Consider the following 144179-nt stretch of genomic DNA (forward strand, 5'->3'; position numbering starts at 1 on the left):
CTCTCAAGTCTTCAGGAAAGAGAAAATGCTTCAGAAATCACTTGGGATACTTTACTCATCATGTATAATAAAGGAGGATGAAAAATATGGACTTGGTTTATAGAATGGTAAAGAAATAGTAAGCTGTTTTCAGGATAGATTAGAGTTTAAGTTACCAGGAATGTGCTGTGAAGTAACACTAAGAGGCAGCTGTGAAGTCCTTCAATGGAGTAATCACCTTTTGAAGGGAAAATTCAACTACTCGGCTGTTTGTTGGGGTGGGTAGACCTGGGCAAGAACCAGACAAGACCCAGAGAGTGAAGTCAAGTGGCCAACACACAGTGCCTCTTGAAAACCACTTTTAATTTTAGAAAATTTTACCACTTTGGGAAGGTGGGTAGAGTAGCAGCCATTATAACTGCAATTGTATGTATGGAGCTCAGCCTTACCTACAAACTAGGAGCTTCTTGACAGTAGAAATCCTGTCTCTTTCATTTATTTATTTAGTAGGTGCACAGAATGTAATAAATGTGGCTGAACTCACTGGATGGCTTGACATGTCCCACTGCTGTAGACTATAGCAGATACAGCACTTCCTACTTTTCTAGCAAGTCCAGTAGGAAAACTTCATAAAATGGAAGGCTGAAAAGCACCCTGGAACAAGAAGCATATTTTCCCGTAAAGAGTCCTATCTCTATAGAGGGGCATATGGTCTGTGTTCCGGCAGCAAAAGTTACTCAGGCTTTTCCACACTGCATCAGATAACTTCAGATTCATCAGTTATTTGACCATCCTTCGTAAGGAAGACCACCCAACTACAACTTCAGTTTCCATGCTCACCAACTCACCCTTAGATTGCCAGGGTGGTTTTCCAGACAACTTTCAACCAGGAAGGAGATGCCCCCATGAGGATTTTCTTTTTCAAGGGGAGAAGAGGTGAAGCTAAAATAATGTTTCACCAGCTCTTTTTTTTTTTTTTTTTTTTTTTTTTGCGGTACGCGGGCCTCTCACTGTTGTGGCCTCTCCCGTTACGGAGCACAGGCTCTGGACGCACAGGCTCAGCGGCCATGGCTCACGGGCCCAGCCGCTCCGCAGCATGTGGGATCTTCCTGGACCGGGGCACAAACCCGTGTCCCCTGCATCGGCAGGCGGACTCTCAACCACTGCACCGCCAGGGAAGCCCTCACCAGCTCTTTATTCAAGAAGTTTAGAGCTCCTTTCAGGAAACAAAATGAAAATAAGTCACAGTTAATGGGCAACAGAAAACCGAGGAATTAAGCATATAACCGGGAAAGTTTCCTAAAACTAAGATGTGGATAAGAAAGCTCTAATACGCCCAAGTTCATGTGTTGAATTAGACTTTGGGCCTCCTCGTAGAAACTCAGGATGGTGGCATACAACCCAGGAAATGCCTACCCGTTGTAGAACAAGTGATTTTACATGAGGCCCTTAAATTAACTTTAAGGGTATCAATTTCTAGATCCTCAATTTCCAGCTGTACTCTTTCCTAAAATTGACCTGCCGAGTCTGTGGTCTGCTGCTGCTTCTTACCTCTCCTTTTAAATCCCTTTCTTTAAAGCAGGTCAAACCTCTCACTCATCCTAAATCTTACAAAAGTGCATTGCCTCAGGGCACCAAACACGGGGACCATTCCAGGATGCCTTGTTCTTGCGGGGAATCCTATGAATGCCAGCAAGAAATATTGAAGGGAGCAGTCCCTTATTTCATCTAAGAGACAAACTCCTGAATGAGACAAACTCAGAGCAAGGCTCCATCCATCCATCCATCTATCCATCCATCTTTTAGTTAGAATTCAAAAGTGAGATGGTTGTCACAGGAGTGAGCACTAACATGCTTATTTGAATTGAAAAGTGAAGTGAGACCTTTTCTGACTGTAAGTGATTCTGATTGGGATGATTGATTTGACAGTAAGAACTGAGTTTGCCAAGTTATGTGGTAGATATTGTCTACAAATTGAATCATATAAGTATGCAGCTTCAAGATTTTGACAAAAAAAATGTATTCAGAGCCCACAGGCATCACAGAATATGTTGGAAGTTAAACATATGATGAAAATTTTTTGATATCAGCTCATACATGTTTTTCAAAAAATTGTAAGGGAATATGCAAGAAAATTTGAAGGCAACTGCTCTGGGGATTTAGTGGGGAATAGGCTTGGCTGGAGCCATCTGAGGAGGTTTGTTAAACTGGAACTGGGCTGGCTGTTAAGAGTATGCTAGGATGGCTCAACGTCAAAAGCAGGGAAAGGATATCCGGTCATTTGTTCACTGTTGAGAGCATGTGCAAGGACTTCGAAGTTGTACTAACTGTGTCCAGGGGTGGGATGGTAATATGACCAGCCTCCACTTCAGGACAGGAACCAATGGAATGGCAGGGACAACAACTTTGGTCACCTGTCTCAGCCTGAAAATATTTAATATCTTTCTTGCTGGGGAGCAGAAGGAGGGTAGACCAGACAGGTGAATGGGCAATAAGGCAGTTTGGAAAAGGCTTTGAAAGCCTCTTGAAGGAATCTGGATTTTAAGCCACATGAACCAAGAAAGATTGAATCAATGTTCATCTCTCCACTTTGCTAAGCAGGGTATGTTGCTCTTCTGAATTCCCATAAAATGATTTCCATTCTCCTATTATATGATGTCTCCCTTGTCATGGCAATGGCTTGTTTACACATTGGTCTCCTCCATGATTAGTCTGTGAACTCTTAATAACATGGATTGTATCTTCTGTATCTTGGTAACCCCAGTGCCTAGCGCATCTTCCCTCAAGTGACAGGATCTTAGTAAACTGTTTTTTAAATAAATGAAATAATGAACAAAAGAAATCCAAACGGAAAGTGAAGAGGGATGAGAGAGGAGAAGAGGACTAATACTGCTATGTGGTCCTATATACTAGGGACTGTGCTCATCCTCCTAAATCCCACAGCTGGAAGTAAACACCTCCTCTGAGCAGCTACTGTGCTCTGTCCACAGCTTTGCAATTTTGACTTGATGCATGATCACTTATTTGTCCCTTATTACCACTGTGTTGCTGTATATATAAAGTCTAACATATGTAATTCACACGTAGATGACATGAAGTAGTTAAAAAGCAACACTTTAAGGAAACAATTAACAGTTTAAAAACTGTTTTTCTTTTAACGATTGGGTCACTGCAGATGACAAAGAACATCTGAAAGCACAGTCCTAGAACTAATAATTTGTTTCTTTTATTTAGTACTTAAATTATTTCCATGCTAAGAGTCCATACTATCTATGAAATCTTTCATGATGGACACTACTTGTTGCATACCCAGTACCCACTCCTTGCTTCCTTGCTATGAGAACACTGCTTTTCTTTTCAGGTATCTGCTCTTCCCCCTATATTACTCAGCAGATTGCATCCTCAGCTTCTAGAAATATCTTACTGGATCCTAAGCTAATTACGATAATCCCATTCCACTCGCTGGTGCTTGGGTTATAAGTGACCGGAGAAAGTTGAAACAGAAGTGTCCTTGTAAAATGGGACTTACTGCAGAAATGACGGAATCTCTTTACTCTAAATACAATTTTAAGGGAAGGGAGAAGATCTTCTTTAGGGCACTGACCAGACATTAGGTAAAAGCAGAGATTTTTTTTTTTTAAGCCAGTGAGGTCAGCAAGGATCTTAATTTATTTCTCACGCTTTGCTTAGACAAGATAATGCACTTAGTACTGCTTGGTTGGTCTCAAATGCTTGGCTGGCTCTCAAAGAGCATTTGATTTGGGGAAAGGATAGAACGGGGCGTTCCCAGCCAGCCTTATCAGGACCAGACAGTACTTAGAACTGCAGCCCCAATTGTGTGTGTGCCCTTTTGTGAAACCTTTAAAAGGCTGGATCTGCTTACAGAGCCATTAACTACAGGGTCCCCAAAGTCACCTTACAGGGATGGCTGCTATCCCTCTCCTAAGTGTACACCAGTCATTAAGCAGGACCCTTTCATTCTTAACCATTTCCACCCTATAACATACTTAATAGATGTAGGGAGAGTTACCAAAACAGCGTGGAAATTAAACGTTCTGTTAATTTTGCTAACATATTGTTAACCCTGAAATGGGATGGTCAGAGGAGGCAACTTAAAGGAAGTGAGAATTTTCAACCATTCATTCTCTCATGAACTCACATTTTCTCAACCAGTGTTCTTCATTTGAACCACAGCACACAAAAAGTGTTTTGAGTGACTGTTTTCTCAAATACTTTCTCATTCCAAGAATGGTACATAGCTAGTGCCATTCTTGATGCATGGGAGATAAATTAACTCATAGAGTGGATAGGGGGCCATTAGGATCTAATCCTCTTATGGAACTGCAGTTCATTTACTCAGTATATTAATTGTGTGCCTACTATGTGCCAAGTGTCACTCTTATAGGTGTCAGTTATATAGCAGTGAACAAAGCAAAGTCCCTGCCCTCATGGAGCTTCCACTCTAGTGGAGGATTCAGATTCAGGATATATGTAGATATAGGTACAGATATAAATATAGATATATAATGTATATGCTATATACCTGGGTCTTGAAAAAAAGATGGACTCTGAATAGTAGAAGGGAGGGGGAAGTCATTTTACATGGCCAGGGGAAGCCAGGCCATTTTGAAATGAGTTCAGCAATCTCTTCCTCCAAAAGAAAGGGCTAAAAAGGCAGGCTGTCTCCAACTCTGACCACTGAACCTCATAATTCTTAAGCCTCCTTGTCCTCAGGACCATGGTCAGACTGCACTTTTAAGGTGGCAGATGGTCCTGGAGTCCGGTGTCACTTAGGATCAATCCCTGCGTAACTAAGACATACCCCTTTCTTTTTTTTGCTATATCACTAATAGCTTGGTTTCTTAATTTAAGTTTTTCCAAAAGCATAGCCCAAATCAAACATTAATAGAGAATTGTAGTTATTTGGGAAGTGATTCTAAATAATTCCCTGAGGGGACAGGGATTATGCACTGGGAGAAGGAAACAGTCAATAAAGTGTGCCTTGTTGAAGTCACTGCGTTAGGCAACAGGGGCTCAACTCCACAGGGACCACGGAAGCCTACAGAATGGCTTCCAGAATTGTGCATCCCTCAGATAGGAGGTTAGGATGGCTCCCATTCCCCTTTAGTTGAGAGTTGTCCCTGGGGTCTTAAACTACTCCTTCTTCCAGGAGAAACTGTGTGTGGGCTGAGTGGGCTCCTGTGGTTTTAGAGAAAGCCTTGAGATGGAAGAACAGAGAAAGGCAGGGGTACACCTGAGGTGAGGCTACATCACAGGGGTAGCTATGGCTTAGAGGATGTAATGCTATGGAGACACATTTCTATCACTTGCAACCCTGAGTTCTGACTCACCTAATAGTTTAGGATGAGTCAAGGGGCATGGGCTCCACAGTTTTAGTCTTGGCACTGTGTGATCTTGGGCAGGACCCTTCAGATCTCCTCCTTTGATGGATGAGAGAGGTGGACCACATAAGTTCTGAGAAGTCCCCTAGTGAATATTCTATGACTTGACCCCAACTTTCTATTTACCATGATAATACTGAGTATGAATTTCAGCATCACCCACATTGCTATCCACTCCCTCCCCTTTTTAAACAGCTCCTCAAAGGCCACACAGATGGTAAGGGTGGCCAATCCTCTGCCCCTATTCTTCTATTTCTAGCTGGGGACTTAATATGGCAGGTCGTATTTTCCAAAGATAGCTGTAAAAGATCTCTCACTCCACTTGCTCTTCTTATAATGTGACTCTGACACTCCTCTCACTCCTCTCATCAAGAGTTGGAGACTTTGCTCCTTCCCTCTGAATCTGCGTGGGTTTATGACATTGGAAAAAATGATGTTATTTGACTTCTGAGGCTAAGTCATAAAAGGTGATGCAGCAAGTAGGGACTCTGACAGATATCTGCACACCCATGTTCATACCAGCATTCTTCAAAATAGCCAGGAGGTGGGATGAACAAGTGTCCATCAACTAAGGAATGGATAAACAAAATGTGGTACATTTACATTTATATGATGGAATATTATTCAGCCTTAAAAAGGAAGGACTTACATGAAGCACCTAGAATAATCAAATTCGTAGGATAGGTTGTCAGGGGCTGCAGGGAGGAGAAAATGGGGAATTCTTTCTTTTTTTTTTTTAATGCAGTACGCGGGCCTCTTACTGTTGGTGGCCTCTCCCGTTGCGGAGCACAGGCTCCGGACGCGCAGGCTCAGCGGCCATGGCTCACGGGCCCAGCCGCTCTGCAGCATGTGGTATCTTCCTGGACCGGGGCACGAACCCGTGTCCCCTGCATCGGCAGGTGGACTCTCAACCACTGCGCCACCAGGGAAGCCCGAAAATGGGGAATTCTTTAATGAATGTAGAGTTTTAGTTATGCAAGATGAAGATGTTCTGGAGATTGTTTGTACAGCAATGTGAATATACTTAACACTACTGAACTGTACACTCAAAAATGGTTAAGATGAAAGATTTTAAATTTTTTTTACTATAATTGAAAAGGTGATACAGCTTCTACTTTGCTTTCTGGAAAACTTGTACTAGAGTCCTGAGCCACCATGGAAGTGGTCCAACTGCCCTGAGGTCACCAAGCTGTGAGGAAGCCCAAACTTGTGTATGTAGAGGTACCACATGAACAAACGGGACACTACAGGAACAGAGAAAGTTACCTGGCCAGCCTCAGCTACTCTAGCCAGCCACCATCTGACTACAGTCTCATGAGAGATGCTGAATCAGATCTGCCTAGCCAGGCTCTCTCCAAATTCCTGACCCACACAGCCCGCTGCTGCCATCTTGAATTGAGGTGTGGAGCACGGCTTCTGCACATGGCCTACCCAGCTGAGGTGTCGGCGCAGCGATTTTGCACCAGGAACTCTGGTCTGAAGTGTGAAGTGCAAGCCCTCTGCACACAGCCCTCTATGAGCAAGTGAAACTAGACTAAGTACAGAGGAAACAAAGGTACTATGCTAAGTGCTTGATGTGTATTACCTCAGAAAACCCATCCACAGGACATCTATATGAGAAAAGACATTGGTTCAAGATGGCGGAACTAGAAGGACGTGCACTCACTCCCTCTTGCAAGAGCACCAGAATCACAACTAACTTCTGAACAATCATTGACAGGAAGACACTGGAACTCACCAAAAAAGATACTCCACATCCAAGACAAAGGAGAAGCCACAATGAGATGGTAGGAGGGGCGCAATCACAGTAAAATCAAATCCCATAACTGCTGCGTGGGTGACTCACAAACTGGAGAACACTTATACCACAGAAGTCCACCCACTGGAGTGAAGGTTCTGAACCCCACGTCAGGCTTCCCAACCTGGGGGTCCAGCAATGGGAGGAGGAATTCCTAGAGAATCAGACTTTGAAGGCTAGCAGGATTTGATTGCAGGACTTCGACAGGACTGGGGAAAACAGAGACTCCACTCTTGGAGGGCACACACAAAGTAGTGTGCACATCGGGACCCAGGGGAAGGAGCAGTGACCCCATAGGAGACTGAACCAGACCTACCTGCTAGTGTTGGAGGGTCTCCTACAGAGGCAGGGGGTGGCTGTGGCTCACTGTGCGGACAAGGACACTGGCAGTGGAAGTTCTGGGAAGTACTCCTTGGCGTGAGCCCTCCCAGAGTCCACCATTAGCCCCAGCAAAGAGCCGGGTAGGCTCCAGTGTTGGGTCGCCTCAGGCCAAACAACCAACAGGGAGGGAACCCAGCCCCACCCATCAGCAGACATGCGGAGTAAAGTTTTACTGAGCTTTGCCCACCAGAGCAACACCCAGCTCTACCTACCACCAGTCCCTCCCATCAGGAAACTTGCACAAGCCTCTTAGATAGACTCAACCACCAGAGGGCAGACAGCAGAAGCAAGAAGAGCTACAATCCGGCAGCCTGTGGAACAAAAACCACATTCACAGAAAGTCAGACAAGATGAAAAGGCACAGGGCTATGTACCAGATGAAGGAACAAGATAAAACCCCAGAAAAACAACTAAATGAAGTGGAGATAGGAAACCTTCCAGAAGAAGAATTCAGAATAATGATAGTGAAGATGATCCAGGACCTCAGAAAAAGAATGGAGGCAAAGATCGAGAAGATGCAAGAAATGTTTAACAAAGACCTAGAAGAATTAAAGAACAAACACCTAGAAGAATTAAAGAACAAACAAACGGAAATGAACAATACAATAACTGAAATGAAAAATACACTAGAAGGAATCAATAGCAGAATAACTGAGGCAGAAGAATGGATAAGTGACCTGGAAGACAGAATGGTGGAATTCACGGCTATGGAACAGAATAAAGAAAAAAGAATGAAAAGAAATGAAGACAGCCTAAGAGACCTCTGGGACAACACGAAACGCAACAACATTCGCATTTTAGGGGTCCCAGAAGGAGAAGAGAGAGAGAAAGGACCCTAGAAAATATTTGAAAAGATTATAGTCGAGGGCTTCCCTGGTGGCACAGTGGTTGAGAGTCCGCCTGCCGATGCAGGGGATACGGGTTCGTGCCCCGGTCCGGGAAGATCCCACATGCCGCGGAGCAGCTGGGCCTGTGAGCCATGGCCGCTGGGCCTGCGCGTCCGGAGCCTGTGCTCCGCAACGGGAGAGGCCACAACAGTGAGAGGCCCGCATAACGCAAAAAAAAAAAAAAGATTATAGTCGAAAACTTCCCTAACGTGGGAAAGGAAATAGCCACCCAAGTCCAGGAAGCGCAGAGAGTTCCAGGCAGGATAAACCCAAGGAGAAACACACTGAGACACATAGTAATCAAACTGACAAAAATTAAAGACTAAGAAAAATTATTGAAAGCAGCAAGGGAAAAATGACAAATTACATACAAGGGAACTCCCAGAAGGTTAACAGCTGATTTCTCAGCAGAAACTCTACAAGCTAGAAGGGAGTGGCCTGATATACTTAAAGTGATGAAAGGGAAGAAACTACAACCAATATTACTTTACCTGGCAAGGATCTCATTCAGATTTGATGGAAAACTCAAAAGCTTTACAGACAAGCAAAAGCTAAGAGAATTCAGCACCACCAAACCAGCTCTAAAACAAATGCTAAAGGAACTTCTCTAAGTGGGAAACACAAGAGAAGAAAAGGACCTACAAAAACAAAGCCATAACAATTAAGAAAATGGTAATAGGAACATACATATCGATAATTACCTTCAACGTAAATGGATTAAATGCTCCAACCGAAAGACACAGGCTCGCTGAATGGTTACAAAAACAAGACCCATCTATATGCTGTCTACAAATTCCTGACCCAAAGGAACCTTGAAAGAAAATAAAATAATTGCTCTTTTAAGCCACTAAATTTTGGCATAATTTGTTACACAGCAAGATCTAACTAGACTTCTTGCCTCAATCTCTCAATCTGACCACAGGCAGAAAGGGATAAAGGAGCTCAAGCCCATTACTGTGCAATGGCTGATGGCATGGCATGCAGATTCAAAGCCCCTGTGAGTGAGGAGCGCCCTGTGTTCATCACTGTAGTAGTTACAGCCCCATTCCCCAGCACAGTGCTTAGTATATTTCATCTCACAAGTATTTACGAAGTACCCACTCTATGCTAGGGACTGTGCTAGAACTAAATGTCTAAGGTATGCTTAGACATCATTGCTCTTGCTCTTAAGAAATGCAAGAAGAGACAAACATTAGACAAATAAATTGTGGTAAGTTCGATGAAGGAAAATAACCAGGTACATTTACAGAGAATTTAACAGAGGGACATAATTTAGATTGGAGGAGAGTCAGGGCAGGGGTCTCTGAGAAAGTGACATGTAAGTTGAGACTGGAAGGATGAGAAGGCATTAGCCTTCCACTGGAAGAACACAGGGAACAGCAATTCAGGCACAGGAGATAGCACCTGTGGAGGCCTTGAAGCCCCAAAGAACTTGCTATGAATAATATACTCACACACTGTTTGCCTGCCTCATTTTGCTCAGTGCTGTAGGTGTGGTCCACCAGTCTCTCGACCTGTTTGAACTAGTGCCACCCTGGCAGGCTCTCCTCCTGCTGCCTGGCAGAAAGCCCAACTGTGCAAACACATCACAGCCCCTGCTTACGTGCCTGCTAGCATCCCACTGGACAAAGCAGGTCACACGGTCAAGCCCAACTCAGTAAGCGTAGAGGAATACACTCCTCCCAAGGAGATGAGGGGAGGGGGTACACACACTTTTGGGAACAATCCTTTATGTCGGTCAAATGCCCTGTATCCTCAACTATTAGGACTATTGCCTGGGCTCCCTCCTTTTATCTATGCTAGCACCATTGTAGATGGTACTGACACCAGCTAAACTGTTCTTCCTGACACTTTCAGCTCTTATATGCCCCCCCGCCTGGTCCCTCCAACCTTCCACATCCATCAACCGTCCCAACCCAATGCCTTGTTTGATTCTCCGTCCTCATCAGTCTGCCCCATTCCACAGCACTGAACTGCCTGTGCCAGCTGTATCCGGCTATGACAAGGAAATCTGATGAAAATGTAGGGTGCTGGCGAAAAACATTTCATGGAGATAAATTAAAATTGCCTAGGCTGATTAAAGCGCTGAAGAAGAATTGAATTGGAATGGGATAATAAAACTCACTTATAGAGATGCCATGAAGATTAGCTAGTCAGTATTCATGGTTTGAACACAAAAGAAAAATTAGCTAGTCAGTATTCATGGTTTGAACACAAAAGAAAAATTGTTATTGATTTACATATAACGTGTCCATTGTGTCTTCCAAAAGCCTCCTCAACTAATACATAGGAGGGGATGGCAAAACCAAACGTTAAGTTTAGGATTCATCCATCTCGGCTTTACTTTATATATATATTTTTGCCAGTCAAAGAATAACATCCGTGGTGGCAAAGATAGCACCACCTCTCCCGGCAACAGGAAGGAAAGAAGCAGAAAGAGCTGGCTTTGGACCGCGACATTTTAAAGCGTTGCAGGGTAGATCATAAAACACCATTGCATTCATAAAGTATGGTTCATTAGATTTTTGATGGAACGCTTCAAAGGGCGTCTGTTTCCCCTTCTCTTCTCCCCCGCCCCCAAGCCCATCACCATTAGAGACCGTTTCAGGGTAAATGATGGCCTGTTCTCCAGTTGATTATTCCGGGTCTATTTGGCATGGCTGCCTTCTTCCTCCTGCCAGCCGGCGTTCCTCCATCTTTCCGCTTCTTAAGCCCTGACCTCTGAGAGCACAGGGGCAGAAACCGAGAGGAGGGATTCAAGCCGATGCATTGTGCCTCTCGGCGGTGGTGCTGGTAGGAGATTAGCGGGGAAGGAGACCGGAGTTCCGGCCCCCTTAGCAGAGGCGGGTCAGGGTGCAAGGGCCTGCAGCCGCTCAGCACCATGTCACGTTTAGGGACAAAACCTCCTTGCCTTCAAGCCTGCCTTTGCAATGTTACTGAGAAGGGCTTTCCAGTGGGTTTGGAGTTTTTTCAGAGTTAAACGATATCATGCTGTAATAATAATGGTCATAATCATAAGAGGATACGTTCAGTGTGTGCTAGGCACTGTGCAGAGTTCTTCGGTGAATGTTCTCATTTAATTTCCACAAAGATCCTAGAGGGGGGAACTGTTACAGTGCGTATTTTACAGAGCAGTAACGAACTTGCCCAGGGTCACGGCGCAGAGCAGCAGCAGACACTGTGGAGAGAAGAGCGACGTGCTCTCCGTCACCTCTTGGGGCTGCCGCACCGACCCCTCCTCCCCCGGGGCACAGAAGCTCGTGTGCTTGTCCTGACCACCCTCTTTCCCACCTCTGTGGAGGGATTCACCAGGGCTCCCAGCCAGTCACTCCCCACCTGCTTGCTTGTGCCCGGCGCCTATCATGGCAGCTGCCTACACAGCAGAGCTACGCTCAGCCTCTCTCCAGCCCTCAGACAGCAAATAAAGGGCCCCGAAGTAACACAGCACACTGGTTAGTCACACTGGTTTTGGATCCACACTGTCTGCGCTCTGTTCTTGCTCCTATTGCTTATGTCCTCTGTGACCTTGGGAAGTCACTCAGCTTCTCTGTGCCTCAGTTTCTGGAGGCTAATAGTCATGCCTACTGTCTAAAGCCGCTGTGGAGGTCAAATGAGAAAATGCATTTGGAGCAGCGTTAAACACTTGTTAAATGCTCAATAAATACTAGCTATTATCAGCTGCATAGCACAGGGAGATCAGCTCGGTGCTTTGTGACCATCTAGAGGGGTGGGATACGGAGGGTGGGAGGGAGACGCAAGAGGGAGGGGATATGGGGATATACGTATGCATATAGCTGATTCACTTTGTTGTACAGCAGAAACTAATACAACATTGTAAAGCAATTATACTCCAATAAAGATGTTAGAAAAAAATACTAGCTATTATTATTTCCTACTGCATACGTGCCACCGTCCTGCGACTAAAGGGGCGCGAAAAAGCCCGGGATCAAAGAAATTTGGGGGTCTCCAGCAACCCTATACTGTTCTGGGATGCTCTAACCATCAATACTATTACAGGCACGTATATTTAGGCTAAAGAGATTTTGGTGCGCTAACTTGGGACCCTCATTTACAACCCTCATTTACAACATATGTGTTCTGAGTTTCAAAGACCTTTTGGAAAGCCCAGTTACTGAGGTGAGCTGAGTAGTCTGGGGACAGAATAGGAGAGGCACTCATTTCTTCCACTAATGATGAGACTAGCAAGGGCCCCTACTTACCCTGAGAGAGGGCCTTTCTCAGCCTGTTGGAAGTACCAAGATGGTGGGCACCACATGAAGTTAAGGAACAGGAAGAAAGGGAAAGCATTCACTGGGCAGGAACCACCAAGCTGTGCTCGATTGTTTGTCCAGCTGCATTCGAGAAGTTGCATTCTATCTTGGTAAAACAATGGATAAGCCTCTGTTCCTATCCATTTAAAATATTGGTTAGGCTAAGTGGTGTCATAGTTCATTGGGGGAACACTCAGGGTGGAAATCGAGAGCAAGGCTTTTGGAATTAGGGAGCCCCAGGTGAAAGACCAGGCTCTGCCACTCTATCAGCTGTGTGATTTAAGAGCCTTCATTTCTCCTTCTGTAAAATGGAGATAAGAGTGGTACCTACCTCACAGGTTGTGAGAATGAGACACGGGTGTAAATCACTTTCGGCACAGTGCCTGGCATGCAGGAAGTCCTTAAATCATGACAGCTATTATTATATCAGTTTTTGGTAAAGTTGCAAGGTCTCTGCTGATAGGACTTTTGGGAGAGAGGAAGCTGGGAGAGGGATGGGGAAGACCAGCAAAGCAAATCCACCTGCCCATGACCCTGGTTTATGTGATCAGTGATGTGAAGCTACCTCAATGAAGCAAGTGACTGCAAATGGAAAGGGGTCTTTCCACTGCAGCCAGGTGGGTTTCTAAGGTAAGCACACGGGGACTTCCCTGGTGGTCCAGCGGTTAAGACTCCGTGCTTCTAATGCAGGGGTCACGGGTTCAATCCCTGGTCAGGGGACTAAGATCCCACATGCTGTGTGGTGCTGCCAAACAAAAAACTTAGTAAGGTAGACAGATGGCTGCTAAGAGCTGAACAAGTTTCTGAGTAAGTACCAATATTTGTCCATTACCAAACTAAGGGAAAATTTGTTTGCTTTTTTGCATTGAAATGTATGCACCATCAGTGGATATATATTCTCTATTTTAGGGAATTATAGATATGACCCGTCGTTCCTCCGACTCTGTAGTGAGCAGACAACTGAGCCACGTGTTCAGCAAACTCTGGAGTATAGCATTGTCACAGCAGTAAAGGGGTCACTGTTCTAACAAAACAATACACCAAGTTAACCCAACCCATTTAGTAATTTGCATGCCAGTTTTTCTATCTGGCAGTGAAGCAGCTATGATAAGCTGCATATACAAATGACCATACTTTTCCTGAGTTCCCTATTGACCAAAAATATTTTTAATTGTTCGCTTTGCTAGTTGTTTAGTATCCCTCTGTTCAGTATCACTGTTGACACATTTCCCCATGTTAAGTCATGCCTTCTCCTCCTGCCGTTCTTCCTTTCCCCACCCAGGGGCGTGGGGCGGGGTGGTGGCATTCCTCGCCCTCCAGCCCCCATGGGCCCTTAAGTCTCAGCAGCCCTCTTAGGTCAGCTGTCTGGGAGTTGGAGGGCTACGGTTTGCAGAAATTGGGCTTAAAATTAGCCACAGTGGGCACTGTGTGGGAGTTAAAGGAAAAGTGGGAATGGGCTGAGAAAGAAGGCCTAAGGCACTGGTTTCCTGTTTCTGACAGTCTTAGGAGTAAAGGAAAGGATTAGTGTTAGAGCAGAGGGAGAGGAAAAGGGGATACAGCTTAGAGAGTTTACTGTCTCTAGAGACTCCAGGACCTTAAAATGAGCATAGCAGGTTCAAAACTTTACCTAAGCTTTGGTTTTCTCATCTGCAGAGTGAAGACAACCATCTCCACCTCACAGTGTTGTTACAAGAGTGAAATTAGAGAATGTGTGTAAAATGCTCGATACAGTGACTGGCTTATTGTAAATACTAATGAATGACACTGCTTTTTTTTTTTTTTTTTATTGGTGTGCTCTTGTCCTGCCAAACAGGGTATATAAGCTCTTCAGAGGAAACCAAGACTCTGCTAGAAAGAACAATAAAGATTGTATAGATTTGTTACCTCGATAAGAGACACATTTGTACAACATATTCCCTTATGGCTGAATTTTGGAATAAGCTCTTCCAATCCATGAGCTCTTTCCCCTATTCCGGGCAAAATGACACTCTAAACATTTTCACTTGTTCATCAAATTACTCATTAGTAATGGCCTACTTAACTGAAAAGAGTCAGTAAAATGGTATTGTATTTCAGCTTAATAGCTTGCAGTAATATTTTGAGGACTGTCATTATTCTTTTATTGTTACTGCAGATGAGTCAGCTTTAAAGTGAAAGACAAGGTAGTTTTACTCTCTCTGCTTTATTTAAACATGTGCATCAGAATCACCTGGAGAGTTTGTTGAAGCACAAGATGGTTGGGTCCCATCTCCAGAGATTCTGGGGGTTGCACATTGAGAACTTATGTAAGTCAAGGCTGATTTCTCTGCACTTTCAGCTGTGACAGGTAGCAGGGCTGAAAGATTCCCCACTTGGCTTGATAAACTTGGTAGATTTTTTTTTTTTTAGTTGCTTAAGCAGTGATTTACAGCTACTTTATGTTAGGAACATTTTTTTTTTTCTGCCCCAAGAAAAGTTACACAGAAGGAGTATAGGAAATAATGGGACATTGACCATATTTTCGGGGCACATATAAAAAAATGTGTCTGTGTTACACATGGATTAAGAGCTTGGGCTTTGGAGTTGGGAAGACAAGGAATCAGACCAGGCTCTGCCACTTTCTGGCTCGGTGGCTCTCTAAACTGTTTCCACATCTGTGAAATGGGGTAAAAAAATACCTATGTTCCTGCCAGGTTTAAAAAAGGAAATGCACATAAACTGCTTAATAAATGTTAGCAACTTTTTCCAAAGGGATGTAGAATCTCAATAATGCTTAAGACTGTGAGTGCCGCTGTTCATATTTGTTCATTAGAACCCTTCAGAGAGTCTGAGCGTAAGTGGATCCTTTCCCTCTGAGGTCTAGGTCAGTTAGGTCTGTCAGTCCAGGTAGAGGGATTTCTAAAGGAATCACTTACAAGTTTTCATTCAGTCTTTTCTAGAAAATTCAGACTGAAGAGTTTTGTTCTCTACAATTAAACAAACAACAAACTCATTGTCTACCTGCCAATAGATTGTGTGTGTCATTTAAGTTAACTAATAATTTGGGGTTTGTCATTAGTTACTATTAAAACACGAGCAACTCTGCCTTGTTTAGACCATCTTAGGATGCAAGAACTTGAAGGACTTTGGAGATCAGTTGGTTTAATCCTTTCATTTTACAGATAAGAAATCTGTGGGCTTTAGAGGTTAAGTGAATAATTTGCCTGAGGACGTAACCACAAATTTAATTTCTACTGGACTTGCTATCTAAACGCTCTCAGAAAGAACGGCTTATGATGAACTATTCTAAAACAATTGTTTTAGTTTCCTGCAACATGTAATTGGTTTATATCTAAACACCCTACTGGAAGGTAAATTCATTTAGTTTCCAAGGGTTACATTATGAAACAAATTTCTCTTGAGGCACTCATCAGAAAGTTCCATGGAATAAAATTAGACATTTTATAAGTGCATGATTGAAACTGTTTCATAACCACAACACGTAATTGGTAGCAAATGCTTTGAAAACTTTCACGTCAAAATGATCACGGAGTTTCAATGTCTCATTTCTCTATATATACGCATACACTGGATGTTTTCTGAGGAAAATCTTGACCCTTTCTCCAAGTGCTCCTTTTTGCGGAGATAGAGTCACTTTCTCTACAGATTTCAACTGGTTAATTTTTGGTAAAAATAATTTCAATTCATTTTTTATGTGATTGGTTAAAGTATAGGGATTTGTACTCCACGTTCTCATCAGAGAACTTAACTTCTAACCTTCAGCTGCCAACTTCTTATGAAAAGCCTGATAATGAGAAATATATATGGAACTTTGCCTGAAGGGTATGTAGTTCATTCATTACTTTAGAAATACTGATAGTGATGATGATGATGATGGTGGTGACAATAACAACAATAATGATAGAAATTAGATGTGCATCTTCTGATCTTGCTGTCCAAAGGGGGCAATGTTTCTTAGGGCGAACACACGTAACAGCACCAAGTCTGAATCATTAAAGATCGTTTGAAGAAATCAGAATGCTGTTAGCAGCTACGAGGGCTGCTGAAACTCAGCTTTAGGTGTGCTAAGAGTTAGGGGACACAAAGTCCCTGTCCTTGAGCTCAGCTAGGTTAGCAAGTAATTGCAATTCAAGGCAATACATGCCACAGTTGAGTTACATTTATATATGTGAATAATTAATTCTGCCTGAGGGAATCCAGAATATCTTCGTACCAGAGGGAGCTTTTGAACTTACTCTTAATAAGTTGAGGGTCTTCAGGTAGAGCTGAGTAAACTATATACCAAAGGCAAACAGGTATCAAAGCATATGGTTGCTGGGGTTACCTATTATACCTTGTTTCATACGACTTCACTAGAAAATGGGACTAGGCAGAAACATGTACCCTTAACCCTAGGGCATCAGGCTTTCAGAAGAGTTGCTGAGAGTTGTAGCCCATCTTCTTTCACCTCATAATTATTCATTTAATTTGTTTTGTTCTCACAAACCTAAAGCTTCCTGTATAGCCTTCCTTCCTTACATCCCCTCTTTTAAGTTCTCTTACTACTCATTTTTTATTGGCTGAGTAGTTCTGAGTTATAATCAACAAACTAGATGCTAATTTCAATGTATCTGGTTCATCCAAATTTGAAAATGGGTTGGTCTCTGGCGAGCTGTCTGCTATGATTACTGGAGATGTTGTTACCTCTGGGACATCTATCTTTTGGAAATATTGCTGAGCAACTTTTACAATTCAGATACTTCTCTAAATTAATTTACTTCATTATCAATGAATCAATTGTGTGTTCTCTCATCCTGGGGATGCTACTGAGACTTAACTGGTTATCACTACCTTTACTGAGCTGAGCCCTCCGTGTCAGGTTCTCACAGGTGGAAGGCAAGCCATCCAAAGTACAAAGATCAGCTGTAGGTCAAAGGTGGGGTTTCAGTCAGAAGGGGAAGTTTGGCATGGCTGACATGTCCAGCTCACCATTTTAGAATAATATGATTACCATTTTAGAATAATATGATTACCATTTTGATACACTGTCATAAAAGCATAGCAGTTGAAATGTTCCATTAGCTACCTGTCTGGGAGTTTTATCTGGTTAGGTTACTTGTGTGGAGAAAATGAGACACCCTTTAAAAACTAGATTTTGTAGGTAGGATGTACAAGGCAATGTCCATTTATTGTGACACCTTTCAAGGAAGATTCTATTTGGTGACGGCAGTGATATTTACTCCACTGAGGTAGATAATAGCAACTGCTCTAACATACTTAGGTGGAAATTCTATTAAGTTATTATCTACTAGGTGCCAGGCACTTTGCCCATAATATGATTAATTCTTTCAACCCTACAAGTTTATACTATTCTCATTTCTGCATATGGGCAAACAGGCTCAAAGAGGTTGACTGACACAAAACTAGGCAACAAAGTGGGAGAGCCAATGTTCTGCCTACCTTCCGAAGTTTCTACTTTCCCTATGATGTCCATGCTCCCTAAATGCAACAATAAGCCTGCATCAAAATTATCCAGTCTGTTTAGGATTGTTCTCCTACCATTTCGGCAAAAGTCAGAAAAGTCAGTGCTTCCAGGAGACTGAATAAAAGGAAGGGGAAAGCCAGTAGTACAATCATTCCCAAAGTATCACAAAATACATAACAGAAGGTAGAACAGTAAATGATGTCATGTCAGAATAATTTAAGACTGATCTTGGTTTTAATTTTGCAGGGTCTTTTTATCTTCCTTTTACCCTTTATTTTTAAACTGAAGGTTCTAAGAACATTCAGTTGGAAGTCCTCCAAAAAGAAATAGTATACTTTCTTATACTGCCGATAAAGTGTAAGCCGATAAGTTTTCTAAGGGGCAAAGTGGCAGCGACAAAAGCTTTTATAAACTGGCATACTCTACACTAGCAATTCTACTTCCAAATATTCACCTTAAGGAAATATTAAGAACACATAAAAGATTTAACAACACAATATTCTTTTAAGCAGTTTATTAGCGAAAAATTGGAAACAACCTGAAAACAGTAGTTTAATAAAATGTGGCACATAAGATGAAATACCATGCAGCCATTAAAAAAGATATAGAAACATTTTTGACATGGCAGGATAGTCATGGTATTGTCAAGTGAAAAAGTTACAAAACAGTATGTACAACTTGATCCCACTTAAAACAATCTATAAAAGCACAGACGAATCTGGAAGTCTATGCACCTAAGTAACAGTAGCTCTCCCTGGATGGTGGAATTATAGGTGATTTTTATCTTTAAACTATATACTCTTTTTTTCCCTTTTTTAATGCATCTATGACTTGTAGTATTAAAAAAAAAGCATTAACAATTCTTAAAAAGTCTCCTTTGAAGTAGGGAGAGTGGAGTTAGCAACCTGAGCACCGGGGTGTACACGTTAGTCTGATATAACTTTAATGGTTTGTCAGGGAGCTTTGATGTCAAATTGTGACTGTGCTGAGTGGAAATGTGGGTGGTAGTAGTGCTTACCCTTCTTCAGACTAAGGGATCCATCCCTAGAAACCCTCCATAGCAACCAAGTACTGGCATTCCAAGCAATATTTCCCTTTCTCACACTAAGCATACCTTATACCTTCACACCCACTTGTAATACAGCCCAGCAACGTTCCTCTACACTTGAGAGAAGTGTTGTTGGTATACAGAAGGGAGGGAGAATTTTCAAGCAATGTCAGATAGCACGTCTGAAGGTAAAAGGCACGATTTCTTTATTCTACTGAAGTGGGTCTCAAACTTGAGAGTGTAACAATCACCTAAATGGCTTGTAAAAACAGAATGCTGGGCCCTACCCCCAGAGTTTGATTCAGTAGAGCTTGGATAAGACTTAAGAATTGCATTCTTTCTTTCTTTGACAAATATTGAGTACATACTATATGCTAGGTCTCCTGCTAAGAGTTGGGAATTTAACTGTGATCAAAAGAATTAATAGTCTCAATCTCAGGGAGCCTACACTCTAGAGTGACAGATACATACTAAACAAATAAATTATTAAAAGTAACTATATAATTATGATTAGTGCTAGAACACAGTAAAGAGGATCAGAATTTAGTTTTTGTCTTGAAATATTTTAAAAAATGTTACATGGAAGAACTAAGACTAGTTTTATAGCCCCTTGAAGACAACAAATAGGTACAAAAAAAAAGGTACTTGGAGATACGAATTAACATTTTTAACAAGTTCCTACGTGATGCTGACATTGCCTGTCTTGGGGGTCCCACACTGAGAACCACTGCCCTGCTGAGCTGACTTTCTCGTTAGGATAATGTGGGAGAAAGGGCAGTTCTGCTGTGGACAACCACCAGACAGACCCCCATTTGAGTCTCACCATGAGGTAAGAGCCACTTAATCATCTGGAGAAGGGGTTGAAGCAAAGCTGGCTGTAGGTCAAATTGCAAAGTCTCCTATCTATTATTATGGCTTCTCACCCAGACTTGAAGTGCCACATACTAGGGCAACATATTTCAAACTTTCAGGTGTTTGGGAGCTAGGGAAGATATTTTTAAGGAATACTGTCAACAAAGCATGAAAGTAAGCCAGGCCTCTCTGGGTAGACAAAGATGTTGATTTTTGTCCTGTGATCCTTTATCTTCTGCATGTCCTCCCAACACCAGCTCCTCCATTCTCATTCTGTTCCTTTGTTCTGGTGAGGATAACAGCAGACTATGAGGATGGACTCTAACCCACTAGTGACCCTGGACTCAGGTTTCTTATTTCTTACATTACTCAGAGTGAGGCTCATTCCCATTTCTGGGACCTAGTCTCCTACAATATGAATTTTTCTGATTAGCACCATAAAAAACAATTTAATGCAATGATCTTTTAGGTTAATTACCTTCAGGACAAATACAGAAACAATAAAATCACTTTTTTTCTGTTTGTAAAAGGAGCCTACAATTATTTCCAAGTTTACTATTTCATTCATAAATGCATCCTTCACATTACTATCCCTTTAGATTAAGCTCAGGGGCACAGAGATTATTTAAATAATTCTGAATTGCACCATGAATTAATAGGCTTCCAAAGCTCTTCTTCCATGCCTAAGAACCTATGGGCCTTTACCTGAGTAAAAATTAAACCTGTGACTTTATAAAATAAGCCCAAACCGAAATAAAACAAACCCAAAACTCCCCGAACAACCAATCAAACAAAACCCCATTAAAATAAAAAACAATAAACATAAGAATGAGCCCACATATTGTGGCAAATTTGTGGTGGACAAAGGCACAAAATAACCTTTGAACCCTCACATTACTGAAGGCTACTGTACATTATTGGGTTACTATAATCAACATTCATTTGATGGAAAGCAGAAGGTTCTGATAAAAATGTACACTGACTATGGTGAGGTTAAACCTAGATCTGGGTCTCATTTAAAGAGGGTGGAGGATAGAATTGATAAGGAGTAGAACAGAGCATTGCAACAGAAGATGTCTGTCTGGTACATAGTCATAAACAAGGCCAACCGTCTGGATAGGTCAGGAAGCTACAGGGGCTAACAAGGGGAAACATATTCACAGCATGTTTCTGCTGTGCCAAGCCTTTCCCTAAAAATTATCTAACATACGAGATAGTCAGAAATCTATAGTTACAGATTTTATAGTTATTTTATAACTGCTTTTAACACTATTTTTTGCTATAAAATCCTCACAATAACCTTAAAGTGGCATAATTGTTATCCCCATTTTGCTAACAAGGAAATGGCAGTTTATATGACATCTAAGTCGAAGCTCAAAGAGCACAGTATGTGAGGAAGACTGGATTTGAATCCAGGACAATTTCACTCCAGTACCCATACTCTTTCCGTTTTACTACTCTACTTCTCATAAACCTAATTTATAGTTGCTATTAAAGTTGACCTGATTTTTTTGTATGATCTTTTAAAGCCTAAATCTTGATTTATGTAACATAATAGATGGTACTCTAGGCTGGCCACAGAGCTTCATTTCTGGGGGAAAAAGCTTCACTCAAGTGGTTCTAAGCTAACTAACCAGCTTGAGCAGCTTTGGGGGTTAACAGTATGGCAATTCACAGTGTGAATCAAAGCATCTTGTATAACTGTAAAACTGCAGAGGAATTTGTCTCACAGCACAGAAATGTAACAACTACTGTTAAAATCTGAACTGTAAATTAAATTACCAACATGTTTACCAAGCTCTTATTAGGAACTCTTAAACACCATTTAAAAATATCCTTTTGTGCTAAGTGTTCATTTTTTAAAGTACCAGAAAAATATCATTTTGACACATTAACACTTCCTGAAGAAATTAACTACACCTTTACACTGCATGCAAAAGCCAGACTGAACTGCTTTTAGCTTTAAGAATGTGCTACATTCTCTTAGCTCCAGGCCTGTCACAACTTCTTCCTCTGCCTAGAACACTTCCTCTCCAAACCATCTCCCACTCCCAAAATCTGAATTAGGTGACTCCCAAAACTCTGAAACATACTAACCCTGTATTTCTTCTATCATGACACCGATTCTGTTATATGACCATTGCTTACTTATTTTTCTGTATCTACCACCAGTCTTTAAGATCTGTAGGGGGAAGAACTGTGTGCATCTTGTTCAGGGTCGTATTCCCAGTTGATCAGCATAGTGCATGGCCCCCAACAAATGTTTGACGAAAGAATGAATAAATGAAAATGAGAGCAGAAGTCCTGACATGGAAATAATCTGCTGATTCATAGCAGTGGTCTAAATAGCAATTTTCTGATTCCATGTATATCACTAATCATTTCATTAGTATGTGTTTCATAACTAGAGAGCCTGATCAAGATAACCTAAGTTCATTAGTAAATTTTCAACATTTTATTTGTAGGCTCAAAGTAACCAAAAGTGTATTCTGTTTGCATACAATTTACTCTATAATGAACACAGTTGTGCTAATCCATTTTTATAAGGATTTGTTGTTCAATAAGAACAAATTCTCTTTACTGCAGTATCTTAACAGATCCAATTCTGATTATGGATTAAACAGTACCAATTGAACAATCTTAAAAACATTATTTAGTGAACTGAATTTGTCCCAGCTGTTTTAGAACCTTAAATGCAAATGTACTAGAGAAATACGGTAGTATTTCTCAAGGACTAGTTACTCTTAAAAGAAATCATTCAGTAGTGTTTAGTAAAACAAAAACCCTCAAAATAACTCACTGAACTAGAATATTGTAATCATTCCATGTCTGCTGGAAAACAAGGTAAACATGGTATAACTGCATTTCTGTTTATGAAAACATTCAGAAACATTATATTTTTTACAAAAGAGGTTTACATCCTAGAGCTCTTTTTAAACCAACAGTTAAAAACAAATTTTAACTTTATTCTTTGGCTATTAATTATACCTAATAAATGAGTCACATATCAATTCACAATAAATTTATTTTACGTAAAAGAAAAAGCTTGCCATTAATGAAAAATTCAGTAGAAAACAGTTATGCTTTAAGTTGGGGCTCAAAAGTAGAAGCTACTTATTAGTGAAACCTCAGTAGAAAGAGAATTTTGTAAGAAAACGTTCTTGGCATGAAAGCTTTAACATAAATTCTGTAATGAAATATTTACCATGCAATTTTATTGGCAGAAAGGCCAGTTTCTGATGGCTAGTATTTTCTTTTCAGTCTCTTAAGACATTAACATGAAAGATACTTAAACCTGCTTTATTAAGAGTTAATTGTATATAAATACGGTGTACCTTTTCACAGTCCACGTATTTAATTGAGCAGTTCTAAGTAGGTAATTGGCACCCTGCCCTTCTGGTTTCCCCTTTCCCCCATTAGCCAGTCTGAATCCATTCCAACGACACTGAAAACAGTGATTACCTACAAAATAAAACATTTCCAGTTATTAACTATGTTAATAAACACACAGAAAACTAATCAGACTTAATTTGTTTAAAGTATAAATTATTCACTATCAAAGAATTTAAACATTATTATCAATTTGGTGAAAGATAAAGGATTTTATTAGAGACAGTTTTAGAAATCTAGTGATTTAGCAGTTAAAAGCTTTAAATATTTCTGTGATGTTCTATTTTGTTAAAAAATAGTAGTTAAAAAATTATAAAATGTTAATATAACCAGCTGTAATCTATGAAAACATTCATAATAAACTATTTCCAAATAAGTAATGAGGAATTTGCATTTTGTTATACTGGAAGGTAAGTCAATCTATGATATAGTTTTCCTTTTATACCCACATTACTCACCTCATCTGCCAGAAGTGATAATTCAGTACTGTTTGCAGCATCATAATCATACAGAACCCTGGCCTTCCTGCTGCCACTGCACTCCTTAAGGTCAGTGAGGTTGGAAGGAGAGGTGATTACTAGGCCACTTGTTGAAGTCAAGGGAGAAGAACCAATCACGTTTGATGAAGCAGATGGTATAGGTGCCACAGAAGTCTGGTTGTTGTTACAATGATAAACGGATGGAAAACTGTTGAAAAGAAAATGGCCAGTTATCTATTTGCAAGTGACCAAAGTTCCTGTATACCACCACTTGGGGGCAGTGTTTACCTTCTACCAACCTTCACTTTGGCTAAAGATTTGAGGATGCTAATATTTTAATGACAAAGTACACTATCCAGCTCACCCCTCTAGGGTCAATCACACTAGAGAAAATGCAGGTTGTTTTTAAATATAAAATCTTTGAAAGTCTGTTTCAAAGCCATCTTTACAAGTATAAACTTTAAAAAGTTTTTAAAAAACACAATGGTTTTCTTTTTCCAGAAAAATGAGTTTATGATATTTCCAACAACCTTCTATAAGTATGTTCCATTAATCTTTTCCTCCCTTTATGAATTGTTAAATAAAAATACCAATGAAAGACTTACTTAAATGTTAGATACTACTACAAGAATGAAGTTTTCTCAAGTTAATTCTTTGAGAAATATTTGAGTAACTGAACTCTTTTTCATAAAATCGATCCAATCACATTTTCCTGTTCATTCAAGTACTTATTGAGTATCTACATGTCCAAGATCACTACCACAAGCTGAGATATAAACATGAAACAATGCCATTCCTTTATGGACATGTAGATAAGTGAGGAGATGGACATTCAAATAATATGTTATGACTGATAATTAACATAATGAAGACTGAATGGGAGAATACGGAAAATGTCACAGTTCATTTTGTCTTCTATTTTTTAGGGGAAAAATAAAAGTTTTATTAGGAATTAGTGAAATCCCTGTGATCAATGTGCCTATAAATAGTTTAAAGATAATTCTCAATTTATTGTAAGCCTACTGTTTCTCCAATAATACTCAACGGAAAACAGCATAAGATGGCTGGCCTATAATCATTCTAATCCAACCACTTCTAAGGTTGAAAAACATCCTATGAAAATTCATATTTAAGTTTAAATAAATCCATTAGTTAAAATATAAAATGCTTCATCTGGTAGGGTAGGTGAAATTAATCCCTTCATAAAACAGTTTTCTTCTTTATGACTCCTGTGCCATCTGGAAATCAGTCAGCCAGCAGCAAATTTCCCTGTACCCTTAACCTCTTCTCTAACCCTTCCATTCACCTCCTGATGCTTGAGTTTAATCTCCCACACTCCCTTTATCATTGAGCCTAGAGGTGGATGTTGAAGGAGTTGCACGTTCCTCATTACCATTCCTATACTCCTTTCCCTAACCAATCCTACCTAATCTTTGAATTTCATGTTATTCAACTATATACTACCTATCATCTCTTGTTGCAATCATCTACAGGCGTCTCATTCTTTTCCCTTTATTTCTGGATTTTAGCTCCTGGCTCACTAACAGTGGATCTTAATTCTCGGTGGTTCTAATAGCCATGTAGACAATTATTTGAACACTTTGGCCTGTCAGACCCGTGAGCTCTCCTCTTCCAGTGATTCTGTGACTGACCTAGTTCAGCCACCCATTCCCAATGCCTCATCTAGACCATATCAATTCCAAAAACTATAACCTTTACAATAATCAATTTCCAACATCCCATTCTCTGACCATCATCTTGTTTCCCCTAGTACTCTCATTTCAACAAGCCTATCCTGGATCTATAGTCCTCCACAGGCCTACCATCTATCATCCTACCAACACGCCCTTCGTGTCCAAGGTAAATTATTATAATCACCTCCTTGCACATGCCTTCATATCCTTTGCCCTTTACTTCATACTACTCGTTTGGTAAAAATCTCTGTAATTATCTACTCAGTATCCATGTATGTACTATGACAGTAAAAAAACTACAAAACCATGTAGTCTAGTCTCACACTCAATGAATGAGTAGGAACCTAAAGTGGGTCCACAATGCTGCCTGGCAACTACACTACATTTCTCTAGTCCACCCACTTTCAACATTCTGCTGATGACTATTTCATACCCCTTCATCCATCCTCAAAATTCCAGCATTTCTCCCCTAACCTTTATAATCAGCTGATAAGTTGCTTTCTTTTTTAACTGAGAGGAGAAAAAAATCAGGAAACTTCCATGCTTTGGTCATCTCTCCTCCTACTACAGATGAGCTATCTATGCTCTTAAGATTAATTTTTTTAAGGTTAATTTTTCCACCTGTGTACAAAATCTCCTCTCAAGGATATCACACTACCAATTCTTCCCTTTCTTTCTAATATTATATTTTCTCCATTTACTGTGTCATTCTTATCAGATTACAATCATGCTCTTATTTCTCCTATCTTAAAAAAAAAAACCAAAAATTTGCTGGACTCCACTTTCTCCTCTGGCTAGTGCTTCATTTCTGTTTCTCTTTACACTAGAACTCCTTGAAAGACTTATCTAAACTTACTGTCACAGCTCCTCTCCTTCCATTCCCTTACATTAACGAACAAGCTTTTGCTCCTACTGTTCCACTACAACTACCCGTCAAGGTCAGCAATGTTCAAAATCCAATGGTTCACTAGCAGTTCTCTTTCACTTGACCTATCTAGTGGTCACAGTGGACCACTCCCCTCATTTTTTACAGCTTATTCCAAGGCCACACTTGGTTTACATCTTACCTCAGTGCTCATTCCTTACCATCCTCCTTAGCTGGTTCCTCAACTCTTTGTTGGAGTACTTCAGGGCTCAGCCCTTGGTTCTCTGTTTTTCTCTACCTGTACTTAACTCCCTTGGTAATTTCATCTAGTCTCACAGATTTGAATATCCTTGATATTGCTGACAACTCTCTAATTTATACCTCTAATTCACCCCCACCCCCAATTTCCAGACTTGTATACCCTAAAATTGGGTATCTCCACTCAGATGTTTCATATCTCAAACTTAACATGTCTAAAACTGGGCTCCTGATATACCTTACATGCCTTCCCCATCCCAACCTGCTCCTCCTGGGGCATTCCTCATTTTAATTAACCAAAACTCCATTCTTTCAGTTGCTCAGGCCAAACACTTGCAGTAATTCTTGACACCTCTAAGCCTCATATACAGAAAGTTTGTCAGCAAACTCTGCTGGCTTTACCTTTAAAACACACCCAGGGTTTGAGCACTTCTACCACATCTATCACAATCACCCCGATCCAAGCCACTGTCACCTCCTGACTGGATTATTGACCGAGTTATTGCAGTAGGCTCCGAACAGGTCTGTCAGCTTATACTCATGACCTCTAACATCTATCCTCAACAGAGCAGCAGGAATGATCTTCTTAAAGGTTAAAATCAAATCATGTCACTCCTCAGCTCAAAATCCTCCAGACTTCCTCATCTCTGAGTACAGCCCAAAGTCCAAAAAGTGGCTTCCAAAGCCCTACATATCTTCGCTCCCTGTTTCCTTGATTAATCTCCAGCCAAGCTCTCCTTGCTGTTGCCTGAACATACAGCTATGTTCCTGCTTTAGAGTTTTTGTACTTTGTCTCTGGAGCATCTCTAAGATGCCTGCGTGCTTTGTTTCCTCACATCTTTCCAATCTGTCTTCCCTGACTACTGTAAACCTCTACTCTAACCAAGGTACTTCCCTGTTGTATTTTTCTCCATAGCATTTATCACCTTCTAATAGACTGTATAATTCATAGACATTGATTTTCTACTCCCTTCTACCCCTAAATAGAATGCAAGATCCATGAAGGCAGGGATATGGTCTATTTTGTTTACATTGTATCCTTGATGCCTAGAATAGGGCATCTGTAAAAATTAAAAGCAAATGTTTCTCTGATGGGTAAAAGGGTTCTAATGATAAAAAGAAATGATTTCTAATTCAAGTTTCACTCTAAAGTTAAGAACACATTTCCTAGCATCCTTTCCTCAGTGAACTCGGCAGTGATTAAATATATACATTTCTGAAGAGAAAAAAAAAAGATAAGTTCTCTCTCCCTACGTATGTGTGTGTACACACACACGATTTTTAAAGTCTTTAACCATCTACTTTACTTTCAAATTTACTAGTATAATTTAGCTTTTGTTTAGCCACTGAGGTCTACCTATGTCAACTTTGGGAAATTAATGGTAAAAAGAAAAACAACAAAACACCAAACCAAACAAAAAAACCCTGAAAGGCCATCTTCAACTTCTAAGAACTTTTACTAATAACTTTAAAAAACTCTAGACCTCCTGCCACTGTAGCTCAATATGTTAAACTTTCCAATTATTTAAAAATAAAACACATTTACTAATCTTATAACTAGCTCTTCTGTTTCCTTATCTGTATGTGGATAATAATAATACCTACCTCAGCACATTAATGACTAGATTTTGTGTGAATGGCTGAGTTCCAAAGCATGTGTATGGCCTTAAGCAGAATTCAAGAATGAATGGTTTCAACAGCAACCCCTCTGCTGCACTGTGAGAGTATCAGGACAAAGTGAACAGGAAGTACTAAGGCTTCCTGGGCTTAAAATACTTGTAATGATGTGGGGATAGAGTAGTATTCTGATTTCAGATATTAATACCAGTAACAAAACTTCAAATATATAAAAGTGTAAATACTTCTGTAAATCCTATTAGAATAACCAGTGGTATTAGACTACAACTCATTTTTAAGATCTAAAATTGGTTTTGTGGATGTGCCTAATTTTGTTCTAGGTCTAGTTTTGAAGGATTAATATGCAGAAAGGAAGACCAAAGTGATGGGTTTTTTTTTTCTCCTTATTCCTTGAAATAACTTCTCTTGATATTCCTCCTTCAAATATTATACATCACTCCCCTGCTTTAATGGTTCCTCACTATGTAAATTCCAAACTCTTTATCATTACTTATTTTAAAGGGCATTCATGACATGACCTGGCTTCATTATTCTAGCCACATCTACTATCCCATTTTAAATTTGAACACTATGATCCAACCAGAATGAACTATTGTCAGTTTCCTGAACTTGCCACACTCTTTTTCCTCTGGCCCTTTCATATACATATTCCTCCTCTGCCTGGAATATTTGTCCCTGCCCCTTTCTTGTTCTAGATTATTCCTACTAAAATAATTTCATCTGTGAATCTTTGCTAGACTCACTTGAGTCACAGTTAGATGTCCCTTACAGTAATCTGAACTCCTCTTTCCACTTATCACATGGCCTGTCCACCTATGGCCTGTACTTCTACCTAGGCTTTAAGTGTTCGTTGTGAGAGCAGAGACCATGTTTGTCCTGTACATCTTTTATTTTCAGTGTCACCTTACAACGTTAGCTCCATAAAGGTAAGCAATTTTGCCTGTTCTGTTCGCTGATATAATCCCAGAGTATAGAACAGTGCTTGGATATGACAGGTGTTCAATAAGTATTTGAGAACGAATGATTGAGCTGTGTTGCTTTACATATGTGCTGTAAAGTATATTACCACACTCAAAATAATAACATCAATGGGCTTGAGGTCTTACAGAATATTCTAAAATCTTTTTAACAGTGAACAAGTAATGAATAAGTACAAATTAGTTTACCTCTAAGGGCAACTAAGTGTCAATATAACTATATCTTCCTCAACCACCTGCAAAGGTATTCAAGAGAAAAGTGAACTTCAAATGCTTTTTGAAGTTCTAAAAAGGTATTCACTTAAATTATCTAAAAAGCACTAAAAAGGTATTCACTTAAATTATCGTCTCACCCCTGTTAACATTTTTCTGTGCCAGAAGAGCCCAAAATGTCTTTGTTACCACAGAAGTGTGATAATCACTTTCCTTAAAAAAAAAAAAAATCTGATTCTAAGTAATCTAATAAAAGCCTTTAATTCTTCTATTTTTCACCTCTATTATTAGTTCATATGAAAAAATCTGAATTTCTTCTCTTATCAGGAGTTTCATGTATGAAAAGGAAATTGCCACCTTCCCAGTTGCTTTTGGAGGTCTAACATGTACTGGTAACACTGTGCGTAGTAAGTCATCTGGGCTTCTACAAAGTCATTCAGACAGCGGAGGTGATGGGCCTGTAAAGGAAAGTTACAGTCACTTCTTAGCTCTATAATCTACTTAAAGTGGCACACGCTAAGGGAAGACAGAGCACGACACTGTACTCGGGGTAAATCATCAGTATCTATCATTTTACTACAATTTACAACAACAAACTGTTTAGCCAAAGAAAACCAAAAAACAACATCAAATGGACTTGAAGATGGTGGGAGAACTAACTACCTCATCAGGTGATGAGGTGTAAACAAAAATTTAAAATATTTCTTCATGTATCTTGAAAAGTGCTACAATTTAAATATCTTGATAAATGACTGAAAAGGAAGTTCAGTTTTTCCTCCAAGAATTTCCCTAAGACTATCAAAGTCTTTTGTTCCAAATGCATTTCCAATGAATGAACACTCACATGTGTACTGCTGATTCCCTCTAGCAGAAGTCTGGTAATCTCTGCTTGACGATCAAATTCACTTTGAGTTATTCTTAATTCCTGTTCAGACTTAAATTGGAACACAGTTTTAGAATCTCATTAGAGGACTTAGTCCATTTTATGTACATTCATTTAGACAGTTAGAAAATCCCCCAAACAGAAGCAGCCACATAGCACAGGGAGATCAGCTCAGTGCTTTGTGACTACCTAAAGGGGTGGGATAGGGAGGGTGGGAGGGAGACGCAAGAGGGAGGAGATATGGGGATATATGTATATGTATAGCTGACTCACTTTGTTATAAAGCAGAAATTAACACACCACTGTAAAGCAATTATACTCCGATAAAGATGTTAAAAAAAAAATCCGCCAAACAAACCCCAAATGATAATCTGGCAATTCCCTGATTCTGCTTTGTATCTAAAGTGGTCCCTGGTTTCCAGAACTTAGCTTTTCTATGTTACTTAATCTAGACAGAACTGACTCCTTACTGGTACTTAACTCAAAAGAATCTATTAAAGCCAAAGCTTAATGACATAAACATAAAAGCCTAGGAAAACTACTATGGGACTGTCAATCTATTTTCATACATTTTCTAGTATCAATTTTGCTAATTTGTAACATTTTATGAAACCTTAAGATTACCAGTTTACTTGTATAAATTATTTCAAAAAATTCTCAATTATTACTGTAGCTACTTTACTTTGAAGTTATATATGCTTCAATCTCAAATGAAAAAACTTCAGAGTGAAGCTAGGACTTTAACCTCATGGGTTTAGTTATCAAGCATACACTTGTTTCTAGGGACGTAGCTCTTAGGTTCCCTCAAAGGATTCTTTATCCTACATAAATGTCTTTTTTAGTTTTCTTTCCAAACTTTGCATAGAATATGTCTTAAGCACAAATATTACCTATAAGATATGCTAGGGTTTTTCTGCAAGTTATGGGTGACCTTTAATCAATGGTGTGCTGGTAAACTGGCTCTCCAAGGGGGAAAAAAAGCTCCAATGTGCTGAGTTTCAATGGTATAAATACTCCTACCACAGCTGATTTCAAGCTACCAAGGTGAAGTTACTGACCTCAGAGCTAGAAAGACATGTGCATAATAGCACACCACTACTAGCTTCAACTATCTGATATAGGTTTAGTGCTGGAAAAAAACAGTTCACCGAAAAAAAAAAAAAATCTAAAAATAGTTAAGTACTGGCAAAAAAACATCCTCACAAACCTTTAGTCAGAGTTGCTTGGTAGTGAGGAGGAAAAAATAAAATCTCACAGGTCACTCAAAATAGTTAGCTTATCCCCCACTGGGAATTACTATTGGTGATAATATCACTATAATGATATTTCCCACTACCTCTCCAGGATAAATTGCTCCCCTGCCATCCAAATAATTACAGTATTTCCAAGACTGTAGTAAGTATATAAACAAGGTGTGAACTTTTTCCTTTCACACCCCCATCTCCCTCTCCTTCACCCTTTGGTGGCAATAGCTAACCCAGTGAAATAGTCAACAATGAGGTAGCAGCAAAAGAGATAATCAGTTGCTATAATCATTCTCATACCATTGGCAAAAGATATGGCAGAGAGGACTAAGGCTTGACCATTAGACTGGATTTATGGAAATAAGCTTGAATTATTCAATAAGTCAAGAGTTAAAATTAAATTTACTTGATCAAAATAAGAATACATGGTGTTTTGATAACAGGGCTTAAGTAATAAGCTTCATCTGGAAGCTAGTATGCAGCAGAAAAAAGTTACAGGGGAATAAAACAATCAATGTTCTTCCTAAAAAAGTATTAAGGAAAACCAATCCAGTGTTACATTTGCACTATTTACTGTTCTGCTTGGTTGAAAGGTTCTGATTGATAGAAGTAACCACAGCAAACCAAAAATAAACGCATTCGGAAACAAATGAGGCTAATTCCATATAGGTTTGATTGTGAAAGTACAATTTGATTTAACAGCCTTTAGCAGAAATGGCAGGAAAGTCTACTAAATGGCAATATTTCTGTACAAGGTGTAAGTAAGCAAGCTAGGTAGCAGATTAAAAGTGACTAGGAAGCTTGAGACTGAAATAGAAAAAATGTTTTTAAGCTAAAAACACTAAATAGCAACTAGCCCGTGCACCACAACTACTGAGCCTGAGCCTAGAGCTCGTGAGCCACAACTACTGAGCCCTCGTGCCACAACTACTGAAGCCCGCGCGTCTAGAGCCCGTGCTCTGCAACGAGAAGCCACCGCAATGAGAAGCCCGTGCAACGCAATGAAGAGTAGCCCCAGCTCGCTGCAACTAGAGAAAGCCCGTGCGCAGCAACAAAGACACAACACAGCCCAAAATAATAAATAAATAAATAAATAAATAAATTTGCTTCCATGTCCTTGCTATTGTAAATAGAGCTGCAATGAACACTGTGGTACATGACTTTGAATCATCAAAAAATCTACAAACAATAAATGCTGGAGAGGGTGTGGAGAAAAGGGAACCCTCCCCTCTTGCACTGTTGGTGGGAATCTAAATTGATACAGCCACTATGGAGAACACTATGGAGGTTCCTTAAAAAACTAAAAAGAGAACTACCATGTGACCCAGCATGGGTATATACCCATAATTCAAAAAGGGACATGTACTACAATGTTCACTGCAGCACTATTTACAATATCCAGGACATGGAATCAACCTAAATGTCCATCAACAGATGAATGGATAAAGATGTGGCACATATATACAATGGAATATTACTCAGCCATAAAAAGAAACGAAATTGAGTTATTTGTAGTGAGGTGGATGGACCTAGAGACTGTCCTACAGAGTGAATTAAGTCAGAAAGAGAAAAATACTGTATGCTAACACATATATATGGAATCTAAAAAAAAAAAAAAAAAGAAGGTTCTGAAGAAGCTAGGGTCAGGACGGGAATAAAGATGCAGACGTAGAGAATGGACTTGAGGATACAGGGATGGGGAAGGGTAAGCTGGGACAAAGTGACAGAGTGGCATGGATATATATACACTACCAAATGTAACATAGATAGCTAGTGGGAAGCAGCTGCATAGCACAGGGAAATCAGCTTGGGGCTTTGTGACCACCTAGAGGGGTGGGATAGGGAGGGTAGGAGGGAGATGCAAGATGGAGGAGATATGGTGATATATGTATATGTACAGTTGATTCACTTTGTTATAAAGCAGAAACTAACATACCATTGTAAAGCAATTATACTCCAATAAAGATGTTAAAAAATAAATTTATAAAAAAAATAAAAACACTGAATAAAAATATAAAATGATCTCATTAAGGACAAAGGATCAGTCTTCTATGTTTGAGCAAAATTTAATTATTTAACTGTGAAGAAAGCACCATAATACAAAGCCTAGGAAGTCATTCTTTTGTACAATCTAGACTTTATATTTAGAAAAGGTAAATAACAGGAAGGAAACAAATCTTGTTTCTTGAACAAGTTTCTGTGTATGTTTGGGATGGCCACAAACAGTCTAATGTCCCAAACCACCTCTACTTCTGACACTTTTAACTGATCATAATAATTAACCTGAGAGGCTGAGGTAACTGAAATTAGGTTCAGCATAATTAATTTGCTTAGGAAGAAAATAATCCATTTTAGAAAGACAAAAAGGGTTTAAAGAAAGACAATGAATTTAAAGAGTTTTTATTCTGTCCTCCAGAAGATCTCATTCCCCAACTTAATTTTACAATTAAGACAGAGTTCTAGGCAAAAGATCTTCTACTGCTTAGAACTACTGTTACTGGGCTAACTGATCTAGAACATAGCTTGGGTTAGAGAAGCAAGAAGAGTTCTTTTAGGATGTAAGCTGGAAAAAGGGCAAGAATGTGTTGGTTGGTTTGTTTTATCAGGACTGGGCAACTTATTTTAAGCCAGAAATTTTGGCCAAGCTTCTGAGGCATTTGCTATGACAATCTTGGTCAGTGTTACCTACTTTTTCTAGGGGCTTAAATCTTAAAATATTCCAGGAATATGCAGTTTTTATTTATTTTTATTATTTATTTATTTATTTTTTTGTGGTACGCGGGCCTCTCACTGTTGTGCCCTCTCCTGTTGCAGAGCACAGGCTCCGGACGCACAGGCTCAGCGGCCATGGCTCACAGGCCTAGCCGCTCTGCGGCATGTGGGATCTTCCCGGACCAGGGCACGAACCCGTGTCCCCTGCATCGGCAGGCGGACTCTCAACCACTGCACCACCAGGGAAGCCCTGCAGTTTTTAAATTATACATTTTTAAATTATAAAAATGACAGAAGTGAGAATACAGGAAAAATATATCCAGAAATCCATTTTGATATATTTTAAGCTTTTTTCACATATACAAACATAATGTTTCATGAGTTTCTTGCCATTACATCAACTATTTCCAAAATTTGTAGAAACTGAAGAATCAAATCAGAAATTTTTTGGTGTACCTGTATGCTAACCAAAGTGGAAGAGACCCTGGCTTTCTTGATCAACCTATTTTCTCTTCTACGTTACTCTGCCCCCTTTTCACGCTAGACATTCAGGAAGAAATCAGAGGCCAGGGTGTAACCATAACTAAGTTGATGAATGGATTCCACAAAGAGGGGTGAGAGCATAAGTCAAGAATTTCACATTGGATTTCCAAGTTATGCTCCACAACCTATTCATGAAACAAGACTGTATAGTTAGCAATCCTACAAAGTCAGAAAATAAGAAGTTGAAGTTTGTAAAACTACTTAATATTCAGGGGCCCAATTAATACCTGCCCTCAATCCCCAGCACTGTCCTCAACTCACGGTCAGATTCTGAACATGAGAAGTAAATTAAAAATGCTTCTGAAGACCTCAAATAGCACTTGAAACAAATCTGCACTAAAGTCATAATTTTATTCCTTATTCCTTGCTTTAGGTATTCTCCCAGCCAAGAACAGATTAGAAATGGTAGCACAGGCAGAGAGACTGGCAGTAGCAGTAATATGGACAGCTTCTCAAAGTGACAGTCTGACACTGAGGGAGGAGACAACATACTTCAAAAACAAAGGATCCAACGGTTGCACAGTACAATAACGGATATTCATAATAATGACTAACTGTAATGAAGTTAAATATATGCTATCCGGTATTTAATTTTTTACAAATATTTTCAACTAAAATGACAGAAATATTAGCTTTAGTGCTGTAGAGAACAAGCTTCAGTTACCTTGAAAATTCATTTGTGTGACATGATATATATTCACTTCCCTGAAGATATAGGACATTGTGTTAACTATATTTTATATAATTATCATATGAATAAACCAAGTATTATTTAAAAACTGTCTTCTGACAAGGCGTTGTAAGGATTACCACTTAGTATAACAGCTATCTAGTATTTATTAGAGTGTGTGCAAACCACATCTCTGCAGCATTGTTCTATTACTCTGTGGAACTACTACTAGCCAAACAGATCTGAGCTTTCCATAATAATTTTCAGATTTTATAAGATACAGTAACAAAGACTGTGATTGGCCCCATAGTTGTTGTCCAATAAAGATTTACTGAATAAATGACAATTAAATTCTTGTTTCATAATTCTGTAGTTTAATGATTTACTTACTTTTGTCACTTCCTCTGCCCAAATCTAGCCAGCATTAAAAATTAGAGAAAAATATAGAGCATGAAAGTTGGAATTTAACATTTTCTACAACTTACTATAGAAAAATGTAAATATTTTAATTTACATGGCATACTCTCTTTTTCCAGAATCACATTAACAGATTAAACACAGTAATAATTAAATCAGTAGAGCTTAATATACTGTGAAAGTATGCCTTCATATGTATCAATACTATTGATTTTTGAATCTTATACTAATTCTATAACTTAATAACAGTTTTCCAAAACTGGGAATATTTAATGCCTCAGTTCTAGTATTCTCATCAGTAAAATGAGAGGTTTAGAGTATATGATTTCTAATTTCTCATTTAGGTCCAAAATTCTGCAATTTTAGTAAGTTATAATAAAGCAAGGATAAATGGACACTAAATGTTGATTTAGCCATGGTGGGGGGCACAATGAACTTGAGATATAATGAACTTGAAATTACCAGAGTTAAATACATCGTACTATAAGTAGATGACCTAACTAGTAAAATAAATGCCTAATAAATGAAACAAAGTCTTGCTAACTGTTTAGGGTATTTTTACCTAAGATTAAAAAAAATATATGATTTATATGCTAAATTACCAATGACTGAAACAGTTTCACAGTTCTCATTTACCTACATACAGATAGGACAATGAAAATAAATGAATGCATTCTCTTGCTATCTAAGGAAAGCTCTAATTTAGCCAGGGCTTCAATAATTATAGTAGTTTAAAAAAACAAATGCATTTTACATATTCTGTACAATAATCTTTTCTATTACATGTTTTTTCCCCTCCTTTTAGTTCAGTGCTAATGAAATAAAAGTAGTCAATTGATTTAACAAATAAAAACTGTCAATTATTTATTACTTATACGGCAGAGTCTATGCTACTTCTATGGCAGTAATACACCCAGGAGTATTATACCAAACACTGTATCTATAAATCTTTATTGGCTAACATTTATGAATTTTGGGACTATGTTCAGATTTCTATCTTGTTAAAAAATTAAAAATACTTAACATCTCAAAAATTTCCTCAAATCAAGCTCAATAATATACAAAGGATATTACAGAATAATTCTCATTCCCAATTCAAAGCTATCACTATTCTGCAACTCTCCTAAGTGAATTAACACTGGACAGGCTTCCACACTACAGAAATACCTAAACTACTGGGGTTTGTCTTGGCCTGGAATTGCAGAAGAAATTAATTCTATGCTGAATTTGGGTGAAAATTAAGGTAAACACTGAAGGTACTGTGGAGCAAAGTAAATCTGTACATCTTATACATTTCTTTAAGTTAAGTAAACTTTGTTAATTTTTTTTGCCAACAGTGAAAATATGAAGTGCCAGCTAAATTAACATCTTTTATTATGTATAAAAGGCACTATATATTTATGTGTAGTATAAATACATGTAAATATTTATGTATTTGTGTATATATTCAGACTCTAATTTGGCACAGCTGAATTTGGCAATTAGAACACAATTTCTTTTCTTCAAGTTCCAATATTTCTTCAGCTAGTATTCTCTGTATTTTTTGTTAGACTAATGAATGCATGGCTTCAACTACTTTAAACTTTATATGTAGATAATAGCAAGAGAAGGCACTTTATTCAAGATGTAGAAAACACGGTAGGCCAACAAACCTTCAGCCATTTTACATGCAGGAAGTTGAGCATGTAAGAGAAATTTACCATAATGTTATCTCCTTCAAGGCGTGCTGAGTTTAGTTGCTTAAGTGCATAGGTAAGAGACAAAGAACACATTATACCAATGAACACAGTAAAACAAGTTACTTCTGCACACTAAAGAACACACAAACAAGTATTAAGAACCGATAAAATGGTCTTCTACTTAAAAAAAAAATCCAGCTACGGAATTTCATATAATGGTACCTGTTCAATTTTTTCAAAAGACTGAATTTTCAAAGATAAAAAACATGGTTGATGCTTGATTTTAAATTAGAATTACTTAGGGAAAATGCATCACTTTAAAAACTGCTACAATTTCCTAAATTTTTATTAAATTTTTACCTATGAAAGCCATTCTGCCTACCCACAATTTCCCTATTCAAAGATCATTTCTATTTTATTAATGTATGATGCCTTCAACCATGTTCTCTTTCAATCAGTCTCACAGGTCTTAGCATACCCTGAAGAAATATATGAAAGGCATGTCAATCCTTGTATTTTTAATAAACTTTAAATTCTAATATATGTACATTTAAGTTAAGGTTATATGATGGTGCTATAAATTCACTCAGTTTGCAGATTAAAGACATAGACTGCTGTGGAAATGCTTAAGTGGGCAGAGGGACATACTTGTTATGTTACTTGAAAATGTATTTTCCATCATGTTTGGATACCCAAAAGTAACAGACGTCGAAACCTCTCAGTATCAGAGAGCTTTGAAACCAGATGATTTTTTTCTTCCCATTAGCAACACTCTAAAATGATTTTTTAAAAAGTTTATATAGACTAAGTTAGGTTAAAAATGTCAGTGCCTTATAACTTAAATGCATAAGTTATATTTGTTTTTGCTTCTCTGATATAAGTTTTATACTATTTTCAAAGCTGTACTTTATTCATTGTAAAATATTCAGGGAGGTTTTCTCTTTTCTGCTCAATTGGTATATTTTTGAGAAATGTCTTTGATGCTGCTTTACCATTCTTCAACACATTAACTAATAAAACAGATTAGTAAAGTAGCAATATTGAATACAGGCAGAAATATTTTACTGGTATGGCAAAATCACCAAAAAATTCAATCTACTATAGCAGATTGTAAACTGAGGGCAGCAGAGATTTTGCACTATTTATATATGAACTCCTTCTCAGCAAAGCACCTTGTACAAAATTAGCATTCAGTAAATCTAGAATTTAAAAACAGGTCACAAGAAACTAGTAAACAAATTTTTAAAAAAGTGCTGACATGCACAGGTCCCAAATCTTACTTACAGAGGAACAACTAGTCACAAAACAATCCGAGGAAATTTACAAAGAAGTAAAATCAAAGAAAGTCTGAGGTTAGAGTAACCTCCTCAGCCACCAACTAGGAGCAGGAAATGTGTCAAAGAAGAAAAAAAAAGGAAAAACAAACTCCTAGTGGTTTCAATTTTTCTGTATTCTTCAAGTAAACGGAAGAGAAATACAGAGAAAAAAAATCACAAAATATAGGCATGCCTCAAGGCTTTATGTGATAACAAACTAAGAGGGCTTTTCCTTTCCAAAGTATTTCAGACTTACTGCTATAAAGTTTGAAGAAAAACAAGTTGTTATCTAGAGGGAAAGAACACAACTAAAATCAGGAAATGTGAATTTTTGTCTAGACTAATATTTTTAATATTTGGCTACAGTTAAATTTTGTTTAATGCAATATATAAATTCTAGAAAAGCTGTGTACAAACGTAATTGTTGAAAAATTCATTTGTATAAACTTTTATTTTTAAATGTAAATTCTCATGGAAAAAATTTTGTCCTCAATAATACACAGCACAGAAAATCTGTCAACATCTTTTCTGGATATATCAAAAGGAATTATCTCTCAAAATTTGTCTACTATTATATTTGGTTCCTACACATTTTAATAGCAGTGGTAAAATAATTTAGAATACATAGGACCTGGTATACTGTTAAATTTATGAACTCTCTGGCACTTTTCCAAGTAAAATGTAGACTATCATTATTCTGTAATAGTGTTTGTTAAAGAAAGTTTTGTATTCTTATTCCATAATCACTGGGCACATATAGACATTTCAAATAAAGATATTCTGTTCTAACATTTATTTCCAAATGATCCTTATTTAACATTTTTTCTGATTATGAAATTTGTATCTTAAAAACCAATTCATATTTTGCTATATAAGTTTATTGTTAGCAACTTAGAAATTAATATCCTAATTTAGAGTCTCTTGCCATCTATGGTATTCATCTGTAAAGTTCTAATTCTGCAAAAAGCTTGTTTAGGGAAGTTAAGCCGTTCCTTATGATGATGTCATCATAAATTCTGAGGTGAACTAGCCAGTGATTTTGAAATTAATGTCTTGTCAAAGATAGCTCTTCTACAGCAGTTGCTAATACAGAATCTCCAAAAGGAGAACTGTCTAGAAGAAAATAATTTATTCTGCTCATATAAGGTGTTGGGTAATCTCATAAGACAACACTGTCCAACACCAAGTTACCAGTTTTAAATTTCACTCTAAACCAAGTCTCAACCTTTTCTTTCCCAAAACAAGAGAGCCACAATAGACTTCTACGAGCACCATGGTAATATGCTCCTAAGGCAATGATTCTTGACGATAGTAGTGGTAGTGAGTTGGGAACAGAAGGCAGTGGGAATGTCACGTCTCTTAACAACACATATCCCTTAGCTCAAGAATGAACTTGTTAGCTTCATCTAATAAATTCATACTTGTTTATATTGTACTATCTTAAAGGTGCTCCAATTCAAGCTGATTAATCTCTTCAAACTTTGGAAAAGAGATATAAACTATATAAATATTAGATTAAATCAGAAGCTTATAAATAAAATCTTTAAAGTTATTAAAGTTATATATATATCCTCACATATACATATATATAAAATCATTGAACTACTATATTTAATATATACCCACTTAGTCTTAAAAGACTACTCTGAGATTGATTTTTATAAAAAATATACCAGAACTAATTTATCCAAACAGGTTTCCTCCCCCTTCAAAATAGCCACCTGGGACTCCATGTTGCTGCTATCTGAATAGTTTTGGAACTATTCTTGGTGACAACTCCTTCGGTCAGTTTGAGTCCCATGTGGAAAGGGAGTCACATCTAATTTTTAAGCTACACATAAGCATTCTCAAACTTGATTCATTCTTACCTTAATTACTATCTGTTTTTCTATTTCAAATATAATAAATCTATTTCCAGAAGACTTATTTTCCATCACCGCTGAGGTTATTCAAAAAATATGACACAGCTTTAGGAGCTCTTATAATTTTTGTTTTTTAGCAACAAGTATATCACTAAAATAAGAATATTGCCTCCTGATATGACTACTTTTCACTGATTTGAATGTATTAAGTTCTGAAAAGTTTGTTTAAAAACACAAAAACAATACTCTAAAGTCATATTCTAGTTTTAATGATAGATTACAGCTTGCATGTTATATGAGTGAAACCTTTTAAAAGTCTTAAAGTTATTAACCTCAAATACTCTTCTATTAAAAAAAACACTACTTACTGATGCTCTAGTTTCTGCAGCTTTTGCCTTTTTTAGTCTGGTTTTTGCAGCATCCAAATCCAGTCTCTTATTTTGTAATAGTTTCCTTTCTTTCTATAAATATAGGAAAGAAAAAAAAGCCTAATGATGCTAAAAATCCAGTAAGAGCATACACATTTAAGGTATTATTTTCCATTAAATATATGAATCATCTGATAAAGATCTATGATTACAAAATTGGCTATAAAGTGACGATTCAGGTATCTGACTCCATTTTCTCACTATTTCCAATTTTAAAATGATAGAGACATTCTAGATATCTGGGAAAGATGGCAGGTGATGGCAGAAACAGAAGAATATTAGTTTTAATATTCTGTGATTTTGCCCTTCCAGGGAACATTTGGCAATATCTTCTTTGTTGTCACAATTGGGGTAGGGATGTTACTAGCATCTACTGGGTAGAAGCCAGGGACACTGCTACACATCTTATAATGCAGTATAGCTCCCACAACAAAGAATTATTCAACAGATAATCTAGGAAGCGCCTATGGTGAAGAAGGTAGAGGGCCCAGGGCAAAGCTCCTTGAAACTCTGTGCCACAGCAACAAAAGCAACTCTATTACTACGAAAACAGAATTTCAAATTTATAGAATGAATAATGAACAAACATTAGTATGATATCTTAGAATTAGTACGATATCTTAGAATTCCTCACGGGAACATCAAGCTTCTTTATAACAGATAAGTTTATAAGAATTCACTGTTTGCTTTATTAGTTCTTAGAATTCATATATTAAATATCATCCTATTGACAATCTAATATCTTTTCAATTGTATTTCAGCTTTGTGGTTTTTCCTTTGTCTCAGGTCAAACACTTTTTATTCACAAATTCATTGTAAACATATTGAGTTTCAATAATATTTTGTAATAAGAAATCTTCAATTTAAGTTTGAAGTAGTATTTACAATAAAGAGAAGTCTTGCAAGAATCTTAGGAAAAAGATATTCACCTAGAACTCCACTCTCCATCACTCAAAAAACAAATTAAACCAAAAAAATAATAGATTAACAGATTAGGTTTGGGAAAGTGAAATTTTTTTCTTTATTTCAGCAATAAAACACAGCTGTGTGAAAAGAAGATAATAGACTTCTAGGGATACAAAAAGACAGAAAGGCTAATAGCCAGGAATATAGCTTCCAGTAATTGGGATTCTGGCTCCCAGTTTAAATGAACAGCTATATGGCTATACTGTGGTGATAAATTGTGCCGTATTTTAATAATCATTCCAGGAACTTCGCTATAGATTTTAGTGCTGGTAACGAACAAGAATGGATGTAAAGACACCTCAATAACACTACAGGGACACAAAAGTGGAGTCCGTATCATTAATAGTCCTTTATTTTGGTTAGTTTTGTGTTCTGCTGGAATATGCATCTAACTAGATTATTTAATTTTTCTAATCTGCTACATCTACAAAGTCATTAAGAGGGCAAATTATTCATTAAAAACTAAGTATATACCTAAATTATTTTACTAAAAAAATGAACATTTTCCAACTCACAGCAATTGTTTTGTAATCTCCTTCTATAAAGTTTCTTAAAGGAGTGAGAAAATTTAAGGCTGATGTTTGAATCAGCTCTCTGTCTGCTGTTCCAATTCGTTTTTGTGTTTCTCCACATTTAATAAGTGCATTACCTGCAAAGGAAAAAAGTTTGGTTTTTTTTTTTTTTTTTTTTACCATTGTCTGGTAATGTCAGAAAATCATGTTAAGATAAATCAGCATTTGATCTCCTTAAAGTCAGTTGTTACTTGTTTACTTAAGTAAAAATCAAATAAAATTAACTGTAGTTAAGGTAGTTTTATTTTGAAAGTAAATTTAAGATTATAAATATCAAAATGAAAATGACAAAGGTGAACTCCTTATCATAGCATAGTTTATTGTACCAACTCTACCAATGGGACAAAAGAGGACAGATACACTAAGAAATACTTATGGTCACAGCTCAAATATTGTAGATATATTTATAAAAGTATAATTCTTAAAATATTTTAATAAGTAGATAAAGTCAAAATTCTTTTGTTTCTGTATTTATACACTTACCTCGTGTCTATAAATAAGAGTATATATTTGTATCTTAAGTTAAAAAAAAAAAAAAACCTATGTTTTGCAGCACATATACCCTAATATTTAAATAGGACAAATTCAGTAGAAAATAGAGAAAAAGAAAGAGAACCACAAGATTGGTTCTACTTCCAGTTCTACCTCTAATAAGCTTTAGTTCTGTGGATCTTAATTCCTTCATTCTCAGATAAAATTAGATCTGATTGATAAGGAAGGTAATAATATAATGTAGTTAAGAGCTCAATTTCTGGATACAGATCTACATTTGAATTACTAGCTGTGGATGAACTATGTAACCTCTCTAAGACTCAGTTTCCCTGTCTTTACACAGAGATAATAGAATCTACAAGTAGGATATAAGTGAGGATTTACTAATACATATATTGTACAGTGTTTAGCCCAATTCCTGAAATATTCAATTACTAATACTAATTTATTACTAATACTAATCATCTATTACTAATACTATTATCAATTATTAATAAATAGATTCACAAAGCTCAATTCAAATAATCAGGGTACATTCAATGGAATTATTAGAAGTGCAAACAGATTAAGCAGGTTAAAAAGGAAAAAATTTAGAAGCTTTCTGAATGTTCATGCTCCACTAGGTCTTCAGCTTGGTGAAGGAAAGGGCTGGGTTTTCACGTACCTTTATGACCCCAGCATCTAACTGAGTCTGGCACAAGAAGGCAATAACAAATCTGATCGATATATAAAGTTTTTGTAAAATTTACAGTTAAAATTTAGAAGTCAAAGTATAGAAATTTTAAGCATTTTCAGACTTCTGAAAGAATTATATTTTGAAGAACACAATGTAATAGTTTCAAAGTTGTACAGCTATAAGCCAGTTAATGGATTAATAGCATTCGTTACACAGTACTTAGGTTATTTCCATCTGACATAAATACTACTAAAACTAAGTTAATTTAGTCCCAGAATTTATGTGCTATTTCATAAATCAGAACTATATACGTAGAAAATCACTTAATTTACCTATCATTTCATATCTAAATAAGGACAAATTTCTTGCAGAAGTCTTAATAAAAAGAATTATTAGCCATGAAAAACAGGAAAAAAGCTATAGAAATCTGAAATGGTCTTATGTTCTGAGAAAATTAGATTTGAGGGGTAATCATATATAATTGAGCTTCAGAGTTATACATTAAAAAAGTCACTACAGCAACTAAAAAAAGCTGGCATAACTGTGAAACGTAATAGAAAATTTAAAGTATATGAGGAAAATAGAAATAAAATGTCATCCAAACATCGAGAGATAACCATTGTTAACATTTTTGTGGTACTGACATTACTTGGGTAATAAAAGCACTAGTTCAAATACTTAGTATGTGCCAGGTACTTTATTATAGAAATAAATCCTCAAGAAAGCTTACAAAAGAAAAATCAACTAGAAGAGACATATGTAAACAGAGACTGCAATATATCACAAAAAGTACAACAGAGGTGCTGCAAGATTCAATGGGAATACCTATTTAGACATAAAAAGATGTGAATTCTCAGAATATATGCTTAAATATATTAAATACTAAGTTACACTGTATATATTTAGTGGTCACCTACATTTGTCACTGCATCCAAAATTTTAAGACAAAAAAATTGAATTTAAAATTGATTCTACTAATATTAGGTAAATGTTAATGATGTCTCTAAGTAGTAAAAATCTAAGAGTAAAGATATCTCTTAGCAGACCTTTTGCCTTTCACTTACCATAAGCTGTTCCAGGGCCAAACTCAGTCCCTGCATCAATCATATATTGTCCCAAAAGTTCTGGGTTGTTTATACGACTTGGAGCTTTTCTATCCAGTTTCTCATAAACAAATTCTTCTATCCTGGCATCTAGGAAAAAGGTTTAAAATTACCAATGATTTCAAAAAGCTAAGCTATTTGAAAGATTGTTTTGTTCCCCTACTAGACATTTATTACCTTGTAAAATAAACATGAAATTAGTATGCTTTCAAGTATATATCTTAATATATAATTTTTCATTTGCATGTTAAGAGTATTACATAACTCTAAGAAACTTATATTTTAAAAATCTGATAAAATATTTTGGCACAAAAATATTTAAAATAAAGTAAAACTATTATGAGTATTTTATAGGATTTTAAGTTCCAGAAAGGGTTGGTATTCCTTTAATATCTAGTGAAGTTGTCTTTGCCCCATTCATATACTGTCTAATTTTTAACTTTGAATATATGTACACAATTTTAAAATCAGGGATTTCCAGCTATAAAAATACGGATATAAGGTACCTAAGAAAAATCAAAGAGTCACATACTTCTGCCACTATTATTTTGATTTAGTTTGCTCATATGCTCAATCTCCCTCTTAGAGGCTAAATACTGGGAGTTTAAGGAATGGAACAATAGGATTTGGAATAGTCTACAGAGATCAGCAATATGATTCCTTGGCTTAATTTTATTTAATTATGTTTAAAGTATATAAATATCTGAGCACTCAAAAGATTTCATCATTAAAAATAAGTTTAAAATACAAAAGGTTAAAAGCAATAATAGGAATTAGCATAAATGAAAAGGAAAAAACATCTGTAAGATCTGAATAAACACTTGGTTATCATAATATTTAAGAAATTCACATTTACACTGCTGCCCAACAGTGAGATATTTCAGAGACAAATAAGAAAAAAGTCAAAGTTCCAGACTTTTCAGAAACAATGATTAAACATAAAATTACAATCCAAAAAGAATCTCAGTTAAATAGGGTTCCTTCTAAGCACCTCACATAACTCCTCCACAAGTGAAAGTGTCACACAGTACACTGAAAATTTCAAAAATAAGCTGAACCAGTAATAGAAACACTTCAGGAGTTGGCAAAAGTGCTAATTTTCATACATAAAACAGGCTGTTGGAACAATACTCGCTTTTGTGGTAGACTCTGGTGCAGCATCAGAAGAGTTTTTAAGCAGGAATTTAAAAATCTTTCAATTAGTTAAAATCAAAAGGAGTCAGTTCAAAACATAGCCACTGAGAAGATATTAACTAAATTGCAGAACTTCATTTTCTGACCGTGAGAGTGATTCTTATCTTTGCCATCTATCTATTTGGTCAAAAATTTAAAGTTGAATCCCATGTTGATTTCATTCAGTTAAAAAAAATTGGTATATTTTAAATAAATGTTTCATTTCAATAGGGCATTAAAAGGTCATCATAAAATCTTAACAAAAAATGCAGGCAATTCTTCTATAATACAATGTATATTTCTGAAAAATCCTAGGATCTGAAAAATCATGCACTAAAAGTAACAGGGCTTACAGGAAAAAGAAGGTTAGGTCTGACTACTCAAAATCTGTGTAACTTTATAATGAGAGCATAAATAAAACACACAAAAAATTCTGTTACTACTTTAGACTTAAAACACTAATGTAAAACTGTATTATATGAGCCATTGTAACTCCCTTCTACCGACATCATTCCCGTTTACCAGTTGAGTGTGAGCTTATTTGCCAATCACAAAAACATGTTGTAGAACAGACTATATTATTTAAGGAACTATGGATAGAGCAAGAAACAAGAGGAAAAATGTCTACTACTTTCTTTTCTCTTTCTTTCTTTTTTTTTAAGATACCATGGTATATTATTTAAGTAGCCTTAAATGAATAAGAAATAACACATAGTGTCCAAAAACAACAGTCCTCACTCAAAGTGTAAAAGGACTATTTTAAAAAAGTCACCACAATTTAACTAAAATAGCACGGTATTACTAATATTTTGTACAGTGCTTGAGGTTTACGTAATAGCAACAAAGTTTAAAGCTTGGAACTTTAAATTAGTAACAAAGTAAGTTTATGGCATTTCACAACATGGTCACAATAACACTGGGGAAAAGGGGAAGGAAAGCAGGCATTGTTATTGTTGTTTTTGTCCTTCAGTTTTGATCTGTAAAACTCAGGGTGTCAACACACCTGGTTCTAGTTCAAGTTCCACTTCTAATTAGCTATGCTACACTGAACAAAATGCTAACTTGTGAGTTTCAATTAAAACAATTATTATGCACCTTATTTGCCACCTTATTGACTTAGGTGATCTGAAAAGCTTTATGATGCTGTCTGAAAATCAAACGGAATAATTTATGTAAAAATGTAAAACTTAACATAAACATAAATAGTTGGTAACTACTTAAGTTTCTATATAATTTTTCCTTAATTACTAGGGACAATTCTTCCCTGGATGAGAAAGGAAGATTAATTTATCTACACAGGCTTTCATAACTCTTAAAATTCAAACTCACTGCCTGAAATTGAGTTTTCAAGAGGATTCTACAGAGGCCTGAAAAATGTTACTTGTCAGTTTGTTAGAGGGTATACAATGACGTGTTTATCACCCTCTTCTTCACCAAAAGTACACACACAAAATAATTATAGACCCCAAAGCCATAACCAAAAAATGTTTTCCAAGAGCCATTAAAACTTTTTTAAAAAACATTAAAAAAAACCTATTAACAGTACTTTTTAATAAAATTAGTCAATAATGGAGACAAAAGGTAAAAAATTTCTTACTTGGATTTGGCTGCAATAACACTTCAGTTTGTTTCATTATTTTTTCTGTCCACATTTTGGTACATTCAGCTTTGCTAAGGAGGTTCTCTAAGTGAGCATCCAATTCTGTCTTCTCTGCCTGGCCAAGCTTTTCTTCTGTGAACTGTTATTGATTATACAGTTAAAAAAAAAAAGTTAAATATACCCCCAACACATTTTAGGAATCTGTATTAAAAAGAAAACTCAAATCCAAACAATCCCGGGCATACAAATAATTGTCTGTAAACTGTTGTATATGAATGCTCCTTTTTGCCCCTCTGGTAATTTATCCATACCTCTTTTGTGGCACTTAGGATAATCCTATTCCATAGTTAACACATATCCTTAGTTCTGCTGAAATGTATGGTGTGAATGCTATAGAAAATCTAGCATACTGTCCTGTATATAAAGTATATAAATATTTCTTACATTATAAAGGTAGGATAACATAGTGGTAAGGAGTAAAATTTTGAGCCAGCTGGATCTGAATTCAAATCCTGACTGCACTGCTAACTGTGTGACCTGAGCAAGCTTTTGAATATTTTTTCCTTAGGTATCTTCCATCGCAAAAGAGAGACAATATATATATTACGGTGTTTTAAGAATTAAGTAAGGGTATGTATGTAAATCGCTTTGTTCAGGGCCTGATAATTATTATTTTGAATTTAAAAAGGGCTATTTATGTTTAATGTGGCTTTGTATCATTGGCACTTTAATCACACCTAGTGAGATAAGCTTTTATGGGATGTTCTGGGAAACTATCATTTAAGTTGTTTCTTCAAAATATGTTCCAGCAATTGATTTATGGACTAACTTTTGGAACATATCCTATTCATACTACTGAGGCATCTTTTAAAGATCATAAATGTAGTTAAATATACTCACAACGTATCAGTTTTTATTATCCTTAGTGGTTTTTGAGGAAAGGCAGCATTGCCCATACAATAACAAAGAGGTAAAAGTATTTCTGTGTAGATTTTATAGAGACTTCTGGACACTTTTAATTAAATACTAGAAGCAATGACTCAGGCTGTTTATCATGCATAATTTTCCTCTAGAATATGTGGTTTCCCATCATAACACAGGTATATCACTAGCACTAATTCTATACTCATTAGTCATGACTTATTTCTGGATAACAAAATAGAATGTTCACCTTTAAAATATCTTCTGCAGCTCCATTTTTCTGAACTTTATTATCTGTTTCTTTCAGCATCCTTCTTGGTCTAATACTTTCAATTGATTATCAGTTAGCACTTATAGCTTTTAGAATGTTTTTCTTAGACTTCTGGTACACCCCCACTAAAGGTTTTATTCAAGGCCTAGAAATAGCTTCAATAGCTTTTGTAAAGCTTTAGGTCTTTTAAAGACTGGCCTGTAGCCAAACCCTGACCCAATGGGTGGAACTGAGAATAGTAGTTCCAAAGCTATTGCCTAAGCCTGTAAACTTGCAGTGTACTGTAACCAACGATAGGAGAGGCATTGGGAAAAAGATCAAAACTCTGACCCCAAGGTCAGCTGGGTAACTATGCAATCTAATTCTTAAGAGAGAATGCTGATATTCTTTACAGATCCCTGAAGATTCTAAGCTGTAGACCTGCCAAAGGTATACATTAGAATTTTAGAGGTTCCAAGTCTAACCTCCCTTGGTTAAATAGATTATTTCCCAGATAATGCGAGTAGTTCACCCAAGTGAATATTATCTATAAAGGATGATCTACCAGTAGAGAAAAATTCTCCACTTAGCTCCTTAGTAAGCATCTATTTTGTTTGTTCATTCCATTCATTACTTCAACAAATATTTATTAAGCACCTACATATGTGCTAGGCATTATTCTAAGCACATGGATTTCAGAAGCCAAAAAACAGACAAGGTTTCTGCTCTAAGAAAGCTTACATATTAATGGAGAAGACAGACAACAAACAAGTAATTTGACAATAAGGATACAAAGATAAAAAGATGGTGGACAGAGGACCAACACAGATGGTCCTATTGTTTCTTGATCCAGTGACTGAATGATTAACTGAGTGAATTTATGGAACCCTTAAGTATGAGTGAGATAGTTTGATTATAGAAAGCCTGTTCAGAAAATAGCAGTTCTGTAGGAAGAACCACATGAGCAATTTATTTAAGTACCAGTAATAAATTCTGATGTTTACTTGCATTTTCTGAGAGTAAAAAACAATTGCTGTGCATTTTGTATCATGTACTCAAAAACATCTTGTTATACAGGTAAGAATCATAAATTTAGTGATGAAGAAATTGAGGCTCAGGATGGTTTAAAATTTTGCCCTAAGATGTCAGTGCTGGGATTCAATCTTGTATCTGTTTGAATCATAGTCTTATTATATACTATGCTACCCTTCCAGTAAAATACTTGCTGATTTCAAGCAATTAATATTTTCTATCACCATTACCTAAACACACCTTGTGCTTCTCTGTCCCTCTTTCTTTGTTCATAGCACTCTGGTGAGCTGTATCCTATAGCCCACCTCTGCTTCCTACCTGATATTCAATCATCATCAAATTAAGGATAATAACTTCAATCCTATCTAAAATAAACAATAAAAGGGTGGGAGGGGACATAAGAACATTGCTAATGTTATATATTTAAGTTGAAATCATATATTTAAATTTTATTATTTCAATGTGTAATTGTAAAAGATATATTTCCCATGATTTTATCACTATGGGGATTTAAAAATTTTTTCCATTGTTAATCACAAGGTATGATATATTAGGTTAACAAACTAGTACAACACTTAATGCATAAATCTTCCTCTAAAACATTTTTAAGCATACATCAACTACAGAAATGATGAGTTATATCAACTAAATTAAGGAGAAGTATTAATCAAAGATATTTGTGGAGAATACATACTTTTTCTTCAACTGCATGTGAGATATATATTTAGCATATGACATGGTTCTTGCCCTCAAGGATTTTATGATCTTAACAATATTGCTTAAACACAAACATAAAATTATGATATCTTTGTCAAAAGAACAAAAGACTTATTCTTTCTTTAAAAAAAAAAGACCCCTTTCCTAATTGCCAAAAATTTTAAATTTTACCCTAAAAATTTTAGTTTTCAACATCTTTAAGTCCAAAATCATTACTGACTTTGTAGTCAATTAGTGCTGATAGTTGTTCATTATAAACTACATTTGATTTTAAGCATATATATACATATATTTTTTTTCTTTTTGCGGTACGCGGGCCTCTCACTGTTGTGGCCTCTCCGGCTGTGGAGCACAGGCTCCAGACGCGCAGGCTCAGCGGCCACGGCTCACGGGCCTAGCTGCTCCGCGGCATGTGGGATCTTCCCAGACCAGGGCACAAACCCACGTCCTCTGCATCGGCAGGCGGACTCTCAACCACTGCGCCACCAGGGAAGCCCTTAAGCATGTATTTTAATGCATGTATAGCACTACCATTTAATAATTAAAAACTTCTGTGAAAACAAGCTACGATGAATGTCAGAATGCAAAAAAGTCATAGAAATCCAAACCCAATGTTCTCTAAAGTGTAATTTGATGTACTATTCTTTCATAATATTTCATTAGTAACCCAGTAAAATGACCTGAGAAAAGAAAGGTTAATCCACTCTTTATATATTTTCTCTAAACATTGCTTTAAGAAAAAGATTGTCTTTGAGTCAGTCACATTATGCCAGGCCCTGCAATCCTTCCTTTACTACAGGATAGACATGCAGGCTACAGTATGAAATAAGAAGCCTGGATACCATGCCCTGATTTACTAGAGAGAATAAAGGACTACAAGTAAAAAGTCTGTGTGATCAAAGACATCTATTTAATATAAACTCTAACCATCAATTCTTTGATTGGGTAAAGTAATAGTTTAAAAGTATTCTAAACTTCTTTGGGGCAAATGTATAACACAAACTCTGAATATATTAGTAAACTGTAAAGTAGATTCTCCTCAACTGGTTCTCAATTTTGGCTGCTCTTTGGAATTGGGGGAGCTTTCAAAAATATTGATGCTGAATCCAATTCCAAGGATTCTAATTTAACTGGACTGAGGTGCAAGCTGTAAAGATTCCTTGGGTAATTTTAAGTGTAGCTAAGACTGAGAACTACTGTTCTAAGCTCATACACAATTATTTTAATATCAGGTTAACAAAACATGTTCTATCTAGTTGTTTACTAAATTAATGCCAACAGCACCAAAGGATGTGAACACAGTTTTGGGTAACACTAAAGGCGAAGAGTTTTTACAGAATGAGAAAATGTATGGCCTTTGAATGGGATATATTTATTAGAATTTCAGAGACATGGTGAAGTTACTGCAATTTAAATTCTATAAAAGAAATGGAATTTCAGGAGGACCTGAGAGTGAGTGGAATTGCATCCAGACAGGATCCGACAGGAGCTGGTGGAGGCCAGCATCATAATTCATCTTTACATCTCCAGCTTAGATACACTATTGTGCTTGTTAAATTAAATGGGAAATAAAGGCCAAACCTGCAACTAAAGTTTAAAGACCTCTTCCCCCTCAGAAAATAGCTGGTGTTCATGAAGTTCATAGTGTAACTTTAGTAGTCAGTTCAAAGAAAATGTTAAAAAATTAAAATGAACCCCCTTCCCCCAGTAATTTAGTTTGAAAATTTTTTTTTAGAGACTATATATCATTTTAACAATGGTGAGCAAAGTTTTGCTTCAATATCAATTCTGAATTAAAAATGCGCCCACTTGAAAGATTTATCAAATGAAGAACAGTAATTCACAAAACGGCTACTTACTACAAAGAATATTTAATTATGATAAATTGAGAGTAGATTATGAAGTCCTTGAGGGCAGCAACTGGCTCTCATTCATTTTTGTATCCTTCAATACCAAGCACCTAGGAGGTACTCAATAAATATAGGTTCAATTAATGAGTCTGTTTCAGACTAGCATTAATCAACTTCAAGGTCAGCAGATATAATGTCAGAAAAATACTAATAAAAATAATTATTTAACACGCTAAATGATTCAAAGAGTAAACTTTGCATACGGATACTACTTTCTTGGCTAAAATGACATAAAAATTAAAACAAAAACCAAACAGAAAACCATATTGGATATTGTGAGAGGGGAATAAGAAAGAGAGTTGGGGACTTCCCTGGTGCCACAGTGGTAGAGAATCCGCCTGCCAATGCAGGGGACATGGGTTCGAGCCCTGGTCTGGGAAGATCTCATGTGCCTTGTAGCAACTAAGCTGTGCGCCACAACTTCTGAGCCTGTGCTCTAGAGCCCACAGGCCACAACTACTGAAGCCCATGTGCCGAGAGCCCGTGCTCCACAACAAGAGAAGCCACCGCAGTGAGAAGCCTGCGCACTGCAAGGAAGAGTAGCTCCCACTCGCTGCAACTAGAGGAAGCCCACGCGCAGCGACAAAGACCCAAAACAGCCATAAATAAATAAATAAATAATAAATTTATTAAAAAAGAGTTGATTCCTTTAGACATACAATCTTATTAATGATGCGAAAGCCACAGAGTGACAGAATTTCAGAGTTCTAAGAGACCTTACATAATAATTCATTACAAGAAAAATGCCACATGATCATACAAAATTGAGAAATGACACAGGAATTGACATAGGAATTCACATCAAGATTCTGTGGTCTGAGATGGACTTGAAGTTATATCTTGAGGTAAGGAAAGGCCACAGAAAGGGAGCAGAGAGCATTCAAGATGAGTTTAACTGTTTGAACAAAAATCTAGAGTTAGGAAAGTACAAGATATTTTTGAAATTAAAAAATAATTTGATAGGAATACAGTATTTATATATGAGTAAGAGAAAAGACAAGGCTGGAAGGGAGTATTTAATTCTCAATTAAGGAATCAGGACTGAAAAGGTAGGATTTGAATGGTTTTTAAGACATTAATAAAGTCAACAATTTATCAAGGATATATTACCTGATCCTTTTGTGTTCTACTGAAGGCATCACGAACAACAAAAACACCCAAATGGATTGTTAGGGAATGAATACTCCTATTCATTTATACATTTTACCTTAATATTCTTTTTAAAGTACCGAGGTATATAAACACATTTTAGAAGACTGAGAGTGGAGTAATGGGACACATTTATATGATTTAGTAGTTTGATTTTACTTTTTTTTAAAACAGGGAACATGTTTAATTTTTAAGTAAAATGAAAAAAATGTATAGCAGCTGTCTAACCAGAGTGGCCTATTCCTTAAGGTATAATTTGATTTGAATAGAATTATTTAGAAATATCAAAGCTAAATTCCATTCCTACTGTTTTTATTGCTTATAATGAGTAACTGGCATAGCTCTTACATACACTATTCTTAGCATGAAACTTGGCACTTTGGCACTACACTGATGTCAACTCAATTTAGAGTAGGAACTCAGTTATCGACTAAATACAGAGATGAGAAAGTGGTGTTCTGTTGAAAATTACCACACAGCATTCCAAATTTCACATTACATTTTGGAACCATCCTTTTTTTCCTTACATATTTTATTTTAAAGAATTGTGGGGACTTCCCTGGTGCCACAGTTGTTAAGAATCTGCCTGTCAATGCAGGGGACATGGGTTCGAGCCTTGGTCTGGGAAGATCCCACATGCCGCAGAGCAATTAAGCCTGTGCGCCACAACTACTGCCTGTGAGCCACAACTACGGAGCCCGCGTGCCACAACTACTGAAGCCTGCGCGCCTAGAGTCCATGCTCCGCAACAAGAGAAGCCACCGCAATGAGAAGCCCCTGCTTGCCGCAACTAGAGAAAGCCTGGGCGCAGCAACGAAGACCCAATGCAGCCAAAAATAAAATAAAACAAATAAACTTATTAAAAAAATTGTGGAAAATGTCAAACATAAACAAAAGTATAATAGTATAATAAAACCTCATGAACCCATAACCCAGCATCGGCAAGTATCAACCTTCTGCCAATGCTGTTTCAACTACCCATCTTTATTTCTTCTAAAATATTTTAAAGCAATTCTCAGACATGATATAGTTTATACATAAATATTTCAAAATGTACCTCTAACAGATACAGATGTAATATAAAAAGTCACATTAAAGAGCCTGTTCATCCTGAAATTTTTCCCTTCTTAGTAAATGGCTCAAGCCAAAACCTCACAGTCATCCTTGACTCATCTTTCTCTCATACTCCAGAGCCAATATGACATGCAATACTGGTTAGATTCTGAACCTCCCCTGCTATGCTATCATTATTTAAGTCATAACACCTTTTGCCTGTCCTATGGCCACAGCTCCCTAACTGGTCTCCCTAGCACCCCCGTAACCTCAGATTCTGCACTTGTTGCCTCTGCCTGAAATGCTTTCCCTCCAAAAAAAAACTGGGAACTGTCACTTCCTTGAGGTCTTTTCGAATTTGATCCTATTAGAAAGGCTTGCCCTTACCATCATGTCTATACAACATGGCAACAACCATCACCCCTGCCCTTAACCTATCCCCTTTGGCCATCTTCTCCATCACCACCTGATGTATTTCCTATTTTGTCTTATCCTGTTAGATTGTAAGCTTCAGGAGGGCACTGTGTTGATTTTATTCACTTTTGTATCACTTTGTATCACTAGTGTCCAAAATTGTAGTGACACACAGACATGGAGTAGGCACTTAAGTATTTAAGACTGAAAATTATTTGATAACTAACAGATTATAATTTTAAAACTTTTTCCTACAGAATTTGAAACAATAATTGAAATTCATTTGGGAGGTACATCTTGAGAGCTCTGTCTCAAGATTTTTTAAATCAAGTCTATCAATTATTTAAATCTATTTGTAATATATGTGACTTATTTAAGCAGTGCGGATTATGCACCTTGAAAACATATCTAGATGTTTGTATGTATGTATGTATTTATTTTTATTTATTTACTTATGGCCCCGCGGCGTGGCATGCGGGATCTTAGTTCCCCCACCAGGGATCTAACCCCAGCAGTGCAAGCCAGGAGTCTTAACCACTGGACCACCAGGTAAGTCCCTCTAGCTGTATTTAAAAGAGTGGCATTACTTAGTGTCAAATCTGCATTCAGCATCTAGAATCACATGGAATCAGCACTAAAACAACACCAAAGCTCACGATATAGGCAGCCATTATCTTGCTCTAGTTCTATGATTCTTTGCCAAAAATAGTGCAATGTAAGATCAATCAACTATGCCAATAAAACCGTGGTAAAGGAGATAAGGAAAGCAGTGATGCAATACAAATGATTTATTTCAGTATCAATTTGGTATGTTATATTAGAAAACTATTTTTGTTTTCTCTTTACAAAAGAGAATGTTGTTGCTACTATGTCTATGTCATCAACTTAAACACCAGACTGTTTACAACCCATGTTGTGGTGAAATTTACATCTGTTCGTAGATTTAACTTAGTTGGCATAATGTGGGTGATGACTGTAGAAAACTGTCCAAGTTCCCTAGTACTGACACTTCCTTGATTTCTGAATACCGCGAGACGGTCAACTTTTCCCCTTAAAGTGTATTTGAAAAATGTCCCTGTGACTATAAGCACAACATGAATCTTCCCTTTCTCTCGCACTGCTCTACTGTCAGTGCTTCCCATTTCGAAAATGAGTGGGAACCCCCCTAACTCAGTGGCCCTGGCAAAGTCTGGACGCCAACTGGGGATCTCCATTTCTCCCGCGGACTGCCAAGTCCAGGGACCGGACGGGGTGAGAGAGGACTGCAGGGAACTGTGCTGGCAGCTCTCTGGATTGAGGGGCAAGGAAAGGAAACTTCCTTCTTGGACTCGGCGAGGAGAGTGAGAAAGACGAAATGAAAGGGTGGGGGTGGTTCAAGAACGGTCTCTGTTACGCCGCGGACTCGCAAGGCCTCCGCCAGCCCCGGGAGGGAGGTCACACGAGCACCGGCGTCGTGAGGTCAGAAAGGCGGGTGGTGCTGTGCCTCGGCCCGAAGCCAAAATCAAGGCGACCTCCAGAGGAGGGAGGAAGCTCCGGGCCCCGTCCCCACTCCGCCTCGCTTCCCCGGGAGCGGCGGCTGGGCAGGAGCGGGGAGGAAAACGGCCGCCGGGCCCAGAGGGGCACCAGGCCGCGCCCATCACCCGGGCCTCCGGCCACAGCAGGCCCGCCGGGCGGTCGGCGAAGCCCGGTGCGGAGGGCGCGGCCGCCTCGGGCGAACCGTCCCTGGCCCCTTCGGGAGTCGCCACTCCTTCTTCCCGCCGCGGTACCTGAACTGCACGACTGAGGAAGGTGCCCGCGTCGGCCGCCAGCTTCTTCACGTTGAAGTCCATGATGTTCATTCTGGGAGGAAGCCGGGCGGAGCTGCCGGCTGACCTAGCGGGGAGGCTGAGGCGCCGCGGCCGGGCTGGGGCGCCGGGCGAGTGGCGGGGTCAGACGTGGTAGGTGGAGGGAGGCGGCGCCAGTCCCGCCGCCGCAGCTGTCGTTTCCGTGAAGGGGGAGAGAGAGGGTGGGGCGAGGGCAGAGAACTAGCGCCTCGGAGCCGGCCGCGCGCCCAGGCGGCGGCGGCGGCGGCGGCCGAGACACAGGGCCTGTCCTACCGGGAGTGCTGCCACTAACGTCGGCAGGGGCCGCGGTGGGCTTGCAGAGGACTACCGGGCAACTCGGCCGTGAAAGTCCGGGTCCCGAACGGAGAAAAAGAGCGCGGGCCGCGGGGCGGAGCCTTTGTAGAGGTTATCGCGGGAACAGCGACCCCTTCAGGATCGCCGCGGGGCGCGCCGGGAGCTTGGCCAGTTCCGCCTCGGGGAGGGTCGTGTTCGTTGTCAGGTGCGCGCCGCTGGGCGGCTGAGGCGCTGCGGTTTGCAATTAAGCCCCTGAGAACCAAGAGCAGAGGCAACCCAAATCCCCCCTTTTTGTTTTAAGTGAAAATGTGGAAGTTGTAGCATAAAATTACAGTATCTGTGAAATTAGAACCAGCAGCTCCCTGTCATCTTGTAGCACCCGCGCCCCGCTGGTCCCTGAGGCCTGGATGGCACTTGGCGAACGTTTGCAGTATAGGGTCGAATTTAATGTCCCCACCGAGCCTGTTGTTCATTCATTCAGCATTATTGAGTATCTGCCGTGTACCAGGATTGAATCATGTGCTGGAGATACCACGCTGAACAAGACTGTCCCTGCCCTCAGGAAGCTCTCAGTTCGGTTACTTGACAACCTTCAGAGACACCCTCTTCCCCCTGCTCCAGTTTTGTTTCTATTTGCTGCCACAAGGATTTTGTGACTGCCTAACGTGCTGGATTACAAGATCAACACTAGGTGCATACTTGGTGCGAAATACGGTGCCCAGGACACCAGTGCCGGGTGGAGAACGTTTAAGATGGTGAGTGAGATAGAATAACCCTTAACTATTCAGCGAGGCGAATTTTAATAACTAATGAAAATATGATGTGAATTTTAATAACTAATGAGAATATGATGTGAAATCTGTTCAAAACCCGGTAATTCCAAATGGCTTCTAAAGCAGTCTTCAGGATACAGCCTATGCTTGAACTAATTTAAAACAGGTGCAAGAACGGAGGGAGAGACATTAGTATTTCAAGAGTAAAAAAAAGCTCTATGTATTTTTTGTCTCTGTGCCTTTGTGTTACCATAGGACTGGAAAAATGCAGGCCCGGCAGGCAATGAAATGAGCTCACATTCATGCTTCAGTGTTGTACTGAAACAGCGGTCACAGCAGTAGGAGCTATGTTAAAGGCACAAAGATTAGTTCCTAAGGGTATTATAAGGAACAGCAGATAACATAAATATTTGTGTTCTTTGTGGTGGTGACAAAAGAAGCAACCATTTCTTTCTAAGGTAACTACGAAAGAAAGAGTCGACTCCATCTTTCTTCTCGTTTTTCCAGAAATATGGAAAAGGAAATATGTAATCAGTAATTTGTTCTTTACTGTCCATTTTAGATTTTTATGTGGAAAACATTTTATCTCCAGATGTCTGTCTTCACAAGTATATTTGTCATAATCTATGTCTGTTTCTACGAAAGGAACACAACAGTGCCTTCACCATTAGAGGAAAAAACTCTGGATCCTCTTCCTCAAACTTGTAGATCTCCTGACTTGAAAAAAAATCTTCACTTGTTCCTGTTGAGCCCTCTATAGCTATAATACTGATTCTTTCGTTTCACTGACAAATTCATAAGACTAGTGTGTTGTCTCTATTTCCTTACCATCTTAGAATTTCCTGCCTAGTTCCATGCAGTTGATTTCCACTTCTGTAACTATACCTAAACAGCATTCCTGAGGTTGCCAGTTATCTTCCTGATAAATCAAACGGCCTTTTCTCAGACTTCCACAGTGACTCTACCCAGCTCCTTCCCACAACACACCTCTTTCCAGGGCCTTATTGTTTCCTGGTTTCCCTGCTACCTCCTGGACTTTCTCACTCTATTTTGCTGGGACTTCTGATGACTTTACTGTAAGTATTCCTTAAAGCTCAATGGTTAGTACTTATTTATTGTTGTTGTTTTCTTTGATTAGTTTCTTAATTGAAACTTCAGTTATACTACTTCATTCTTTCATTCATTCATTTAGTAAATATTTTTTGAACATCTGTGTGCCACATGGCATTGTTCTTATGACTAGGAATATAGCAGGCAACAAGACAGACAGCGCTTGCTCTCATGGGAGTTTATAACTAATCCCGTAAAACAGAAATTGAATAAGTAGTCATAAGTATGATAAAATGCCTAGGGGAGTTCAGAGTGCTCTTAAATGTTCACCTCCAGCCTGTACCTAGTAACCTGAATTTTAATTTGGAGGCTTGGTCTTTCTGTAAGTGTTCCAGATCACCTTTTAAGGCTTTCTTTTTCTGTCCGCCATACTAACTTCTTATTCCAATAGTTCAAGGTATTAGGAAAGCAGTCTTTTAAAGTTCATATAAAGTGCTGAATATCTGAAATTATCCCCGAAGTTTTTAGCTTAAAAAATAAACAAAAATTTTAGTAGTATATATTTTAATGGGTTTTTTTTGTAGTGGCTAACAAAGTGTTCATTACCTTATGTTTAGACCAATGACATCGAAAGTGGAGGTATGTATACTTCATGGGTGTGCAAGATGATGCACTGGGGCACATAAAGATATATTAGAAGTTTGGCTTGCGTTTACTTTTATCTAATAAATAGAAAAATTTGTTTCATTAATTTTTTAAAAATACGGATTGACACTGGTCTCCCCACCTTGTGTTTATCAGATAGACACACATCACAAACAAACAGTAAATGAAGTATCCTAAGGGAAGAGTTGGAATTCCACAACTTGGAAGAGTTGAAATTAGTACTTTACTTTGATTATGTGCTTCAGCATATGGTTACATAATACATTGTGACTGGTTCCATGTCTTTGTAGATTATATTATCTATCTAGCTTTAACTGAATAAAACTTCACAGTAATGGACAGGTAGCCTAAAGAGTTTTCCCCAAATAAATCATCATTAAAAGTGTTGATACAAGCATAAGCAAACAAGAAATGCCAGAATCAATACTTCTACTTGCTGCATTTATCAGGAAGATTGTTGAAATATGGATTAAAAGATGATAATACTTGGTTCCAGCTTTCAGGGAACTCAGAATCTATTAGGGGAAACAAACTTGTAAAGCAGTGTGTGAACAGTACCTGTAAAAGCTTGTTTAAGATTGGGCAAGGGTGAGAAAGTGTAGAGGAGGTGGGTATTAAGTTACCAGAATAGGGGAGGTGATAATTAGGACTTCTTGAGCTGACTTTTTTTTTAAAACATCTTTATTGGAGTATAATTACTTTACAATGGTGTGTTAGTTTCTGCTTTATAACAAAGTGAATCAGTTATACATATGTCCCATATCTCTTCCCTCTTGCGTCTCCCTCCCTCCCACCCTCCCTATCCCACCCCTCTAGGTGGTCACAAAGCACCGAGCTGATCTCCCTGTCTTGAGCTGGCTTTTGATGGAGTTCATCTGGCAGATTGAGGCATGAGGGTGGGGAGAGATGATCACATTTTCAACTTAGAAATATCAGGTTTTGGGCAGTGTGGATAATGGGTTGGAGAGGGGCAAAGACAGGTAGCAAGAGTGATTAGTTATCTATTGCCATACTCACCCTGTACTCTGCTATCTTTAAATCTTGGATTTGGAAACTTAGTTTTGACCAAAATTCCCCCTCCTTTGATCTCTGACTTCTTTACTCATTTGAGTGTGTTCTCATCATCATCAAGGCCTGCAATCCCATGCGTTGTTTTTATTTGTCCTATTTTTAACTTTCACCAGCACTCTCAGTTCCCTTTATCCTTCTGACCTATCAATCTACCTTCCTGGTTGAATGTTTTCTCTGTGCGTACTCTCAAACTGCCAAGCATCATTAGGGAGAGTTGTACAAACTTGTAGATGGATGCTTGTACCAATGCATGATTGCTAACTTCCACTGAACCTTTACAACTACCTAAAATGCTTCTGCTTCTTCCTAATTAACTCTTTTTCACACACTCTGCAGAGCCTACTGCAAAATTTTGCCTCTCTCCTAAGATACCTGCCTTATTCTCATATACTCTTATTTTTAGCCTTTGATACTTTTTCTCTGCAGAGAAACTATGAATCATCAAGCTATATGGAGGGAGCTCCTTCAATAAAATTCTCTTATTTCTACCTCTTATCCTTCTCCACACTCCTCCCCCAAATACTGCCAAATATTTCAAAGGAAGTGTCCTAGGTGTTCTCTTCTGATTTGAGCTACTGCTTTCTTAATCTTGGCTGCATATTGCATATTGGCATCACCTGGAGAGTTTAAGCATCCACTGATGCCTAGATCACAACCCCAGGACCGGGCATTGGGGTGCTCAGAAGCTCCCACAGGTGATTCTAATGTGTGGCCAAGGTTGAGAATGTAAGTATCATCCTCTGAGAACTTGGTCTGCCAGTCTCTACCCTCTGCCTACAGATACATTACATTTCTCATCTTCTGGGCAGCAACCATTTCTTGTTCATTTTTATATTTTTATGGTCTACGTTCCTGGCAACATAGTGGATTCTCAAATACTCTTGTTAAGTGAATAAAGTAATCAAATAAAGCTGCATACAGTTCTTTTGTGACTCCTCCTCCCCAACCTAAATTTCCAACTACAGATTCAGTATTTCCAGTGCTGAGCCTGTTGTAGTTTACTCTTTCTGAAAGTTACTTTTCTTTTTGGGTTTCCTATAACTTTAAGTTGAATTATATGCACCAAGTCACCTAAGCTAGAAATCTGATCCCCTTTGATTATTTCCTCTTATTTCCCATGTCTCATTGATCGAGTCCTGGCAGTTTTTTTCCTCTGAACAGTTTCTTGTCTTTATCCTCTTTTTTAAAAAATTGAGGTATAATTGACATTTAACATTATATTAGTTTTAAGTGTACGATGTAAAGATTTGCTGTTTGTATACATGTGAAATGATCACCACGATTAGTCTAGTTAACATTAGTCACCTTACGTAGTTAAAAAAATTTTTTTTCTTGTGATGAGAACTTCTAAGATCTACTCTCTTAGCAACTTTCAAATATTGAATACAGCATTAGTAACTATAGTCACCAGACTGTATATTACATCCCCAGGATGTGTTTATTTTATCACTGAAGGTTTATATATTTTGACTCCCGTCACCTATTTCTTCTTGTCTCTTTCCCCCTCTGGCAACCACCAATCAGTTCTTTGTATCTATGAGCTAGTTTCTTTTGTTTTTATTTCTGTTTAGATTCCACATATAAGTGAGATCATATACTATTTGTCTTTGTCTGACTTACTTCACTTAGCATAATACCCTCAAGATCCATCCATGTTGTTGGAAATGGCAAGATTTCATTCTTTTTATGGCTACATAATAGTCCATTGTGTATATATACCACATTTTCTTTATCCTTTCGTCCATTGATGGACACTTAGGTTGTTTCTATATCTTGGCTATGGTAAATAATGCTGTAATGAACATGGGGGTGCAGATATCTTTTTGAGTTAGTGTTTTTGTTTTCTTCGGATAAATGCTGAGAGGTGGAATTGCTAGGTCATATGGTAATTCTATTTTTATTTTTTTGAGGAATTTCCTTACTGCTTTCCATAGTGACTGCACCAATTTACATTCCTACTAACAGTGCATGTCCCTTTTTTCCACATCCTCACCAATACCTGCTATTTGTTGTCTTTTTGATAATAGCCATTCTGACATGTGTGAGGTAATATTTCACTGTGATTTTGATTTGAATTTCCCTGATGATTAGTGATGTTGAGCATCTTTTCATGTACCTGATGGCCATCTTTATGTCTTCTTTGGAAAAATGTCTATTCAGATCTTCAGCCCATTTAAAAAAATTGGATTTTCTTTTTTTTTTGCTGTTGAGTAGTATGAATTCTTTATATATTTCAGATATTAACCCCTCATCAGATATATTACTTGAAAGTATTTTCTCCCACTCAGTAGGTTGCCTTTTCACGTTGTTGGTGTGGTGGTTTCCTTTGCTGTGCAAATGATTTTTAGTTTTATGTAGTTCCACTTGTTTATTTTTGCTTTTGTTGCTTTTGCTTTTGGTGTCAGATTTAAAAAAAAATCTCTGGGTATATGCCCAGTAGTGGGATTGCTGGGTCGTATGGTAGTTCTATTTTTAGTTTTTTATGGAGCCTCCATACTGTTCTCCATAGTGGCTATATCAGTTTACATTCCCACCAACAGTGCAAGAGGCTTCCCTTTTCTCCACACCCCCTCCAGCATTTATTGTTTGTAGATTTTTTGATGATTCAAAGAGTCATGTGCCACAATGTTCATTGAAGCTCTATTTACAATAGCCAGGACATGGAAGCAACCTAAGTGTCCATTGACAGATGAATGGATAAAGAAGATGTGGCACATATATACAATGGAATATTACTCAGCCATAAAAAGAAATTAAATTGAGTTATCTGTAGTGAGGTGGATGGACCTAGAGACTGTCATAGAATGAAGTAAGTCAGAAAGAGAAAAACAAATACTGTATGCTACACATATATATGGAATCTAAAAAAAAGAAGATTCTGGAGAACCTAGGGGCAAGACAGGAGTAAAGACACAGATGTAGAGAATGGACTTGAGGACACGGGGAGGGGAAAGGGTAAGCCGGGATGAAGTGAGAGAGTGGCATGGACATATATACACTACCAAATGTAAAATAGATAGCTAGTGGGAAGCAGCCGCATAGCACAGGGAGATCAGCTCAGTGCTTTGTGTCCACCTAGAGGGGTGGGATAGGAAGGGTGGGAGGGAGACACAAGAGGGAGGAGATATGGGGATATATGTATATGTACAGCTGATTATAAAGCAGAAACTAGCACACCATTGTAAAGCAATTATACTCCAATAAAGATGTTAAAAATAACATTTAAAAAATTAAAAAATTAAAAAAAATTAAAAAATCTCCAAGACTTACCTCAAAGAACTTACCACCTATGTGTTCTTGTTGGAGTTTTATGATTTCAGGCCTTATGTTCAAGTCTTTAATAGATTTTGAGTAAATTTTTGTATGTAGTATAAGATAATGGTCCAATTTCATTCTTTTGCATGTGACTGTCCAATTTTCCCATTACCATTTATCGAAAGAGACCATCTTTTCTCCATTGTATATTCTTGCTTCCTTTGTCATAAATTGACCATATAAATGTAGATTTATTTCTAAGTGGTCTGTTCTGTTTTATTGATCTATGTGTCTGTTTTTATGCCAATACTACACTTAAAAAATTATTTTAGCCCTATAATAATATAGTTTCAAATCAGGGAGCATGATGCCTCTAGCTTTGTTCTTCTTTCTCAAGATTGCTTTGGTGTTCAGGGTCTTTTATGGTTCCATACAAATTTTAGGATTGTTTGTTTTATTTATGTGAAAAATGTCATTGGAGTTTTGATAGGGATTGTGTTGAATCTGTAGATTGCTTTGGGTAGAATGGACATTTTAATGATATTCATTCTTCCAATTCATGAGCATGACATATCTTTCCATTTATTTGTTCCTTCAATTTTTTCCACTAATGTTTTGTATAATGTTAAATATACAGGTCTTTCACATCCTTGATTAAATTTGTTCCTAGGAATTTTATTATTTTCAATGCTTTCTTCATTTCTCTTTCTGATAGTTCATTATTACTGCATATAAACAAAACAGATTTTTGTATATTGATTTTGTATCATGCAACTTTACTGACTTTATTAGTTCTAACAATTTGTTTTGGTGGAGTCTTTAGGGTTTTCCGTATCATGGGATCTGCAAATAGTGATAGTTTCCTTCTTCCTTTCTAACTTGGATGCCTTTTATTTCTCTCTTCTTGCCAAATTTCTCTGGCTAGGACTTCTAATACTATGTTGAATAAAGTGGAAAGAGTTGGCATCCTTGTCTTGTTCCTGATCTTAAGGGAAATGCTTTTAGCTTTTCATCTTTGAGTATGATGTTAGCTGTGGGCTTCTCATATATGGCCTTTGTTGTGTTGAGGTTTTTTTAAATCAGAAATGGGTGTTGGATATTGTCAGATGCTTTCTCTGCATCTATTGAGATGATCATATGATTTTTATCCTTCGTTTTGTTAATGTGGTATATCACGTTGATTGATTTGTGGATATTGAACCATCCTTGCATCCCTGAATAAATCCCACTTGGTCATGGTATATGATCTTTTTAATATATTGTTGAACTCAGTTTGCTAAGATTATATTGAGGATTTTTGCATCTATGTTCACTAGGTATATTGGCTTCTAATTTTCTTTTCTTGTGGTATCCTTGTTGCGAGGTTTTTGATTACTGATTCAATCTCCTTCTAGTAATTAGTTCAGATTTTCTGTTTCTTCCTGATTCAGTATTGGTAGGTTGCATGTTTCTAGGAATGTGTCCATTTCTTCTAGGTTGTCAAATTTGTTGGCTTATAATTGTTCATAGTGCTCTTTTATGATCCTGTGTATTTCTGTGATATCAATTTTAATAGCTCTTCTTTCATTTCTGATTTTTTTATTGAGTCCTCTCTTTTGCTTGGTGAGTCTAGCTAAAGGTTTGTGAATTTTATCTTTTCAAAGAACCAACTCTTAGGTTCATTGATCTTTTCTATTGTCTTTTTAATCTCTATTTTATTTATTTCTGCTCTAATGTTTGTATTTCTTTCTTTTTACTAACTTTGTGCTTCATTTGTTCTTCTTTTTCTGGTTCCTTTAAGTGTAAAGACGGAGTGTTTATTTGAGATTTTTCTTGTTCTTGAGATAGGCCTGTATCACTATGAACTTACTTCTTAGAACTGCTTTTGCTGCATCCCATAGATTTTGGAATGCTATATTTCTATTTTCATTTGTCTCAAGGTATTTTTAATTTTCCCTTTGATTTCTTTGTTGACCCATTTGTTGTTCAGTAGCATGTTGTTTAATCTCCACATATTTGTGATTTTCTAGTTTTCTTCTTGTAATTAATTTCTAGTATATTATTGTGGTTGGAAAAGATGCTTGATATGATTTCAATCTTAAGGTTAAGATTTGTTTTGTGCTCTAACGTATGATCTATCATGGAGAATCTTCCATGTGCACTTGAGAAGAATGTGTATTGTTTCAGGGTAGAATGTTCTGTATGTCTATTATGTACATCTGATCTAACATGTTATTTAAGGCTGATGTTTTTTAATTTTCAGTCTGGATGATCTATCCATTCATGTAAATGGGGTATTAAAGTCCCCTACCATTGTACTGAAGTCTATTTCTCTCTTTAGGTCTATTAATATTTGTTTTATATATTTAGGTGCTCCTACGTTGGGTGCATAAATGTTGACAAATGTTGTATCTTCTTTTTGGATTGACTTCTTTATCATTATGTAATGCTCTTTGTCTCTTATTATAGTCTTTGTTTTAAAGTCTATTTTGTCTAATATAAGTATGCTACTCTTTCTTTGGTTTTAATTTTCATAGAATATCTTTTTTCATCTTTTCATTTTCAGGCTGTGTGTGTCCTGACATCTGAAGTGAGTCTCTTGTAGGCAGCATGTATGGGTCTTGTTTTTTTTTTAACCCATTTATCCACTCTATGTCTTTTGACTGGAGAATTAAGTAATTTACATTTAAAGAAATTATTGAAAGGTATGTACTTATTGCCATTTTGTTAATTGTTTTCTGGTTGTTTTGTACTTCCTCTCTGTTCCTTTCTTCTTTGCACTCTTCTTTTGTGGTTTGATGAGTTTTTAGTGGTTTACTTATATTTCTTTCTCTATCTCTTTTGTGTATCTACTATATGATTGTGCTTTGTGGTTATCGTGAGGCTTACATATAACAACTTATAAGTCTTTCTTAAGTCAGTAACTTAAATTTGATTGCATCTAAAGTTCTCCATTTTTACTCTACTATTTCCCCATTTTATGTTTTTTTTAATTTTAAACATTTTATTATGAAAATTTCAATCACACACATACTTAGTGAGAACAGTATAATAAATTCCCATATTCCATCACCCAGTGTCAATAATTATCATTTTAACAATCTTTCAACTTTTTTCAAAAATAAGAACTACTTGAGTCATATCTTACAGATATCCTATTCAGTTCCTTGCCTAGTCATTTCTATTCATTATAGACTTTAAGACACCTCATTGTTAATTTCAATAGATTTTCTTATCTCTTACTTCCCTGAGAAGATAGGCTATTCAGTTTGAGATCTGCCATTTTCCCTTCTCTACACTTCAAAATATCTCAGAATTCTGTTCTTCTTTTTTCTCTATAATTTTAAAAATTTTATTTATTTCTTTATGCAGCAGGTTCTTATTAGTCATCAATTTTATACACATCAGTATATATATGTCAATCCCAATCACCCAATTCATCACACCACCCCCCTCACCGCCCCGCTGCCTTCCCCCCTTGGTGTCCTTATGTTTGTTCTCTACATTTGTGTCTCAATTTCTGCCCTGCAGACCGGTTCATCTGTACCATTTTTCTAGGTTCCACATACATGTGTTAATATGCGATATGTGTTTTTATCTTTCTGACTTACTTCGCTCTGTATGACAGTCTCTAGATCCATCCATGTCTGAAAAAATGACCCAGTTTTGTTCCTTCTTATGGCTGAGTAATATTCCATTGTATATATGTACCACATCTTCATTATCCATTCATCTGTTGATGGGCATTCAGGTTGCTTCCATGACCTGGCTATTGTAAATAGTGCTGCAATGAACATTGGGGTGCATGTGTCTTTTTGAATTATGATTTTCTCGGGGTATATGCCCAGTAGTGGGATTGCTGGATAATATGGTAATTCTATTTTTAGTTTTTTAAGGAACCTCCATACTGTTCTCCATAGTGGCTGTATCAATTTACAGTCCCACCAACACTGCAAGAGTGTTCCCTTTTTTCCACACCCTCTCCAGCATTTGTTATTTGTAGATATTCTGGTGATGCCCATACTAACTGCTGTGAGGTGATACCTCATAGTTTTGATTTGCATTTCTCTAATAATTAGTGATGTTGAGCAACTTTTCATGTGCTTCTTGGCCATCTGTATGTTTTCTTTGGAGAAATGTCTATTTAGGTCTTCTGCCCATTTTTGGATTGGGTTGTTTGTTTCTTTAATATTGAGCTGCCTGAGCTGTTTATATACTTTGGAGATTAATCCTTTGTCCATGGATTCATTTGCAAATATTTTCTCCTATTCTGAGTGTAGTCTTTTCATCTTGTTTATGGTTTCCTTTGTTGTGCAAAAGTTTTGAAGTTTCATTAGGTCCCATTTGTTTATTTTTGTTTTTATTTCCATTACTCTAGGAAGTGGATCAAAAAAGATCTTGCTGTGATATATGTCAAAGAGTGTTCTGCCTATGTTTTCCTCTAAGAGTTTTATAGTGTCTGGTCTTACATTTAGATCTCTATTTCATTTTGAGTTTATTTATGTGTATGGTGTTAGGGAGTGTTCTAATTTCATTCTTCTACATGTAGCTGTCCAGTTTTCCCAGCACCACTTACTGAAGAGACTGTCTTTTCTCCATTGTATATCCTTGCATCCTTTGTCATAGATTAGTTGACCGTAGGTGCGTGGGTTTATCTCTGGGCTTTCTATCCTGTTCCATTGATGTATATTTCTGTTTTTGTGCCAGTACCTTATTGTCTTAATTACTGTAGCTTTGTGGTATAGTCTGAAGTCAGGGAGTCTGATTCCTCCAGCTCTGCTGTTTTCCCTCAAGACTGCTTTGGCTATTCAAGGTCTTTTTTGTCTCCATACAAATTTTAAGATTTGTTGTTCTACCTCTGTAAAAAATGCCATTGGTAATTTGATAGGGATTGCATTGAATCTGTAGATTGCTTTGGGTAGTATAGTCATTTCCACAATATTGATTCTTCCAATCCCTGGTATGTCTCTCCATCTGTTGGTATCATCTTTCATTTCTTTCATCAGTGTCTTATAGTTTTCTGCATACAGGCCTATTGTCTCCCTAGGTAGGTTTATTCCTAGGTATTTTATTCTTTTTGTTGCAACTGTAAATGGGAGTGTTTCCTTAATTTCTCTTTCAGATTTTTCATCATTAGTGTATAGGAATGCAAGAGATTTCTGTGTGTTAATTTTATATCCTGCAACTTTACCAAATTCGTTGATTAGCTCTAGAAGTTTTCTGGTGGCATCTTTAGGATTCTTTATGTATAGTATCCTGTCATCTGCAAACAGTGACAGCTTTACTTCTTCTTTTCCAATTTGTATTCCTTTTATTTCTTTCTCTTCTCTGATTGCCATGTCTAGGACTTCCAAAACTATGTTGAATAATAGTGGTGAGAGTGGGCATCCTTGTCTTGTTCCTGATCTTAGAGGAAATGCTTTCAGTTTTTCACCACTGAGAATGATGTTTGCTGTGGGTTTGTCATATAAGGCCTTTATTATGTTGAGGTAGGTTCCCTCTATCTCCACTTTCTAGAGAGTTTTTATCATAAATCGGTGTTGAATTTTGTCAAAAGCTTTTTCTGCATCTGTTGAGATGATCATATGGTTTTTATTCTTCAATTTGTTAATATGGTGTATCACATTGATTGATTTGCATATTTTGAAGAATCCTTGCATAGCTGGGATAAATCCCATTTGATCATGGTGTATGATCCTTTTAATGTGTTGCTGGATTCTGTTTGCTAGTATTTTGTTGAGGATTTTTGAATCTATATTCATCAGTGATATTGGTCTGTAATTTTCTTTTTTTGTAGTATCTTTGTGTGGTTTTGGTATCAGGGGATGGTGGCCTCATAGAATGAGTTTGGGAGTGTTCCTTCCTCTGCAATTTTTGGGAAGACTTTGAGAAACATGGGTGTTAGCTCTTCTCTAAATATTTGATAGAATTCACTTGTGAAGCCATCTAGTCCTGGACTTTTGTGTGTTGGAAGAGTTTTAATCATAGTTTCAACTTCATTACTTGTGATTACTCTATTCATATTTTCTGTTTCTTCCTGGTTCAGTCTTGGAAGGTTATACGTTTCTAAGAATTTTTCCATTTCTTCCAGGTTGTCCATTTAATTGGCATAGAGTTGCTGGTAGTAGTCTCTTAGGAGGCTTTGTATTTCTGTGGTGTCTGTTGTAATTTCTTTTTCTTTTCTAATTTTATTGATTTGAGTCCTCTCCCTCTTTTTCTTGATGAGTCTGGCTAATGGTTTATCAATTTTGTTTATCTTCTCAAAGAGCCAGCTTTTAGTTTTATTGATCTTTGGTATTGTTTTCTTTGTTTCTATTTCATTTATTTCTGCTCTGATTTTTATGATTCTTTTCTTCTAATAACTTTGCGTTTTGTTTGTGCTTCCTCCTCTAGTTCCTTTAGGTGTAACGTTAGATTGTTTATTTGAGATTTTTCTTGTTTCTTGAGGTAGGCTTGTATAGCTATAAACTTCCCTCTTAGAACTGCTTTTGCTGCATCCCGTAGGTTTTGGATCATCGTGTTTTCATTGTCATTTGTCTCTAGGTATTTTTTGATTTCCTCTTTGAATTCTTCAGTGATCTCTTGGTTATTTAGTAACGTATTGTTTAGCCTCCATGTGTTTGTGTATTGTATGTTTTTTTCCCTGTAATTTATTTGTAATCTCATAGGGTTGTGGTCAGAAAAGATGCTTGATATGATTTCAAGTTTCTTAAATTTATTGAGGCTTGATTTGTGGCCCAAGATGTGGTCTGTCCGGGAGAATGTTCCATGTACACTTGAGAAGAAAGTATAAAATGCTGTTTTTGGATGGAATGTCCTATAAATATCAATTAAATCTATCTGGTCTATTGTGTCATTTAAACCTTCTGTTTCCTTATTTATTTTCACTTTGGATGATCTGTCCATTGGTGTAAGTGAGGTGTTAAAGTCCCCCACTATTTTTGTGTTACTGTCGATTTCCTCCTTTATAGATGTTAGCAGTTGCCTTATGTATTGAGGTGCTCCTATGTTGGGTGCATATATATTTATAATTGTTATATCTTCTTTTTGGATTGATCCCTTGATCATTACGTCGTGTCCTTTCTTGTCTCTTGTAACAATATTTATTTTAAAGTCTATTTTATCTGATATGAGTATTGCTACTTCAGCTTTCTTTTGATTTCCATTTGCATGGAGTATCTTTTTCCATCCCCTGACTTTCAGTCTGTATGTGTCCCTAGGTCTAAAGTGGGGTCTCTTGTAGACAGCATATATAAGGGTCTTGTTTTTGTATCCAGTCAGCAAGCCTGTGTCCTTTGGGTGGAGCATTTAATCCATTCACGTTTAAGGTAATTATCGATATGTATGTTCCTATTACCATTTTCTTAATTGTTTTGTGTTTGCTTGTGTAGGCCCTTTTCTTCTCTTGTGTTTCCCACTTAGAGAAATTCCTTTGCATTTGTTCTAGAGCTGGTTCAGTGGTGCTGAATTCTCTTAGCTTTTGCTTCTCTGTAAAACTTTTTATTTCTCCATCGAATTTGAATGGGATCCTTGCTGGGTAGATTAATCTTGGTTGTAGGTTGTTCCCTTTCATCACTTTAAGTATATCATGCCACTCCCTTCTGGCATGTACAGTTTCTACTGAGAAATCAGCTGTTAACCTTATGGGAGTTCCCTTGTATGTTATTTTTCGTTTTTCCCTTGCTGCTTTCAATAATTTTTCTTTGTCTTTAATTTTTGCTAATTTGATTACTATGAGTTTCGGCATGTTTCTTCTTGGGTTTAATCCTATATAGGACTCTCTGCACTTCCTGGAGTTGGGTGGCTATTTCCTTTCCCCTGTTAAGGAAGTTTTCGAGTATAATCTCTGGAAATATTTTCTCAGGTGCTTTCTCTGTCTCTTCTCCTTCTGGGACCCCTATAATGCGAATGTTGTTATGTTTCATGTTGTCCCAGAGGTCTCTTAGGCTGTCTTCATTTCTTTTCATTCTTTTTTCTTTATTCTGTTCTGTAGCAGTGAATTCCACCCTTCTGTCTTCCAGGTCACTTATCCATTCTTCTGCCTCAGTTATTCTGCTATTGATTCCTTCTAGTATAGTTTTCATTTCAGTTATTGTATTGTTCATCTCTGTTTGTTTGTTCTTTAATTCTTCTAGGTCTTTGTTAAACATTTCTTGCATCTTCTCGATCTTTGCCTCCATTCTTTTTCCAAGGTCCTGGATCATCTTCACTGTCATTATACTGAATTCTTTTTCTGGAAGGTTTCCTATCTCCACTTCATTTAGTTGTTTTTCTGGGGTTTTATCTTGTTCCTTCATCTGGTACATAGCCCTCTGCCTTTTCATCTTGTCTGACTTTCTGTGTATGTGGTTTTTGTTCCACAGGCTGCCGGATTGTAGTTCTTCTTGCTTCTGCTGTCTGCCCTCTGGTGGATCTAAGGGGCTTGTGCAAGTTTCATGATGGGAGGGGCTGGTGGTGGGTAGAGCTGGCTGTTGCTCTAGTGGGCAGAGCTTAGTAAAACTTTAATCAGCTTGACTGCTGATGGGTGGGACTGGGTTCCCTCCTTGTTGGTTGTTTGGCCTGAGGCAACCCAACACTGCAGCCTACCGAGGCTCTTTGGTGGGGCTAATGATGGACTCTGGGAGGGCTCGCGCCAAGGAGTACTTCCCAGAACTTCTGCTGCCAATGTCCTTGTCCTCACGGTGAGCCTCAGCCGCCCCCCACCTCTGCAGGAGACCCTCCAACACTAGCAAGTAGGTCTGATTCAGTCTCCCCTGGGGTCATTGCTCCTTCCCCTGGGTCCTGATGCGCACACTACTTTGTGTGTGCCCTCCAAGGGTGGAGTCTCTGTTTCCCCGAGTTCTGTCAGAGTCCTGCAATCAAATCCCCCTAGCCTTCAAAGTCTGATTCTCTAGGAATTCCTCCTCCTGTTGCCGGACCCCGAGGTTCGGAAGCCTGACGTGGGGCTCAGAACCTTCACTCCAGTGGGTAGACTTCTGTGGTATAAGTGTTCTCCAGTTTGTGAGTCATGCATCCAGCAGTTATGGGATTTGACTTTACTGTGATTGTGCCCCTCCTACCATCTCATTGTGGCTTCTCCTTTGTCTTTGGATGTGGGGAATCTTTTTTGGTGAGTTCTAGTGTCTTCCTTTCGATGACTGGTCAGCAGTTAGTTGTGATTCTGGTGTTCTCACAAGAAGGTGTGAGAGAACATCCTTCCCCATTTTATGTTTTGGATGTCAAATTTCCATCTTTTTATTTTGTGTCTCCCTTAACTAATTATTTTAGTTATAGTTATTTTTCTTTTACTACTTTTGTCTTTTAATCTTCATACTAGCTTTACAAATAATTAATCCACTACTTTACTGTGTATTTACCTTTCTATTGAGATTTATTCTCTCATGTTTTCATGTTACTAATTAGTACCCTTTCTTTTCAGCTTAAAAAGGTCCCTTTAACATTTCATGTGAATTGCATTTAGTGATGATAGACTTTTTTAGCTTTCCCTTGTCTGATAAACTCTTTCTCTCTCCTTATCAATTATCATTCTGAATGATAATTTAGCTGGGTAGAGTATTCTTTTTTTTTTTTTCGGTAGGAGGGCCTCTCACTGTTGTGGCCTCTCCCGTTGTGGAGCACAGGCTCTGGACGGGCAAGTTCAGCGGCCATGGCTCACGGGCCCAGCCGCTCCGCGGCATGTGGGATCTGCCCACACCGGGTCATGAACCTGTGTCCCCTGCATCAGCAGGCAGACTCTCAACCACTGTGCAACCAGGGAAGCCCTGAGTAGAGTATTCTTGGTTGTTAGTTTTTCCTTTCAGCACTTTGAATGTATTATGCCACCCCGTTTGGCCTGCATAGTTTATACTGAAAAGTTTAATACTGCTCATAGTCTTATGGGGGTTGCCTTGTGGGTAAAAAGTTATTTTTGTACTGCTGTTTTTAAGATTCTCTCCTTGTCTTTAACTTTTAACATTTTAATTATAATGCCCCTTTGTGTGGGTCTCTTTGGGTTCATCTTATTTGGAACTCTCTGGGTTTCCTAGGGCTGGATATCTGGTTCCTTCCCCAGGTTATGGAAGTTTTCAGTCATTATTTCTTCCAATAATTTTTTCTGCCCTTTTCTCTCTTCTTCTTCTTTTGGAACCCCTATGTGAGTGTTTATCTGCTTGATGTTGTCCCATAAGTTTCTTAAGCTATCTTCACCTTTATTCATTCTTTTTTCTTTCTTTTTATATTTTAACATTTTTATTGGAGTATAATTGCTTTACAATGTTGTGTAAGTTTCTGCTGTATAACAAAGTAAATAAGTTACATGTATACATATATCCCCATATTCCCTCCCTCCTGTGCTTCACTCCCACCCTCCCTATCCCACCCCTCTAGGTGGTCACAAAGCACCAAGCTGATCTCCCTGTCCTATGCAGCTGCTTCCTACTAGCTATCTATTTTACATTTGATAGTGTATATATGTCAATGCCACTCTCTCACTTCATCCCAGCTTACCCTTCCGCCCCCTATGTCCTCAACTCCATTCTCTATTTCTGCATCTTTATTCCTGTCCTACCCCTAAGTTCATCAGAACCTTTTTTTTTTAGATTCCATATATATGTGTTAGCATATGGTATTTGTTTTTCTCTTTCTGATTTACTTCACTGTGTATGACAGATTGTAGGTCCATCCACTTCACTATAAATAACTCAATTTCGTTTCTTTTTATTGCCAAGTAATATTCCATTGTATATATGTGCCACATCTTTATGCATTCATCTGTTGATGGACACTTAGGTTGCTTCCATGACCTGGCTATTGTAAATAGAGCTGCAGTGAACATTGTGGTGTATGACTCTTTTTGAATTATGGTTTTCTCAGGGTATATGCCCAGTAGTGGGATTGCTGGGTTGTATGGTAGTTAAATTTTTAGTTTTTTAAGGAAGCTCCATACTGTTTTCCATAGTGGCAGTATCAATTTGCATTCCCAGCAACAGTGCAAGAGGGTTCCTTTTTCTCCACACCCTCTCCAGCACTTATTGTTTGTAGATTTTTTGATGATGGCCATTCTGACCAGTGTGAGGTGATATCTCATTGTAGTTTTGATTTGCATTTCTCTAATGATTAGTGATGTTGAGCATCCTTTCACGTGTTTGTTGGCAATCTGTATATCTTCTTTGGAGAAATGTCTGTTTAGGTCTTCTGCCCATTTTTGGATGGGCAATATAGTCACTTTGCTTTTTTGATACTGTGCTGTATAAGCTGCTTTTATTTTTTGGAGATTAATCCTTTGTCAGTTGCTTCATTTGCAAATATTTTCTCCCATTCTGTGGGTTGTCTTTTCGTCATTTTTATGGTTTCCTTTGCTGTGCAAACGCTTTTAAGTTTCATTAGGTCCCATTTGTTTGTTTTTGTTTTTATTTCCATTACTCTAGGAGGTGGATCAAAAAAGATCTTGCTGTGATTTATGTCGAACAGTGTTCTGCCTATGTTTTCCTCTAAGAGTTTTATAGTGTCTGGCCTTACATTTAGGTCTTTAATCCATTTTGAGCTTATTTTTGTGTATGGTGTTAAGGAGTGTTCTAATTTCATTCTTTTACATGTAGCTGTCCAGTTGTCCCAACACCACTTATTAAAGAGGCTGTCTTTTCTCCATTGTACATTCTTGCCTCCTTTATCAAAGATAAGGTGACCATATATGCGTGGGTTTACCTCTGGGCTTTCTATCCTGTTCCATTGATATATTTCTGTTTTTGTGCCAGTACCATACTGTCTTGATTACTGTAGCTTTGTAGTATAGTCTGAAGTCTGGGAGCCTGATTCCTCCAGGTCCGTTTTTCTTTCTCAAGATTGCTTTGGCTATTCAGGGTATTTTGTGTTTCCATACAAATTGTGAAATTTTTTGTTCTAGTTCTGTGAAAAATGCCAGGGCAGTTTGATAGCGATTGCTTTGAACTGTAGATTGCTTTGGGTAATATAGTCACTTTCACAATGTTGCTTCTTCTAGTCCAGGAACATGGTATATCTCTCCATCTGTTTGTCTCGTCTTTAATTTCTTTTATCAGTGTCTTATAGTTTTCTGCATACAGGCCTTTTGTCTCCTTAGTTAGGTTTACTGCTAGGTATTTTTTTTTTTTTTGCGGTACGCTGGCCTCTCACTGTTGTGGCCTCTCCCATTGCGGAGCACAGGCTCCGGACGGGCAGGATCAGCGGTCATGGCCCAGCTGCTCTGTGGCATGTGGGATCCTCCCAGACTGGGACAGGAACCCGTGTCCCCTGCATCGGCAGGTGGACTCTCAACCACTGCGCCACCAGGGAAGCCCTCTCCTAGGTATTTTATTCTTCTTGTTGCAATGGTAAATGGGAGTGTTTCCTTAATTTCTCTTACTGATTTTTCATTGTTAGTGTATAGGAATGCAAGAGATTTCTGTACATTAATTTTGTATCCTGCTACTTTACCAGATTCATTGATTAGCTCTTGTAGTTTTCTGGTAGCATCTTTTGGATTCTCTATGTATACTATCATGTCATCTGCAGAGTGACAGTTTAATTTCTTCTTTTCAGATGTGGATTCCGTTTGTTTCTTTTTCTTCTCTGATTGCTGTGGCTAAAACTTCCAAAACTATGTTGAATAATAGTGGTGAGAGTGGGAAACCTTGTCTTGTTCCTTATCTTAGAGGAAATGGTTTCAGTTTTTCACCATTGAGAATAGTGTTGTCTGAGGTTTGTCACATTTGGGCTTTATTATGTCTCCACTTTCTGGAGAGTTTTTATCATAAATGGGTGTCGAATTTTGTCACAAGCTTTTTCTGCATCTATTGATATAATCATATGGTTTTTATTCTTCAATTTTTTAATATGGTGTATCACATTGATTGATTTTCATATATTGAAGAATCCCTTGCATTCCTGGGATAAACCCCACTTGATCATGGTATATGATCCTTTTAATGTGCTGTTGGATTCTGTTTGGTAGTATTTTGTTGAGGATTTTTGTATTTATGTTCATCAGTGATATTGGCCTGTAGTTTTCTGTTTTTGTGACATCTTTGTCTTGCTTTGGTATCATGGTGATGGTACTCTTGTAGAATGAGTTTGGGAGTGTTCCTCCCTCTGCTATATTTTGGAAGAGTTTGAGAGGATAGGTGTTAGCTCTTTACTAAATGTTTAATAGAATTCACCTGTAAAGCCATCTGGTCCTGGGCTTTTGTTTGTTGGAAGATTTTTAATCACAGTTTCAATTTCAGTGCTTGTGATTGCTCTGTTCATATTTTCTGTTTCTTCCTGTTTCAGTCTTGGAAGCTTATACGTTTCTAAGAATTTGTCCATTTCTTCTAGGTTGTCCATTTTATTGGCGTATAGTTGCTTGTAGTAATCTCTCATGATCCTTCGTATTTCTGCAGTGTCAGTTTTACTTCTCCTTTTTCATTTTTAATTCTGTTTTTTGAGTCTTCTTTTTTTTCTTGATGAGTCTGACTAATGGTTTATGAATTTTGTTTATCTTCTCAAAGAATCAGCTTTTAGTTTTATTGGTCTTTGGTATTTTTCTCTTCATTTCTTTTTCCTTTGTTTCTGATCTGATCTTTATGATTTCTTTCCTTCTGTTAACTTTGGGGTTTTTTTTAATTTTTCTTTCTCTAATTGCTTTAGGTGTAAGGTTAAGTTGTTTATTTGAAATGTTTCTTGTTTCTTGATGTAGGAGTGTATTGCTATAAACTTCCTTCTTAGAACTCTTTTTGCTGCATCCCACAGGTTTTGGGTCGTCGTGTTTTCATTGTCATTTGTTTCTAGGAATTTTTTCATTTCCTCTTTGATTTCCACAGTGATCTCTTTGTTATTTAGTAACATATTGTTTAACCTCTGTGTTTGTGTATTTTACGTTTTTTTCCCTGTAATTCATTTCTAATCTCATAGCATTGTGGTCAGAAGAGATGCTTGATATGATTTCAATTTTCTTAAATTTACTGAGGCTTGATTTGTGACCCACAATATGATCTATCTTGGAGAATGTTCCTTTCACACTTGAGAAGAAAGTATAAAATGCTGTTTTCGGATGGAATGTCCTATAAATATCAATTAAATGTATCTGGTCTATTGTGTGATTTAAAGCTTCTGTTTCCTTATTTATTTCCACTTTGGATGATCTGTCCATTGGTGTAAGTGAGGTGTTAAAGTCCACCACTATTATTGTGTTACTGTCGATTTCTTCTTTTATAGCTGTTAGCAGTTGCCTTATGTATTGAGGTGCTCCTATGTTGGGTGCATATATATTTATAATTGTTATATCTTCTTCTTGGATTGATCCCTTTATCATTATGTCATGTCCTTTCTTGTTTCTTGTAACATTCTTTATTTTAAAGTCTATTTTATCTGATACGAGTATTGCTACTCCAGCTTTCCTTTGATTTCCATTTGCAAGGAATATCTTTTTCCATCCCCTCACTTTCAGTCTGTATCTGTCCCTAGGTCTGAAGTGGGTCTCTTGTAGACAGCATGTATATGGGTCTTGTTTTTGTATCCATTCAACCAGTCTGTGCCTTTTGTTTGGAGCATTTAATCCATTTACTTTCAGGTAGTTATCCATATGTATATTCCTATGACCATTTTCTTAATCGTTTTGGGTTTTTTATGGTAGGTCTTTTCCTTCTCTTGTGTTTCCTGCCTAGAGAAGTTCCTTTCCTTTAGCATTTGCTGTAAAGCTGGTTTGGTGGTGCTGAACTCTCTTAGCTTTTGCTTGTCTGTAAAGGTTTTAATTTCTCTGTCAAATCTGAATGAGATCCTTGCTGGGTAGAGTAATCTTAGTTGTAGGATTTTCCCTTTCATCACTTTAAATATGTCCTGCCACTCCCTTCTGGCTTGCAGAGTTTTTGCTGAAAGATCAGCTGTTAACCTTATGGGGATTCCTTTGTATGTTATTTGTTTTTTTTCCCCTTGGTACTTTTATATTTTTTCTTTGTGTTTAATTTTTGGTAGTTTGATTAATATGTGTTTTGGCATGTTCCTCCTTGGGTTTATCCTGTATGGGACTGTCTGCACTTCTTTGACTTGACTGACTATTTCCTTTCCCATATTAGGGAAGTTTTCAAGTATAATGTCTTCAAATATTTTCTCAGTCCCTTTCTTTTTCTCTTCTTCTTCTGGGACCCCTATAATTCGAATGTTGGTGTGTTTAATGTTGTCCCAGAAGTCTCTGAGACTTTCCTCAATTCTTTTTATTCTTTTTTCTTTATTCTGCTCTGCAGAAGTTATTTCCACTATTCTATCTTCCAGGTCACTTATCTGTTCTTCTGCCTCAGTTATTCTGCTATTGATTCCCTCTAGAGTATTTTTAATTTCATTTATTGTGTTGTTCATCGTTGTTTGTTTCATCTTTAGTTCTTCTAGGTCCTTGTTAAACTTTCTTGAATTTTCTCCATTCTGTTTCTGAGATTTTACATCATCTTTACTATCATTACTCTGAATTTTTTTTCAGGTAGACTGCCTATTTCCTCTTCATTTGTTTGGTGTGGTGGGTTTTTACCTTGTGCCTTCATCTGCTGCGTATTCTTTGTCTTCTCATTTCGTTTAGCTTACTGCTTTTGGAGTCTCCTTTTCGCAGGCTGCAGGTTCATAGTTCCTGTTATTTTTGGTGTCTGTCCCCAGTGGGTGAGGTTCATTCAGTGGCTTGTGTAGGCTTCCTGGTGCAGTGGATTGATGCCTGGTGTTCTGGTGGTTAGGCCTATATCTTGTCGTTCTGGCAGGCAGGGCTTTGTCCAGTGTTGTGTTTTAGTGTGTCTGTGAATTTAGGATGACTTTAGGCAGCCTCTCTGCTAATGGGTGGGGTTGTGTTCCTGTCTTGCTAGTTGTTTGGCATGCGGTGTCTAGCACTGTAGCTTACTGGCCATTGTGTGGAGCTCAGTCTTAGTGTTGAGACAGAGATATCTGGGAGAGCTTATGCTGATTAATATTATGTGGGGCCATGAGGTCTCTGGTGGTCCAATGTCCTGGACTCTCCTCTAGCACCTCAGAGGCTCTGGTCCGACACCTGGCCAGACCCTGCCAGCCACACGAGCCACATGGCTCGGAAGAAAAGGAAGAAAAACAAACAAATGAACAGATAGAACGCCAAAACAAATGGTAAAAGCAAAACTAAACTGACAACGTCACACAAAGAAACATACACATACACAGTCATAAAAAGAAACAAAGAAACAAAAAAAAAAAACAAAAAAAACCAAACAGACAGAATCCTAGGACAAATGGTAAAAGCAAACCTAAACAGACAAAATCACACAAAGAAACATACACATGCATGCTCACAAAAAGAGAAAAAAGCAAAAAAAAAAAAAAAAAAAAAGGAAGAGCAACCAAACCAATAAAAAAACCCACCAGTGATAATAAGCACTAAAAACTAAACTAAGATAAACATAAAACCAAAAACGAATCAGATGCAGAAAGCAAACCCCAAGTCTACAGTTGCTCCCAATGTCCATTGCCTCAATTTTGGGAACATTTATTGTCTATTCAGGTATTCCACAGATGCAGGGTTTATCAAGTTGATTGTGGGGATTTAATCCACTGCTCCTGAGGCTTCACAGAGAAATTTCCCTTTCTCTCCTTTGTTTGCACAGCTCCTGGGATTCAGCTTTCGTTTTGACCCCACCTCTGCGTATAGGCCACCTTCAGGTGCCTGTTTCCCACCCAGACAGGAGGAGGTTAACTCAGCAGCTGATTAGGGCTCTCTTGCTCACTCAGGCTGGGGAGAGGGAGGGGTATGGTAGTCATAACTGGAATACGGGGTGAGCCTGCGGAGGCCAGCATGACATTGTAACAGCCTGAGGTGCACCGTGTGTTCTCCCGGGGAAGTTGTCCCTGCATCACGGGACCCTGGCAGTGATGTGCTGCACAGGCTCCCAGGGGGCTGTGGTTCATTACCTGTGCTTGCACACAGGATTCTTGGTGGCAGCGGCAGCAGCATTAGCGGTCCATGCCTATCTCTGCCGTCAGAGATGAGAGCTGTGACTCGTGCCCATCTCTGGAGCTCACTTAGGCAGTTCTGTGCTGTCTGTGGGAACACAGACCAGGAATCCCTCTCCTCACGCACCCCAAAACAATGGTTTCTTGCTTTTCCAGTAGGTCCAGACTTTTTCCTGGGCTCCCTCCCAGCTAGCTGTGGTGCGCTAGCCCCCTTTAAACTGTCTTCATTCAGCCAGCCTCCGTCCTCTCCCTGGGGTCTGACCTCCAAAGCCCAAGTCTCAGCTCCCACCCCCCACCTGCCCTGGTGGGTGAACAGAAAAGCCTCTCAGGCTGGTGAGTGCTGGTTGGCACTGATCCTTTGTGTGGGAATCTCTCCACTTTGCCCTCTGCACCCCTGTTGCTGTGCTCTCCTCTGTGGCTCTGAATCTTCCCCCCCATCTCCCCTGTCCCCACTAGTGGAGGGGCTTCCTAGTGTGTGGAAACTTCCTCCTTCATAGGTCCCTCCCAGAGGTGTGGGTCCCATCCCTATTCATTTGTCTCTGTTTTTTCTTTTTTCTTTTGCCCTACCCAGGTACGTGGGGAGTTTCTTGTGTTTTGGGAAGTCTGAGGTCTTCTGCCAGCATTCAGTAGGTGTTCAGTAGGAGTTTTTCCACATGTAGAGGTATTTTTGATGTATTTGTGGGGAGGAAGGTGATCTCCACATCTTACTTCTCTGCCATCTTGAAGGTCTCCTCTCTTCTTTTTTCTTTCTGATGCTCTGATGGGGTGAGTTCTTCTGATTGGGTGCCTTGTCTTCAAGTTGACTGGTCTTTCCTTCTGTTTCATCTAGCCTGCTGTTTAACCACTCTAGTGTATTTTTCAGTTCAGTTATTGTATTCTTCAACTCTGTGACTTCTGCTTGGTTCTTTCTTGTATTTTCTAATATTTTTTGAAGTCCTCAGTGTGTTCATCCATTTTTCTCCTGAGTTTGGTGAGCATCTTTATGACCATCCTTTGAATGCTTTATCAGATAAATTACTTATCTCTATTTCATTAAAGTTTTTTTTCTGAGGTTTTATTTTGTTGTTTGTTTTGTTGTTTGTTTTGTTGTTTGTTAACTCTTTCTGTTGGTTTCTATGCATTTGATGCAATAACCACCTCTCCCATTCTAGAAATAGTGGCTTCATGTAAGAGATGAACTTTGTCATTCAACCCTGCCCTAGGTGTTGGTTGTCTCTCAAACCTTTGTGATTATCCAAGGAGCCTATTATATTTTAAATAGTTCTCAGTAGTCAAGGGTGTGCCAACACTTGTCAAAGTCCCAGAGGGGAGGATCTCAGTCAGCATGTAGGTTCAGGCTGATTGGAAGCCAGACCCTCAGACAGCAGCTTTAAAATATGCAAATATACACAGTCCTGTGGGACCACAAGTGTATGCCCCACTGGTCACCAGAACCTGGTAATCTGGAGGTCTCCCCTGTTGGCAGTCATAAAAATCAGGGCTCTAGACAAGTGTATAAACTCTTTTCTGTGATACTGGTGAGACATAGCGAGGCAGAGGAAGACCACAAAGATGGCATCCTTTGGGCCGTGTTCTCTGAGAGTAGCTGCATAGGCCCTTAGGTGTGTGCCAGACCTGAAGCTTGTCCATCTGGCCAAAGCTCCAGGACAAGAAAATAGGCCTCTTTCACAAAAAGCCTGGGAATGTCTTTCAGTCTGTTGTCTGTGTAGTACCTTGGGGATAGTAGCCTGTCAAGAGTTGTGTCTCTGATTGGTACATACAAGTCCCCTGCCACAAGAAGCAAGCAGTCAAGGGGTGTCACCTGGACAGTATCCTCAAAAACTGGGTACTAGACATAAAAACCAAGGGACCAGATATGTGTAAGAGTTCCCCTCTAGGAGATACTAGCACTCTGGTGCATAGCAGAGAGAGAGTGCAAAGATAGCAGTTGCCCTGTGAGGTCTGTGGCAGGGATTACAGTCAGCCCTTACATGTGTGTTTAACTAGAAGCCTGCTTCTAGGCTGCATGTATGATGATTAGCTAATAGGCCTCTTTCACAGAGACTGAACTTTGTTGCCTCTTTCTGTGCTCTGGGGGTGGTATCTGTTTAAGAACTCTTTTTCTGTTGATTACAGTCTTGTGTGACTTGCAAGCAGAAGCTCCACTGGCCACCAGAGCCAGGCCATGTAGAGGTGTCCTGTGTAGAAGCTGCAAAAATTGGGGTATATGACAAAGGTATATGTTCCTTTCTGGAAGATACTGGTGATTGGAGTAAGGCAGAGGGACTGTGCAAAGATTCCATCCACTGGCCTGTATTCCCTGCGAGCACTTCCTTAGGTCACTAGATATGTGTCAAGGCAGAGGCGTGCACCTCAGGCTAAAGCTCCTGGACTAGCAAATAGACTCCTTTCACACACTTGGGGTTGTGTTTCAGTCTGCTGTCTGGACAATGCACCAGGGTGGTAGCCTTCCTAGAACTGTCTCTCTGATTGTTACAGTCCCTTCAGGCCCAGGAACACAAACTCCCCTGGCCTCCAGAGTCAGCAATCAAGGGGCATCCCCTGGGCAGTAGCTGTACAAATCAGGCTTTCAGACATGTGTAAAAACTCCCTTCTGGGAGATACTGGTACTCTGGAGCACTGTAGAGGGACAGCGTGAAGATGGTGCCCACTGACTGTAGTGAGGTAGAGGGGGGAGAATAAAGACGGTACCCACTGGAAAAAGAAAAAAAAAAGAGATTGTGGTGTCCCCTAGGGGGCTAGAGCAAGGCAGAGGGAGAGTATAAAGATGGCATCACCAGTCTCTGTCCCCAGGAAAAGTTTCAGCAGTCTCCTACATGTGTGAGTTAAATTAGATGCCTGCCTGTCAGGCTAGTGCTTTAACATAAGTAGAGTGAGCCTCGTTCACTTTGTTATTGTCTGTCTCTGTGCTGGGCCCTGGGGAGGATGAGTCCTAGCACTCAAGCCTTTTAAAAGCCAATTCTGAGTCTTGTGGGTTCGGTGAATGCAAGCCTCATTGGTTTTCAAAACTAGATATTTTGGGGGCTCATCTCTCAAGTGCAGGTCTTAAAAGCTGGGGTGCTGGATGTGGGGTTCCAACCCTGCGCTCCTCAGCTCTGGGTTTGAATTCCCTCCTGATTCTGGATTGCATGCTGGGAGTGGAGTTTATGGTGAGATTTTGTCCCAGCCTCTCCTACCCATTTCAATGTGTTTTTCTTCTCATTTTCCTGATGTGTAGTCATTGTTCAGCCAGGCTTTAGGGCTTTTTTTTTTTAAAGAGGAAATTGTTCCATATGTAGCTGTAGACTGTATGTCCATGGGAGGAGGTGAGTTCATGATCTTCTTATATTGCTGTGTTGAACCGTAACCCATCCTCTTTTTGAAAACGTTTTTTAAAAATATAGAAACAGTTTCAAACTTACAAAAAATGTTGCAGTGACCAATTTTTATATGAATTTCTTTCTGGACTTAGAAGTTCTAAGATCATTCAGATATGGTACATTTGAAACCCTATCAGTAGGAACACAAATCATGATTATAAATTCTCTTGGGAGACCTTTCTCTCCACCCTTTTCAGAGCTTATTCCATGACAGAAAATCTTCCTTGTCATCTTGCTGTGCCAGGGATTGACTTTATCACTGAGGGTACAGAACTTCCCAGATCTTTTTATGGGGGGAGGGCATGAGGAGGGGCTCATAGTTTCTAATTTCTGCATGCACCAAGGGCCCAAATTCTTATCTCCAGCTACCATATGAGTTTAAAGCTACCTTCCTCATCCAACCCCCTTCCCACTCAGGATAGGATCATACTGTGTGCTCAGAGTTCCAGTGTTCAGTTCTTTCTCTATTTCTGACACCTAAGTATTTCTCTCTTTTTTTGCAAACTCAAATATGTGTTAAAAATTTTTTTTTTCACTCTACATAGCATTACTAGGTGTTTGTAATGGAAGAGCTTTCATGTTATCTGGTCTGACTGTATTAGTTAGGAATTGATTGTGTTCAGCTTAAGTTACAGAAACCTGGGTACAGTGACTTACTAAAATAGGGATTCATTTTTTCACCTGCTAAGAAGTTCACAGGTTGGCAGCTTTCTATGTTTCTATTTTGCTATTTGTAGCATGTAGCTTTCATCCCCATATCTCAGGATGGTTCCTATACTTCTAGGCATTACATATGTCTTAAAGGCAGAAAAAAGATGAAAGGTGAAATCAAAAGGTACTTGCAACTGAGTCTGCTTTCTCTTTTTTTTTTTTTAAATCAAGAAAATAGCATTTTCATAAGCCCCACCTAGTAAACTTTTATTTGCATCTCTTTGACCAGACGTGGGTCATTTGATTCCTTCTAAAAGCAATAGAGTTTGATAAATGCAGTGTGCGCTGTTGAAAAATACCCATTTTTTTTTTAACAAGGCACACTGTCATGCTGAACAAGATGGGGGTACTGTTAGCAAACAAGAAGTGGAGAAGAGTTATAGGACAAGCAACTATCAATATCTGCCATGCTTCTGTGCGGCAAGAACTGAAAGTCTCCTGTGTTCTTTCTGCTGCACTGCAACTTCCTTTCAGTTTTTAGACTGAACAGGGTAGGCAACATAACTCGCAGGGCAGAGTACAAAATGGAAGTATGGAACTCCTTGTTCAAGAAATAGGAGAAAAGTGTCAAAGGTACAAAAGTAGAAAACTTTTTCCTTTCTTCTGTGGTCTCTCAACTTTCATAGTGTTTTTAATTTGCTACTTAATGTCATTCTAAGCAAAAAATAAATAAATAAAAATTTAGATTATTAGCATGAATTTTACCTTGCATCTTCATATTGTAAATGCCAGTTTTAAAACTCAAATATAAGACCATTGAAATTACACAATTTGTAATTCTTAGTGTGTCCATACATTTCTATTTCATTCTTACCAAAGTAGTAGAAATGCTGTACAAATCTAATTCAGTTTTTAAAATTTCATTTCTTGATATATGCACATTCTACCAATATTCTGTACCTTTGGCTTAATGATGAATAAGGAAGGACTGAAAGGAAGATGAACTATAGATTGCCCTTTCCTTCTCTCATCATTTTCAGTGTCATTAGTTGGAAGCTTCCATATAAACTTACCTTATTCTCTCATTGGTCTGCTAGAATTCTTTATTCATGAAGTGTTGTTAACACTATGTGAATGTGGCAGCAAGGACTGGCAGTGAATATGTGTATCTGAAAGTGCTGATATGGAAAGATTTCTAAGATATAATAATAAAACAAACAACATGCGGAACAATGTGTGAGTCTGTGTAAATAAAAAATGAATGTGTTTGTTAAGTATATATAAGTACTTTGTATATGCAATAATTTTAAGAAACTTTTTTTCAGTGGTTATCTTTGGGGAAAAAGTACAGTGGGGCAAGGAGTGGGAAGGGTTGAAGTCTTTCACTTTTCATTTTGTATCTTTCTTTACCGCTTGGATTTTCAGCCTGTGTGTGTCTGTTTGCTTGTGTGTGTGTGTGTGTGTGTGTGTGTGTGTTTGTGTGTGTATACACACTTATATATAACATTTCTTTCATATTTTAATTTTTTAGTTTTAGAGTACTCTAACAATTTTATTGATTTAATAAATATGATGCATGCTCATTAAAAATATTGAAATGGCAAAGCAATGGACAAGGAAGAAAGCAACCAGCAACCCAGAACCACCACCCAGAAATAGCCAGTGTAAACATTTGGTGAAAATCTCTTTCTATGTAAATACAGGTGAAGAATGAGTGAGAGAGACACAGAAGGAAAGATAAAAAAGAGAAAGGGACAGTTATAAAAGGCATTAAATTAAGTTTACTTGAATTTAACAGAAACAAAAAACTAGAATGAAAAATGAATAGCTAAACTTCATTATTTCTTTTCTGCAGGAGGTATTAGATCCTAAAGGACCCCTCTTGGAGTCATTGGAATCTTTTTGTATGAGTTTTTTTTCCCCCCCTCCTTTGACTACTGGTTTCAATCTTAGACATTGTCTATTAACTTATTATATGAAAGATGAGATAATGAGAACTCATATTTTTTTACCTTTCCTTTGTCTCCCTACAAACTTATATTGCTTTTATTATTTCTAATTTTCAGTAGAGAATTAAACAGAGAGTCAGGATTAATGTTCAGTGTCACTAGAGGATGTAGGAAAACAAGTACTCTCATATACTGTTGAAGGAAGTTATACATTGATAAAGACATTTGGGATGATAATTATTTATCAGCATATGAAATGTATAAGGTCTTTGACCCAGCAATTCTACCTGTAGGAATCTATCCAAAGACATGTTTGTACAGAGATAAGTATACAAAGATATTTTTGTAACACTGTTTTAATACTAAAAAATTGGAAACAACTTAAATATTAATCAGTAAGGAAATAGTTTTATGACTTATAGTGCATTCATAATTTGGAATAATATACACTTGTTAAAAGAATGATGGAGATAAATATGTACTAAAATGGAAAAAAAGTCTCAATTATGTTGTTAAGAGAAAAAAAGCAAGTCATATATTATACCTACAGTGTGATTCCATTTATTTATTATAAAAGAATATATATATTTATACATAAGCATAAAATTTACATACCCACATTGGTACAGAATGGTACACATAGAGAAAGAGACAAAGAGGAAGAGACTGGGTGGATAAAGAGGAACTTTAACATTTAACTGTATATACTTAAAAACTGCTTTAGTGTTTTACAATAGGAATGTATATGTTGTATAAAAGATAGAGAGGGGGCTTCCCTGGTGGCGCAGAGGTTGAGAGTCCGCCTGCCGATGCAGGGGACATGGGTTCGTGCCCCAGTCCAGGAATATCCCACATGCTGTGGAGCGGCTAGGCCCATGAGCCATGGCCGCTGAGCCTGTGCGTCCGGAGCCTGTGCTCCACAATGGGAGAGGCCACAACAGTGAGAGGCCCGCGTACCACAAAAAAAAAAAAGATAGGGAGGAGAAAAAAGAAAAAATAACTAGTTTCTTCTCAAAAATTTAATATTAATATGTGAGAGTAAAATACCTAATTAATTTTGTCTAGTAATTCATATTTAAGGATTAATATGATCATTAAATCTGCATTATATTTCAAGTAAAAAAAACAAAGCAGCTTCTGACACAATCCACATGACTTGCCATAGATATTGGCCAAAAAGTCAAAACTTTCCCTCACCTCAAAATGACATAATTTCTCTCCTGTTATGCTTAGGATCTTGGAATAATTTAATTTGCCACCTTCTTTGTTCCTGAGTAAAAGTGCTAGGTTAACAGCAATGTTATTCTCTTTCAAAGTATTTCTAGAAATATCTTGGTCTTTATGCCCAAGTTTTCACTGGAAGAACTGAATACTCATTCCACTCATTCTGCTTGATTATACTTTTGTTTTATACTTTAGTTAATGATACTACTTTGTGACTTGAGATGAAATCTAAAAGAAAGAGTAAAATAACAGGTTGACCCACATTGTTGTAATTTAGGTTAATATGACTCTTACTAGCAATAAACTTCCTATACTGAAAGGTACATATCAGTTATTCACTGATGCTTTGAAGTATGGGAATAAGGAGACAATATCATCAAATGCAGTGGTGTAAGTTTAAACTCTTAAGTTCCCAAGGAAAATTTCAAAAAGACCCACTTACCTGTTGCTTACCAGTCAGATCAACTAACAGACACCTATTATGAGCAATCCCTAACAGACACCTATTATGAGCAATCCCTTTGGTAAATTCAATACAGTACACCAACCAATATAAGATTGCCCCTTCTATCAAAGGACAGACCCACATAAGATTTTATGGAAAGTCAAATCTAAGAAAGTCTAGTTTTGAATGCATTCTAGTGATTGTGCTGGAGTTAAGGATATCCACAAGTCTTACTCAGAAGCACAAAATGTGATCCTTGTGCTCCGAGGGCATATAATCTAGTTTTGTTCACGTGCAAAGAAAACCTACACTGTGAGGTTGTGTGATGCCAAGTATTAATTGAACAGAACAGATAAGTGTTATAGAAAGTCACAGAAAGGACACATTATTACTCTACTACACATAGAGTAGTCAGGTAAACCCTAGAGCATGAGACAGGAGACATCTAATAATGTTTAGAAGGCAGTTGGAAATATGTAACTAAAGCTTGGGAAAGAACACCAGGTTAAAGGTACAATTGTTTGAGTATTTGCGTAGATGTGATAGATAAGATTTCCATCAGGAGATATACAGTGAGAAGGAAAGGAAGGTTAAAGCTTGAAGAAAAGAGTAAGACACTGTGAAAATAAGAAAAGACAGATTTTAAAAAATAGTAGAACATTTGGAAATTTAAAATACAGTCATTAAAATAAAAATCTTATGGACTGATTAATAGCTTATTAGATGCAGATGAAGAGATATTAGTAAATGAAGGTAGTTCTGAGGAAATTATACAGAAAGGCAGCATGAAGAAATAAGGAATGAAAAGTATGAATTAAGAAAAATGATAGGGTGAGAAAGTTCAATATATTATCCAATAAGATTTCCAGAAAGCAAGATAAGAAAGAAGGAGACAGACAAGTTTGATGAGATCATGGTTGATAATTTCAAAACTTTGAAAGAATTGATGAAATAATGACTCAAGGTCAATAATCAGAAGTCTCAAGCAAAATAAAAAGAAGTATACTCTAGGCACATTGTAGCAAATTGGAATACTGCAAAAAAACAGATAAAATCTAGAAAGGAATCAGATATAAAAGATAGGTTACTTGCAAAGAAATAACTATTGGATTAGCAATAGAGTAGCAACAGATTTCTCAAGAACAGTGGAAGCCAGAAGTTAATTAAACAGTATCTTCAAGGAGCTGAGGAAAAACCAATAAACTTAGAATTTAATACACAACTAAAGTATCACTTAATAGTTCCAAATAATGACACTTTTCAGACAAAGATTGAGAAAATTTACCTCTCACAGATTGTCATTGAAAGACTAAAATATCCACATTAATTCTGTACATTGTTTAAAGATATATTCATATGTCTTACATATGTATCATATACAGTACATGTAAATGGTAAAATTATAAAAACAAGCATATATGGGGATATATATATACGTATAGCTGATTCACTTTGTTATACAGCAGAAACTAACACAACATTGTAAAGCAATTATACTCCAATAAAGATGATATAGGGCTTCCCTGGTGGTGCAGTGGTTGAGAGTCCGCCTGCCGATGCAGGGGACACGGGTTCGTGCCCCGGTCCGGGAAGATCCCACATGCCGCGGAGCGGCTGGGCCCGTGAGCCATGGCCACTGAGCCTGCGCTCCACAACGGGAGAGGCCACAACAGTGAGAGGCCCGCGTACCGCAAAAAAAAAAAAAAAAAAAAAAGATATAAAAAATAAATGAAAAATAAAATAAGGGAAAAAAATAATAATAAAAACAAGCATGGGAATGAAAAAACACCTAATTCAAAATAGTGTTTATCTGTGAGAGGAGAGAAGAGAATGGAATTAGAGCTTCATTTGGATTTTTTAAGCTAGTTATACAGGCATTCATTCTATTTTTTAAGGCATTTTTTGGTCTACTTGAAATATATTTAAAAAGGGAGTAGGGAGTAAGAAAAGGAATGATCTACGATATCAAATATTGCATGAGAAAATGAGAACAGGAAATTCCACAGATTTGGATACTTAAAGCCCACTGAATATGCTCCAGAGAATTGTTTTCCTAGAGAAGGGAGAATGAAAACATCCATTCCAGTCTGCCTACATGTGTTCCTATCATTTCTCCCCTCCTGTTATAGTAAAAGAGATGTCCCTCTGCCCATCAAATATCAGTCCTTTCCCTGTGTGTTCTGGATCCTACCTCTCCCACCTTTTTAGGGTCCATATATTTACCACTTTCTTTCCTATATTTTCATTTTCTCCCTTTCTACAAGTTCCTTTCCAATATTTAAACATGCTTAGGTCTCTCCTTTTTTTAAACTCCTCTTCCCCGATTGCTGCGAAACCAAATACTGCCTCTTTCCACTCTCACAGTCCTATTCCAACCACTGCCTTTTTTATCTCCTTCCCATGTCAAACATCTTAAAAGAATTATCTCTAATTAGTGTCTCAATGTCTATACCTCCCATTTACCTCTGAAACCACTCTAATGTAACTCCTCCCCCGACCCCCATTCCACAAAAATTATTCTCCTTAAGGTCACCAGTGATTTCTCTGTCTTGACCTCTTACCATTACTTATTCCGCACTATTTCCTTCTTATCCATCATCATCATGCAGTATTTACTGAGCATTTACCATATGCCAGACACTGTTTTAAGCACTTTATGTGTATTATTTCCTTCTTGAAACCTCTCTTCCTTTGGCTTCTATGACATAACACCCCTCTGATTTTCCTTCTACTTCTCAAGTAGATACTCTTTGGTTCCTTTGCTCATCCTCATCTCTTCATCTTTAATAGATGAAGTTCCTCAAGGCATCATCCTTATTCCTCTATTCTTCTCACTTTATACCACAGATATTGCTTCCACTCATATATGTCTATATATACACAGATGACTTTCAATTTTATTTTCATTTCATCCACTAGTATTTCAGCATGTAATTCTTTAAAAGATAAGAACTCTTTTTTTTTTTTTTGGTTAAACGTAACCACAATACCATTATCATACCCAAAACAAAAGTAATAATAATTCCTTAATATTGGCAAATACTGGGTCAGTGGCAACTTTCCAATTGTCTCATAAATATCATAAAATTCAGATTCTAATCAAGTTACTCACTTGATTGCAAACCTTTAGTGGTTTCTCAATATTCTTAGAATAAAGAACAAAATCTATAACCTGTCCTACAGATCTTGCATGATTTTTCCTTGTTTATCTAGTCAGCCAGATCAATAGAATTGAATCTAGAGACCTAAAATGTTATTTCACATCTATTATCTTGAGTTGACATCTAATTGATAATAATAAGTCAGAAAAAGGAACTGAAACACTCATGGTGAAATTTTTGTCTTTTGGAGTTTGTTTTGAGCAAAACCAGGGAGTTGAGAAATACTCATTAGAGAAATGATGCAGACCTGGCTCAGCTAAGGTACAGATGCTAATGGAAGGGTCTTGATAGACATTACCCTTGGACAGCCTGCCACATATGCTACACAGCAAACTCTCAGGGTTTGGGGAAAATCCAATACAATTTAAATTGTTTTTTTTTGTTATCCCTGGACAACCTTCACAAGGACAGACTGCCTAGATGGACCTCTTTGCTGTCAGCTAATTAGTTTACCACTAAAGATGTGCAAACACAACTCAGTCTTCTGAGACTGCAGTTTTTTCCTCATAAGTACAGTTTTTGCCCTTGTTCCTGGATAGCAGTCTAATGACTGTCTCCCTGTATGTTAAAAATTTTGTTTGTAGGTAAATAACAAAATGTCTCTGAGTTGTTCTTTGATAATAAAAACTTAGTTGTACTTGCAAATTTGTTCTTTCTCTACTCTTTCTCACCTTAATACCTCAACCAGCTCAGTTTTTCAAGATGGAAATCTGGGAATATTTTCAATGCTTTCTTGTCCCTCATGCCTGGTTCCTTCCCAATATCCAATTCATCACCAAGATCTGAATCTGCTTTCACAATACATCTTGACAGCAACCACTATAGTCTGAGCCCAAACCATGTATTGTTTGGGCTATTTAAATACTCTCCTAATTGGCCCTAATTGCTTTCCCTACATTCACATTCATCTCCTTCCATTTCACTTCCCCAGGGAGTCAGAATGTTCTTTTAAAACCATATATCTTATCACATATCTTTCCCTGTTTAAATACTTCAAATTGCTTCTATGATACCTATGATAAAATGATAAATCCTGAATTCGTTACATGGCCTATTCTTTCACAAGGCCCTGCTTGATCTGGCCCCCATATACACCTGTCTAATCTAATCTGGTACTGTTGTCTCCCTTACAACTTTAGCTACACTGACCTTCTTTCAATTCTTTTGGCACCAAACCTTTTCCCACCTCAGGACCTGCACTCATGCTGTCCCTCTGTCTTAAATTTGTGATGGGGATATGTGAACCAACTTCTAAAGAATAAGAAGATGTCAGCCTAACCTAAAAAATTAATTGTTATGAACCTCAAGTATTGTGCATAACTCCAGTGTTCAGTTGAGCTGTTAGATGATTCATATATATATATATATATATATATATATATATATATATATATATATATATATTTTTTTTTTTTTTTTTTTGCGGTACGCGGACGTCTCACTGTTGTGGCTTCTCTCGTTGCGGAGCACAGGCTCCGGACATGCAGACTCAGCGGCCATGGCTCACGGGCCCAGCCGCTCCGCGGCATGTGGGATCTTCCCGGACCGAGGCACGAACCCGTGTCCCCTGCACGGGCAGGTGGATTCTCAACCACTGCGCCACCAGGGAAGCCCGATTCCCATATTTTTAAAGAATAAGAAGTTGGTTCACAAATCACTTCCTCAGAGGGTTAAGGATTCTCTTCTAATGTCCTTCATAGCTCTAAACACAATTTATAATTTTATTAATTTATATAATTGTTTGATAACTCATCCCTATTAGTCTGTGAACTCTAAAAGGAAAGGGATCATATCTACTTTTTAAAAATTCTGTATAATAATTGTCTAGCATACAACAGATACCAAACACTTTGAACAAATGAGTGAGTGAGATGTTTGGGGAAGCATTTAGTTCAGTGCCTGGCAAACAACGCTCAGCTTGATTTTCCTTTTTCATTTTAAACATTTACATTAGATATTAGTCTTTTATTTAATGGAATGTTGCTAGGGTTTTTTTTTTTAAAGTAGGTATTTTAAATCTTTCGGATGGCTACAGATGTCCACTAGATGTCAGCCTAACTGAAAAAATTAATTGCTATGAACTTCAAGTATTGTGCATGATTCCAGTGTTCCGTTGAGCTGTTAGATGATTCCTATATTTTTAATTAAATGAAGATATAATGTTTTCATAAATACCTTTGAATTTGAGATGGTGGATGCTCCATGATTGTATATTGAGTACTGAGAATATAATTCTCTTGTGTTGTAAAACTCTATTAATAGTAAAATATTTATGAAATATAATAATAAGGTAATAAAAGCTGCTAATATTTATTTGGCTTCAACTACATGCCAGACACTTTGCTAAATGCTTAAATGTTTTATCTCATTTAATCTCAATTGATTTCTAAATTAAGACAGTAACTAAAACTATCTCAAATGATTAAAAAATCCTGTGAGATAAATAGTATTACTAACACCATTCAAAAACTGGAGTTTAAAGAGGTTAAGTAGCTGTTCTTAAAAACTCCAAAAGAGATAGCATAACGTATCATAATTACTTATTTATTAAAAATAAACATTTATAAAAAATAAAAAATTTAAAAATACCTCTTTGGTCAAGAGGTTGTTATTTAATTTTATTTATTTTATTATTTATTTTGGCTGCACTGGGTCTTAGTTGCGGCACGTGGGATCTTTTAGTTGCAGCATGTGGACTTCTTAGTTGCGACATGCATGTGGGCTCTAGTTCCCCGACCAGGGATCGAACCTGGACCCCCTGCATTGGGGCCCCCTGGAGTCTTACCCACTGGACCACCAGGGAAGTCCCAAATATGTTTTAATAATGGGTGACTTGTCAACATTCATTGCTACTTGGAACTGAGGATTTTGTTTATATTACAGCTAAATAAATGATGTTGTTTAGTGGAAGACATTAGGATGGTAGTGGAAAGAGCACAGATTTGGAATTACACAGACTTTGGTTTGCATCTCAGTATCACCATTTACTACTAGCTTTACTCTGATGTTGGGCAGGTTATTTCCTATCTTTGAGCCTCAGTTGCCTTGTCAGTTAAGAGGGGTTATAATGTAATGCCTGCTTTACAGTGCTGAAGTAAAGGTTAGATAGGAAAGTATATGGAAAGTGCCTACCACAGTGACTGGCATGTAATAAGTCATAGTTTTTATTATTTTTTTAATAAATGTCTCAATCTGAGAAAAATAGATATTAATTTTGTGGATACTATGGGTAAACAAACCCTCATATTTTTGTGATGGTAGATGAATATGCAAAATACCAATGCCAAGTTCATACCCAAATGACTTAAAATTCATCTATGCGCAGTTACATACAAAAATTATTTAACTTGCAAAATTATTGATAATATTTTTATTGAGGAGCTAAGGATTAAGATCATATATTTTGTACTCAGTTCACATTTTTCAAGTACCTTTGGTGTTTGGGTATGATGATGAAGGAGGTAGAAATGAGATTCACTATCTTCTTTCCATGTTTATCACTACTTACCATTTACTAATATAGTACATTACTTCTTGCTTAGATTCCTTTAATAGCCTCCCAAATCATCTCTCCATTTCAGTTTCCTTTACACAAGTTGGAAAGATGGATACTCCCCAAATTACAGCTCAAACCATGTGACAGCTTGCTCAAGCATCTTCAGCCTCCATTGCCTACCAATGTAAGTATACACTAATCTTGGTTGGAGTCATATTGTAGACTGTTTCCCCATTTTTACTTTACGATATGCCCCTGTGTACATCCAGAGCCAGATCAGGATATGTGAGCACAAAAACTAACAATTATAAAAGTACTTTACTTATCTATGTTTATAAACAAATATAGTATGTTTTGTGTGGTTTTAATTTATGTACATGGTATTATACTGTGCCTATAATTCTGTAGTTTTCCTTACTCAATATTATATATATGAAATCTGTTTAATATTGATTAGAGGTAGGTAGACATGATCTATTTCTTTTGGCTGTTGTATAGACCCATCTTACGAATACACCACATTTTGTTTGTCCAGTCCGCTACTGGGGGATAGTTAGAGTGTTTCCAGTTTTCACTGTTAAAAATCATGCTGTAGTGAACATCTTCATGTATCCTAGAACACAAATATTAAGAGTTTCTTTAAGAGGTCTACATATAAGTGTCTGCATATTTTTTATTTTACTAACTACCACCAGTTGCCTTCAGCAGAAAGTCCCTGTTTCCTCCCATTTTAACGAAAGCTTGATAGATATTATTGGGTGGAAATAGTATCTTCTGGGCTTTTTTTTTTTCAAATGTGCATTTCTTTGGCTGACTTCAAGATTGAGACTCTTTTCCTAAAGTGATTGGCCTTTTAATTTTCCTTCCCTGTGCATTGACAATTTGTGTCCTTTGCCCATTTTGTTGTTGTTGTTGAATTGCTGACATTTTTTTCTTTTTTCCCCCCCCTCTTTTTTTTACTGAATCTAAAAATATCTGCTTCTTATTTGTCATAAACCTTTAGTGTCTTTAAATTGTTTTTTTTTTACTATCTTAAATTTATATGTAATTAAAATTCAAAGAATTGAGTATTTTAATACATGAATATGATGTATTTCTTCATTTTTTTCAGCTCTTTAATTACTATTATGAATTTATTTGCTTATAAATAGTAATATAATTAAATTTCATACATTGAATTCTTATATTCCTAGAGTTTTGGTTGCATCTCTCAGGATTTTCTATGAAAATGATTATGATTTTCAAATAATGACAATTTTGTCACTTTAAAATACTCATACTTATTCATTATCGTGCCTTTTTGCGTTGGTTAGGGCCTCCAGTATAATACTGACTAGGAGCAATGCTAGCAGGTATCTTGGTGCATTCCTGACTTTAATCTGCATGCTTCTAATGTTTCCTATAAATTATGATGCTTGATATAGAATTGTCTAGATACTTGCTAAAGTTTCTTTTAAATCCCAGTTTTCCAGATTTTTGTTTCTTAAAAATCATGAATAAGTAGTTGAATGTATCAAATGCCTTTTCTGCATTTATTGAGATACTTATGTTTTTCTCCTTTAATCTGTTAATATGGTAAATTGCACTGTTTTTATTTTTTGTCATTATTATCAGTTTTGCTTTTTTATTATTCCAGTTTTTTATTATTATTAGTTCATTTCATTTGGAACTCAGATATATAATTTAATTAATAATTTTCCTCAGTTGATGATACTCTGTCATCATTTGACCATATCTCCTCTGCTGTATCATTTTACTTATTTTTATTTTCATTATCCACAACTCTGTTCCATTTCTTCTACCCACACTTTTACTTTAATGTGTTTGTTATATATCCTGATACAATAAAGTGTTATTTTTTTGTGTGTGTCTATGCATTAATTTATACAAATGTTATTGGTTTATAGCTATTGCTTTGTTTCAACTTTTTTTCACTCAACACTGTATGTTTAACTCTATTTTGTTGCTATCTATGCATCTGCTGTATTGTTTTTAAGTATAGTATAGTATATTAGTAATATATAGTGTAATATTTCAGATTATGTACACTTTGCATTTACTTATCTATTCCCCCAGAGATGGGCACCTAAAGTAACTTTCAACTTTCTGCAACTATAAAATAACACTGTGATAAATATCTTCACGTAAGTTGCTTTTTGATTTGTGCCCTGGTTTCTTTGATGCTTATACCCAGGTATGTGATTGTTGGAACATGAGATAATTTGTACATTGATTTTATTAAATTCCACCAGATTATTTTCCATAATACTGCCTCAGTTACACTCCTGCCAGTAGAGTAGGAGAAATCTTATTTCTCTACTTTCTTACCTACAATTGCTGTTATCTGATTTTTTTTTTTTTTTGGGTCTTCGTTGCTGTGCTCAGGCTTTCTCTAGTTGCAGTGAGCGGGGTCTACTCTTCGTTGTAGTGTGCGTGCTTCTCATTGTGGTAGCTTCTCTTGTTGCAGAGCACAGGTTCTAGGCGCACGGGCTTCAGTAGTTGTGACACGTGGGCTCAGTAGTTGTGGCTTGCAGGCTCTAGAGCATAGGCTCAGTAGTTGTGGCGCACGGGCTTAGTTGCTCCGCGGCATGTGGTATCTTCCCAGACCAGGGATCAAACACATGTCCCCTGCATTGGCAGGCGGGTTCTTAACCACTGCACCACCAGGAAGTCCCTGATTTTTAATTTTTATTCATTTGATTAATGTTAAAGTATATATCAATGTTGAAATTGGCATTTCTCTGATTCTAGTGTGTTTCTCTGATTTCTATACTTACTTGCCACTGAGCTTCCTTTTATTTTTATTTTAAGTTTTATTTATTTATTTTTGATGTAGACCATTTTTTAAAGTCTTTATTGAATTTGTTACTATATTGCTTCTATTTTATGTTTTGGTTTTTTGGCCATGAGGCATGTGGGATCTTAGCTCCCCAACCAGAGGTTGAACCTGCACTCCCTGCTTTGGAAAGCGAAGTCTTAACCACTGGATTGCCATGGAAGTCCCTGGGCTTCCTTTTAAATGATTCACCTACTTACGTCCTTTGCCTGTTTTTCTATTGAGGTTTCCTGTCTTTTTCTTATTCGTTTGCAACTGTTTCTTATACATGCCGTATATTAATTCCTTAGCAGGTTTTAAACACTAAAAATATTTTCTTTGGTCTGTCAACTGTCAGTTTTGCCTATGACGTCCTTGTGAGCAGAAGTTCTCAATTTTGATGTATATAAATCCATTTTTTAAAAATGTTTTGTGTTTTTAGGTCTTGCTTGAGAAGTCCTTTCAACCCTAAAATCACTCAGATATTTCCTTTTATTTTCTTCTGTTAGCTTTTAAAATTTGCCTTTTACACTTGAGACTTTATTCCAGATGGCATTCCCCTGTGTGTATGGCATAAATCAAGGAATACTACTTTATTCTTCTGGATATATTGAGCTAGTTTTCCTAACACTATCTGGAAAGTAATCTATTTTTTTCTATTGATTTATGGTGCTGCCTTTATCAGACATCAATTTCTGTTTCTGAACTTTCTATTCTGTTACATTGTGTATTTGTTTCTGTGTAATTGCATAGTACATTTATTACTATAGCTTTGTAGATTGTATTAATATCTGGGAAAGAAGTTCTTCCATTTTACTTATCTTTTTCAAAATTAGATTAGTTTTTCATGAACCTTTATTTCATGTAATTTCAATGATGTGATTGTTAAATCTTCTAGAATTTTCATTGAAATCTGAATTAGTTATCTATTGCTGTATAACTAATTACTCCATAACTTAGTGGCTAAAAAATAAATATTATCACTCAGCTCTGTGGATCAGGAATTCAAAAATATCTTAATTGAATGGTTTCTGTCTTGAGGTCTCTCATGAGATTGTAACCAAGATGTCAACTGGGGCCACAGTCATCTAAAGGCTTGACTTGGTCTGGGGGATTCCTCTCCAGGTAGGTTCACTCACATGGCTGACAAGTTGATGTTGACAGTTGGCAGATCAGTTCCTTGTCACATGAATCTTGTGACAGAGCTTCTTGAATATCCTTACAACATGGAGGCCGATGTATGCTAGAGCAAGTGATCCAGGAGATAGCAAGGTAGAAGCTGCAACGTTATTTATGACCTAGTCTCAAAAGTCACACTCCAACATTCCTGCAATATCCTGTTGATTGCACAAGACAGCTCTCCTCAGTATGAGAGGTGACTACACCAGGAAGCAAGAATCACTGGGGGCCATCTTGGAGGCTGAGTACCTCAGTTCACCCTCTGGCTGCCAATAATTAATGTCGCTCTCACATGCAAAATAGACTCATCCTTCTCACAAGACTCCCCTAAATCTCACCCCACTACAGAATCAGCTTGAAGTCCAGAATCTCATCTAAATAAGGTCCAGAGGTGATGAGGCTTCTTGGGTATATTTCCTTAAGTACAGTTCTTTGAGTACAGTTTCTTTTGATCTGAAAACTTGTGGAGTTAAGAGAGGGAACCAAACAATGCCATGTATATCAGGAGGCAAGAATCACTGGGGGCCAGTCTTAAAGGATGGCTACCACAAAATTTCATTTAACATTTCTTATAAGACAGGTCTATTGGAGACAAATTCCTTCAATCTTTGTTTAAGAAAGTATTTCTCCTTCACTTTTTTTTTTGAATGAAAGATTCTTTAAATTCTGTGGTGCGTTACAATTTTCAAAAGTGTCACATACACGATTTCATATAATCCCATAATAAACTTTCTTTAACCCTCTACCACTATATTGCCTCATACCCTTTCCCTCTCCCCTCTAGTAACCACTAGTTTGTTCTCTATATCTGTGAGTTTGCTTCTTTTGTGTTTTATTCACTAGTTTGTTGTATTTTTAAGATTCCATATATAAGTGATATCATACAGTATTTGTCTTTCTCTGTCTGACTTATTGCACATAGCATAATGTCCTACAAGTCCATCCATGTTGCTGCAAATGGCAAAATTTCATTCTTTTTTATGGCTGAGTAGTATTCCTTTGTAGGTGTATCTACCACATCTTCTTTATCCATCATCTGTTGATGGACACTTAGGTTGCTTCTATACGTTGGCAATTGTAAATAACAATGCTATGAACATTGAGGTGCATGTATCTTTTTGAATTAGTGTTGTTGGTTTTTTTGGATATATATCCAGGAGTGGAATTGCTGTGTCATATGGTAGTTCTATTTTTAGTTTTTTGAGAAACCTCCTTACTGTTTTCCACAGTGCCTGCACCAATTTACATTCCCACAACAGTGTATGAGGGTTCCCTTTTCTCCACATCCTTGTCAACATTTGTTATTTGTGTTCTTTTTGATCATAGCCATTCTGATGTGTGTGGGGTGATATTTCATTGTCATTTTGATTTGTATTTCCCTGATGATTAGCGATGTTGAGCATCTTTCCATGTGCCTGTTGGCCATCTGCATTTTTTCTTTGGAAAAATGTCTCTTCAGTTCTTCTGGCCATTTTTTAATTGAGTTTGTTTTTTTGATGTTGAGTTGTATGAGCTGTTTATATATGTTGCATGTTAACCCCTTATCAGTCATATCATTTGCAAATATCTTCTCCCATTCAGTAGGTTGTTTTTTTGTTTGTCGATGGTTTCCTTTGCTGTGCAAAAGCTTTTGAATTTAATTAGGTCCCATTTGACTATTTTTGCTTTTGTTTCCTTTGCTTTAGGAGACGGATCCAAAAAAACACTGCTTCAGTTTGTGTCTAAGAGTGTTCTGCATATGTTTTCCTCTAGAAGTTTTATAGTATCCAGTCTTACATTTAGGTCTTTAATCCATTTTGAGTTTATTTTTGGACAGCTACTTGTAAAAGAATAAAATTAGAACATTCTCTAATACCATATACAAAAATAATCTCCTTTGCTTTTGAGGAATAATTTGGCTGGATAGAGAATTCTAGGTTGGTGGTTTCTCTTTCAGCACTTTAAATGTATCACTCTACCCTCTTCTTGCTTGCAGGGTTTCTGAAGAGAATTCTTATCCTGTTCCTTTGTAGGTAAGGCATTTTTTATTTCCAGCTTCTTTCAAGATTTTTTGTCTTTATTTTCTGCAATTTGAATATGATATGCCTAGGTATAGATTTTTTTGAATTTTATTATACTTGTTCTCTGAGTTTCCTTAATATGTGGTTGATATTTGTCATTAATTTTGGAAAATTCTCAGCCATTATTCATAATTTCTTTTCCTTTCTCTTTCTCCTTCTCCTGCTACTCCCATTGAATTTTTGTAATTGTCACATAGTTCTTGGATATTCTATTCCATTTTTTCTCTTCTTTTTTCTCTTTGCTTTTCAGATATTGACATATCTTCAAGCTTACTAATTCTTTTATTGGCCATGTCCAGTCTACTGATGAGTCCATCAAAGGCATTCTTCATTTCTTTTACAGTGTTTCTGATTTTTAGCATTTAATTTTGATTCTTTATTAAGGCTTACATGTCTCTGCTTATATTACTTACCTGTTTTTACATGTTGTCAATTTTTTATATTAGAGCCCTAGGATATTTATCATAGTTATTTTTAATTCTTTTTTTAAATTTTTATTGGATTATAGTTGATTTACAATGTTGTGTTAGTTTCAGGTGTACAGTGAAGTAAATCAGTTATATATATATATATATATATATATATATATATATATACACATATCTCCACTCTTTTTTCGATTCTTTTCCTATATAGGTCATTACAGAGTACTGAGTAAAGTTCCCTGTGCTACACAGTAGATCCTTATTAGTTATCCATTATATATATAGTAGTTTATATATGTCAATCCCAATCTCCTAATTTATCCTTCTCCCCTTTTCCAGTTATTTTAAATTCTTGATCTGATGATTCCAAAACTTCTGCTCTATCTGAGTCTGGTACTGATGCTTTTGGTCTTTTCAGACTATTTTTTTGCCTTTATCATGCCTTGTAATTTTTGGTTGAAAGCCACACATTGTGTATTGGGTGAAAGGAACTGAGGTAAATAGGCCTTTCATCTGAGGTTTTACACTCTCTGGCTATTAGTTAGGGTATGCTACTGCTGTAGCTTTAGGTGTCAGAGACAAAAATTTCCTCTAGTGTCTATTTTTGTCTCCTTGGATGTTTTGGGCTTCCCTAGAGACTCCTTCTTAAATTGGTTCTGAGGCTTCCAGTTCTTCTGTCTGTTATCCCCTGTTATTATACTGCAGCCTTATTCATGTGATGATGAGGTGTGAGGGAAGGGGAAGCATCTTATAGTCCTATAATTAGGTCTCATTTTTTTAGTGTGCTTGTCCCCTGAGCTGTGACCTTCACACATTTTATAGATTTTTTTTCCTTTGATAAGACAGGAAAAACTAAATGGCTCTGGAGTTGGGTATTTCTCTTCCTCCATGTGGAAGGCTAGTGAGGGTTGGATTTGGGTATTTTCCTCTCCCCACATGGAAGTCTAGGGGAGATTGGAGTTGAGTATTTCTCTTTCTCAAAGTTGACTGGGCTCTTGTAAAACCCAAGCTGTATGGTTAGGTAATATTGTTTCCCTTGAGGACAGCCTTTTGTTAAGGAGAACAGAATGCTCTGGGCATATTTCAAAATGATTACTTTTCCTTCTCCCCCTGCTAAAAATCTGAAAGAATTTTTCACCAGTTCTCACTTCTGAGAACCTGGTAGGGCTCCTGGAGCAAAAGCTCAGGAAAGTGTGGAGGTTCCTCTAAGGCCCCCTGGAGTTTTTAACTCTTAAGTTTAGCTGCACTGAGCCTCTTGCAGTTCATCATTTATAGTTTGTGTTCTGTTGGTACTGGCTTCAGTGGCAATGTTTAGCTCCTGGGCTTCTGTTCTTGGTAAGCTGTGATTCTCTATATTAATGGGGCAGCAGATAGTGATGTGGCCTTAATTCTTTGATGGATCTAAGAAGAATTGTTGATTTTCAGTTATTCAGCTTTTTTTCTTGGGAGGATGGTAGTGATGACATCTAGCTCTTTATGTGTCAGACTGGTGCTATTGATTTTTATAAATTGATCTTGTGTCTGGTAACTTTACAGAGCTCTCTTACTAGTTTTAATTATTTGTTAATTCTGTTGGATTTTATATGTCACCTGAAAGTAATTACAGTTTTGTATCTGTCTTCCCAACTATTGTATCTTCTATTTTTTCTTTTAACTGCATAGGAATCTTACTTTCCTCAGTGACTGTTAAAGCTTTGTAAATCATTTCTCAGTACAGTGGCCAAGTAGATAGAATAAATTATTCCTTGACCCTTTGAGACTTTCATAATCAACAGTAATTTTTTATGATTTATAGACTCTTAAGTGATTTGTTTTCCTCAGAATTTAGAATTCTTCCTCTTTTGTGTCTAATTTCTCATCCTACTTGAAGATTTAATGCCCTCTTTTAAAATTTTTTTAAAGGTTAAGATTGGACATTAAAGTTCATAATATCAGGTTAATAAAGTTTTCAAAGGTTTCATTTTTAATGAATAATGGTGGTTGAATTATAATATAATTTTATATGTGTATTGAAATGACAATATAGTTTCCCTTTTTAATCCATTAATGTGGTAAATTACATTGATTTTCTAATATTAAACCATCTTTGGATTCCTAGGGTAAATTCAACTTGGTCATAAATTCAACTTGGTTATTATTTTTTATATATTCTTCTGGATTTGGTTTGCTAATGTCTTATAATTTTTTCCAACTTTTCCAGATGTATCATATAACCTCCTTTCAGACATTCAAAGAGTTTTTGAAATATTCCTGCCTGTAAACAAAGGATTTTCCTCTAATATAACTGTTACTCTCTCTGTCTCTTTCTCCCTCAGAAAAAATCACACTATTGCTATATTCATAGCTTAATTTACATTTTCTTAGGTAGTTTATAAATTCTATTGACATGATACAATTAATTTCCTGAAATGCTATGTGTTGTTTCAGATCACTATTATTAAGTGGTTAGTTTTCATTATATCAGATCCTTACAATACCATGTGCACATGATATCTTGTGGATATTTTTTGATGTGATTGGTCAAATTTGAATTTCTTTGATGGTATGAAAATTTTCATTAGTTTGTTTTCATGAATATTTATTGAATATCTAGTATGTGTCAAGTACTATTCTAGATGCTGAGGATACAGCAGTCAAAAAAAGATCCCTGCCTTGATGGAACATCTTGGTGATATTCTTAGGACCTAATAATAATGGTCTCAGAATATAAATGGGACTTTAGTGATGTTCCACAATTCATACAAAAAAAATTATTCTTGTTGTCTAATGGTCATTTCATGCCTAGGGTCAAAGCTTTGATAGACCACTTTGGTTTTTTTTTAACATCTTTATTGGAGTATAATAGCTTTACAATGTTGTGTTAGTTTCTGCTGCATAACAAAGTGAATCACCTATATGCATACGTATATCCCCATATCCCCTCCCTCTTGCGTCTCCCTCCCACCCTCTTTATCCCACCCCTCTAGGTCGCAAAGCAACGAGCTGATCTCCCTGTGCTATGCAGCTGCTTCCCATTAGCTATCTATTTTACACTTGTCATGTCAATGTTACCCTCTCACTTCGTCCCAGCTTACCCTTCCTCCTCCCCATGTGATAGACCACATTTAATCAATGATAAAAAACAAATTTGACCTCCTTACTGCTTTGGACCATATTTCATTGAAAAATTATACTCTTTTTGATTATAGTTTATATTAACATGAATTATTCATTCATAATAAAAATGCAACCTAAATAATTCTACCATAAAATTTTTTCTATTGTGGATTCATAAATATTTTTCAAATGGCTTGGATGAATTTTGATTTTGTTAATATACAATACCAAATGAATTTTTAGCACACTTTGAAAATGTTTCTTAAAAAGCCAGCAGGTAGGGAGTTCCCTAGTGGCTTAGTGGTTAGGATTCAGCTCTCTGGCATGGCCAGGGTTCAATCCCTGTTTGGGGAAATAAGATCCCACAAGCCGCAAGGTGCAGCCAAAAAAAAAAAAAGCCAGCAAATAAAATCTGTATTTTATTTTATATTGAGTTAATAAATGGAATTTTTAAAAGATAGGAAATGGTATATTCATTTTGCTTACATTGAGACTAATTAGAACTATTAAACTCAAGTACTTAGGAAATTTACTACTTTTGTACATTCACTTGTATATTTCAAACAGCTTTATAAAAGACAATGAGTATAGCAAATTAAATTCTAAATAAACGTTTACCAAATATGTATAACATTGAATTTCAGTTCTGATACAATTCCTAGTTTAAAATACAGATAAAATCATAATACAAAATAATGTACAAACTAATACAAAAATTGCCAAGCTGATTGCAGAAATTTTGGTACCCAGAGCAGGGACACTGTCTTCTGACAGAGGAATAAGCTTGGCTATTTGTGCAACATTAGAAACCTCTGAGGTGTTATTGGCTTCATTGATGACTTGGACTGCAATATAGGTTAACATTTTCTATTTTAAAAGGTTCTGACTTAAATTCAAAATTTTCTATTGAGCTGGCCTCCTTAGGTATTAGACTTGAAGTATTCACTAAAGCAGCATTGTCAAAATCTTCTCGGAGATCCAGGAAACTCTTACTTATTCTTATAATGTACCTATTGGCTGGAAAACAAACAGATATTTCATGTACGTTAGAATCACTAGGATGCCTTATTGCTACCACATTGCCTTGCATTTAGGGGCCTATCAGAAATGCACACTGGGTTTTTTGTCTGGTTATTCCATATTCTTTATTTTAAGAAAAAATATGGGAACAGTTTTTTATCTAGTTATCTAATCACAAAGAATTAATTCAAAATTGTATAGTACTAAAAATGGAATCTAGATTTCTTTTTAGAAATAGAAATATGAAGAACTGAGTCCACTTTTAATTTAGAACAAGGAACACAGTAATGTTTGAGTATAGTAAAGATACTCAGTACTCTATGCCTGTATTATTTCTCATTAAGCTGAGAGAGAGTAATGGGACGGGTGAGGAAGAGAGCAGATAAGTAGAGTGGGAGCCAGGGATAAGGATAAAGAGCAAAGGGAGGCAGAGAGGCTGGAATGTGTACCAAATAAACATGTTTAGGAGCTAGGCAGACTTTGATTAGCACCTTAGTTCTACTATTTTCTGGCTGTAACAAAGAAAAATTTATTTACCCCTTCTTACCTTTAGTTTTCTTATCTGTAAAATAGAGAATCGGTCATTCAGTTCATTCAACAAATATTTACGGAATGCTAGTGATGAGCATTATATGTGATAATGCATGAAAAATATTTAGCACAATGGGAGTTAATAAATGTTTGAAATATTAGCTGTTTTTACTGTTACTTTATCAAGAAAGGAAAGAAAGATGCTGACAAATGTTTCATTTCAAAATGGTTTTAGAAATCTACAAGGGCCATCGATATAGAAATATATTCTCACATTATGAAATGCCATGAACAATAAAACATCAGATGTCTTTTTTGAAGTGAAGACTTTATTTTTTTCATGAAGTGTTGAAGATGTTTTAAGCATGTGGTGAATAACTTCAATTTAGTGTTTTTTTTTTTTTAAATTCAGGCCCTGTGCCTTAAAATTCTAGTCTTTAAATAAATAGGCCTTATTGATCTGATCTATTCCCCTACTCTTTACATCCTCTCTGCATTCCATTTACGTCGATCTATCTATCTATCCATCCATCACTTACTTTAATTCAAATATTTCATTGTGAAATTTTGCTTTCTTGACTTTGATCATATTATTTAGTTCCTTTTTTCCCTGTCATGACTCCCTGGAATGTGCCTCCCTCTCCCTATCTATGCAAATTGTACTCATTCTTGAAGGTCCAACAGGAGGTCCAGTTTCTTCATGAAGTCCTGGTCATGTATTTCATCCCCTTATGACTCTCTTCCATGAATTCTTATTGCATGGAAAGGAGTTTTCCAGTTTTATAGAGGTTCAGTTTATCTTTTCAATTTGAACATATTATTTTTGAGAGCAAAAGTATGTTTTTGTATGAACTAGAGTACTCTTTTTGTATGAACTAGAGTATCTGATACTGTGTTGGGCATGTATTTGACCTCCTTAATTACTTCTAGGCCCCAACAGACACATGAAAAGATGCTCAACATCACCAATCATCAGGGAAATGCAAATCAAAACTACCTTGCACCTGTCAGAATGTATTTTATCAAAAAGACAACAAATAACAAGTGTTGGTGAGAATGTGGAGAAAAGGGAATCCTCTTGCACTGTTGGTGGGAATGTTGGTTGGTGCAGCCACTATGGAAAATGGTATGGAGGTTACTAAAAGAATTAAAAATAGAACTACCATACAATCCAGCAATTCTACTTCTGGGTATTTTTCTGAAGAAAACAAAAACTCTAATTCAAAATGATATATGCACTTCTGTGTTCATTGAAGCATTATTTTCAATAGCCAAGATATGGAACAACCTAAGTGTCCATTGATAGATGAATGGTTAAAGAAGATGTGGTATATATACACAATGGAATATTACTCTGCCATAAAAAATAATGAAGTCTTGCCTTTTGTGACAACATGGATGGACCTAGAGGGTATTATGCTAAGTGAATTATGTCAGACAGAAAAGGACAAATACCACATGATTTCACTTATATGTGGAATCTAAAAAACAAACATAACAAAACAGAAATAGACTCATAGATATGGAGAACAAATAAGTATTTGCCAAAGGGGAGGGGAGTGGGGGGAATGAGTTAAATAGGTGAGGGAGATTAAGAGGTACAAACTTTAAAAAAATAGATTAGTCATGGGGATGAAATGTACAGCATGGGGAATATAGTCAGTAATACTATAGTAATTTAGTATGGTGACAGATGGTAACTAGACTTAAAGTGGTGATCATTTTGTATTGTATAGATATATCAAATCACTATGTTATGCACCTGGAACTAACATAGTGTTGTAGGTCAATTATACCTTAATAAAAATATTACTTGTTGAACAACAATAGAGGTATTCACTTGATGCCCAAAATGACAAAATTAGAGGATCATAAAATATTAGAATTACATCTACTTGTTTTAGTAATTTTAGGTCATCTAGTCTGATTTGCATATTTGACAGGTATGGGAATTGGGTCCCAGAAAATTTAAGGTTTTTATTCAAAAATATATAGATATTTATTTTTTGAGATACTTCTACTACCTCCTTTTGCAATGCCTAGGGGTAAAATTTGATAGCAACTACAGTATCTTCCTATTTGTCACAAGGAAAGAGGACGATCAGATCCCACCTATTTGAGGCATTTGAGGTTAAACACAGTGAAGTTTTTTTTGTTTTTTTTTTTCTCTCCCAATGTACGTATGAAATACTTTCTTCCTTCTTTTAGTTCCTGTAATCAGCATAAGGGACATTTATTATGAAGCCAATCATGAACTGAAGGCTTGGTCTTAACTGAATTCAATTCAGAATTAAACATTTGGTCAGATAATTTCATTTATGGCTTTTTCAGTGGAAGTTTCTTTTTAATTTCACCGTATTTTTAAGGGTCATAATGTATTTCAGAGCTGTCATGATAAGAATCTCAATATTGAAGTACAAAGAGCACTTCATGGGTATTTTATGTTTCCTTTGGCTTTAGAATGATTTTTTTTCGTTGTGTAATAATGATAAAAAGAAATATAGCTACATGGGAAATGAAAGATTAAAAGCATCATTTCTTTTCAGAGCATATAGTAAGGGGTTTATTATAACCCAGGAGAAATAACATTGAAAGTGGCTTTTCAGCACTGACAACCTCTGAGATATGTGTCTATTGATATGCATATTGCTTTCATTTTACCACCTTAAAGGGAAAATAGCAAGATTGGCTTTACCCCATAAGAATCTACTAGTTTAGGGCGTCCCTGGTGGTACAGTAGTTAAGAATCCACCTGCCAATGCAGGGGACATGGGTTCAAGCCCGGGTCCAGGAAAATCCCACATGCCGTGGAGCAACTAAGCCTGTGAGCCACAACTAAGCCTGCTCTCTAGAGCCCCGAGCCACAACTACTGAACCCACGTGCTGCAACAACTGAAGCCCGCGTACCTAGAGCCTGTGCTCCACAACAAGAGAAGCCACTGCAATGAGAAGTCCGCTCACCACAATGACGAGTAGCCCCCACTCGCCGCAACTAGAGAAACTCGCATGCAGCAACGAAGACCCAATGTAGCCAAAAATGAATTTAAAAAAAAAACCAAAAGAATCTACTAGTCTAGCACAATACTGGAATATGGTACGCATTCAATAAATACTAATTTAATTTAGTTAAATTTAAAGCAAAGCTGAAAGTGATTTAAGCTTACTGGAATGATGGCAATTTATTCTAAGGAACTTGGAATGAATGAGATATTTTGGCCTTGAACTCTAATTCAAACTCCACAGCCAAATCTCTGCATGAGATCCTCTCTCTCTCTGGGAAATCTTCATTTAACTTGGCTAACTTCTCTCATTCTTCAAGCCTTAGGTCAGGGATAGTCTTCCCTGAAAAGCCTTTTAAGATATACCTTGTGATCTTAACCCTCAAGCAGAAGTGGCCATCCAATGGCATATCTCATCATATTCTGTAAAATTATCTGTTTATTTGCAGGAAGTATCTTCTGCACTCAACTAACTGTTGAGGGTAAGCATTGTTTCTTAAGAACCTAATAGCCTTAGAGGAAAACATAGGAAGAACACTCTTTGACATAAATCACAGCAAGATCTTTTTTGATCCACGTCCTAGAGTAATGGAAATAAAAACAAAAAGAAACAAATGGGACCTAATGAAACTTCAAAGCTTTTGCAAAGCAAACTACAATCAAGACAAAAAGACAGCCCTCAGAATAGGAGAAAATATTTGCAAACGAATCCACGGACAAAGGATTAATCTCCAAAATATATAAACAGCTCATGCAGCTCAATATTAAAAAAACAAACAACCCAATCCAAAAATGGGCAGAAGACCTAAATAGACATTTCTCCAAAGAAGACATACAGATGGCCAACAAGCACATGAAAAGCTGCTCAACATCACTAATTATTAGAGAAATGCAAATCAAAACTACAATGAGGTATCACCTCACACCAGTTAGAATGGGCATCATCAGAAAATCTACAAACAACAAATGCTGGAGAGGGTGTGGAGAAAAGGGAACCCTCCCCTCTTGCACTGTTGGTGGGAATGTAAATTGATACAGCCACTATGGAGCACAGTATGGAGGTTCCTTAAAAAACTAAAAATAGAATTACCATATGACCCAGCAATCTCACTACTGGGCGTAAACCCAGAGAAAACTATAATTCAAAAAGACACATGCATCCCAATGTTCATTGCAGCACTATTTACAATAGCCTGGTCATGGAAGCAACCTAAATGCCCATCGACAGACGAATGGATAAAGAGGATGTGGTACATATATACAATGGAATGTTACTCAGCCATAAAAGGGAACACAATTGGGTCATTTGTAGAGATGTGGATGGATCTAGAGACTGTCATACAGAGTGAAGTAAGTCAGAAAGAGAAAAACAAATATCGTATATTAACGCATATATGTGGAATCTAGAAAAATGGTGCAGATGAACCAGTTTGCAGGGCAGAAATACAGACACAGATGTAGAGCACAAACGTATGGACACCAAGGGGGGAAAGCAGCGGGGTGGTGGTGGTGGTGGTGTGATGAATTGGGTGATTGGGATTGACATGTATACCCTGATGTGTATAAAATTGATGACTAATAAGAGCCTGCTATATATAAAAAAAAAGATTTGTGCACTCAACTAAGTGCAAGTTATATAATTTTTAAAAATTTTAAATTTAATTTTGTTTATTTTTTATACAAAACTTTTTATATTTATTTTCACTTTGGATGATCTGTCCATTGGTGTAAGTGAGGTGTTAAAGTCCCCCACTATTTTTGTGTTACTGTCGATTTTCTCTTTTAGACCTGTTAGCAGTTGCCTTATGTATTGAGGTGCTTCTATGTTGGGTGCATATATATTTATAATTGTTATATCTTCTTCTTGTATTGATACCTTGATCTTATGTAGTGTCCTTCCTTGTCTCTTGTAACATTCTTTATCTTAAAGTCTATTTTATCTGATGTGAGTATTGCTAGTCCAGCTTTCTTTTGATTTCCCTTACATGGAATATCTTTTTCCATCCCCTCACTTTCAGTCTGTATGTGTCCCTAGGTCTAAAGTGGGGTCTCTTGTAGACAGCATATATATGGGTCTTGTTTTTGTATCCATTCGGCAAGCCTGTGTCCTTTGAGTGGAGCATTTAATCCATTCACGTTTAAGGTAATTATCGATATGTATGTTCCTATTACCATTTTCTTTATTGTTTTGGGTTTGTTTTTGTAGGTCCTTTTCTTCTCTTGTGTTTCCCACGTAGAGAAGTTCCTTTTGCATTTGTTCTAGAGCTGGTTTGGTGGTGCTGAATTCTCTTAGCTTTTGCTTGTTTGTAAAGCTTTTTATTTCTCCATCGAATCTGAATGAGATCCTTGCCGGGTAGAGTAGTCTTGGTTGTAGGTTTTTCCCTTTCATCACTTTAAGTATATCATGCCACTCCCTTCTGGATTGTAGAGTTTCTGCTGAGAAATCAGCCATTGACCTTATGGGAGTTCCCTTGTATGTTATTTGTCATTTTTCCCTTGCTGCTTTCAATAATTTTTCTTTGTCTTTAAGTTTTGCCAATTTGAGTACTATGTGTCTCAGTGTGTTTCTCCTTGGGTTTACCCTGCCTGGGACTCTCTGCGCTTCCTGGACTTGGGTGGCTATTTCGTTTCCCATGTTAGGGAAGTTTTTGACTATAATCTCTTCAAATATTTTCCGGGTCCTTTCTCTGTCTCTTCTCCTTCTGGGACCCCTATAATGCGAATGTTGTTGCGTTTCATATTGTCCTAGAGGTCTCTTAGGCTGTCTTCATTTCTTTTCATTCGTTTTTCTTTATTGTGTTCCACAGCAGTGAATTCCACCCTTCTGTCTTCCAGGTCACTTATCTGTTCTTCTGCCTCAGTTATTCTGCTATTGGTTCTTTCTAGTGTAGTTTTCATTTCAGTTATTGTATTGTTCATCTCTGTTTGTTTGTTTAATTCTTCTAGGTCTTTGTTAAACATTTCTTGCATCTTCTCGATCTTTGCCTCCATTCTTTTCCGAGGTCCTGGATCATCTTCACTATCATTATTCTGAATTCTTTTTCTGGAAGGTTGCCTGTGTCCTCTTCATTTGGTTATTTTTCTGGGGTTTTATCTTGTTCCTTCATCTGGTACATAGCCCTCTGCCTTTTCATCTTGTCTGACTTTCTATGAATGTGGTTTTTGTTCCACAGGTGGCAGTATTGTGGTTTTTCTTGCTTCTGCTGTTTTCCCTCTGAGTGCACAAATCTTAAAAAAAAAAAAAAAAAAAAGAACCTAATAGTATTTGAAAATTCAACAAAAGGTCAATCAATGAATGAAATTGTGCAAGTACAGAAATACTTAGAAAAAGTTTTCCCTGTTAGGGAGAAAGGGATGCAACAGAAAGCTCTTAAGTCAGTCTTCTCCAAGTAATTTCTAAGATGGTTCATACTGTGAGAGGCAGTTTGGCACAACAGAATCTGACGAGAGTGAGTTAGACTTATAATTTATTTAATGTGAAGTACTTTGGTCCAGTTCATTATTTCTTGCAGCTTAAGTTTTCACATATGAAAATAGGTGGCCCATAGTAGACAATCTATACATATTATATATAAATAAGACATTAGAAAATTTTTAGCAAATGAAAACCAGTGGGATTTCTTTTAGTATATGATATTTTTAAATGTAATATGAAACTTACTGTTTCCTTTATCTAGGACATTGCTAGGGGCTGTCCATGAAAGTTGAATATGATCTTCTTTAAACTTAGCCTCAAGGTCTGTAATTTTAGCGGGTGGGAACATGTGAGGGTGATTACCAGGAGGAGGAGCTCCTGATACAGTAAACGACACTCTAGAGGTTAGTCTGTTAAAGTCCATTTCAGCTTTTGCCACGTCACCTTTGACTCCAGGTCTGGGCCAGTTCCGTATAATTTTACCTACCAAAACAGCAATTTTGTAACTTTTCATATTGTGATACCTATTCTTTATTTCATAATCTCATTTGCAGCTGTAGAGGGTTAATATTGATTGATAGCAGCCATTGAAAAAGTAACAGCTTTTAGTGAAAAAAAAGCTTGTTTTATTGGTGTCATTTAAAGATTGATGAGGAGGGACTTCCCTGGTGGTCCAGTGGGTAAGAATCCTTCTCCAAAGTAGGGGACATGGGTGCGATCCCTGGTTTGGGAACTAATATTCCACATGCTGTGGGGCGACTAAGTCTACGCACTCAAGAGCCCGTGTGCCACAACTAGAGAGCCCGCTCACTGCTGCTACTGAGCCCACAGGGTCTAACTAGAGAGGAGCTCGTGCCCCAAAACGAAGAGCCTGTGCCGCAACCAAGAGCCCACGTGCCACAGCAAAAGATCCCACATGCTGCAAATGAAGATCCTGCAACTACAACCCAATGCAGCCAAATAAATATTTTTAAAAAATAAATAAAATTGATGAGGAGACGTGCAATGTTAGTACTATCTTTTAACCTATCCATCTTTACTTCTTGACTGTAAATTCTTCAAGGACAAGGATGGCAACTTATTTATCTCTGTAGTTCCAGCATCTAGCAAAATGCTTGCCACCTAGGACGTGCTGAGTAATTTCTTTTTTCAATGTAAATGAACCGAAGGAGATGTAAACAAAACATATTGGAAGCATAGTCCTATGCTAGGTCTGTTAACATAAATATGGTTTTGAAACATAAAGGTGATTATATAACTAGGTTTTCCATAGTACATTATAATTTAAATGCTTGCCACATATAATTTACCTAAATAAATGACACATTTCTATTTTAATGCCACTTACCATTTTCAACATAGCCTGGTATGTACAGAGCTTTGTTCTGTTGTTGTCTTAAACTTAGCCTAGCCATGTTGTTTCTTTCCTGGGCATGTCCTTTTAAACTGTATCTACCGCTTCCATGATAATCTGTAAAATATCTTGAGTAGATGCCATCATTCTTGACAGTATCAGTACCTTGATATTGAAATGTAATATTAGACATAACAACAAAGAAAAAATGACAATATCAACTTCATGAGCACTAGTGATGGAAGCTATTTTGGGCAATAGTATAGCACAATTTTTTAAGCACATGAGCCCTAGAATCAAACTACTTGGGTTCAAAGCCTGGCTTGGCCACTTGCCAAACTTTGACTTTGGAAAAGTCTAATTCATGGTAAGCATTCAATTAATATTAGCTATTATTATTTCATAAGAGACTCCTAACAAAATAAGGAAAATATAACTAAACCACAGAAAGCATATGCAAAACACCGACACTAATGAAAATAGAGAAAAACTGTACTCTTGTTACATGGGAAAGGCAAAATTGTTCATAAAATTTAAAGAAGATAAATGTGCTCATGTTTATGCCTAGACAAGATAACTAATTGAAAAGTTAAAAAGTTTTAAAAACATTAAAATTAAATTCACTTAAAATATGTTTCATTAGCATATATAGGAAATATTGACTTCTAAGTCATGTGATTATAGTAGGATTTTAAGTTCAGTGGAAGTTGACGCAGATTCTTATTACCTGCACCGTTGTCCCATAGCTCTAATGTTACTTGATGTCCATCTTCAGTTTCTATAATGGCTGTTACATTGATTCCCAGTACAGGCAAAAACCCTTGACTGACTTGTGCATAAACAATCAGTGGGTTAGGGTCATGGGCTGTAGTTTGACTTGTGACCTGTTTCAATTACTGGGAGTGTAGTAGGACTTCTTGCTCGAGTAGTCACTGTCACCGTTTGCATTTGAGGGCTGGCATGATTATTTAGAAGGCTGTAAGTCCAAGTACCTGTCTGAAAATTTTAAAAATACCTATTTGAGAGCTTTTGTAATATCTTCCTACTCCTGTATATGATGTTATCTTCATTTTTTCCTCAAAATTGGTTGATAAAGCATGGAGAAAATTTAAAAAATATTCTTACTTCTGCAATACCTGGTATTCAAAGACAAGCAGATCAAATATTTAGCTTATCTTCTTTGAAATCTGAGGTTTTATATTTCTTTCCTTGTGGACCTTGGAGAAGAATTTCTGGCTTTTGTATTGTCCATGTGACAACAAAGAAGGTGGCATTTCCAATTGTACTGTCCATAGGCACTGTACCATTTATCCATTTCCTTCCTGTAATTGTCAAGGCTTTGCTTTCCAACTGTTACATAAATAAAAACAACAAACATGTGAAACTGATTTGTTATTACAGTTAGTAACATTTCAAAGTTTAGTCAGTTCAGAGTAATTCTAAATATACTTTTAAGATTTCAATTAAAATAACTAAGAATTATTTTGAAGAATTTTGCAAATAAAAAGCATTTATACTGATAAAAAATAGAAAAATCAAAAGAAAAAGTGACTATAAGTATCACAAAAAGCAAATTCAATAAGGATGTTACACCTGAAATGTTTTCAGGCAGAATAGTTATTTATTAGAGAAAGAAGTTACTATTTAGGATAACAAAAAGTTATTACAAGTGTAAAAAGGCAAAGAATATTTTTAAACATACTGACCTGAATAGCCTGCTGAGTGATGCTGCCACTTCTAGATGAAATTCTACTGAAAGCATTAGTAAGGCCATTTATGTCTTTATTGGCATAAAAATGATGTCCTCCTAAAATGGAATTTTATTTACCTTTATAATACTAATTTTATTTTTTAAATTTTTATTGGAGTATAGTTGATTCACAATGTTGTGTTAGTTTCAGGTATACAGCAAAGTGAATCAGTTATACATATACATATGTCCAATCTTTTTTAGATTCTCTTCCCTGTTGAGTAGAGTCCCCTGTGCTATACAGTAGGTCCTTATTAGTTATCTATTTTATATATAGTAGTGTGTATATGTGAATCCCAGTCTCCCAATTTATCCCTCCCACTGCTTTTGCCCCTGGTAACCATAAGTTTGTTTTCTACATCTGTGACTCTTTCTGTTTTGTAAATAAGTTTATTTGTACCATTTTTTTAGATTCCACTTATAAGCAATATCATATGATATTTGTCTTTCTGTGTCTGACTTGCTTCACTCAGTATGACAACCTCTAGGTCCATCCTTGTTGCTGCAAATGGCATTATTTTGTTCTTTTTTATGGCTGAGTAATATTCCATATAATACTAATTTTAAATGGGAAAATCATGTTTGCTATTATACTCTTATCAATATACTATAAAATACATTAAAATTTTTCTTTTTTAAACTTACAGAAGATGAATTTCCCAGACCTTAGGAACTTTTAATATATCAGTATCCTAGATGTAATCCTACAATAACTAAACCTTGCTCAAAATATGTTAGAACAAAGAAAAAAACTAGCCAAATATTATTTTTATATCAATCATTAGATTTAAGTGCTTTCCACATTAGTAAAGCTGATCTAATCACCAAATAACATTATGAAAATTAAAGACAATTCTTAAACTAGCTGCTTATTTTCTAATTTTATCTAAGATATACCAAAACAATTAGAGAGTGACAGTTTAGAATAAAGTAAAAATTGATTAAGTGCAGAAAATAAGTGATACAGGAGTTAATGAAGAGGGAGATAACTTAGGTGTCAGGAGCTGGAAAAGAATGGATTTCAGAGAGCAAGACTCAGTAATCAGGTCTCTAACTCTAGCCTTGGGCAAATCATTTCTATTCTCTAGGTTTACATTTCTTCCTCAGTGAAATAGGGCTATCTGAATCTCTACTTTAAGACTGAGCAGGACAGATGCTGAGCCAGAATTTTGGAACTGCAGTTGAATGTCATTAGTAACCATGGAGAAAGAAGTTTCATTTTGGTGGTATTGGTAGAAAGTGGTGAGAAATGAATGAAGACAGAAAATGTTGACTAATATTAGAAAAAGTTAATATAGGTAGAAATGGAGAGAAGTGGGGGTGGGGAGAGGAAATATATTAATTTGAAGGACAAGGACAAGGAAAGGACAAAGATTAATTTTTTAGAATAGGAAAATTTTGAGCAGTTTGTAGTTTAAGGGGAAAGAGCCCCTGGAATGAGAGAAACTGAAAAAGTGTTTTCTATTCAAACTCTATTCCAAAGGTTTACCTGTCATATCTGACAGTGTCTCCAGTTCTTTGGCAGCAGAAGGTCCCAGAGCAATGGTGTGGATGATCGCACCACTTTGTTTTACCTCCTCAGAGCATAAGTTTATTTCATTATCTTCCCTATCAGTTAGTAATATGATTTCAGAACCAGAAGTGCTTTGGTTACTGTGGATAACTGCCTGATAGTAAAAAACCAGATTATTAATTATAGAATATAATATCTAAATAAATTAAGCTAAGAATAAATCTGTTCTTTAGTCTTGGAGAAGTTTTTAGGCCTATGCATCAGAATAGGCAAAAGGAAACTTTGTATTGTCATTCCAGGTTTTGTTGGTTTGGAAATGAGTGTAATGTAGAATGGTCTTGTAGGTTTCCAAAGGCAGAATGTTAACAGTGCTTTCACATATACTTAAGCTACCCAAGAGAGAAAGAATAAAACACTGAGAACAATGTCTAACCCATAGTAAGTACTCAATGAATGTTAGCTATTTTTATTATCCCAGGAGATACTTGGGGTAGAGGCAAATGACCCAGGCAGTTTGGAAGTTTGCACACTAGACAACATTTGTAAGGCCGTGACTGAAGGCAGGTGTTCAAAGTTAAATGATGTGACGTGCCTTTTAACGCATTTTAGTTGCTAATTGAAGAATCTCAGGATTTCCTGGAAAAAACATTGACCTGTCATGAAGAAGGAAGTTCCTGAATTTATCAAGTATTATAATTTGGGGGGTATTTTCCTGATTTTTACCAAAAGTAGTGGCTAAGACAATTTACTCAAACAAATTGAGAGTAAATTCTAGCTCCGCCATTTGCTAGATAGAATAGCTAGTGTTTAGTTTCTCTATCATTCATATATATGAATATATATTTATAATAGAGTTCTATAAATAGCTCACTGTAATGATTACCTTTTTGAACTTTGGAGTAAGAAAGAACAGATTTACCAATTACTGACTCTATGATCTTGAGAAAGATATTTAATTACTCTGAACCTCAGTTTCTTTATGTGCAAAATGGGCATAAAAATAGTGCCTGACTAAAACATTAATGGTAATGATAAAGTAAGATCATGAATGTAAAGCATTTAACGTAGGCACTGATGCAGTATATGCTCAATAAATTTCAGATATTATTATGATTCTGTAAGTAAAAGCTTATATGTTGATATGGTTTCTTTACATGAGTAACAGAGGTTTTTTATATGTCTGAATGTAATTTGATATAATCTCTTCAGTAATAGACTCTGTGGTCAAAATGTCATAGATATATATCAAAACATATTAAGAAAAACATGTATGAACCAACATGCACAAACATTATAACATATTCCCAAGATATAGTACTGTCATATTTTAGAAGTGAATAGACATATATGAGAATTATGATTTTTATAATAGCAATCCTTTCTTGAGCACTTGTTTATCTTTTTTATTGAATTATAGTTGATTTACAATGTTAAAAGTTTACAAAGTTTCAGGTGTACAACATAGTAATTTACTCTTTTTATGAATTTACAAAGTTTACAAGGTTTCAGGTGTACAACATAGTAATTCACTCTTTTTATGAATTATACTCTATTTAAAGTTATTACAAAATAATGGCTATATTTCCCAGTGCTATACAATATATCCTTGTTGCTTACTTATTTTATATGTAGTAGTTTTATCTCTTAATACCATACCCTAATCTTGCACCTTTCCCTTTCCTCTCCCCACTGGTAACCACTAGATTGTTCTCTATATCTGTGATTCTGTTTCTGTTTTGTTCTATACATCCGTTTGTGTTATTTTCTAGATTCTACATATAATTGATAACAGAGTTTTTGTCTTTCTCTGTCTGACTTATTTTCCTAAGCATCATACCCTCTACGTCCATCCACATTGTTGCAAATGGAAGAATTCCATTCTTTCTTATGGCTGAGTAATATTGCATTGTATATATGTATTATATATATATATACATACACCCTACATCTTCTTTATTCATTCATCTCTTGATGAACACTTGGATTGCTTCCGTATCATGGCTATTGTAAATGATGCTGCTATGAATATTAGGGGAGCCCTTATTTGTCTGACATAGTTCCTATTAAATGAGATAGGTTCTGTTATTTTCCACATTTCATTAATTGAGGAAACTGAGACTTTCTTAGTTGAGTAACTCACCCACAGTCATTTAGCTAGGGCATAATAGAACCAGAATTCCAGGTTTGTCTGAATCTAGAACTTGTGTGTTTTCTTAAAGCAATATGATTTACAGGAAACAGATATCATGAGGAAAGCTAAGAGACGATATTAACTAGTGGCCAAAATAAGACTAACAGTCTCCACTTTGTAGCTGAGGCAATGAGAGGGTCAGTGAAAGGGAACGGTTTTCCTTTCACTGAAAAAGAATATAAATAGGCTTAAATAGAGGCTGTCTTAGGTTGGAAGAAATTCAGATGAATACTGAAGGTGTTTTAATATAGTTCACAATTTTTATTTCATTAAACTTCTATGCATCTGTCTTGAGTTTGGTACTATACTTGAGGAACTACCTCTATCTTTGTGATTTTTAAATGTCAATTTAACTTGATGAACTGGGGTTTTCTTTATCCGTAATATAAAAATATTAGTAATCTCCCTCTTCCACAGTCCCCTTAACAGCATTATTTTCTCCTCATAGAAATTCAGACTATGGGAGTGATAAAGAAATGAGGAGCTCCTAACTAAGTAATGATGATTATGTGCACACAGGATTTTTCTTCCCTTTAACCACTCCTCAGCGCAACTCAGTTCCTCAGGAGCATGTGGGTGAAATAACCACTCTCAAAGAGGATCCAGCTATGAACAATAGACAACAGAAGGTCTTTAAAAATTATTTAAGTGAGGGACCTCTAAGCTCATGACCCTTGTTCCAAGAGAGCTGGACAAAATTAAAAGCAATGATAAATGGCAAGTGATATTTAGAAAAGCATTCTTATCTTACCTGGAATCCTGCTTTGAGTCCCCTGCAAACTGAAGTTCCACCATCAGCTTGAGGCAGATTTCGGTAAACATCATCATCAGTTTTTTTGTTTGTTTGTTTTGTTTTTTTTTTTGTTATGCGGGCCTCTCACTGTTGTGGCCTCTCCCGTTGCGGAGCACAGGCTCTGGACGCACAGGCTCAGCGGCCATGGCTCACGGGCCCAGCTGCTCCGCGGCATGTGGGATCTTCCCACACCGGGACACGAACCCGTGTCGCCTGCATCGGCAGGCGGACTCTCAACCACTGCGCCACCAGGGAAGCCCATCATCAGTTATTTTTGTTAGATGATTTCGGATTTCAGCAACACTGTCAAATGTAACCATCCCAACCAAGGATCCCTTTTTGATAATTTGAATCAAGTGTAGTTCTGCTGCTTGATCCATTCGAAAGAGACAGTCTTCCTGTAAGAAAAAGATGTCTGAACAATTCTTGAGTTTCCTCCAATCTTGACAGATGGGTGAAAGACAAAGTTCATGGGCCAGAGATCATAATAATAATTGATTACTGTATTTTAGAGTTTAACTTCTTCATTATATTAAAAAGAAATAATATTAAAGAAAAACTTTAAAAATCAGTCATATTATACTTGGAAAAGCCTTAAAATTTTATACCTTCTTCTTTAACAGTAAGAAAATAATTTTAAAATGCACACAAAAATGTTTGTTGCAACATAATTTTTGATAACAAGTTGAAAGTCACCAAAATGTCCAATAATGGGGGTTATTTGACTAAATTATAATATGTGCATACCATATGACCATTAAAACTTGTGTCATGGAATCGTTTTTTTTCCTTGGGGAGTGTTTAAGTTATAGTAAGTAAAAAAAATCATATTATAAAACATTATATAAGATATAATCACATTTCTGAGGAGGAAAAACAAAATACATGAACAGAAAAAAGATAGGAATGACATATGCTCCGTAGAATTATGGATGATTTTCGTCTTTTCTTTTTGTTCAGTTATGTTATTTCTAGTTTGTTAGAACTAAAAGTTAAAGAATAAACATCATCCGTAATCCAATAACCTTAATATAATAATTATTTTTATTTTAGTATATTATCTTCTAGTGCTTGTCCATGTAAAATCACTGTACTAAAATTTATTAGAATAATAAAAATATTTTTTAGTTAGCTTAGTAGAACTAAACCTAAGATTAAATTATATTTCTATTAGCTTAAATACCTAATTTAGGAGAGCTAACAAATAAACGTGTTACTGAATTCATGCTTTCAGATTTGTCAAGTAACGAACAGACTACCCGCTGTTTGGACTTGAGTAACGAAAATGTAGGATGAGTCGGTGGATTCATTTCTCTCATAGGAGATATATTCTGAAAGTCATCAGAGTCCATGATTGCATCCCACGTGGTTCTGCCATTGCACATTTTGTTTTGTAGGTTTGGAGCTTCTGTATCGTGTCTTTTTTCTGTACAAAATTCAGTCACCTGGGAAAAATCAGTTGAAAGACAGTAGTACGGTAACTGATGAGGCATTACCTTCCTTTCCAAATATACAGTTGGCTGCCTTGTACATCCTCCACAGATTTTATCTCCTGACAGTTAAAAATTATTTCATAATCTAACATTCTCACATCCATTTTGCATACTTGAATGGAGAAAAAGCAAATTAAAACCATCAATATGCACTGGAAATTTATTTGGTAATTCTTTTAGGTATAGGTAGATCATAGCACTGGGGGATGATGGCGGCTGATGCAACTGCTTAAGCTAACTTCTTACTTTCCCTTCTAGACTCTTGGGGGACTCAAGCCTTGAAATAAATTTAATGGAAAAAGGGACAGGATTTGCAGTAATTTCTAGCTTCCCCCTAAAAGTGGAGTAAAGAAAATGGCCTTCTTTAATTGCCTAAGCATTTTCTATCTCTTTATAGTTTATTGAAAAACTTGAGAACAGATATTCTAACAATCTCAAATGTAATTGGCTCTGGTGAACTTAGACAAATAAAATAATACTCCCGAAAAAGTAATGAAAATGTGGGAAGAAAATGAGGAAATGTGATTGCTTCTCTTTGAGTTGCAAATGGTGAGTTGTATCCAGTAATTCTGCCAAATGATACTTCATTACTATAGAATCTATGAAAATCCTCCAAGTTTTGAAACCTAGTAACTTGGAAAAACACTAGCATAAACTAGTAGCATTCAGGAAAGAATTCGTCTTGCAGTAAAGCCTCAGCTTTATAAATATCATTTTGTTTTTTTAAATGCCCTCCTCATATAAATCTCCTGCTGTAAGCTCAGATTTAGAACTAAATTATTAAACCTGAATACCTTTTATTCAAGTTTTAAGAGTTTGTTTTCTTTCTGTTAAGTTTCTGATCTACATTTTTCAGAAGGGGTTATATTGGATGGGAGAAAAATATAGTTTTCAGTCAAAGCAGTGATTTATAATTAACTTGATGATATGAAATGCCTACCAAATGTGGCTCCTCTTGCTACTGTCACTGCCTTTATTCAGGGCCTTCAGGTCTCTTATCTGCCTATTGCCATGGCCCTCCAACTGGTCTCCCTGCCTCCACTATCTCACTTCCTTTTGTTTTTCACAGTCAGTAGAATTATCATCCTGAAAGGATAAGCTGGTTACATCACTAGACTGAAGTTGATAAAATAAAATACAAACACCTTAGTTTTGTAGGTTCCAATTTTGTGTTTCAATTTCATTTCTTGCTTCTTCCTCACCATGTATGCTTTGCTTATAGAACATTGAACTTTCTCCTGTCCTTAGAGTATGCCAGAAACTTTCACAAGGCTCTCGCTAATACAAATGGAAAAGGAAATTTGTGCAAATTAGAAAAAGGTGCCCTTTTCTCAAGTTCTTTTATTGCTGTCTACCTGAAAATTGTTCTAATGAATATGAAAATCTTTAGTGACCATGATGCAAGTAATTTGGGCAGTGCTCAACTTGTACAGTCATGTGTGGCATCCTGTATTTTTCTTATTTTTTAAAATCTTTTTTCTTTCTTTCTTTCTTTTTACATTTTTAGTGGAGTATAATTGCTTTACAATGTTGTGTTAGTTTCTGCGGTATAACAAAGTGAATCAGCTATATGTATACATATTATCCCATTATCCCTTCCCTCTCATCCCTGTATTTCTCCGTCTTTGTTTCTGTAAACCTGTTTCTTTGCCTAGAATACCCTTCCCCTTCCTGCTTTAGCAAGTTCATACTAATTTTATTTCCAAATCCCAGCTCAAAACTCATCTCATTAGACACAATTTTCTGACTTTCAATTGGAGACATTTGCTGTACTCTCATGGCACTTAGTTTCTACTTCTTCCTACTTTGTATTCATATTTATTTTTCTTTTATCTCTACTTCTCTCACTAAATTGAGTTCTTCAAGAACAGTTATTTTTAATTATTTCTATATTTTTTCAGTTCCTAACATGGACATGAAGTGGGAATCATGAATTTTAAAGAAAGAAAATCATGGACTTGAATATTCATTATTTCAGATCATATTTCTCTTGAGTCTGAGCTTATGCCCTGGGTACAGATGCTATGCAATATATTTAGTCTATGTTACGATAATTAGAAGGTTGTGTTATTATGCACAAGATATATGGTTAAAGTACAGTATTTATCTCTGAGCCATATCTTATATAATTAGTTGCCCTCCATATTTCAGTTACATGATTTTCTTTCATTTTCATTTATTTTTCAGGTAGGCAGCATGAGTTATCTCCTCATAGTCAAATGCTTTTGGAATTTATAGTTTGGTACAGACAGTATATATTCCAATTATCCTCTTGCGTCACATGATCTGATATCTATTTGGATGCTGAACTTTGGCTGCCTTTGTGGATCCAGATTCAGCAGGTTAAAGTGAAACTTCTAGATTCATGTTTCAGATATTCCCAGGAGGGAGTTTTATTAGGCTGGAAAACAATTTCTACTTAAATATCTCACTGGATTCATTTAGGAGTTTTAGAAAAAAATATCGAGTCTATATTTTTACTCAGGTCCTTCATCATTAATGCCCTAGACTCCAAAACAATTTTAAATCTTATTGGAAATAATAGGCCTTTCCAAACCTCTACCCATAGAAGTCTATGTTGCTAGTAATTTGGTATATGAAAATTTGCTTCTTTCAAATGTTAGTTTACTATCTAGAGATAGTATACTTTATTTTGATTTGTTGTTTTTGATAACTTTCATATGTTTCATATTTTAAAGTCTTTTTTACATGTTTCAAAACTTTCATTAGGTAGCTATAATATGTTTGCATTAATTAAGGCTGGATTTATCCAGGGAAAGAGACAATTCCCTATTATCCAAATATTTTATAAATTAAAAAAATTTTAAGTTTATGTTATACTTACCTTGTGCTAAGCACTGTAATCGTACTTTATTTATATTAGCTCTTATAAAACTAACAGCAATAACACTGTAAAGTGAGTTTTATAATTCCTGTTTAAAAGACTAGAGAATTAAATCTCAGATTTAGCAGTTTGCTCAGAGTGACACAGCTCGAAAATTACAGACTGGGTTTTGACATCAGATCTGTCTGACTCCAAGTCACCTGTTCTTACTACTGAGGTTTATACATTCAACCAAATATTTCAGGTCAAACATTAGCTTTGGAACTTGAATTATTGTGTTGTTATTTTTTAATTGGTCAGATTGGTGATTGTGAACCTCTCCTCTTTTGTTGTTCTGTAGAGACAGAGCCGTTTATGTTTTCACAATATCACTTTGCAAAACTTAGTGTGCTTTAGTGTGAAGATAATGGAAAGTAGAGACTGTCAGTACTTTCCCAAGCTGAATTTCCCAAATTCATTTTCCCAGAATGAATTACTTTGGAATAGTAATATGAATAACACTTAGAAGAAAGAATTAAAAGTAAGGTTGTAGTTCTAGACACAAGTCTACAGAAGTCAAATGAGGGAAGGGATGTAATAAGAAATTCTGTGATGCCAATGAGAAGGGTACAGTTCTACCTCTGAAGAAAAAAGAAAGCAGGCTAGTAAGAAAGGGTGGAATAATTTCCAGATACACCCTGACAAGACTGGACACACAGGACTGGATAAAATGGCTATTAATTAACTGTCTTAGTAATTTCCCTTATTTCTATTGGTATATATAATTTCATAGTAGAAAATCCAGCTTCCCTAATTAATTTTTCCTAAAGGGTTCCTTTGTGAGACTAGGAAAAGAAGGTACTTACAGAATGGAGACTTTGCATAAACATAATGGACTCCCTTGCAGTCTGGGATTTTTCTGGGATGAATATACATTTTGCTTCATACAGCCTTGTCTATGAGTCACGTCTGCATGGCCTTGTTATGCAGCTGCCTCCCTGGCATTTCTTGAAAACCACGTTTATACCAGTAATATGAGTTGAACATCTGTGATGAAAGAATTAGATTATATTTGTACATGAAGGCCAGAGAAATTATGAATAAAGACTAACATCCTAAAATCATTCCCTCAGTGATAATTGCTCTAGACCATGTACCAACATTCCATTTTGACAAAAGTAGGCAGTGTCTTCCCCCTATTTACCATGATTTCAACAAGAACAATGATGTTAATTCATATTTCTTAATGTTTACTGCTCATTAATATGATTAATATATCTATTATCCTTGTGACCTTGAGTTTAAGATGATAATTCCTAATTCACAAGGGTGTTGTGAAAATTGAGTTAAGAGATACAGAGGAGTTGCTTCCCAGCAGGGAGGGGAGAGTCAACATTATGTTTAAAACCCTCTTAAATTTCTTATGTATGGTACACATATACATATATATATACACACGTATACATATTGCTATATAGATGTATACATATATGCATGTATACCATACATACAAAACCATGTGTGGTTTTTGTGTTTACAGCATTTTACAATTTACATTTGAAAATCACTGAGCTAGACTGAAAGAAGAAATGAAAATAAACCCTGCATGGAAATGCTTGTGCATTCAAACCTTTTGGTCTTTATAATTGTCAAGGCCCTGGCAGAGAATGAGGTGGGGTGGGGTATGGGTAAAAGATAAAAAGAGTTCTTGTTTATCTGCAGGATTTACTCCCATTCTGTGTTAATATTAAACTTCAAAACATTAATCTATTTAAATAAATTTATTTGTATTGCAAGGATTAAAGGAGATGGTTAGTCATGTTTTCCAAGAGGGTTAACTCTAGAGTAAAAGCCTGAAAACTAAACTTACACTGCCTCCAACAAAGTGCCTGGCACACAGTAGGAGCTCAATAAATGTTATTTTAGATACTTGTTTTTACTAATATATCTCTTTTTATGACTGATAAGGAAACTCATTTATTTTTCATTAATTTATTAAAAATTGGTTGTTTGATACATTCTTTGTTTAGCTTTTACTTTGTACCATGTCCAAGGCTAAGGGATTAAAAAAAAAAAAATCAGCCCTCAAGGATCTTAAAACACAGACAATTACTGCCCAGTGTGAGAGAAGCCCACGCACATTGCTTTGGGAACAGTGTCAAGGATGTCTAACCCCAAATGGAGGGAGAGGAAAGACACTTAGGGAAGAAGCATTTAAACTGAGTCTTGAAGGATGAACAAGCATTGTTTGAATAAGGGAGTCGGTGCTGGGAGGAGTTGCGTGGGAGGAGGTGACAGTAATGAGTGTCCTGGGTTGAAAGCCTCCTCTGTGGGAAAGATTCTAGGCAGCTTAAGAGAGATAAAGCAAACAACACAAAGGCATTTTTGTACCACACCTCTTTTCTCTAATATGTTTTTTATCCTAAAGACTTATTTTCTATTACACTGATTTCTGTTGTTCTTTAATACTCATTAACTACTCCACCTGCTTGACATTTTTAATTTAAATATCTCATCTATTCATAAATAGGACCTGTCTAAATCTACCCAGAATTATACTTCTTAAAAAATCAATTTTCTCACTTATCCTTATGAAAAGTACTTCTTAAGCTCAAGATTAAATGAAAAATAAATATATTTAATATGAGGCTCTAACAGTTTAATTGATTTCAATGAAACAGATTCACCTTAAAAGGTTATGAATCAAACGGAATAAAAGATTGGGTAGGAACTTGAACTCTAACTCTCAGGTATCTTAAGTTTTAGGGTACAACGTTTTTCTTTCTCTTTCCTCTGACAATAACATATTTTTAGTACAACTCCCATGAATACTGAAAATTTTCCCAAATTTTGATTGATCTTGATTCCAAGGTGTAATACCAGAAATTGTTGGACAGATATATAGTGGGGCAGGTTGGATATTGCAGTTAACTCTGAGCATTCAATCACTGAGGTAGCCTTTGTTTGCCTAGTACAGAAAATTAAAAAGTCATAAGTGAAAGGTTTTGAAAACAGATTTGTTCAATAGAATGATACCTTGTTGCTTCAATAGTGTTTCTTCTGGAAATATAGAATGTCTGGTCCACATTATACTCATCAAATATTCCCCATCGGAGATGGGCCCACTCATGGACAAATACTCTGCATATGAGAGAATATTGCCACTTATAAATTTATGTTTACAATACATGTATCCCGGCTTTTTGAAAGTTCACGTTACACCACTTCACTTTTACGAAAGACCTGAGTACCTGTTTTTGCTAACAGAAAGAAGTTCGAAGAGGACTTTTGCTTTTATAAAAAAAAGCGAAAAGTAAAAATAGCAATCAGCATTTGTTTCGCAGCCAGCTGTTTTACAAACAGCACACACCCAGAGCAGGAAAAATGGCACCACCAAGCTCCTTCCCTGGGAATCGCACTCAGCATCTCACCCTCAAACCCCATAGATTTGAACTGTGTCTGTGAGCATCTGTGCTTTATCTCGACATATTTTGTTCATCTGTTAACACGATGTGTCCTAAGGTAATTGCTTCTTTGCTGTATACAATCTTGACTTATGAAAGGTTTCATAGAAATGCTTCTTTTGGATAGAAATGCTTCTTTTGGATGCTATTCTTTGGATAGCTTCTTTTGGAAATGCTTCTTTTGGGGGAAACCTGTATTTAACTATTTTCCTTATATTTTAAGTCTCCCTTCCCCATATCCTCAACCTGAGTCAAGGAAATCTAGAAATTGACAACTTTCATAAGGCCAAAGAAGTTAAAATGGGTTAGTATCAATAAATGGTTAATTTTATTATTAAACACACACAAAAAGAAATATAATTAGGTTGAACATAACTAGTAAATTTCCAAAGGTATTAACAACTATTTTTTCCTTTAAAAATTTTTTTAAAATACCATTAATCACAATGTTATATTTGTTTCCAGTGGAAATAAAAATAGAAGTATAAAATAGATATCCCTATCTCAGGACCCATAGATAGGCAAATTATTAGTCAACAAGAAGTTTGGAGTAAAATGTATATATTGTCCTTTTTCTCCACATTTTCCATGTTGAAGTGTATGGGGATCATCTCCATATTTTAGGTAAGAATTGGCAACTATGACATCTGCCTAAAAAGCAGAACAGACAAGCCAAAACAGATCCCAAGAGCAATAGAAACAAGGAATTTTTCATCTAAATTAAGACCCATAATATTACTAATTTAAATACTAAAGTAGTCATCAGTAATTACTAAAAAAAGTTGAGTATTAATTTTTTTAAATCACAGGGAGAAAGAAACAGTTTAGGAGCTAGATAAAATACCCTACCTGGTCATGTGCTTCTTGTTTAGGCATTAAGTACTCAGATTTTGACTTCCAGGTCATTGGAATTAAAATGCTTACATTCCTGAAATAAACTCTTCGTTTGGTGGCATGAAACAGGTAAGTAGAAGCTTCAGTTACCATTTCCTGAAAAAATTAAAAATACCTTGTAGTAACAATTTCACAATGAAATGAAAATGTACAAACAAGAAGAAGCTAGGGGCTTCCCTGGTGGTGCAGTGGCTGAGAATCTGCCTGCTAATGCAGGGGCCACGGGTTCGAGCCCTGGTCTGGGAGGATCCCACATGCCACGGAGCAACTAGGCCCGTGAGCCACAACTACTGAGCCTGCGCGTCTGGAGCCTGTGCTCCGCAACAAGAGAGGCCGTGACAGTGAGAGGCCCGTGCACTGCGATGAAGAGTGGCCCCTGCTTGCCACAACTAGAGAAAGCCCTCGCACAGAAATGAAGATGCAACATGCAAAAATAAATAAATAAATAAATAAATAAACTCCTACCCCCAACATCATCTTTAAAAAAAAAAAAAGTTAATTTAAGCCCCTCTCCCCAAATATTTTGGCAAAGACTTACTGAAAAATAGGTTACATTTTACTATATTTTTCTAGTCTGGTAAATCAAATTTACCACTGAGCTTTTCATTCAAGGCAACAGATGCCTGTAAACTCTCATTTTTATATACTTAGAAATCAATTCTTTATTTTTCACTTATCCAGACCTGCATTCAGCATTATGGGTTGGAGCAGGGAGTGAGGGTGCTAGGTGAGATATAAAGGTGATTAAGACTGGCAGTCTGTTGGCAAGTTGCTTATTGCATTGAACAGAGGTGCTTAAAATGGGGTTGGGAGTTTAAAGTTTGGTAGATTTTATACTGTTGTTAATTGAAAAAAACATTTTGCTAGATTTATTTTGAGTTATCTTCTCATAAAGAATGTGTTCATAAAAGGCAAAGTTTTACCAAGCAGTGATTTTCTAAAAATATGTAGGTCATTGGCTTCAAATTCCAGTTTTGCTACTTATCGTATGACTGTACAAATCACTTCTCTCAATTTATACAAGGGTAATTAATAATCTCTATTCTTGACCACCTCATAGGGATATTGAGAGGATCAAAGAAAACAGTATATATTAGAGGGCTATATATAGAATATTTTATTATAATGACTAACCCAGATAAAATTAGGAAGTAAGTCAACTTCAAAAATAAGTAATATTTTCTTTAAGATCAGATACCTAAGAATTTCAAAATTTTTAGAGTTGAACAATATGAACAACTGAAAAAAATGTATGATAATGAACCTCTAGGGCTTAAATGGAGGTTAGTTATTGAAACATTATAAAAGTAACTTCATAAAGATAAAATTTGAAAATAATTCTCCAGTAGCTCGAAGGTCTTTCTTTTAGCTTAATGAGTTGAACAAATATTAGTAGTTTGGCCTTTTAATAATTCATTTGGAGAATGACTAATGCTATTAATATATACTATATAATATTTAAACTAAGCAGGTATTAATCTTGATAGTTTAGATACATGTTATGTAAATGACGAATACTGTCTAAGCAATTTTGGAAAGTTATAACTGTGTGAATGTGTGTATGTGCCTAGGTAACATGAGTTGAAAATACTCAATAAAATAAATATAAATGGATAATCAATTTTTCACTTACCTTTATGTTTTGAATGAGTTTTTCATCTTCTGGCACACTGGGGTTAATTGCAATGACAGTGCCATCATATCCATTGTTAATCAAATTTACCATTGAGCTTTTCATTCCAGGCAAGAGATGCAAAGTTAGGAACAGAATAACATTCAGAGTGAGCACCATTTTTTCGCATGTTACAATAAACCTATTGGAAATGTAAGGAGAGTATTTATTTATCTGCTTAACTCAGAAATTTGACTCTAGACCCAAATATTTGCAAAAATATATTACTAAAATATATATATATTATTACTAAAATATTTTGATGAACTTCTTTATCTTATTCTAAAGAGTTCTTTAATTGTTAAGTAGCAATGGGGATTATGCTGAACATTTATCATACTTTCTAAGACAGCTAAGGTTAAATACTCATTGAATTGAGCAATTCTTTTAGATTGTTTGTGTAGTAATCATCCTCATCATGGTGATCATTCTTTGTCTTCATTGTCATCATCATCAAATAGTATTAGATATTCTCCAGTTCTGGGATCTATTTACAGAAAAGCGCTCTGTGGAAGGATGAGGAACTGAAATGAAAAGCACCAGGAAAATAAAAAGGCTTGTTTAAAAAACAAAACAAACCAAAAATGAATAAAGAAACTAGAGTGGGAGGGGCAGTGAATTAGGATTTCTATTCTTTAGATGAGAGTCATATTATAAGCACAGTGGTTGGGAACAGCTATGGGTCAAGGGGGAAATGTTTTTTTTTTTGTTACTTTTTCTGATGACTTCTTGGATATTTCAGTTTTCAAATAGCACTGAATGATTTAAGTCCTTGTATAACTTGAAAACTTAAGATGCTTCAATTAGATTTCTTTTTTGGATTGAACACAAATCTGCCAATATTCCTTAGCTTGAAATAGTTGTACACATAGCATTGTAAGCTGGCTTTAGAGTCAGATGAATCTAAACCTGACCCTTGCCTTTGTCATTTAACAGTCATGTGATTCTTTTTAAAAATTGAGGTATAGTTGTACAATATTATGTTTCAGGTGTACAACATAGTGATTCACAATTTTTAAAGATTATATTACATTTACATTTATAAAATATTGGCTGTATTCCCTGTATTGTACAGTATATCCTTGTAGCTTATTTTATGCATAGTAGTTTGTAACTCTTAGTCCCCTACCCCTATCTTGCCCGACCCTTCTTCCCTCTTCCCACTGGTAATCACTAGTTCTCTATATCTGTGAGTCTGTTTCCTTTTTGTTATGTTCACTGGTTTGTTGTATTCTTTATATTTCGCATATAAATGAAATCATACAGTATTTGTCTTGCTCTGTCTGACTTATTTCACCTAGCATAATACCCTCTACATCCAACCATGTTGTCACAAATGGCAAGATTTCATTCTTTTTTATGGGTAATAATTCATTACATATATATACTACATCTTCTTTGTCCATTCATCTATTGATGGGCACTTGGGTTACTTTCATTTCTTGGCGTTTGTAAATAATGCTACCATGAACATAAGGATGCATATATCTTTTCTATTTCATGTTTTTCTTTTCTTTGGTTAAATATCGAGGAGTGTAATTGCTGGATCATATGGTAGTTCTGTTTTTCTTATTTTTTGAGAAATCTCCATACTGCTCAGTGTTCTGCTCTTTAGAGTACAGAAATAGTAAAACATAGGCACTGCCTATGAATCCAGTTCCAGAATCCATGTTTTTAAAGTATACGCAACATATACTACTTTTCAAAAGGGCGAATCAGTGAGTATCAGCCTAGAAAATTATTTTGAAAGCAGTTTCTTTTTGTTTCTATTACAGACTAGTACTTAACAGTACAAGATCCAAGAGAATGTGGATTGCTATAATTAATTGCTATAAATCAATAGAATTTTTATTTTGTTTCAATTTTAGGTTGAATAATGGAATTTTCAAATGACTGTTTTGCCATGAAAACTTAATTACAGGTCTTTCAGAATTCAATTATTCATTTTTTGATAATTTTGGTGACAGAAAACCTTTCAATAAACAATTCTTAAGTTGTATCTGAAACTGAAATGGTCAACAGAGGTATAAAATCATATTGTCATAAAATTCCAAAAACTTAATCTCTAACCAAGTTTCTTTTCATGATCTTTATTAAAACTTATTTCTTTATTCTTTTCCTGTTGCCTCTTCTTCCTGAAAGATATTTTTCTGGATGCCTCACGGAAGTGTTGAGGTAATAGCAAATTATTTTTTATATATACTACCTTTCAAAGAGTTACATAAAATGAATGAAAAGCAAATGCCATTCTTTGTAACGTGAGATATAAAGAAGGAAATGTTGAGATTTCACCTATGGGTATGGTGTACTGATTCAGAGATTTATGAAACATCACAACCTCACACACCCACTCATGCTACAGTCCAGCCATTCTTAGATGTCATAGTTAATTCCTGTAGATATTATGCTGGATTTAACCAACTGTTACACAAACTTTAAATTGAAGAATACAGTGAATTGGTAGCTTAATCTCCTTGTAGATACTCCCTTAGAATTTTATTAGCCCTTCTTTTTTCTTTGCTTCTTTTTTTTTTTTTTTACATCTCTATTGGAGCATAATTGCTTTACAATGGTGTGTTAGTTTCCGCTTTATTAAAAAGTGAATCAGTTATACATATACATATGTTCCCATATCTCTTCCCTCTTGCTTCTCCCTCCCTCCCACCCTCCCTATCCCACCCCTCCAGGCGGTCACAAAGCACCGAGCTGATCTCCCTGTGCTATGCGGCTGCTTCCCACTAGCTATCTATTTTACATTTGGTAGTGTACATATGTCCATGCCACTCTCTCGCTTTGTCACAGCTCACCCTTCCCCCTCCCCATATCCTCAAGTCCATTCTCTAGTAGGTCTGTGTCTTTATTCCTGTCTTACCCCTAGGTTCTTCATGACATTTTTTTCCCTTAAATTCCATATATATGTTTTAGCATACAGTACCAGACTTTCTCTTTCTGACTTACTTCACTCTGTATGACAGACTCTAGGTCTATACACCTCATTACAAATAGCTCAATTTCCTTTCTTTTTATGGCTGACTAATATTCCATTGTATATATGTGCCACATCTTCTTTGTCCATTCATCCGATGATGGACATGTAGGTTGTTTCCATCTCCAGGCTATTGTAAAAAAAGCTGAAATGAACATTTTGGTACATGACTCTTTGAATTACGGTTTTCTCAGGGTATATGCCCAATAGTGGGATTGCTGGGTCATATGATAGTTCTATTTGTAGATTTCTAAGGAACCTCTATACTGTTCTCCATAGTGGCTGTACCAATTCACATTCCCACCAGCAGTGCAAGAGTGTTCCCTTTTCTCCACACCCTCTCCAGCATTTATTGTTTCTAGAGTTTTTGATGATGGCCATTCTGACTGATGTGAGATGATATCTCATTGTAGTTTCTTTTTGTTTGTTTGTTTGCGGTACGTGGGCCTCTCACTGTTGCGGCCTCTCCCATTGCGGAGCACAGGATCCGGACGCGCAGGCTCAGCGGCCATGGCTCACGGGCCCAGCCGCTCCGCGGCATGTGGGATCTTCCCGGACCGGGGCATTAACCCGTGTCCACTGCATCGGCAGGCAGACTCTCAACCACTGCGCCACCAGGGAAGCCCTCATTGTAGTTTTGATTTGCGTTTCTCTAATGATTAATGATGTTGAGCATTCTTTCATGTGTTTGTTGGCAGCCTGTATATTTTCTTTGGAGAAATGTCTATTTAGGTCTTCTGTCCATTTTTGGATTAGGTTGTTTGTTTTTTTGTTATTGAGCTGCATGAGTTGCTTATAAATTTTGGAGATTAATCCTTTGTCAGTTGCTTCATTTGCAAATATTTTCTCCCATTCTGAGGGTTGTCTTTTGGTGTTGTTTATGGTTTCCTTTGCTATGCAAAAGCCTTGAAGTTTCATTAGGTCCCATTTGTTTATTTTTCTTTTTATTTCCATTTCTTTAGGAAGTGGGTCAAAAAGGATCTTGCTGTGATTTATGTCATAGAGTGTCCTGCCTATGTTTTCCTCTAAGAGTTTGATAGTTTCTGGCCTTACATTTAGGTCTTTAATCCATTTTGAGCTTATTTTTGTGTATGGTGTTAGGGAGTGATCTAATCTCATACTTTTACATGTACCTGTCCAGTTTTCACAGCACCACTTACTGAAGAGGCTGTCCTTTCTCCACTGTACATTCCTGCCTCCTTTATCAAAGATAAGGTGACCATATGTGCATGGGTTTATCTCTGGGCTTTCTATCCTGTTCCATTGATCTATCTTTCTGTTTTTGTGCCAGTACCATACTGTCTTGATTACTGTAGCTTTGTAGTATAGTCTGAAGTCAGGGAGCCTGATCCCTCCAGTTCTGTTTTTCGTTCTCAAGATTGCTTTGGCTATTCGGGGTCTTTTGTGTTTCCATACAAATTGTGAAATTTTTTGTTCTAGTTCTGTGAAAAATGCCAGTGGTAGTTTGATAGGGATTGCATTGAATCTGTAGATTGCTTTGGATAGTTTAGTCATTTTCACAGTGTTGATTCTTCCAATCCAAGAACATGGTATATCTCTCCATCTATCTGTATCATCTGTAATCTCTTTCATCAGTGTCTTATAATTTTCTGCATACAGGTCTTTTGTCTCCTTAGGTAGGTTTATTCCTAGATATTTTATTCTTTTTGTTGTAATGGTAAATGGGAGTGTTTTCTTGATTTCACTTTCAGATTTTTCATCATTAGTGTATAGGAATGCCAGAGATTTCTGTGCATTAATTTTGTATCCTGGTACTTTACCAAATTCATTGATTAGCTCTAGTAGTTTTCTGGTAGCATCTTTAGGATTCTCTATGTATAGTATCATGTCATCTGCAAACAGTGAGAGCTTTACTTCTTCTTCTCCGATTTGGATTCCTTTTATTTCCTTTTCTTCTCTGATTGCTGTGGCTAAAACTTCCAAAACGATGTTGAATAAGAGTGGTGAGAGTGGGCAAGCTTGTCTTGTTCCTGATCTTAGTGAAAATGCTTTCAGTTTTTCACCATTGAGGACGATGTTGGCTGTGGGTTTGTCATATATGGCCTTTATTATGTTGAGGAAAGTTCCCTCTATGCCTACTTTCTGCAGGGTTTTTATCATAAATGGGTGTTGAATTTTGTCAAAAGCTTTCTCTGCATCTGTTGAGATGATCATATGGTTTTTCTCCTTCAGTTTGTTAATATGGTGTATCACGTTGATTGATTTGCGTATATTGAAGAATCCTTGCATTCCTGGAATAAACCCCACTTGATCATGGTGTATGATCCTTTTAATGTGCTGTTGGATTACGTTTGCTAGTATTTTGTTGAGGTGTTTTGCATCTATGTTCATCAGTGATATTGGCCTGTAGTTTTCTTTCTTTGTGACATCCTTGTCTGGTTTTGGTATCAAGGTGATGGTGGCCTCGTAGAATGAGTTTGGGAGTGTTCCTCTCTCTGCTATATTTTGGAAGAGTTTGAGAAGGATAGGTGTTAGCTCTTCTCTAAATGTTTGATAGAATTCACCTGGGAAGTCATCTGATCCTGGGCTTTGGTTTGTTGAAAGATTTTTAATCACAGTTTCAATTTCAGTGCCTGTGATTGGTCTGTTCATATTTTCTATTTCTTCCTGATTCCGTCTTGGCATGTTGTGCCTTTCTAAGAATTTGTCCATTTCTTCCAGGTTGTCCATTTTATTGGCATAGAATTGCTTGTAGTAATCTCTCATGATCTTTTGTATTTCTGCAGTGTCAGTTATTACTTCTCCTTTTTCATTTCTAATTCTATTGATTTGAGTCTTCTCCCTTTTTTTCTTGATGAGTCTGGCTAATGGTTTATCAATTTTGTTTATCTTCTCAAAGAAGCAGCTTTTAGTTTTATTGATCTTTACTATCATTTACTGCATTTCTTTTTCATTTATTTCTGATCTGATCTTTATGATTTCTTTCCTTCTGCTAACTTTGGGGTTTTTTTGTTCTTCTTTCTCTGATTGCTTTACATGCAAGGTTAGGTTGTTTATTTGAGATGTTTCCTGTTTCTTAAGGTAGGATTGTATTGCTATAAACTTCCCTCTTAGAACTGCTTTTGCTGCATCCCAGAGGTTTTGGGTTGCTGTGTCTCCATTGTCATTTGTTTCTAGGTTTTTTTGATTTAATATCTAGTCTCATAGCTTTGTGGTCGGAAAACATAATTGATACAATTTCAATTTTCTTAAATTTATCAAGGCTTGATTTGTGACGCAAGATATGATTTATCCTGGAGAGTGTTCCATGAGCACTTGAGAAAAATGTGTATTCTGTTGTTTTTGGATGGAATGTCCTATCAATATCAATTAAATCTGTCTTGTTTAATGTATCATTTAAAGCTTGTGTTTCCTTATTTATTTTCATTTTGGATCATCTGTCCATTGGTGAAAGTGGGGGGTTAAAGTCCCCTACTATGAATGTGTTACTGTTGATTTCCCCTTTTATGGCTGTTAGTATTTGCCTTATGTATTGAGGTGCTCCTATGTTGGGTGCATAAATATTTACAATTGTTATATCTTCTTCTTGGATTGATCCCTTGATCATTATGTAGTGTCCTTCATTGTCTCTTCTAATAGTCTTTATTTTAAAGTTTATTTTGTCTGATATCAGAATTGTTACTCCAGCTCTCTTTTGGTTTCCATTTGCATGGAATATCTTTTTCCATCCCCTTTCTTTCAGTCTGTATGTGTCTTTAGGTCTGAAGTGGGTCTCTTGTAGACAGCATATATATGGGTCTTGTTTTTGTATCCATTCACCCAGTCTGTGTCTTTTGATGGGAGCATTTAGTCCATTTACATTTAAGGTAATTATCAATATGTATGTTCCTATTCCCATTTTCTTAATTGTTTTGGGTTCGTTATTGTAGGTCTTTTCCTTCTCTTGTGTTTCTTGCCTAGAGAACTTCCTTTAGCATTTGTTGTAAAGCTGGTTTGGTGGTGCTGAACTCTCTCAGCTTTTGCTTGTCTGTAAAGGTTTTAATTTCTCCATCAAATCTGAATGATATCCCTGCTGGGTAAAGTAATCTTGGTTTTAGGCTTCTCTCCTTCATCACCTTAAATATGTCCTGCCAGTCCCTTCTGTCTTGCAGAGTTTCTGCTGAAAGATCAGCTGTTAACCTTAAGGGGATTCCCTTGTGTGTTATTTGTTGTTTTTCCCTTGCTGCTTTTAATATGTTTTCTTTGTATTTAATTTTTGACAGTTTGATTAATATGTGTCTTGGCGTGTTTCTCCTTGTATTTATCCTGTATGGGACTCTCTGTGCTTCCTGGACTTGATTAACTATTTCCTTTCCCATATTAGGGAAGTTTTCAACTATAATCTCTTCAAATATTTTCTCAGTCCCTTTCTTTTTCTCTTCTTCTTCTGGAACCCCTATAATTTGAATGTTGGTGCGTTTAATGTTGTCCCAGAGGTCTCTGAGACTGTCCTCAGTTCTTTTCATTCTTTTTTCTTTATTCTGCTCTGCAGTAGTTATTTCCACTATTTTATCTTCCAGGTCACTTATCCGTTCTTCTGCCTCAGTTATTCTGCTATTGATCCCATCTAGAGCATTTTTAATTTCATTTATTGTGTTGTTCATCATTGCTTGTTTCATCTTTAGTTCTTCTAGGTCCTTGTTAAATGTTTCTTGCATTTTGTCTATTCTATTTCCAAGATTTTGCATCATCTTTACTATCATTATTCTGAATTCTTCTTCAGGTAGACTGCCTATTTCCTCTTCATTTGTTAGGTCTGGTGGATATTTATCTTGCTCCTTCATCTGCTGTGTGTTTTTCTGTCTTCTCATTTTGCTTATCTTACTGTGTTTGGGGTCTCCTTTTTGTAGGCAGCAGGTTCGTAGTTCCTGTTGTTTTTGGTGTCTGTCCCTAGTGGCCAAAGTTGGTTCAGTGGGTTGTGTAGGCTTCCTGGTGGAAGGGACTAGTGCCTGTGTTCTGGTGGATGAGGCTGGATCTTGTCTTTCTGGTGGGCAGGTCCACGTCTGGTGGTGTGTTTTGGGGTTTCTGTGGTCTTATTATGACTTTAGGCAGCCTCTCTGCTAATGGGTGTGGTTGTGTTCCTGTCTTGCTAGTTGTTTGGCATATGGTGTCCAGCACTGTAGCTTGCTGGACGTTGAGTGAAGCTGGGTCCTGCTGTTGAGATGTTAATCTCTGGGAGATTTTTGCCATTTGATATTATGTGGAGCTGGGAGGTCTCTTGTGGTCCAGTGTCCTGAAGTTGGCTCTCCCACCTCAGAGGCACAGCACTGACTCCTGGCTGGAGCACCAAGAGCCTTTCATTCACACGGCTCAGAATAAAAGGGAGAAAAAATAGAAGAAAGAAAGAAAGAAGGAAAGAAAGGAAGAAAGGAGAAAAGAAAGAAAGAAAGCGAAAGAAAGAAAGAAAGAAAAAAATAAAATATGATAGAATAATTAAAATAAAAAATAATTATTAAGAAAATAATTTTTAAAAAGTTAAAAAAAAAAAAAGAAACGGACAGACAGAACCCTAGGACAAATGGTGAAAGCAAAGCCATACAGACAAAATCTCACACAGAAGCATCACATACACACTCACAAGAAGGGGAAAAGCGGAAAAATAATATATCTTGCTCCCAAAGTCCACCTCCTCAATTTGGGATTCGTTGTCTATTCAGGTATTCCACAGATGTAGGGTACATCAAGTTGATTGTGGAGATTTAATCCGCTGCTCCTGAGGCTGCTGGGAGAGATTTCCCTTTCTCTTCTTTGTTCTCACAGCTCCCGGGGTTCAGCTCTGGATTTGGCCCAGCCTCTGCATGTAGGTCGCCTGAGGGCATCTGTTCTTCGCTCAGACAGGACGGGGTTAAAGTAGCAGCTGATTCGGGGGCTCTGGCTCACTCAGGCCGGGGGGAGGGAGGGGTACGGATGCGGGGAGAGCCTACGGTGACAGAGGCCAGCGTGACGTTGCACCAGCCTGATGCGCGCCGTGCGTTCTCCTGGGGAAGTTGTCCCTGGATCATGGGACCCTGGACGTGGCGGGCTGCACAGGCTCCCCGGAAGGGAGGTGTGGATAGTGACCTGTGCTCGCACACAGGCTTCTTGGTGGCGGCAGCAGCAGCCTTAGCGTCTCATGCCCGTCTCTGGGGTCAGCGCTGATAGCCGTCTCTGGAGCTCCTTTAAGCAGCGCTGTTAATCCCCTCTCCTCGCGCACCAGGAATCAAAGAGGGAAGAAAATGTCTCTTGCCTCTTCGGCAGGGCCAGACCTTTTCCCGGACTCCCTCCCAGCTAGCTGTGGCGCACTAGCCCCCTTCAGGTTGTGTTCAGGGAGCCAACCCCAGTCCTCTCCCTGCAATCAGACTGAAGCCCGAGCCTCAGCTCCCAGCCCCCACCCGCCCCGGTGTGTGAGCAGACAAGCCTCTCGGGCTGGTGAGTGCTGGTAGGCACCGATCCTCTGTGCGGGAATCTCTCCGTTTTGCCCTCAGCACCCCTGTGGCTATGCTCTCCTCCACGGCCCAAACGCTTCCCCTCCGCCATCCGCAGTCTCCGCCCGCGACGGGGCTTCCTAGTGTGTGGAAACTTCCTCCTTCACAGCTCCCTCCCACTGGTGCAGGTCCCGTCCCTATTCTTGTGTCTCTGTTTGTTCTTTTTTCTTTTGCCCTACCCAGGTACATGGGAGTTTTCTTGCCTTTTGGGAGGTCTGAGGCCTTCTGCCAGCATTCAGTAGGTGTTCTATAGGAGCTGTTCCACATGTAGATGTATTTCTGTTGTATTTGTGAAGAGGAAGGTGATCTCTGTGTCTTACTCTTCCGCCATCTTCTCAAAGCCCCCCAGGCTTGTTTTCTTTATGTTTAGAGATGTTTGACTTTTCATTTGCTCATTTTCCCTTTATTTGCAGAAGATCTTTGAAGTCTAAATTTAAAAAGAGTCCCTCTAAAAAGGATTTATATTTGTGTCTTTCAGATATCTGGGTGCACTACTGGTCTGAGACCACTTTTTTTTTCTTAATTCAAATAGATTTCCTTCATGTGATGGTTAATGTAGTAACCAACAGCTTTTGTCTTTTGTCTTATTCCATCAGAGAAGTTAAAACAGTCTCAGAGAAAAAACTTGCTTGACCTAGCTTTGGCAAGCTCCCAACAACCAAGCCAAGCAACTATGGCCAAGGATTGGGGTAATACGTTTCAGGACTCAAGATTGATCAATCAGTGATTATGAGATGGCTGGTAGCTTCTAAGGGAGCAACATGTATAAAATGATGGGTGAACAAACAAATAGACTTCTGCTACATATGCTCTCTTTCCTATGATGTCCAAAAATTTGTACTACGTGGCTAACAATGGCCTAACACACACCTATTTTATTGTTCTAGTAGTTTTAGAAACTGAAACTTGTGACTTAAACATTCTGAAATACCTAGAAGGATGAAATTGAGCAGCTTACTAAACTTCTTTGGGCTTCTGCATCTGCATCTTGACAGTGAAAGTGTTAGAATCAATGGTCTCTAAAGACCCCAGTATGAAAGCGTTATTATTTTAGGAGTTACATATTCACTAATCAATGAATAAGAATTCACTCAACAGCCATGCATTTAATAGATGTTTGTGAATTCCTACTATGTACAATACATTACGCTAGGTATCATGAGAATGATTTTAATCAATTCTTTGTCAGGAAATTAATCTTTTCCCTTGAAATCTTGCTTATACTTCTAAAATGCATACTAAGTTTTATTAATACTGAAGCAAAGGCAAACTTTAGTACAATTCTGATTTTTTAAAATTCTTAAATTTTAAATTAGTGCTGTAATGTTTTTCTATACAGACATCATGCAATATTGAATTTTGAGGAAGAATCAACAGAAATGATGAAGGAAACTGTGATATTGTTAGACTTTGGAATCACAAAACATTAAATAATTGTGTTTACATAGTAAAGAATTTGTTTTTATGCCATGTAAGATCCTATAAGATTCCACTGGGACTAACCTCACTCAAAAGCAGTTTACAATTTTTACATTTAGTAAAGAGTTTGACAAACTTTTCAGTTTTATATCCATATCTGATTACTCTTGTCAGATATGCTGTGACTACTAGAATCATTAAAAAAAAAAAAAAAAAGCAACTAGGCCTAGAACCCAGCACTTGCCTGTTAATTAGTGTTATCTGGCAAGATTTACATAACTTCCTTAGTCATACGGTTAATGAACTTTGATTTAGAACTGGGTGACTTGGCAAACTTCCTGTAAAGATATAATAATACTTGGACTGTTAAGTGTAAATAAAGGCCTGAATGAATGTAAATTTACCATATTCACCTATACTAAACAACCTCTTATTCACCATATTTTTGAATATGAAGGTATGTAGAGAGGAGAAGAAATTTTATATAATATTTTGTTAGCATGATTTATAACTTTTAAATATTTAAATATATGGTATTTGTTCCATACTGTACCATTAGTACATAGATGTCAGGGATGAACCCCTTGGCCTTATTTTCTGCCATGTTCTCTCCACTTTCTGCTGTAGTCCTTCATGGTTGCTTCCTGTTCCCCAGCATGCCCAGTTCTTTTTGTATACTGGAGTCTTTGCCCTTGTTGTTTCCCCTTCCTGGAATGCCTTTTCTCTTTTGCTGCCTGGTAGAATCTCTCCCATGCTTCAAAACTCAATTCAAATGTTTCTTCCCTTGGGAGCCTACCTGATCAGTTGATCTTTTCCTCTTCTGTGATCCCACAGACACTTTTAATTATATAGATTATATCACCTACAACAGTGAGATTTTGAAAACAAGCTCTGATTATGTTATTCCCATTTACTTTATGATAAAGTCCAAAATCCTTAGTGAGACTTGTAAGGTCCCCACCCCATTAAAATCCACATACTTAATTCTTCAGCCACATCTCCCACTCTGATCAGACTAGTCTGCCTGAGAATCTCCTCCCCAACTTTTTGCACATGTTGTTCTCTTTGCCTTGGACATTATTTTCTACCCTCTTGGTGAATCTCTACTCACCTCTTAAGTTTTAGCTAAAATTTTACTTTCTTAGAGAGACTTTCCACGACCCTTAGATTAGGTTAGTTCTCCATGATTTAAGTACCCAAAGCACTCTATACACTAAAATGGTGTATCTGATGCTGTCTTTTCCATTAGATTTCATGAATATGCTTACCTTGTTCAGTTATATTTCTGTTAATCAAGCATGTGTCAGGTATTTCAAAGGCATTTGCTAAATATTTCTTTTGATAGAATGAATGCAAGGATAAATTCAAGCCTTCATTTTGAGAGAAACCTTCTCACCCACCTCACTCTTTCTGTGTCTATATAATGCCAGACATGGAGTGGGCACTCAATGATATCATTATATTTCATTTTCATAAACATGTTTTCTTTATTTATAACTTATTTGCAATGGAATGCTCAGAATTTTTCAGGTAAAGTTATTCCAATTATATCCTTTTAAGTACTTGACTATTTTCTATAAATACCTTGTTGAATATTCAGAAAGTTTTTCAGACCTCCTGGTGAATCCTTCTCAAACACGTTTGTTTTTTCCTCCTACTGTGCCTGATCTACAAAATTTGGAGACTTCTCCCCATCTAGGCCTCTATTTAGCTCCTTTCTCTCCTTAAGGTGATCTCATCCAGTCTTGTTGGCTGATGACTCTCAGACTTGATGTGTATGTACTGGAAATTCCAGATTGATATGACCTAATTATCTTCTTGACATCCTTATTGGAATGGCTGTTAAGTATCTTAAACGTGACATGTTCTAAACAGAGTTTAAGTATTTTTTTATTTCTTGACAATAACACATTCTTATTCACTTAGAAAGAAATGGATGATCTTTGGTCACAGTAAACAGTAACAGCAGGTCAGATGTTATACCCATCCCAGTGGATCAGTGACAACTTCCTACTATGACTTACACCTTTAAAAGCCAGCCCAGCAGCAACAGCCTAACTTCAATGACCATACTCTGGGCTATAGGTCAGTCAATCCCTAAATGCTCCCACTTGTGATATTCCACCATTTCCTGAACTACTTGCTCTTGGAAACCCCAAATGATAGTGGTTTGTTTTCTTCAGAGGCTTCACCTGGAAACAAAGCTCTTTTTTGCTTAACAAACACAAGAGTCCAATTTTGCTTTCACTTGTTTAATGGAGGCCTCTTCATTTTACACCCTTCAATCATGATACTTTCCCAGTTTTCTTCATCCCATTATGGAATCATCATCTTTGATTCTTC

General features: G+C 36.8%; 2 protein-coding genes and 1 long non-coding RNA gene across 5 annotated transcripts; 1 reads left to right on the top strand and 2 right to left on the bottom strand.

Moving 5' to 3' along the window:
* Nucleotides 1–18675: 18675 nt before the first annotated feature.
* Nucleotides 18676–57517, bottom strand: SH3GLB1 (SH3 domain containing GRB2 like, endophilin B1). 3 transcript variants are annotated; one of them, XM_082674687.1, is made up of 11 exons: nt 57124–57517; nt 47909–48050; nt 45100–45228; nt 42811–42944; nt 41270–41362; nt 37745–37783; nt 30420–30509; nt 29933–30033; nt 23910–24138; nt 23397–23523; nt 18676–20347 (listed from the first exon to the last, which is right to left on the bottom strand). In XM_082674687.1, the coding sequence occupies exons 1-10, from the start codon at nt 57193–57195 to the stop codon at nt 23416–23418; spliced, it is 1137 nt and encodes a 378-aa protein (XP_082530813.1). In that variant the 5' UTR covers nt 57196–57517; the 3' UTR covers nt 18676–20347; nt 23397–23415. The 3 variants fall into 3 exon arrangements, with proteins under 3 accessions (XP_082530813.1, XP_082530812.1, XP_082530814.1); XM_082674686.1 differs by lacking the exon at nt 18676–20347 and having other exon boundaries at nt 23069–23523; nt 57124–57516; XM_082674688.1 differs by lacking the exons at nt 18676–20347; nt 37745–37783 and having other exon boundaries at nt 23069–23523; nt 57124–57513.
* Nucleotides 57518–58114: 597 nt separating this feature from the next.
* LOC309834157 lies at nt 58115–101483 on the top strand. Its single transcript, XR_014297841.1, has 3 exons — nt 58115–58229; nt 95565–95663; nt 101449–101483. It is a non-coding gene; the product is annotated as an uncharacterized lncRNA (long non-coding RNA).
* A 4234-nt stretch (nt 101484–105717) lies between these two features.
* LOC309829028 (calcium-activated chloride channel regulator 1-like) lies at nt 105718–131087 on the bottom strand (the record flags this gene model as incomplete). The annotated part of the gene is given in 20 exon segments (XM_082664729.1): nt 105718–105910; nt 105912–106071; nt 113266–113502; nt 114368–114538; nt 115101–115252; nt 115254–115369; nt 115499–115516; nt 115520–115531; nt 115535–115723; nt 116080–116180; nt 117613–117790; nt 120579–120651; nt 120870–121018; nt 121838–122065; nt 125804–125893; nt 125897–125984; nt 127974–128078; nt 128913–129052; nt 129251–129391; nt 130929–131087. Coding segments are annotated over 20 exon segments (2700 nt in total).
* Between the last annotated feature and the right edge of the window lie 13092 nt (nt 131088–144179).

Source organism: Grampus griseus (genome assembly GCF_964374135.1).
Source record: "Grampus griseus genome assembly, chromosome: 1".
Classification (NCBI taxonomy): domain Eukaryota; kingdom Metazoa; phylum Chordata; class Mammalia; order Artiodactyla; family Delphinidae; genus Grampus; species Grampus griseus.

Bases quoted from the DNA above. Each gene is read 5' to 3' on its own strand.
- SH3GLB1 (XM_082674687.1), bottom strand. From the start codon at position 57,195: ATGAACATCATGGACTTCAACGTGAAGAAGCTGGCGGCCGACGCGGGC. The intron at 37,784-41,269 runs GTAAGTAGTGTT...TATGCACTTAAG, and splicing joins CTGCAGAAACTAGAGCATCA to CAACTAAACTCAGCACGCCT. The intron at 24,139-29,932 runs GTGGCAATTTCC...TCTTTTCAACAG, and splicing joins CTCCAAAAGCAACTGGGAAG to TTTTCCATCCGTTTATCATT.